At 44.8% G+C, this 141115-nt stretch overlaps 3 protein-coding genes across 4 annotated transcripts; 1 reads left to right on the top strand and 2 right to left on the bottom strand.

Moving 5' to 3' along the window:
• The first annotated feature begins 8029 nt into the window (after positions 1–8029).
• Positions 8030–17766, top strand: fgf18a (fibroblast growth factor 18a). Its single transcript, XM_052081379.1, has 6 exons — positions 8030–9180; positions 9272–9585; positions 13360–13399; positions 13483–13660; positions 15947–16053; positions 16177–17766. Exons 2-6 carry the CDS (start codon positions 9554–9556, stop codon positions 16447–16449), a joined length of 630 nt encoding a protein of 209 aa, XP_051937339.1. The 5' UTR covers positions 8030–9180; positions 9272–9553; the 3' UTR covers positions 16450–17766.
• Positions 17767–20890: 3124 nt separating this feature from the next.
• On the bottom strand, positions 20891–43502 carry fbxw11a (F-box and WD repeat domain containing 11a). Of its 2 annotated transcripts, XM_052080730.1 has the most exons (14): positions 43333–43483; positions 40856–40960; positions 36157–36225; positions 34693–34912; positions 33800–33986; positions 33520–33610; positions 33083–33220; positions 31095–31213; positions 29464–29713; positions 29080–29198; positions 26042–26152; positions 25864–25942; positions 24146–24310; positions 20891–22043 (listed from the first exon to the last, which is right to left on the bottom strand). In XM_052080730.1, exons 1-13 carry the CDS (start codon positions 43369–43371, stop codon positions 24149–24151), a joined length of 1689 nt encoding a protein of 562 aa, XP_051936690.1. In that variant the 5' UTR covers positions 43372–43483; the 3' UTR covers positions 20891–22043; positions 24146–24148. The 2 variants fall into 2 exon arrangements, with proteins under 2 accessions (XP_051936690.1, XP_051936700.1); XM_052080740.1 differs by lacking the exon at positions 40856–40960 and having other exon boundaries at positions 43333–43502.
• Positions 43503–44116: 614 nt separating this feature from the next.
• LOC127610653 (eukaryotic peptide chain release factor subunit 1) lies at positions 44117–51341 on the bottom strand. Its single transcript, XM_052081059.1, has 11 exons — positions 51169–51341; positions 50729–50838; positions 48654–48829; positions 47507–47646; positions 47258–47396; positions 46947–47137; positions 45968–46097; positions 45681–45854; positions 45543–45607; positions 45323–45470; positions 44117–45091 (listed from the first exon to the last, which is right to left on the bottom strand). Exons 2-11 carry the CDS (start codon positions 50812–50814, stop codon positions 45009–45011), a joined length of 1332 nt encoding a protein of 443 aa, XP_051937019.1. The 5' UTR covers positions 50815–50838; positions 51169–51341; the 3' UTR covers positions 44117–45008.
• Between the last annotated feature and the right edge of the window lie 89774 nt (positions 51342–141115).

The following is a 141115-nucleotide window of genomic DNA, read 5'->3' on the forward strand; positions in this document are numbered from 1 at the left end:
CATCAACCCAGTATGTCACCTGGTTCCTGCCTGTCCGTCACAACAGAGCAGGTAAGGAACCAACTGAGGAAGATGAATGTGAGGAAGGCAGCAGGTCCGGACAAGATCAGTTCCCGGCTCCTCAGGACCTGCTCTGACCAGCTGTGTAACATTGTCCAGCACATCTTCAACCTGAGCCTGAAGCTGGGCAGAGCTCCACAGTTGTGGAAAACTTCGTGCCTGGTCCCAGTGCCCAAGACCCCCCACCCTAAGGAGCTGAACAGCTACAGACCGGTGGCGCTGACGTCTCACCTGATGAAGACGCTGGAGAGACTCATCCTCGCCCACCTTCGACCGCTGGTGAGCCCGTCACTGGACCCGCTGCAGTTTGCCTATCAGCCTGGCATCGGCGTGGAAGACGCCATTATCTACCTCCTCCACTCAGTGCTGTCACACTTGGACAAGGCTGGGAGCACTGTGAGAATCATGTTCTTTGATTTCTCCAGTGCCTTCAACACCATCCAGCCCAATTTGCTGGGAGGCAAACTGCAGAACGCCGGAGTGGACCACCATCTCACAGCATGGATCATAGATTACCTCACAAATCGGCCGCAGTACGTGAGATTGCAGAGCTGTGAGTCGGACCGGCTTCTCTGCAGCACTGGAGCGCCGCAGGGGACTGTTCTGGCTCCATTCCTGTTCATCCTCTACACCTCGGACTTCAGACACGACACTCCAAACTGCCACCTTCAGAAGGTCTCCGATGACTCTGCGATTGTTGGCCTCATTACAGAAGGGGATGATCGGGAGTCCAGGGGACTGACAAAGGACTTTGTGGACTGGTGCCAGCAGAATCTCCTCCAGATCAACCCGAGGAAAACTAAGGAGTTGGTTGTGGATTTCTGCAGGAAAAAGTCCTCACCAGCACCGATGAACATCCAGGGTATGGACATAGAGAGGGTGACCTCCTACAAGTACCTTGGTGTTCTTCTCAACGACAAACTGGACTGGTCCACAAACACGGACACCCTGATTAGGAAAGGAAAGAGCCGACTCTTCCTACTCAGGAAACTGAGATCTTTTGGGGTTCAGGGGTCACTCCTTAAGACGTTCTATAACTCGGTGGTGGCCTCGGCCATCCATTATGGCATTGTCTGCTGGTCAGGCAGCATCTCAGCCCGGGACAGAAAGAGACTGGAGCGACTGGTCAGGAAGGCCAGTTCTGTCCTGGGTTGCTCCCTTGACACTCTGGAGGAGGTGGGCAACAGAAGGATGCTAACTAAGCTAAAAGCTATGATGGCCAGTCCCTCCCACCCCCTCCAGCCCGCCCTGACAGCACTTGGTAGCTCCTTCAGCCAGAGACTGTTACACCCGCGCTGCAAGAAGGAGAGATACCGACGCTCGTTCCTACCGACTGCTGTCAGGCTGATGAATAAAAAATAACAATCATAATAATAATAATAATTAAATGATGTGAAGGTAAATTGTAAATAGTACTGCGATTTATCCATTTGTGTTCATATTGTATTTAATTGAAAGATGTTTGTTGTTTTTTTTCTCTTCTTCTTTCTACATACATTCTTGCTGCTGGAGGCTGTAAATTTCCCCATTGTGGGACAAATAAAGGATATCTTATCTTATCTTATCTTATATACCAAGGTGATGCACTCTCCCCACTGCTGTTCTGCATAGGACTGAACCCGCTAAGCCAAGTAATCATCAAGACAGGCTATGGATACCGCCTCAGAAATGGAGCTACAATCAGTCACCTCCTCTACATGGATGACATAAAGCTGTATGCTAAGAGCGAAAGGGACATAGATTCCCTGATCCACACAACCAGGATCTACAGCAGCGACATCGGAATGTCATTCGGGCTTGAGAAATGTAGTCGGATGGTGACTAAGAGAGGAAAGGTAGTCCGCACTGAAGGGGTCTCACTCCCTGAAGGAACAATAGCAGACATTGAGGACAGCTACAAGTACCTTGGTATACCACAAGCCAATGGCAACCTCGAACTGGCAACAAGGAAAGCGGCTACAGTCAAATACCTCCAGCGAGTGAGGCAAGTCCTAAGAAGCCAGCTCAGTGGCCAGCTATGCCCTGCCAGTGATCAGATACCCTGCAGGAATAATAAGGTGGCCAAAGGAAGAGATTCAGACCACGGGCGTTAAGACCCGAAAGCTCCTAACCATGCATGGAGGGTTCCATCCCAAATCCAGCACCCTGAGACTGTACGCAAGCCGAAAGGAAGGAGGCCGGGGACGAGTGAGTGTGAGAGCCACTGTCCAGGATGAAACATCCAAGCTCCATGAATACATCAAGGAGAAGGCTCCAACGGATGACGTACTCAGAGAATGTCTCAGACAATGGGGAACAGAAGATGAGGCGCTGGAAGAGGGACCATCATGGGAGGACAAGGCCCTACACGGGATGTACCACCGGACCATAACTGAAGTGGCTGATCTCAAGAAGTCCTATCAGTGGCTAGAGAGGGCTGGCCTGAAGGACAGCACAGAGGCACTCATCCTGGCTGCTCAGGAGCAGGCCTTGAGCACCAGAGCCATCGAGGCCCAGATATACCACACCAGACAAGACCCAAGGTGTAGGTTGTGCAAAGAGGCACCTGAGACAATCCAACACATAACTGCAGGGTGTAAGATGCTGGCAGGGAAAGCCAACATGGAACGCCATAACCAGGTGGCTGGCATAGTCTACCGAAACATCTGTGCGGAGTATGGACTGGAAACCCCAAGGTTATGGTAACTGGTAACTGCCATGTTATCGCATCTCGCCCATCTCCGCTTTGTTCCAGTAGCCCATTTTTCATCAAGGTGCTCTGGTTCCCCGGCACCTGACGCAGACCTTGTTTGGCCGTGTACAAAATGAACCAATCACATACTCCACCGATTCTACTCATGTAAAACAGGAGTCAACCTGACACCATTTAACTTCTCCTGACATTTGTTTTGCTTTCCAGCAGAATTCTTAAGTATGAATGATTTATCTTATCGTTTCATGTCTTCAGATCGCTAAAACTTGACATTTGAACAGGCATATGTAGACTTTATATCCGCTGTTATTTGATGAATTAAACAAAGCTCTCTACTCAATACCAGTGCCCCAACAAAAACAAGAAAGATGTGACAGTTTTCATATTTTGGGATCCATTACAAAGCAAATGCTGGAAATTGAACAAAGCAAACGTTTCCACTTGGAAGACATCTATTTTCAAACGTTTGCATTTTCAGGCTCCAAAAATAACGTCCCAAACAGCAAGGTTTTTCACTATTTTCACCTCAAGTCAGGATTTGTAAATAAATGCCCATAATCCACCTACAGTAGCTCCAAATTGGTTAAAATAGGCATTAGCCTCTCTGTGGCATGAAACAGGACAAACAACATCCTTTCCGTTTTTTTCAATGGGATGTACTGTATCCCCTTCCAACTCCTCCCCCATTTAAACCCAGATGTGATGCTCATGAATTCTTAAAAGACATAGATGAGACGTCCTAAGTCTGTCAACGATCCAAGGTGAATTCTTACTTTGATAAATACCGCTCCATAATGCTGACTTCTCCAGTGTTAATTTCAGATCTGGTCTGCGTCGTAAAGTTGGCTTCTCTAATGTTTCAGCAGATGTTTGGTTTTAACATCTAATATATATTGGCAAACATCAGCCACATTACAATGATAAATCTGATCGTCATATAAGTGTTACTCTGGCTCTTGTGAACAAAGAGAACCTGACTGAAAAACATGAATTCTGGGACAGAGCGGAAAGCGAACGGTATTAATCAGATTCATCTTGCTACGGCAGAGAGAAGAGCTGGCTGTGCACCTTCACAATAGCAGCTAATAAAAACAGTATTTTGCCTTTCTCTTTATATCAAACGTAGCTCTCGATGACACAAGCGTCTCCCTGCTAATTACTGCAACTCTTGCTCTCCGTTCGCTGCAGCTGTGTCATCTTGCAGGTGCAAACAAGTGGCAAACAGGTTCTTCTTTTAAAGCGTGCCACATTGTAGTCATTCCTCCATTTTACACTGGGGCCCAGATTTTCAAAGGGCCTTTATAAGTTCCTCGTACATTTACACATTGGGGAACGGTTTCAACTTGGTCTGTACTTAACAAAGCAGCAATATCAATCCCAGAAACCATTATTGGGCTTACATTTCAACATCAAATGTTTAAGGATCTGCAGGTATTAAACAAAGACACAAGCCAGACTTTGCTCCTCATCAAAACACAGAGAGGTCCTTTGGAGTCATGAAACATGATGCATCATCGCATTTTCTTATATAAACTACATCTTATCCAAACTTGACTCACTTTTTTCACATCTTCGAAAGTCAAAAGCCAGTTTGCACCCTAAAGTTCAGCACACCTCACTCCTCTGCAGTCACGACCTTGGGGTCAGGCCAGAATGCCCAAATTTAATGAGAGTGCCGTTTGGGGAAATGTATGGCTGTGATAAAGAAAGGCTCTGTACACACAATGAGGCCTGGCCCTTTGTCTGGGTGCTAACGGTATTGACGAGCGCTGATCGATGTTAATTGCGAGTCAGAATGACCATATTGACCAGGCTCCCTGGATGAAGAAGCCTGCAGGCCCGCTGAAAAGAGCACCACATACAGAGAGAGTAATTTTGCAGTTACAGAGTTCCCAAGACTCTCTCTCTCTCCCTCTCTCTCTCTCTCTCTCTCTCTCTCTCTCTCTCTCTCTTGCTCTCTCTCTCTCTCTCTCTCTGTCTCTCTCTCTCTCTCTCTCTCTCTCTCTCTCTCTCATTCTCTTTAATGAGACCAGAGTGCCCCACAAAGAAGGGATAATGTCCATCAATGCCAAGTCTGTTGAACACAAAAGAGGGCCAAGACGTGTGTTCTTATCACTGTGTGGTTTTTTTTTTGCACTTATGAGTGTGTGGGTAAGTGTATGTGTTTGAGGAGGGTGTGTGTGACGGTTGTGGGATACCAAAAAGGATGTCAAATGACAACTAGATCTCGAAAGATGTTATGGTGTGCGTGAATACATGTTGGTGTGTGTGTGTGTGCGTGTGTGTGTGCGTGTGCGAGTGCGTGTGCGTGTGCGTGTGTGTGTGTGTGTGTGTGTGTGTGTGTGTGTGTGTGTGTGTGCGTGCGTGTGGGAGTGTGTGTCTTAACCAAAAATCAATAGGCAGTAGCCGCAGAGACAAGACGAACAATCAATAATCAGGCTGCAAGCAGAGGCAGACACAGAGAGAGCAGATAAAATGGCGGGGCAGATTGAAGATATGTGAGGGCGGGGGGCTGGGGGGGTAGAGAATAACAGACAGTGAGTGATGTGACAGAGGAGGAAACAGAAAAAGGAAACACAGAATTGGTTTCCGATCTGTCTTTTCTCTCAACTTTCGACAACTTTTGGGGGATCAGGTGTGTAGTTAATGTTATTAATGTGTGTTATTAATGTTATTACGGTCAAAGCCAATATCTAACAAGCAGCATTATACTAATGCGGATTGTGATAATCTGGAAATAAATAGCAAATCATAACTCATAAAAAGTAACACAAAAAATATATTTAAATGTATATATATATATATAAAACTTACAGGTGTGTGCAGGCCGACCCTTGTCTTCAGAAGTTTCTTTGATGAACTGCTTCACCACTCTCTTTGTTTCCTTAAACTCATCCAAAAAAGACATGACATGCTGATCAATGTGGAGAATGGGTGCTGATCACTCACTGAGCAGCGAATGCTGATGATTGCTACACACAAATGTGTCGACACATAATGGAACCATGGTCACGTTTAGCATTAGAAAAAAAAAAACTTTGCCGACACCTCTTATGACCACGTACAAATGCTCACGTTTTTGTGTTTTTTAAACACGTGCTACTGTTAGCGAAACAATGGATTGTTCAAAATTTCTTTGGGACAAGAAAAATGGTTGGTGACAAGTACAAATATTTACGAATATCTCGGCTACCTTTTATGAACCCTGATGAAACCCTAAATTCACTTCGCATTCACTCCTCAGTAAGATACGGGCTTTGGGTAATCATCTCCAAAGCTTTTGTAGCAAATGTTTTTTTTTTAATATCATGTAAAACTGGGTAAAGTGTTCTGAGGGAGAAGCTGTCTCTCTTTGAGAGTTTGAACAGAGTATCTTCAGGATACAAAAGCAGAGAAATATAAGTCCTGAATCTTATCTCCAGGAGAGACCAAAGCTATAGAAAGAAGAAACAGATCTGATGTCTTGGAACTCAGATGAGCTCCATTGGAACAAAGTAAGAACGTAATTTCTTTGTGCTTATTAAAAGACAGTTGTCTGCTTCACCTCATGATGGATGGAGCATCCTAATCTTGCAACTGTTGTGCTCATTTGCACTTAGTTTCACAGTGTTTGATGCCTGCAAATGGTGGCTGACGGTCCACATCTGCAAATCAAGTGAATCACCTATCTGAAAATGTCTTGCCTGCTTATTGAGTTGAGGGGCGGCTAAACAGAGAATTGTCACATTCAAGCAACAATGCTGAACTGTCCTGTATAATTTGTCCGGTTCCGTTATTTAGTTGCATCTCTTGGTTGATGATAGAGCTGCAGTTACTGTAATCTGTCCTAAATACTCCAAAGTGGAAATGCAACGTCCATCGGAGTTAACTATGAGAGAGTTATAATATGGCAATTTGAAGAGAAGAGCAGCACTCCTAATTTAATCAATCAATTCTATTTCTGCAACCCCCCAATTGTTATTATTCAGACCTTTTTCTTGAACCTTTCCATCTGGTCTTTACCGTACCAGACGGATTCATACCTTGTCACCACAATGTGGTTCAAATCCCTCTCCACAACATTTACGCTCATGTCCCTTGCAGCAGTGGTGAGCAGGCGAGAAAGCACCCAAACACAGGTGCAAAGACACAGAACGAGCCAGTGGTAAGAAAGGAGGCCAGAGGTTTTTTTTGTGGAGCATGACTGGAAAGGCATTCAACCACAGCACCCCAGTACCCGTCCCAGCTGAAGCCTGTCCTCTTGCACAAACGACTGTACATGTGTGTATGATTTAAAAGTACAATGATGAAAAGAATAAGCCTTCACTTTGAGCCAAGATAACGGTCCCTAGTGTGTGAGCTGAACTGACCCCCCCCCCCCCCACCACCACCATGCACTCTCTGTCACTCTAGTCTGTGTGTATGTGTGTGCGTGTGTGTGCGCGTGTGTCATTGAAAGGTATGGCTGTAGTGTTGTGTTGGCTTGGCTGACTGTCTGCGGTTGTGCAGCGGTGAGAGAGAGTTTTTTTTTTTTTCAGGGGAGCGCAGAGCGGGCGTTTCTGCAGAAATCCCTGAGAAATGTTCCTTTTGGATCCATGTGCTTGCTTACATACCGCCCTCCCGACTGTCTTTCATTGTCCGTTTCATTTCCCCTCTTAAGGTTTCACTTAAAAGTTAAGAAAAGCGGAGTCATAATGCATCACTTGAACGTTCACTGACGAGATTGGGGCGGCGGCAGGGAGTGTGGGGGTCGGGGGTGTCAACCGGGGACCATGGCATATACGGGCAATGGAGGCTACGCAGCTTATTTTAAAACAGATGTTTACTGACTGTTCAAGACAGTGTCCTTCAGTCCAATTTCCACTTTATTTAGGTCAGAAGGAATTGCTATAGTCTTTCTTTCACTCATCCAACCATCATAACTTGCATTCATTTCTATGGGCATCAATTCAACCGCCCAAATTATGTTAACAAAGGCCAAACACTCCTAATTGGAGCCATAATCTTCCTTGATTCACACCAAATTCTTCTTCCTCGAGCTACATTCCAGCATTCTGCAGCCTGATTGATTCTTTTCCGTGATCTGTTCAAACGACCATCATTAACAGACAGCCATAAATTTCCCCTTGTGTCACTTGTTGAAAGTGACATTTCTTGTCGCACATGGCATTGCAACAATAATTAATGTGCGGGAGCGCGCGCGCGACAGAGAGAGAGAGAGAGAGAGAGAGAGAGAGAGAGAGAGAGAGAGAGAGAGAGAGAGAGAGAGAGAGACGGGGAGGGAGGAAGGGAGGATTGATCCGCGTCTGTTAAAATCTTGTTCTGGTTTTCTTGAGTGAGGTCTGTGCCTGCCGAGTCTGCCGACGTGCCTCTCCCGTGCAGCCCCCTCAACGAAAGCAGTTCATGCTAAGAGTCTGGCGTTTTTTTTTAAGAGAGAGAAACATCTGCATAATAGCAGGAAAGTGGATAAAACCACACAGCTGGCCTCGTTTTTTTTTCTTTTCGTTTTGTCTTTTCTCAAATGTGACTGAAAGAGCGGGGCAGCAAAAGAAGGAGACGAAGGAGAAGAGAGTTGCTGTAGGTTTTGGACCGCGAGTGGAACTGTCAGTGTGATTTGGGGTAACCGTTTGCAGTGTTCAACTTTTTATTCCTCCGCTAACCTGGCGAGCTCGACCCCTCTCTTCTTGCAACGCGGAGCTGTTTTTTTTCTCTCCTTCCAAGCGAGGAGACTTTCGTGCTCTTCCCCCCCCCCCCCCCCCCCCCCCGCGCTTCATAGGAACAGCTTTAACTTTCTAGGTTTAAAAAAATAAATACAACGATCGGATTGCATTTTCCCCTTTCAAACATTTTGGAGGTGATGTCATCGAGCTGTGTTTTGGCTGGTATTGTATCGAGGAGGCGCAGGGAGAAGTGTTGCAGCCAGGCGGCAATCAACGGCTGAGGGCGGCGGGCGCGTCCGGAAAATCAGGTGCAAAGTGCGGCTGTCATTTCCTCCCCGAGTCCGCCACCCAGTCGCGGCTGCTCCCGTACCGCCTCAGCTACCCCCGCTCCCTCGTCACGTCCCTTCAGCAGACTGCTCTGAGCTGGACCGCCGCAGGACCTCAAAGACATTTGCGAACGGACACGGCGGTGTCACTGGAGCGTCAGACAAGCGGAGGCGTCGCGGGTGAGCCGACATGACCGAAGGTACTTTGCATCACCCTGCGACCGCAGAGCCTCCCTCTCCCACCTGCTGTGTGCGCGAGCATCATTCTCACGTTGACAAGAGGCTCCAACAGTTACTGGACCTACTAAGCCGGGACTGAAGCTCATTTGCCGCCGTCATCTCGTGCGTAGCGCACATTCCCACTTCCGCACCAGACGGTTGGATTACGCATGCCATTACGCGCGCGTCGCATCGTTCCACGGGGTTGCTGAGGGTGAGCAGGATTTGGGGAGTTTGACAATTTGTAAATAGAGCCCGTGTTTTCACCTGCTTCGTCCTTTTTCGGGGGGGCGCGCATCATCTGAGGCTCACCATTTTGCGCCCCCGCCCACTAGCCCCCGGCGTGGACAGCTGTTCGAGGTTGCCCTGCGGTCACAGTGGCCCCGCTACTGCGGCCTCAAACACCAGTTTACCCACGGCCGCTTATTTATTCTCCACGCTGTGGGAACTGGGCCACGCCGTCGCCGATGCCAACTGGAGTGGCCGCTCACTCTTTGACTCTGCCTAACATCCACCGGATTTCAACCGCAGAGGCAAACTCTCCGGACTGTCGGACTGGCTCAGGCCGAGCGAGGAGACTGACTCTGGGCCAAGTTCCATAGTGGAGGGGGGAAGCGATGTGGTCCCTTCTTTCCACGCTGACCGTCTTGTAAGTCTGCCTTTTTCATCTCTATCGTGCAGAAATCAGATCTTGTGTTTAAACGACTTTCAAATAAGCCGAGCAAAGCGCGAAGATGATGGTGGGGTTGCAGTGTCAAACGATTACATCACTCCTCATCAGTCCCGGTGGAAAACATACCAGGAAAGTCCTGTTTTGATTGGCTGACAGTTTGGGGTCACTAGGTCACATTCGGGTCTTGTGTTACTCATAAAAGCTGCCATAAACATCTCCATCACCGTCTACATTTACTTCAGGGATGGCCAAAACTTGCTGTTTTCCCATCTGAAGGTTTTTTTTTTGTTTTTTCCTGACGAAAATATTTTTGACTCAAGTAACAAACTTTTTCTAGTGGGATCGGAACGGGATAAGGTGCCAAAAGCAAATGTGAGGGAGGATGCATACTCAGGGGGCTGTTGCTTGCCCATTCGAGGTGTGTCTTCTTAAAAGGCGAGAGGGATATATTTTTCTTTTCTTGCATCGGCTCTACTTCTCCCACATGGCAGCCCTCGCCAGATACTTCTCATTCCACTCGCAACCTGGCCAGGGTGTGTTTCGTTGCCGCTGCCCGACTTTCACCTCCCTGCCTGCATCCCGCTGTCTCCATTTTACCCACCTAACTGCCTACTACATCTGTCTCCCTGACTTGCACGAAACCATTTTTTTCCCACAGATGCTCGCTGAGATCAAACTTTGAATTAATAACTGATGAATGACGGCGCCTCTGGCAGTATCTGAGGACGAGCAGACCGACTGTTTAGTCTGCTGGTTTTAGTTAAGGTCGACCAAAGCCAATCATCGAGCCATTCATTTCCTTCTTGCCTATCGCTTTACCGCAGACATTTATGGATGTATTTCCTCTACCCAGAAAACACAGTTTCACCATTTTATCAAAGTCTGGTATGCAAAGGGAAAAGGTCCTAACCGCAGCAACCTGTCGCTACTCTCTTAAAAGCCGCAGCTCCACTTTGAGGCTTTCTCTAACTATTGTTCCACAGTCAGGCCTGTTCCTGTTGATACCACTCACACACCCACTTGCCTTACCGCCGCCACAGAGGCCCACAGACTAACATCCAACGTGCTGAGGCCCGAGATGCAGTGTCGGCCTACCGCTCTAACCACTACTACACACAGCTGAAACCACCGTCCTGTATGCCGAGTCCCAGCAGGCCGATCGTGCTCTCTTCACACTGGTGCTCGCTCGTTCGCGCTGAGGCTGGCTCATCTGACCGCGGTCTTATCCCGGTGCATCTGCGGGGACGCAGGTTCATGATGTCAGAACTTTTGCTTGTTTTGGCAGACAGCCATCGCGCACCGGGCTTTCCCTCTCCCCCAATACCTCTGCTATGTCATTGCTGTGGCCAGCCTTTTTTTTTTTTTTGCTCCGACTCTGTCCTTTTCTCATCCCTACCCCGACCGTTCCCCGCTTTCCTCTCGCCTCCGCTCTGTGGCTGGCATAACATGGAGTGTCTGTGGTTTTTGTGGGAGCGGGGAATCCAGTGTCGAGGCACTTTTCCTGCAGTGTCTTCGACGGCAGTGCGGCAATGGTGTTTTAACAGCTGACAGTCCTCACAATGCACAGGGGCTCAGGTTTTTTTGGCAGTGTACGTAAAATGTGAGGGCCAACACGGCATTGCCCTGGACGTCTGTGTCTATTAGATGACTGAAGAGTCAACACAGCAAAGTAGGCGCTGTCAGAAAAGGGGATACAATATGTCTGTGTAATTTCTCAGCCATCCAGGTCATGGTAATTCTCTAAGCGTGAGCCGAAGGCAACTGGATTGCGAAACTCAGAGCCTTTTGGATCAAAGGCGAATCATCTTGAACAACCAAGAGGAATTGAATTTGTCTTGGATTGATTGATGACTTGTACGGAAGGAGGCATTGCTGTCCCTATATGTTTTATCTGTTCTAATGTACTACAAAGTGCCAATAAATTGACTCTAGGCAAAATCTTTTTCCTAAGCCAGAGCAGTACATGTATTTGCCCAAGTCATGCAAAAATGTACCAAATGTGTTTCTACTAGATTAGAGATGCGAGAATATCTCTCTGAATATTATCCTGTTTTGGTGCCAATGTAAAAATGCACCGAGTAATGTTGCCCTGCGGATCTGGCATGGAGTGGATGTTTGCCTGAGCGAAAGTCATGTTAGACCGCAAATCGAGTCGGATTCGCTGGTTGTGGCCAAATAGCCCATTTCGGATTCTTAACAACCAGTTAATTCATGGACAGTCTGCAGCAATGGTTGTTTTAAAGTGCTATATAAATAAAATTGAGTTAATCTGTTAATTATTATAGCCGTCACTAGTGCCAACCAGTTACCATGGCCCTCAAGGAGTAAACTTTTTTTCTTAAGAGTGTCAAAAACAGGAGGGGTATGAAGCAAGAGTATGCAATGAGATACATTTGTCAGAGTCCGGCGCTGGTGGTGACTTATGTTGTGATGTGCATGACTTGTACCCTCTTCCCCTTTCTTTCCCGCGATTGATCTTTTTGTCTCCTTCTCATGCCTGACCAGGCCACACACTGAGCTTATACAGTCTCTACAGTTCTTTATTCCTACGGAGAGATGCAGCCTTCTTGTTCTAGTACACCTTTTGGTATTCTTTGCCAGCAGCATTCCCTGGCAATTTCTTCTTGCATCACCTTCTCTCAAGCCCTTTGTGTCCCATTCAGACGGTCCCTCCACCGCTATCTCCCAATCTCAGAAATGGGCCACATGTCTTTGCTTCAGCCCAGCTGTCAGCTGCCTGCTCCTCCTGTATACACACATCCGTGTGCATGCCCATGACAGTGCGGAGGAGTCACCTCACTAAGTCCAAACAGAAACCGGGAGGTAGGAAAATGATAGGAGAGCGACAAAGAGGTGGAGGAGAGATAAGGAGGACAACAAGTCAGCGAGAGAGAGTGGAGTAGAGATGGAGGAGGCATGCAGAGATGAGGTGGGGAAAGACAAGATTGGTAGAATCGCTTTTCACTTTCCACGCGTGGTTCTGAAACTCATCAAGTCACTAATGCAGAGCAGCTCAAAGACTACCAGATTTTGCAGAGTACCATTTGAGAGCTTTAAATAACAAACGATAGCTCCAAGGTTTCTGCTTTAATCTTAGATAAATAGAGATATATCTTCATTGAAAAAAGAACCATCTGTTCCTGTCATGAGTCTCAAATAGTACAAAGTTGAGGTGGAACACAAGTAAGCAGTGTGACGGAGGACACACGTGACTTGTGCATCACCGTATTATTCCTCCAGAAATGATTTTTTTTTTCCGCACATTTGGGAGCTCGTGTTCTCACTTATTCATAGCATTTTGAATTGGTACCACAATCCACTGCTGGCCAAAACCACATCATAGCCCGGCGTGCACCTGTAGTCCAGCCCAGCTGTCTACATATCCACAGCGGCCAAATAAACCGACTCATTGCCTCAGATGTCCCAACCAAAACATTCTATTTGTCTCGGCATGTTTGCCATTCTATGGTGAAGTCGGGTCATTTGGAGGCCAGATTTTGGCATAGCCCGATCAGACCTTTGGGCTCGGAAAGAAGTCAGGTAGCGTAACTATAAACAGGTCTATGGGTGTTGCCAGTCTGCTGATGCCTGGACATTTGCCTGTCTGTATGTCAAGCCGCTGTGCCAGCCAGCAATATGAGGTTACCGCTGGCAGGGAGGGAGGCGGGGGGATGAATGATGGTGTTCTGCTTGACACTCGCAGATGTCAATGTTTTTTGAAAATTATTGCTCTGTTTCGACTATTTCCAGATGTATCCAGATGTTGCTGGTGATGTGCAATCCATTACAGGTGAGAAGCATGACAAGGAGGAATTTTACAGTCGTAAAGGGGAGTTGCAGTTTACTGTTGGTACACTTACGTGTTTCCAACAGGTACTCGGTGTGGATGGGGTCAACTTCAGTGTGCATGTGGAGAACCAGACACAGGTGCGAGACACCATGAGTCGACGACACCACCGGGTTTACCAACTCTACAGTCGCACCAGCGGCAAACATGTCCAAGTGCTGGGACGCCGAATCAGTGCCCGGGGAGAAGATGGAGACAAATATGGTAAGATGCACTCACACAAGTACAAAGCGACGGTGGTCAAACGAGTGAATGCACAAACAGATGTAGGCGGCAGCTGTGCATGCCTCCCCAGGCTTTGGCACGGGGCATTGGAGATTGTACAAGGACCTTATCGACTGGTTACTGACTCGGTGATTCACAAGCGAGCAAAGGATAGAAAGAGGGCGAGAGAATAAAGGCGTCTGTGCGAAATAAAGAAAAAGGTGTGAGTTAGTTCGAGGAGAAGGCTGGTAGGCGGTGTCAGACCTGATGTTAGAAGCCCATCTTCTTCATTGATTTTTCCATTGATTTCTCATCCTCACTGCTGTCTCCTCTGGATTTAAAACAGCAGGCTTGGCTTCCCCTCCCAGGCTCCCTCCTTCCCTTTCCACTTCCTTGCTTTAACACTCCCCGTGTCCATCCCCCATTTCATCCTCCTCTCCACCTTGAAGGTAATTATGCCTGAACCCATTCTTAAACTTTGCGGAATCGATGGGCCTGGAGTTCATATTTCTTGAGATGCTCTTTTTGATGGTGGTGGTTGGATTGTATCTCTCCACCACTCACAAAAGTGTTACAAACATTCCACCTCGAGCAATACATTGTCTACTATAAATGTTTCAGAACGCATTCCAAAGACTAAAAGACATCAGGTATTGTGTCTGAGGCATGCACAACGATGTAAGCGAGCTGAAGGGATATGAGAGGAGAGTTGGCGGTGTGGGGAGAGAAAGGAAGAGGGCAAGAGGGAAGGAGGTATTGATTTCTCTTGACCCCTTTGTTGACTAAGGTCATCTAGGAACCATTTTAGGGATTTATTTTTAACCAGGTCCTAGCGGTCTTTGAGAATGGGAAGTGATATTGCCCACAAGGATGAACGTATGCTACACTGTATGTGCACAAATTGAGACCCAGTCAAAAAGGCTTCTCTTGCTCTGCTGCGCATGCTCGAAATCGCCATTGCCATCTGTTTTGTTTTTATGAGGCCAATTTGTCGGCATCAGCCTCACATCTCAATTGAACTGCCTTATCTTGAAACCATTTATTTGTCTAGAGACGTAGAAGAGACGGAAGGTTGGATTGACGGCATAAAAAAAAAAATGTTTGGGCCGTTTACTTATACCTCAGTACCCAAAACAAAAGGAACCAAGAAATGATACAGTATTGCTTCTGTGCTCTGACAATGTCAGTGGACAAAATTGTACCGCAGTCAAGGGATTTCTCGAGACAAGGTTGACCGGTACTCTCTTTCTCCAACGCAACTTTGAATCCATTTGCCACTTGCCATTTTCAGTCATGTTTTCAAGCCATGTTTTCTGTTGTTTTCTTTCCATTACCGCCACTTACAAATGTCTTTGCTGGCCAGTCAAGTGGATGCAATAATTGCAGCTCCATCAATTGCGTCTCAGAAGAGATCACTTATATTCAGTAGGTCTTTTGATAATGAAAGCAACAAAAACAATGGATACCATCCTGAACTGTACGCTCTTCTTGTATAACTGCTTTTTGGAAAAGACGAAAATTGTACTTGGTCTTGATTGATGTAGTGGTTCATTAGCGTGTCTCCAGTACAGGCAATGTGGATTTACAGGATGATTTTCAATTATTGAAGGTGTGGATGTTTGTCAGGCTCTCCAAAAGGACTGGTGTTACAAAATATATATTTCAAAGTTTTCCCCTTCCGAGTAATTCCCATCGAGTCTAACACAATTTCACCATCTTTTCTGCCACTATTTTATGTACTCTTGGGAAGATTCTTCGGGATCCTTTGTTGCTCTGTAGTCATGGCCATTTTGATGCCTGAGAGACTCTGTTGGCCTTCTTTAGCTGGAGGGGAAATCACACGGAGCTAGGTCAGGTGAGCAGGGACATTGCTCCAATTTTCTTCTCGACCAAGAAGTGTCAAATTCCCAGGGCTTCGTTAGGGCCCATCTCCAGCCTCTTCTCGCATCCTGAATGAGGCAAACACCCTTAAGATCGCTTGAGTAGACGTGCTGGTTGAATGTCTATCCCACAGTGAAGGGAAAATCTCAGAGTTTGGACTTGAAATATATATTTTGTAACGCTCGCCCTGGAACATTTTTTTTGTGACACGCCCGGTCAATGACTCCAGCGACCAGTCCAAGATGTAGTCAACCATATCGAAGTAGCTGTGTGGATGCAAGTGGGTCTGTTTGATATCACACATGGAATAAAATGTCAGGCAGAGATTTCTGTTGACACCCACACATTCCCCTTGTTTTCCTTGGCTCTAATGTCTGTCTGTCCCTCTGTCTGTCCCTTCACAAGCCCAGCTCGTAGTGGAGGCAGACACCTTTGGTAGCCAGGTGAGAATCCGGGGCAAAGAAACGAACTTCTACTTGTGCATGAACCGCCGGGGCAAGCTGGTAGGAAAGGTAAGAATGACTTTCGTTGACATCACCGTGTCCAATGCAAAATGATTGTGATACACTGTCCTGATCAGCCTCTCTCTGTTCTCCTTTCTGCACACGTGGGTGCCCGTGCTTCCTCTTTCTCAGAAGGCCAGTAACAGAAGCGCCGACTGTGTTTTTGTGGAAAAGGTTCTGGAAAACCACTATACAGCTCTGATGTCCGCACGCTACACGGGCTGGTATGTGGGCTTCACAAAAAGAGGGCGTCCTCGCCGCGGGCCCCACACGCTCCCCAACCAGCAGGATGTACACTTCATGAAGCGTTTCCCGCCTGGGGAGCAACCTGACCTCACCACACCATTTCGCTTCACCACCATCAGCAAGAGAGGCAAGAGGGTGCGTGCTACTGGACCTCGCTAACGGCGGCAAACGCCCGAACTCAAGTTGCCTGAAAGCCTTGACCTGAGCCTGCCAATGGCTGAACCAGTCAACCAAAAACCATTCGCATTCCACTGAACAACTCGCTTTGTTGGGCCAAACATTGACTAGAAAACTTGATGAATCATTCATGGGGTTTCTCTTTAAACCAACCTTTTTGCCACTGCAGCCCCGTAGTTGTAGAGCATTTCTCTTTTTTTCCCTTCCTGGGACCAACTGGACCCTTGGTGGTCCATCACTGGAAGCGATATGGACCTGGTCTGCTTCCCTTCACAGACCAGAACTATTGACAGAATACCTGAAGGGCAGCCAAAAGAGTCCAAGGCTCACGGCTCCACAAAGGCCTTCATTCCACAACCACAAAAAACACATGGCCTTTTTACATCTCCTGCTGTGGACCAGCTGGACAATATCAAGAATGGAATTGCAACTGGCCCATACAGAGAGAGGACAAGGGTGTAAAGGGGTGAGTGGGTGCTCAGTCTAGAGGGAAAAGACTGCAACGTGGACAAAGGGATAGAATGATCTGCACAGATCAAGGACCAATCATGGACTCCTGACATGTGACACACTTGTTCCTCTCAGCGCTAGATCGGTGGGAACCTGTGAGAGTTATTGATGGATGAATGGATCAGTGAGGGAACGGGCCGACGGACTAACTGAACACATGCATGTCTCTAAGAACAAAAACACAAAAACGAAGAAATGAACGCATGTTGTGCGTGTGTTTGTGCAAGCGCATCAACAACAAGCATGAGAGACTTTGGAGACTCCGACGTCAGGGAGCAACTGGAATGTATAGAACAAATGTACCAAAAAAAAAAAAAAAACCATCCGCCATTAACAGAACACCAAACGAGTGAGCAACCAAAGACAACGGAGGGCCTTCTTCAGGACTCCTCCCTTTTACCATGACCCACAGAGGACACAGCACCCTCTGCTTGGAAGTGCACGGGGCCGATGATGAGCACAGAGGGGGAGCACATGAGGGAAGGTGCCTTCTCTATAAGCATTACTATAGAAACGACCCCCAGGGGATGATGCTCCTGTGCGATACCGTGGACACAGAATGCTGCTACCAGGACATTCAATGCAACAAACCAAAGTCTCATGCGTACGCCCATGAGAACAAATTATTAAAGGGAACAATTTATTGAAAGCTATATATAAAACAGAAACACGAAATAAGCAATCCTACTATGATGGCTAGTATAATTATTATGATAAAATTATTTCATTTATTTATTTCAGCTATGTGTGCAGCAGTCTTTCTTGACTCAGTAAACCTTACAGAACTTTTCCATGTGTCTCTGAAGTGATTTGTCCTCACACGACACATACACACAACAAAAGGCCCTGTCATTCAGGATATATTGAGGCGCCTTAAACATGAAGAATCCCACATGAGAACATCAAGACAAAACAAAAAAAAAAACCCAAAACACACAAAAAAACCATCACCACAATAAGGAAAAGAGTGACGGTTGAATGCGCAGGGCGTGCAGAGGGTGTGGCCTGAATAACTCTCTGCTACTTGTGTGCTGCGAGACTAAAAGATGCAGATTCAAATACATTTACATGAAATCTGGGTGGAAAGGGCCAAACTGAAAAGACAGAAGCATGAGAGGATCCTACGAGAATAAAGTAAAAAAACTACGAGAATAATAACAGTTCTGTATACTGGTCGGACAACCTTCCCATCTGTGTACTAGTCTAGTACTACAATTGCAGCACCTGCTGTGAAGGAGAATTTTAGAATGCCACGAGTAGTACGAGCCGTCAACCAGTGCACAGTTTTTTTCCTCAACTTGTTGCTGTCCTAAGATGACAGAGCTGTCCTACTCGCGAGGACAAAGAGCGTACTCTTCATCCATCCATTTCTAATCCACTTTTCCTCACGAGGGTCGCCGGCGAGCAGGATCCGATCCCAGCTGTCTTTAGGTAGTAGGCGGGGGACACCCCGAACTGCTCGCCAGCCAGTCGCAGGGCACACATGTGCACTGACAATCACACCGAGGGACAATTTAGTGAAACCAATTAACCTACGGGGGATGTTTTTTGGAATGTGGGAGGAAACTGGAGTACCCGGAGAAAACCCACGGAGACACGGGAAGAACATGCAAACTCCTCACAGGAAGGCCGGAGCCAGAATGGAACTCTGCACCTCCACACTGTGAGGCCGACGCGCTAACCAGTCGACCACAGTACCGCTAAAGGGCGTACAAGTATGTGGATTTTAAATTGTTCAAATTTACTAACTGTTGGTTCACTTTTGGAACTAAATTTCAGGGGACCAGCGTGGAAATAAGTCATTGGGCATTATTGTGGTTTTATCATCAGTGATGTCGGATTGAGTGACTGGAAATTTTATTGTGCAGTTATCTGTGCTAGTGAAATATTCAAAATCAATCAATCCATTTATCAGTTAATCAATCAATTAATCGGATCGCAAGGACATATATTAAATGATCAAACGGCTTGCCATTGAACATAACAGGCTGACTACTACTATGACTACTCCTCTTACTACTGCTACCATTTATGATTTTAAACAGATCTACATATGGTGATGTCAAATGTCACTCATTCTCCAATATTCATCCGACATTAACTTTTACATTCGGAAACCATTGCGCAGTCACTAAAAGCTGCGTGTTGATTTCTTCCCTACAGCGTGAAGCACCCAGTAAGGAAAACATGCCCTATTGTTTTGGAGTTGATTCTCTTCTCATCTATCCTCCGTCAGCCTCCCCTTCCTTCCATATCGTAGCAGGAGGTCATTGAAGAGATGTTGCTGCCAAATGACCCAATCATGCTGGCAGACACAAACAGCTGACTCAGGGGGGAAAGGGGTCGTGCCAGAGGATTCCTATTACAAGACAACAGGAATCGGTGTGGAGGCAGGAGGGCAACGAGGCTGTGGGATAAAGAAGAGCAAGTCTGGGGTGCCGGGGCCCATTTGTTCATTTCTGAAACAATGTTCCAGTTGCATTCGGGGAATGATGGAAATATTTTGCGTTGCCAAACCCAAGAGTGGAAGGTGTATGGTAATCACGTGGAGGAAGGAATGTCAAATATTTGTGTGAGAACGGAGCAGTGACCTGGGAGCTGCAGGAATTATGGGCCAAAATACCACAGACCCAGCGGAAGCACATACACCCATACACGGGCGTGATATACCAAGCACATTAAACGCGTCACGCATGACTCTTAAAAGTGTCAACTGAGAAACACAACGACACGCAACCTCCACAACAAACCCCACACTCTTCAATGTACAATAACATAGCCACGATCTCATACAGCAACATTGCTTCATGCGCACTGTTGTATTTATTAAAACATGCATTCTTCTCTAAGTTATACAAGATGGTGTGTGTGGCCTACTGTAACAGGTTGTTTCTGATTTCACTGTGGGAATCGAGCGAGTTAATATTGCCATCTAGTGGTTACTTATCCACATTCCAATTCACTCCATGTGCACATTTGGGCAAATACTGTAGATGCAACGGAAAAGTATTCACATTAAATCTGGAGTTTAAGTTGTTTTGAGTGAACGCCATGTTGCATCAATCTAAAGCAAACTTTTCATTGTGATTTCACATTATCTATCGAAAGCATTCTACGAAATTTACTGAACGGATAAGCTCGTACTCGCACATGACAAAATGCCAAAATATGCATCTTTCAAAGGTCTTCAAACACCGTGTTATTTCCAACACAATAACCATAATAATAATCTTTCTTTAACTCAGTAATTTTGGGTTTAATGGAATATCAAAACATGTAACAGATTTTTTACTTAAAATGGAGTGATTTTGAATTATTTTACATTTCTACCATTCTAACAGTGACTAGTAGAAATGCACAATCAGACTGAACAAGTATTGCCAGCAGAAGAGCCCCCCCCCCCCAAAAAAAGATTTGTGCTAATGTTTGAGCACGTTCTGATAATATCTCCATTTATCTGGTGAGAAACACGACTGAATGCTTTTCAGGTTTTCAAAAACGGCAAAAACTCGTGACTTTTGGTTCACGATTTCTTTCATGTGGAACGTGTTTGTCACACAACTTAACCAACATTTTTATAAACTCTTTTCCAAGGTCTGTTCTCCACCGAGTTAAAGGTGTTGGCCCAAAATTCTTCAGATTGTCAAATGGTTACTCAGGCCACCTGAGCTGCTGCCTTCCTGCTTTGTTTCATCTTCAGTTCATCACTTAAAAGTAATCTTTTCACCTCAGTTTCAGCATAAATGTTTGAGAATCTGCAAGATGAAAAAAGTATCCATCTTCCATCCATCTTCTCTCAGCTAGAAAAGACATTTTATTTCGTCTCGTATTTGCAAATGGGGAGGAGGCAGAGGGCAAATCTGCCCACAGTTTCCACCCAAACACACAACAGAACAATAGACACTCATCCGCGTTACAGTTGGCTCAACACTCACTGTCAAGTACTTTATTCACAATAAGGTCATTTTCTTCTTTAAAAAATCATTTTAATATACAACACAATTTTTAACAAGACAAATCTGTTTACAACTAAATTTGAATGAATTCCAGCTTCTCTCATAACCAAAGCAAGCTCAAATGTGGAGTGGGAGGAACAGACAAACGAACGAAGTGAAGTTAGAAGAAAGAAGGACGAAAGACAGCAAAAAGGGGAGAGGACTAGTATGAATTTTGTACTAAGAACCAAAACATACCGAAATAAAATTAGAAAAAAAACAATTATAAAAAAAAGTAAGAAAATAAGGGTTAAAGAGAGAAAAATATAGCATAAGGTGTGCCAGGGCACACCTCACATGCATGTCGGACACCTTTGCTCTGTTCTGCCAAGTCCACATAAGCAAGCGTGCACACACTCATTTCTGTGTGCCGACATATTCCAAGCTAGTGTGCATTTTTTTGGGGCGGGGGGCTAGAAGGGTGGGAACATGAAACGGGAAGGGATGTATAATGTTGAGAGAGAAACGGTGAGGAGGAAGCGAGAGGGGAGTGTGCACGTGCTCACCCTCATGCAGTCCCTCCCATCCTTCTCTCCTTTTTCTGGAGCTGAGTAAAGAGTCTGTTTCTCCTGCGTTACAGCTCCAGCCGTCCTCTGTCCAGCTGTGCCACTCTGTGTGCATTTGCATGTATGTATATGTAATATATAAATAGAACTATAAGTAATTCCTTATCTGTAGAGCCTCTTTTGGCGGGGCCTGGAAACTGAGGAGCAGAAGCTTCATAAATTTCGGGGGAAGGGAAAGAAGGGAACCTGTGACTTATATATTGTCTGTTAATACTGTCATTAGTTTACAAAAGATAAATTAGTAGAAGGTGATCTTCCTGGAGAAAGTGGCGTTGGTTCTACTGCCGGGGCATGCTCAGCGCTGGTAGAAAACGGGCACATGTTTAGAGGGGTCCATTCGAAGTTGGGCGGAACGGACGGAAAGGAGGTGCGAACAGGCTAGGAGGTGGACAGAGAGATGACGAAGAGGAAGGAGAAGAGATGGGCTCCGTTCCATGATTGATGCACCCATCAGCTGAATCAGCCCTGGGCTCCAAACAAGACAGGGTGCAGTAGATGGAGCCACCTGCAGGAAAGGGGGGGGGGGGGGGGGGGGTTAACAACAACAACAAAAACCTGTTATGGTCTGCTTAGTGAATCCTCACATACCCACGCTTTGGGATTCACAACTTTGCTGAATTTATTATTTTTTTGGGGAACCTAGCTTCAATTTTTACCTGGACAAATTTAATTTTCACACTTTTCCTCCTCAGGAAAGATGGCTTTGGTGCCAAGTCACCATTTGAAGCGCATTTAGGAGCTTCATTTAGACAAAAGTAGTCCCTTGACACCGTCTTGTGGCATCTCTAGGATATTACAGTTAAATGTTCTCAGAGGTGGTGGGGTTCAGTTCCTCACTGATTTTCGCTATTCGCAGCAGGTCTCGATCCCAATGCCCCTGCAAATAGCGAGGGTTCACTTTAATTCTTAGTTGTGCATGTTTTAAACTGCTGTAGCCCGCTGAGCAGTATAAAGGCCTTTTTCACACTGAACTGTGCCATTGACCAACCCATTCAATACGGTGCATCCAGCAGAAGAGGTGGTGGCTGAGTGACTGCAGAATGACAACAGCAAAAGATTTTGGCGGGTTGTACAGTGAATGGCATGGAGAAAGCAGAGGGGAACAAATAATGCGGTATACCAGTGTCCTTTGACATACCGTGACGTGAGAAGAAGAAGGCTCTCCATGATGCAGAATATACCAAGCTGTTTGAAAATGATAGAACCGTGTCATTTTAGCATTCTTAACACGAAAAATGTTAGCCAGGGCTTTCCACTGTAACTTCTAGGAGTGTGTATCTCTCCACAAGAGACGGTTCAATAAGGTTTTCGCGGGGTGCGAAATGATTCAAGGACGGTTCGATTTGAAAGGGGAACGATTCTATTTGGTTTGACTCAGTGCGATTACGAGTCGATTCAATATGTATATGATTCAATTCTAGAGGGTATGATGCAGGGACTGTTTTGCTGTCATTTTACAGACATTTGAATAAACATGTCAGAATTGTAAACGTGTCTTTCAAAGTTATATCTCTCAAATCAAAGACGATTCAATAATATATTTCAAAGTGGACCGATTTGGTTTGGTTAAATTTGAAACACTCACATCTTTCAAATCAAAAAATGAATTTACGGTTCTGCATTGTGAGGCGGACGTGCTAACCAGTCGACCACCGTGAGCCACCTATCAGTAATGATGCGTTTGTCATGGTAGCATTTCATTTTTTTGCCTTCTCCTGCAGTTATATAAAATAGCTGACCTGTTTTATCAGCCGCTGCTTATTGCAAACAAAATTCTTGTGACACTAAAATATTTTGCAAATATATTTTCAGTCACTGTGTAGATTGACATCATTTGAAACTGCAGTGTGCCAAGTGAGAAGATAATACAGTACATCAGCAAATATGGTCATGCTATACCCCCCCCCCCCCCGCCCCCCACCAAAAAAAGGCGCGACCATATCTGTTCTGGTGCGACCAACTGAAAATGTTTGTAGTGTCAGTTCTGCCGGTGCAACGGCTAGCATAGAGTCCAGGAATGGGTTATTTTCCCACAGATAATAAATATCATGTTCTTAAGACCACAAACTTGAGACTGAATTAATAGCGCATTTGCTTGTGGCCATCAAATAGTAGTATGCAAACCGTAAAATGGACGCATGTGATGACAGAAAGTCACCTGCCATCCCAACAGATGTGGCAAATGTAATAATTAAGATTGATTTCTAACCGTGGATACAGACGGAAAAAAAAAACTGTTCCCACTCGGGAGGGCCAGATGCGCAGAGACTTAAGCTAAGTGCACGCAGTGGAATCATTCATTGACGAGCACAATTGTATGGAAACATGGAACATTTTAGACACTTGAAATAAATCAGCCTTTAAGTTGCAAGTAATTCTACACTGCAAAAAAAATAAAATAAAAATAAAAAAACATATTAGTAGAAGTCATGCGAAGAGCTCTTCTGAAGCCAGAAACTTCAAGCTGAGCACACAGTGCGGTAGGCACGTTTATGCATCTTTTCACCAAATCAGCATAAAAACACATTTTTAAGACACAGGCTGGAATGCAGGATTTCTTTTGATACTAGTCTCAAGTCATTCAGGACCACGTGTGTGCTTGCATACCTGCTATCTAGAAATGTATGTGTACGTGCGGGAAGGAGACCGTCCCTCTGACTGGCCATTGGTTGAGACGTTCAAAAAGTCCCAGATCAGAATTGTGTCGTCGTGAGAGCTGCTGATGATCTGGAACTCATCAAACTGCAGACGGAACACCCGTCCAGAATGCTCCTACAAATACAAAGTAGGAGTAACCTTGAAAAAACTTGTCACAATATATACAGTCCCCTCTAAATGTATTGGAACAGCAGGGTCAATTGATTTTATACACACGCATGCACGCACGCACAAAAGGTCAGGGATATTTGGCTTTCAATGGGACATTTCAGGACGAGTCTAAAATGCATTCAAACCTTTCCAGGTGAACTTAATGTGACCTACGTTCTCGAAGCTTTTGAATGCACATGTCCAACTGTTAGACGTTTCAGTACTTGTTGCACAAGTACTGTTCTCTAACGAGCTGCTTAACGGCAAAATTCACAACAGGTGTTTGATCCTTGAAGCAACCAATAAATGTTCTGGTTCAATGAGAGCTGGTATGTAAACTGTCAACCTCATCACGCTGTTCACATTTTGACATCATGAAACCAAGACGACACCTAACAATGAGTCAAGAGTACCTTTCCATTATGATGTTTCAAACAGCATGTTCTGAGACCTGAGTGGCCACTGAGCTTAGAGTGTCATCAGCAGGTTGCAAAAGAGATACTGAGAGACTGGAAGAGTCATAGAAAGATGACATCAAGAGAAGTGTACATCCTTTGGCCACATCCCATGCTGATGACCGCTACCTGAATGGCATTATTCATTCATCCAGTTATTGTGCCCCTACATGAACACCACGGGCCAAATTTCATCTTCATGGATGACAACTCTCCAGCTCATCGAGGTCGCATCATCTGGGAATGGCTGTTGTGGACTGGTGTACCTCAAATGGAATGACCTACACTCTCTCCAGACCTGAATCCTATTGAAAGCCTGTGGGATCAGCCGAGTCACCGTGGAGAAGCTAAACACTCTGCACTCCAGAACCCCAAAGACCTGAGGTCAGCCCTTCAGAAGAGTGCAATACCATGCCTAAGCAGTAATCAGTTGACTTGTGAACAGCATGAGATGTCATTGTCAAGCTGTAATTGGTGCTCAATGGCGCATGACAAGTAGTTGAGATGTTGACATTTTGTATTATGGTGAATCCACCATTGTTGACTTTTCTTTCAATGAATTGTTTTGAGATGAGTAAATCACCAGTGCATCCTTCTACTAAGCGCGCCAGCTACACTCAGGAAGATGAGTCAAATCAGCCATTGGGCCTCTTGGCAAGCTGCTGGGAACAAATTCAAAATAAAAAAGCACCAAAGAATTGATGTCCATATATTATCTGGTAATGTGACGTTTATGTCGAAGTTGGCCTTTTCACTACATTGGCATTGTGTTACGGTCATGCATATCATGAGACTTGTTGCTGAGGTTGTCATGACTACTACTTTGTGATAGACACTGTATTACCACCGTGGTTTCTGTTTACACCACGGATAACTCCGATTACCACTACTGAGGATGTACTTCACATTTAGTCATACAGCAAGTGGCCCTAGTTGTTATCATCCAGTCAGAATATTTACTGTCAAGTCAGTAGATGCTTCGGTCTTGCAACACAATATGACTGTCGAACAGAAACCAAACAGCATGGATAATATCTACATGCATCAGGTGTGAACACTCACCACTAAAGTACGCAGGCATAGTGTGCTTGCAGGGGCTCGTGGGTCCAAGGCTGCTTGCAAGTCCCACACTTTGATTTTACTGCAAAGCGAAACACGCCACAACAAAACACACAAGTCGTGGTATCCACATAAGAAAGAAGAAAGGAGAGGCAGAGTGCTCGTTGAGGTGGAGTCTTACCCATCGTAAGCGCCACTGACAATCCTCTTGTTATCAAAGCGGATGCAACGCACCAGTTCTTCATGACCCTCCAGCACTCGCAAACATGCCCCGCACTCAATGTCCCATAGCCTGCAAAAGTGATTTAACACTTTTAAATGACAAAATCGGATCTCAGCACCTCCATTCATGAAAAATTCCCCGGGAAATCTTATTTTTTGTTGCAAATCTGTAACCGGCATTTGTGAAAGATTTGTTGTGAGCTGGGATGGACTTGGAAAACAATTTCAAGTGTCCGCTTCAAGCAAAGTGTAAGTAATACAATGTTTCAAATGAATTTTGCGAAAACCAAGCATGGTAACCAGTTGATATGTTCACAAAATGCAAGATAGCACTGTGTGAACAGAAAACACAAAGGCAGATCAATACAGATACTGTATACCCTTGTTTCCTGTGGTCTGGCAATCGTTTGAAAGGTAATGGCTCAAATGCTAATATGCTAACAGTGGTCATGCTCAGGATGCACGTTAAATTCTTTTGATCTTGTTCTCGAAAAAGAAGTATTCAGTTCATTAAGTGATTGCTTTCGGTTAAGTGCACTCAAAAGATTAGATTCTGATTAAGATATCAACCACAGAGGTTACATCTTGCCCTGTGGTCAGGTCCTAATTTGAAAGGGAAACATTCAAATACAGTGACACCCATAATTAAGGCACCCCTGAATAATATTAAACGTTTTTGTCGTGGCGGCAACCCCCGTACTCGCTGGTGGACACCAGCAGTAAGGGATGCCGTCAAGCTGAAGAAGGAGTCCTATCGAGCCTTTATGGCCTGTGGGACCCCAGAGGCAGCTGACGGGTATAGACTGGCCAAGCGGAACGCAGCTTCGGTGTTCGCCGAAGCAAAAACCCGAGCGTGGGAAGAGTTTGGTGAGGCCATGGAAGCCGACTTCCGGACGGCTTCGAGGAAATTCTGGTCCACCATACGACGTCTCAGGAGAGGGAAGCAGTGCACTACTAACACTGTGTACAGTGGGGATGGGGCGCTGCTGACTTCGACTCGGGACGTTGTGAACCGGTGGGCAGAGTACTTCGAAGACCTCCTCAACTCCACCAACATGCCTTCCTTGGAGGAAGCAGAGCCTGGGGACTCTGAGGTGGGCTCTCCTATCTCTGTGGTTGAAGTCACCGATGTGGTTAAAAAGCTCCTTGGTGGCAAGGCCCCAGGGGTGGATGAGATCCGCCCAGAGTTCCTCAAGGTTCTGGATGTTGTGGGGCTGTCCTAGTTGACACGCCTCTGCAACATCGCGTGGTCAACAGGGAGAGTGTCTCTGGATTGGCAGACCAGGGTGGTAGTCCCTCTTTTTAAAAAGGCGGACCGGAGGGTGTGTTCCAACTATAGAGGGATCACACTCCTCAGCCTCCCTGGTAAGGTCTATTCAGGGGTGCTGGAGAGGAGGGTCCGTCAGGAAGTCGAGCCTCAGATTGAGGAGGAGCAGTGTGGTTTTCGTCCCGGCCGTGGAACAGTGGACCAGCTCTACACCCTTAGCAGGGTCCTCGAGGGTATGTGGGAATTCGCCCAACCAGTCTACATGTGTTTTGTGGACTTGGAGAAGGCGTTTGACCGTGTCCCTCGGGGAGCTCTGTGGGGGGTGCTTCGAGGGTATGGGGTACCGAACCCCCTGATACGGGCTGTTCGGTCACTATACCACAGATGTCAGAGTTTGGTTCGCATTGCTGGCAGTAAGTCGGAATCGTTTCCAGTGGGGGTAGGACTCCGCCAACGCTGCCCTTTGTCGCCGATTCTGTTCATAACTTTTATGGACAGAATTTCTAGGCGCAGCCGTAGCGTTGAAGGGGTCCGTTTTGGGGGCCTCAGTATTGCATCCCTGCTTTTTGCAGATGATGTGGTGCTGTTGGCTCCTTCAAACGGGGCTCTCCAACTCTCACTGGAGCGTTTCGCAGCCGAGTGTGAAGCGGTTGGGATGAAGATCAGCAACTCCAAATCTGAAACCATGGTCCTCAGTCGAAAAAGGGTGGAGTGCCCCCTCCGGGTCGGGGAGGAGATCTTGCCCCAAGTGGAGGAGTTCAAGTGTCTTGGGGTCTTGTTCACGAGTGGGGGCAGAAGGGAGCGGGAGATCGACAGGCGGATTGGTGCAGCGTCTGCTGTGATGCGGACGTTGTATCGGTCTGTCGTGGTGAAGAAGGAGCTGAGCCAAAGGGCAAAGCTCTCAATTTACCGGTCGATCTACGTTCCAACCCTCATCTATGGTCACGAGCTATGGGTCGTGACCGAAAGAACGAGATCCTGTTTACAAGCGGCCGAAATGAGTTTTCTCCACAGGGTGTCCGGGCTCTCCCTTAGAGATAAGGTGAGAAGCTCGGTCAGCCGGGAGGGGCTCAGAGTCGAGCCGCTTCTCCTCCATATCGATAGGAGCCAGAGGAGGTGGGTTGGGCATCTGATTCGGATGCCTCCTGAGCGCCTCCCCGGTGAGGTGTTCCGGTCATGCCCCACCGGGAGGAGACCCCGAGGAAGACCCAGGACACGCTGGAGAGACTATGTCACCCAGCTTGCCTGGGAACGACTCGGGATCCCTCGGGGAGAGCTGGACGAAGTAGCTAGGGAGAGGGAAGTCTGGGCTTCCCTGCTAAAGCTGTTGCCCCCGCGACCCGGCCCCGGATAAGCGGTAGATGATGGATGGATGGATGGATGGATGGTTTTTGAGAATTGAGCAAGCTATGGCTCATGCGCATGCATTGGCTTGGCATCAACTTTATCGTAATCAAATGGAATCATGAGATATTGATGCATTCCCCATCCATGCCTGTATATCACAAAAGATTCTCTCACTTTTATGGTAATGAGCCAGCTGTATTATATTTTTGTCTGTGTTCTTTCCATCAACTCTGTTCAAGTGCAAGTCACATTGTTAACAGGATGTGGAGGGAAAGTCATCATATCACTTCATCACCATTGGGAATTTTGTTTCTTATTTTATAACAGCACTTATGCCTTTATGGAGGAAATAAACCGGTTTTGTCTAGCGGTATCAATTGTACCTAATTGTGTTATCAGATGAGCCGCTGACAACGAGTCGATCCCGGTACTGTAGACAAGCAATGCCCCGCTTGTGGCCGTTCAGAGTGCGGACAAATTCACAGGTGCTGGTGCTCCATACCTGCATATATCAAGAGATCAACATAAAAAAAAAAAACGATTCACATGGATGACACTTTCAGTCAAGCAATTACAAAGACGTTGCAAGTGTTTGTCTGGCTTGACTTTTAATCAAAGAGTCACATCAAGTGAGCTTTGACAGAAGAATTTAAAGATAAAAAGATTGTCTGCACCGATGTTATTAGGTAAATAATATTTAATGAACTCGGACGACCCTGAGGCAAAAATACTGTAAATGGAAAATCCATATTCTCATTCATTATTACCTTGATGGTGCGGTCCCCTGAGGCTGACACAATATATTTGTCATCAAAGTCGACCACGTTGACAGCCGCCCGGTGTCCCACGAGAACGCGCCGTAAGCTAATGTCGGTTGGCGAGGCCATGTCCCACACAGCGATTGAGCGGTCCTTGGAACACGTGACCATGAGACCATTGGCGAAGCGTAAATGAAGCACGGCCTCGTTGTGGTGGATCAGCGTGTTCAGTACCTCACCCGTCGTTACCTCCCACACCCTGCGGAGGAACGGGGGGCCATAGTGAAACGGAAGCCAACAGATGGAGATGGAGATGACAGGAGGGAGAAAGCTTTAACAGCGGGAAAAAATACAAACATGAGGTAATGTCTCACACCATGTACTGATACACGCAAAACATTGCTACATGAAGGGACAAAAAGTCCCTTTTTTCCTTGCCACAACACAGAACAGGTTGGAAGCCAGAAGAGAAAAGGCAAGTCAAGCCAGTTTTTTCATATAGCACATTTCATACAAGGTAACTAAATGTGCGTCACACGAGCAAAGAAACAACAACAGTTTGATATTCAGCCGCAACAAAAAGAAAAAAGGACTCGTTACATGCAAAAATCAACTTTTTGGATGTTTCGGCTATTTTAAGAAGCTCATCCCTCACCCTCCACTCACCCATCTCGGAGCATACCTTCTTCTCTTTCTCCCACTCTAAATACCAGCCCCTCCCAATCCAAGAAAATGACCGGGTCCTCACTTTTTTTATGTCGATGCCTCCCCTGTACCGCCACTGCAGACTAAACACACGCCCACTTACCCCGAGGCACAGTAGCAAGTGCATTCAAGTCTGCCGAGTGACAATTGTTCATTTTTACTTGCAGGGTTGAACAAAAACAATTCCAAGGTAGTTGGGATGTTGTGTCAAATGTACCGTACATAAAAACAGGATATAATGATGTGAAAACCCTTTACAAGCTATGTTCAACCAAACACACTACAGAGACAAGATATTTCATGTTCAACCCGATGAACGTTATTATTCGTTTGCAAATATTCTTTGACTTTGAATTTGATGTCTGTAGCCCCGAACAATATTAACCGACATGCACTTTCTGAAGAAAATGTGGAATGAGCTGCAGTGTGAAGAGACAAAGTAACTGCTTTCCTCCTTCATGGCAATTAGTACTAATAAGGTCTGTTCATGTACTGTGATATGATTGGAAACCTGATTGGAATTTATCAAAAAGTCAATTTGAGTTAAAAAATTTGATTAAAGTTGAGTTGATTAAAAACTACTTTCTCAACAATCTTGATTCAGAAGGGAAGGTTTGGGATGCGTCTAAGATTTGCTAACACAGAGACATCCAGCTTTCTGTTTTTTTGCAGGGCCTATTTTCATGGGTTTGGGAAGCTCGTCTGACTGAGGTGAGCAGTTAACTATCTGCTGTAATTCGGTTTGAACAGATTTCACAATAGTTTTGGAAAAGTCCGATGGTATTGACAGTCAGACGGCTGGTTTCAACTGCTGAAGCAAATCTGTTTTTTGATCCACTGTATCAAATTGTCATGGTAATTGAATAATTGCCGTGAGGATAATCCGGTTTAAATAGTGGATGAGTGGATGGATTTTAACGCAACAAATTTCATACCTTACAGTTGAGTCAGATGACCCAGTGACGATGACCCTCTCATCATACTGGAGGCATAACACTGAACCTGTGTGACCAGTCAGAATCTTCAGACACTCCAGTGACTGTTTATCCCATATCTGCAGGTAGAAATAATACACAAGGACATGCAAGAAGCAGAATTATTTTGTGATTGAATGAGCGCAGATTTAGGTCATGCAAGAAAAGAGCATTTGTCGTCATTGTGACGCCCATGTTCTGTTCACGCCCCATTTCCCCGCTGCTGAGGCGAGCAGAACGTGTCCGCTTGGAGAATAATTTAGGGCACCCCTGGGTGCGGGCCAGCCTCCCGTAGAACAATAAGATAACAAACCCACTTCTCCCCCACGATTGCTGTCCTGCTCTTCATCACCTTCTATTCCTCTCCTCACAGGCCAGTCAGATAAGTGGGGCACACAACCACATGGAGTTGAGCTCTTTAGCCTATAATACACTTGTTTGCTTTCTCTCTGCCTGCAGGTTTAGGTCAAAAGTAAGAAGATGATGATTATGCAAGATTGAGTAAGATTCAAGGTTACTTCCTTAAAAATGCAGGTATAGCATAAAATAACCACATAAATATACACTGCGTTGCCATAATTTAAAATGGAGGCAAGCTGTTGAACATATTAGAATATTTTATGGCCCAATGTGGGACTGGATTCTGTCAATAAGGCATATCCTTTAAAAAAAAAAGGTTCTCGTTCTGAAACAAGTGCAATAAAATAGACCAAGTGGTTTACCAGGTGTCTTTTAAGTAGTATAACTGGCAGTGCAGTGAAACCACGCAGCTCGGAATTCGCATATTTATTTCAGGGACCCTCCATCATTCTCTGAAAGTCTTGTCTAGCCCCTGCTTTTGTGCTCAGGCCAAAGTTTAAAAAAAAATAATAATAATACTCTGGGGCCATCTGGTGGAATCTTTGTGTTATGAGGTTTACTTCATTTGTATTTGGTCATATGCTATATATCCCTCTTCCTCAACTAGCGGACCGCGATCCACGACCGGACGGCCGACCTCCTCTGCCCGGACGGCCGACCTTCTCTGTCCGGGCCTCCTTTGTCCGGACCCTCGGCAAATTGTATAAAATAATAATTTATAACGTGATTTTTACGTTATACATTTTATATTTGTGGACTATAATCTGCGCATTACCGCGATCGCTTGTTAAAATTATCCATTGTATTCTTTGCGTGCGCTAACAGATGTAACAGAGGAACTTTATTACGATATATATATATATATATATATATATATATATATATATATAAAAACAATATTAGCTCGTGCACATATTTGTTTGCCGCTGTGTGACGTTATTTCGTAGTGCACACATTTGTTTGCCCGTGTGTGATGTCAATCAGTTGTGCAAGTGTATTATTTACGCTGGACCATATTCACATCTGCATACGCTGTGCTACATGACGTTATGTTTTTGATACACGTCACTCGACGTCGTGCTTTATGCGTGTTCGTGTCACATTACGGATGGGTTACGTGCACATTTGAAGTCCCATTTGTTCTTATAATGTAAACAACTACATAAAAATACCAAATTGAACCAAAAATCCGAATTGGGCATCACGCTTGGCAGTGTCAAAGTAGCCTTCGAAACACAAAAAACAGTTCTCTATCATGTAATGTAGGTTTCTAATGACGGGTCTTGGAATACGTTGCTGTACTTTTTTTTCCAAATGAATGATTGAGCCAACAGACACAGAACCAAGGAACACAACTTTGTATATCATAACATTCATTCATTCATTCATCTTCCTAACCGCTTGATCCTCACTAGGGTCGCGGGGGGTGCTGGAGCCTATCCCAGCTGTCTCCGGGCAGTAGGCGGGGGACACCCTGAATCGGTTGCCAGCCTATCGTACATTATGGCCTAAATCTAAACCGGCAGAATTAACAGCAGAGCAGTGGCAAATGAAAATCCGCACGACTTCATATCAGCATATACACAAACCTTGATAGAATTGTCCCTAAGGCCACTGATGATCTTGTCGTCATCGTACTGGAGACAATAAACCCCTTTACTATTTTCTGAGCGGCACTGAATCCTTTGCAAATTATGTCTGCCACACCGCCAGTTAGCCTCAATTGTCTGGAGAGAAAATAAAAAGAATGCAATGAGAAAGACAGTTCACAAGGCTAAAAGTAGAAAAAAAAACCCCAGCAAAAATGACAAAAGAGCTCTTTAGGTTCGAACACGTATAATAGCAAAGTAATGTGCTGTATCGAGAACAAAACAAAGCCCTGCAAAACAGAAAATTTGGTCATTTGGCCACTAAAAATAGGCTAATTGACAAAAGAAAAACTCTGCTATGGGAGAAAATTGTATCCAATATGGTGTACAAACATTGGCCTTTGTACATTTCATCCTTTGCTTTTGAATTCACTTACCTCTATGTCTTGGATGATTTTGGGATAAAGGGAGCGATAATAAGAGTTGGGCGGGACTTCGGATGTGCGATTTTTGAACAGATATTTCTCCCTATGAGGGAAAAGAAGGATTTGTTTTGTAATTGTTGTTTTATGATGTCATCATAATAATACAACAGTAATATAGTCTAAGGGTTGAATTACTGTGAATATCAAATGCTGTAGGACAAACAAGCTCATTTACTTTAAGTACCGGTATATACGGTCAAGTAGGCGATAATACAAAGGGGCCCATTCTCACCACTGATGTCTTTCTGACAGTCCTTTCCATAGTGGGTCAGTGCGGACCATGCGCTCGATGAGCTTCTTCCACAGCATACCCTCAGAGATGACCCTTTGCCACTCCTTACACACCAGCTCTGCTGCACAAAGTGAACGTGCATCCAGGAAAGACAAGATGTTTTCTGCTATGTGATCTAAGCCTTGGGCTGAAGAAGAGAGAGAAAGAGAGTGTGCATTATTTCAACTTGCAACTAGGGTTGAGCGATATGGATGCAAAATGGATCAACTGGATTTCATATCAGTTGATAGTAGGAATTATTTTTATTTGATTTTTTGTGCTTCCTCCGCTACCATTTTATTTTTATTTAACTGTTCAACAAGGACCCAGAAAAAAAGTTGAATTTAGTTCATTTTATAATTTAAGACGAGGTCAACACAACTATGAAATAAACACACCGATTAATATATAGATTAAATGAAGACTTATTTAAACAAAATACAATACAATACATGCTGATTTATAGAGCGCTTTGACAACATCGGCAGCTGTAACAAAGCGCTTAAACAAAACAGTTCACATCGAGTAAAAGCGTCAACACAACACAACACAAATGTGAAAGTATTTTGGCAACAATTGCGATAAATATATCGCAATTGTTGAATTGTGATACTGAATTGAGATTATGAATTGAACAATTGAGATATTGATATCTCTTCTAAACATGTTGTATAGAAAATGGAGGGATTGATGGGAGTACAGATAATGAATGGATAATGATCATTGTATCCTGGGAGGGGAAAAAAGGGGAAAAGACAACTCAAAAGCAGCTTTTTGTTGAATCCAATAACCAGTCAGTACCTCACATGTACACTTTACCCAGTGTAGGTGGCAGTTGTTGTTGGTTCTCCTACCTGGCAACGCTGTAATGAAGTCTCTCTGTAGCATTGGTTTGAGGTAGGAGTTAATGTGGCCATGCTGGTAGTGGCACATTCGAGAGATCAGACGCTCTACAAACTCCACCTGGTCAGCTTCTGACCACTGGTCAAACAGGGCGATGCAGTGTTCCTTCTCTTTCTCGTAGTTCCCCTCTGACGGACGCTTGCGGGACCCCACAACAGGACCATTATTAAGCTGTAAAGAGAAGAAGACACTTGAATGACCAACAATACTGTTTCAGAATAGCCTACAACATACTTACGACATACACTATTAAATATTCAATCTGTACATTGGAAATTCTGAAGTCATTCATGCCCGACCAAACATCTGTAAAGACCAGATCATTAGATGGCTCTAAGTTTGCGTCTTGAGTGTGATTTTTTTTTCCTCTCCCCTATCTACATAGAAAATGGCCACGGCCGACAATCATAACTGTTAAATATTTCCATCTCGTGGACTAGAGCAGTCGTCAAACAAGAAGCCAATTGAAGCTTGCTGTGTAACCGAACCTCATACATCGAGGATCAAGTGGTTTTGGAATGATTGTTTGCATAATGCATCTCCCAAGTCATTTACCGTAATAGATATGACATGCCTTTACACCACAAAATTGCTAAAGCAAGGTAATTACCAAGTAGGCTTACGGCTGGCAGGTGGCATGCCATCTGCTACTATGACTATTCTTTGTATTCTTTCGGTGGCCTGGATGCCCTGTGGTACCATGTTGCCTCTCAGTGTCCAGTCCAGTTGTTCCTCACCGTTTTATGGACCATTTTTTGCTCCTTCACTGGATCGCAGATTTGTTTATTGTTCTTATAAGCAAGGCAAGACAGAGCACAGCGTTAAAGCAACACGGGGCAACTCAACGTGCTTCGCACAACCGCTGTGGTTTGCGCTGCGCTGGCCCTCAACTTTGAAACTAACTTCTACATTTACTCTCTAAAAAGAAAAAAAAAACAGATTCTTTATGGCATACCCTATTGTTGGTGTTTTGGATTGGATTGGATACAACTTTATTGTCAAATGTGCTGTATGTGTAACATACATATTTCTACAAAACATCACATATTTCTATTGGGCTAGCGTTTCTCAGATAGAAAATATGCATATCACCTCACCGAAGTGCTTTTTGCAGCCCAATGGCATGGCCCAGCCTTGTTTTTTTTATAAAATACTAAATATTTTTTATAAATAATATTTAACAGTATAATGGTGCTTTGTTCAAATCACTTATTTTTCTGGACATCATTTTTTTTCATATATTTATTCAAATTATTTTGTACTCAACCACAGGAGTCAAACTGTCATTCTGTTCATATGAAATGGACAGTTACTGCAAGTTTGAAAAAGAGCAAGACACCTTTGTGACTAGAGAGAGGTGCGTATGAGCACACAATACACATGGATCACAGCAACTGACAAGCACAGAAAGATACCTTGAGGACTGTGTTCTTCTTTGGCGACAGGTCATCCACTAGATTCTGTGACTCCATCCCTGACGTATTCTGTTTGAAGGGGGAGACAAGATAGAACAGATGTGCTTGTAAGTGCATTATTTTCTCTCCGTCGTTAGTTTGCTAAAAGCACCATGTTGAGCCAGGACAGTGGTGTCGTTAGAGCTGGACAAAGAAGTGCCACGAAAACAGCCAAGGAGGGGTAGCCATCATGACTACCGAGACTGGCATGCACATCAGCATGTTTATAATCACACACACACACACACAAGCACGGAATGGAGAACGAGGGGCCTCATGTACAAAAGCTGTGTATGCACAAATAACGCGGTGTATGAACTTTTCCACGCTCATGTTCAGATGTATCAAGAGTGACATGACTGTGGTAATGTGCGGTGTTCCACGACAACTACTTGGCTGGTGTACACCTATTTTTCTTGCTTAGGAGCCATTGGAAAAATGTAGAGATGATGCTGTGTTGGGCAGAGGCGGGTGCAGTGGCATGCAAAGTGCACTAGACGCCCAGGGTGAATGACCAATTTTGACACCCTTGAAAACATTTTTTTTCTGAGGGTTGGGGGAGGGACCGATTTTATTATTGCGGTGTGTAGACAACTTGGAGGTCGAATCCACATGGCCACATCATCTCAGATTTGGGAGCAAAGAGCGCAAAACCATAGGGCAAAAAGTCCAGGACACCTTCGTTGCGTGGCACCGTTAGAAGACATTGTTCGCAAGATTAGGTGTTTTCGGGCCTTGACTTTGTTTACTAGCATCTCCAGCTCACTTTTTGTTCAATTCCACCATTTAATTGGTGAATCATGTCTTTATAATTTGATAACGCAGAGTGATTATTCCCACCAGCAGGCACTAATTATAGCATATTTATATAAACTGGGTTGAGAGGGAGGAGTCTGGTAGGCAACTTTTTCGCAGACTGAGATATACAAAAGCAACATGCTTGTTTACATGTGTACACAGAGATTCTTGAAGATGGATTTTTTTTTTGTATGCAACATTTTCTGGATTTGACCGTATGCCGTGTTTGAATATGACAGCTATGCAAGTCTTTGTACATGTGGCCCCTGGACACCACAACAAACATTCTTCCTTGAAAAGGATTCCCACAACAAAGGAATACAACAGTAAATAAATAAAACACTATCTTTCTTGGATGTCAAGTGCTTTTGCACGATATTAGAGGATAAAAAAAATAAGATACTGGCTTATATGCACACATTTTTTGTATAGCCCCTAAAATTAGCACAATTTGGTATTCTAGTGTGCTTGCTACTATTGAGAAGAAAAACTACAAAGCACAGAGTAACAAAAATTGGGACAACAAAAAAAAGAAAATAGAAAGAATGAACAAATAATTTTCTTTATATATATATATACACACACACACACACACATTTTTTTTAATTCACGTACAAAGCGGCGAACTATCGTCATGAAACTTTTTCAGGAGGGCAATTTCAAACACGAATACATATTTCAGTTTAAATTTATTAGAATTTTTTCATGGGTTGTATGGCCTTTCAGCAAAGCTGAATTGATCAAAAAAATCCTGTAATGTTATTTTGAGAACATTTGCTGTGCAGACTTCAAAAGTAAAAATCAAAATTGAGGACTTTATTGCCGGTCGCCAAACATCACACATCATAGGAGGGCGGCCGACAAAAATGTCCGTGCAGTCCGTGGTGCAAAAGATGATAGGGTACTGGACTGTTGCCCCGTATTATATATATATATATATGGTTTAAATCCACTATAGGCTGAGTACTAGTTTACCTTAGATGTGCACTTTATGTTATATTGCTCTGTTTTGATTTCATTAAAAAAGCTGTTAAAGCAGCTGTTGTGTGACAAAATATTTTTTTTCACCGTTTTTGATGGACAGTAATATGAGATATGTGAGAAAATGTTCATGTAAAATTGAAAATTGAAATTGTTATTTCAGTAAATATTTGCATTTGGCACATAGAAAACTGATTCATGATTCCAAGTTGATGAGAGCATTAAAATGGGGAAAAATAGGACAAAAGATGTAAAAGGAAATTCAGAAACGATAAAAAATATGAGTAATCACGATTAATTTTTTAGTTCATTTGAGTTAATTATGACAGTTGCATTTTTAATTAGATTAAATATTTTAATCGTTTGACAGCTCTAATATTCATTCATTCATCTTCCGTACCGCTTCATCCTCACTAGGCTCGCGGGGGGTGCTGGAGCCTATCCCAGTTGTCTCCGGGCAGTAGGCGGGGGACACCCTGAATCGGTTGCCAGCCAATCGCAGGGCACACAGAGACGAACAACCATCCGCGCTCACACTCACACCTAGGGACCATTCAGAGTGTTCAATCAGCCTGCCATGCATATTTTTGGAATGTGGGAGGAAACCGGAGCACCCGGAGAAAACCCATGCAGGCCCGGGGAGAACATGCAAACTCCACACAGGGAGGCCGGAGCTGGAATCGAACCCGGTACCTCTGCACTGTGAAGCCGACGTGTATACATACACAGAAGAGCTTGCCGTTTGCGGGATAAATCGAGGAAAATAGTCGCTGGCGTAATCAACCATTCAATTTTACAAAAAAAGGCAGTAAGTAATCTAAGTGGACGCAACGGTATACTTTGTGTTTTTATTGTTACAGGAGGGCATTTGCTTGCCAGTTAGGGTTCACAAAATCCTGTTCAGATGGGTGATCAGAGCACTTGTGGTTTTGTTATATTTGAGGATATACTTGCATATTTTGTAAGTGAGCATGCCACCAGTTTCAGTTTTTTTTAAATAATTCTATACACTTGTGCAACAACTGCTGGTTTGCCACACCGAACAACCCCCTGTTGATTTCAGAGAGGCAGCCATGTTCGTGCCTAAATACATGATTGGCAATATACCGACTTCAAGCTATAATCATTTTTGTGCAGTGGTAAACACATTCATTCATCGATTTTAACTTGGGGCTGCCCAAACTTTTTCCTGTGGGGTTCACTCACAGGAAATTAGATAGATGCAAGGCCTAGTTGGATTTTTTTTTTGGTTTAACTTTAATTTATTAAACACGGTAAAAACAAATAATCAATCAATACATAGTTTATATAATGTCAAGTCTAGTCAACAGTAGTTATTTTGGAAAACTGCTAGATTAAGGCTTTTTGTTAAAGGTCATAAGGCAAATAATTTAGGCTTTAGTTTTTTTTTAATATTTTGAAGTGTGTCATGTTCCTGTATCCCACGAACACAAATCCACCCCCATGAGGCAGATGCTGAATCTCACTCCACATTCAGAACCAAAACAAGACCAATCTCGAGTAAGATGACCATACTTGAGGACCATTAATATGTTCACCAATTAGCAGCAGAAAGTGGATTAAACCTTTTTCTGAAAGTAAATTATCTTTGTTCTACACAGTGTAATGAAGAGAAATTCAGTTTCTACTTTAGCTTTATATTATGGGGGGGGGGGGGTATTTGCATATCTAGGAAGTGCATTAATAGTACAGCCTGGAGTAGTGGTAGTCCCAATTACTCACACCCCCCCACGTCTAACACTACCCACACCCACTCCTTTTTTTTTGGACATGGACAGCAATGCGGTCCATGTCAAAAGTTATTTTTAGTACATACCATATGCCTCTAAAAAATGGATGGTGGGCCATAGTTTGGACACCACGGATTTAATCCCTCGTGTTTATTGTTGCTTTTAAAAATCATCTTGAATGAAACACAGCACATATCTCTGAATATTCTGATCTCCCGACAATGTTGTGTTGAAAATAATAAAACTACCCATAAAACAATGTCTGATAGCAGAGGTTTGAGTGAATGTACATGGACTTCCTATGGGTAACTTGTTATTCTTTAGACCGCAACCTGATCACAAAGAATCCAAAGCATGTTTTGGGGTATTATCCAATGAGTACACTCCATGTTGCCTGAACTGCTTAAAGATGTGGCTGATCAACATTAAATTCTACCTAATCAATATGAACCTTACCAACTTATAATTATGCTCTTCCCTAGTTAATATAGGGGGTGGGGGACAACTAATTTTTGGTCACCACAGAGGCACCCACATAAAAGAAAAACATTTGGTCCCAAGACCAAAGCAGAAGGGTTAAGAAGCCAAGATGGGCTTGCTGGTGTTGATGACCATGCAGAGCAGAAGAGAGGGAGGGAAAAGACAGGCCAAGTTTGACCAGGCAGGCAGGCAAGCAAGCAGATAGTCTCTCAGGGCTTGAAGTCACCTCCCCACCTCTGCCCTCACCTCCAGGCAGAAGAATGAAGCTGGCCATTTCTTTTCACTTGAATGCGTAATAAGGAAGCGGCCAATTGAGGAAGGCCTGGTGCTAAATGGCTTCATCACAGAGTACAGTGGTCATGACCAGTTCGATTGTCTGTTCGATTATAAATATGGTCAAATATGGTTTAGGATGCTATAACTAAGGTTGTAGGCAGGGAGAGGCTAGAAATACACCAGGGATGAACCTGAGAGCAGTGTGCTTCAAATGTGGAGGAAAACACAACATTAGGTAAGTCAGATGAAGGTTTTCGTGGATGCTTAGAAGTCATGTTGGAAGAAAAGTAAAAATAAATAAATAAAATATGGCAGAGGGAGGGTGGGTTTTAGGTAGAGGAGGAACAGCAGAATTAAGAGGAGAGAGGCAGAACCTGGTTGTGAGCCCGGGTGGAGGGGATGCTCTGCAGGTATCTGAGTGCACACAAACTCTCAGCCACCGAGGAGCAGCCCAGCCAGAGAGAGCGAGGCACAGAGCACTGTGTGAGAGAGAGGGAGGGAGGGAGGCAAGAGGAGACCCAAGTGGACAGGGTATAGGGAAGAAGAGCAAGAGAGAAATAGATGTGAAGTAAAGGAAAAGAGAAGTGAGGAAGTAATGTTGAGAGGAAAATGGAAGGAGGAAACCAAGGAGGTGAATTAATGGATGGATGGATCAATTCAATTGATGTATGATGTATGAATGCAGTTGGTCAGAAGTTCATGTGGTGCAGATGTGTCCAAATGCAATGAAAATGAACGAATAAATAGATGGTGTTTAGTTGGGAATCAGGAGGTTGTGAGTGTGTGTCCATCAAAGGTGAGGAAAAGAGTAGAGAGGGATTTTGGGGAAATAGTGAGAGGGGGGTCGGGGTGGGGGTGGGGGCAGTATTAGAGCTACACACACATTGCAGTGAGCACAGGAAGACACACTCATTCACACACAAAATATAGACATATACTCAATGCCATATTAGATGTGAACTAGGAGTGGGTGTGCAGAGAAGACAGAGGAGCACTGTGATTTGCCAATCAATTATATTTACTTCCATCAATTGTTTTGCCATAAGTGATGACCGAATCACATGGTCACAAAATTTACAAGGAAATACACTGAACGAAAACAAAACACCTTACCATTAACTACACAATGGGAAAGGTCCTGCTCAATTAAATATAAGAACAATAATATAATAAACAGTGTAAGGATGCCCAAAATAATATGTTGTCAGAGCTGAGCTTCGAACTGCAGTTACAAATCAAACTTGTAGATCAATAACATTCTAATTCAGCATCACTTTTATACAAGACTTAGACTAGTCTCGGGCTGTACTTTTCATGACACTTTGGGATAAACAGCATATTAGCTCAGCATCACTTTTGTGCTGCACAGACTAGTTCGACAGGAATTGTGCACATCAGCATTTTCTTTTATCAATAGTCATTTGACAGTTGGTCATTTAGCCACCCACCAATGCATGTTTAGAGAGTAATCTACTCACTGCTCTTTTCACTAAACCGTCATATCCGTAACGCTAATTGTACACCGGCAAAAGGTATTATTGAGATGCTGAAGCGCCGACCTTTAAAGAACACTACCATATGACTTAATAGTGATTGTTACTTTCGGTTATGATGTCTGGCTGGAACCTCCATAAACAGATCAACTATTTATTTTGATGTTTAAACTCAATGTAAACTCCACCGTCATATCAGTAACGCTATTTGTACACCGGCAAAAGGTATTATTGAGATGATGAAGCGCCAACCCTTAAAGAACACTACCATATGACTTAAAAGTGATTGTTACTTTCGGTTATGATGTCTGGCTCGAACCTCCATAAACATATCAACTATTTATTTGATGTTTAAACTCAGTGTAAACTCCACGTAGCTACACAAACAAACCAAAGTGAAACAAAGGGAACCTCGATATATCACCGACGTAGCAATGATCAAAAAGAGGTATCATAACTTTAGACACCCTTCATTTGAATAAATACATATGCAGTAACTGCGTTTGTAAAGGTAACGCTATTCTAGCCGCCTAGCTTTTGAAGATAGCTAATCGTCAGACAAACAGTAATGCAGGAGAACAAATAGTAAATACACCACATTGTAAGAAACTCCATTTAGAATGGCGGCGTATAACCTATGTTTAGTAAGTCCAACTCCTACTCCTGTCTCAACTAAATAACTATTTTGATATGGAAAGGAATGTCAAGTAGACCTAGCCGGCTTGCTACATGGGCAACTTGCTGCCTCGCTAACCGTAATGCTAGATGAATGAAAAGGCAGTACACTTCCTTCTACGCACTTCAAAAATATAAACAGCCATACTTCACTTTAGGATCATTTTAACAATATTTCCACAAGCCTCGGCAACTACCAGACATCTCCACATATATTTAACCGTGAGGGCTTTCAACACAACAAATATGTCAACATAAGCAAGCGTACATTTTAGTTGCTCACCCTAGCCAGTGCTAGCTGGATAGCTAAATGCCCAGATAGGGCCCAGTTGAAGTGGCGCAGCGTCACCGCAGTGAGCACTACCCCGAGAAGCCTCAGCTGTCTTGGGTTGCACGATACCACCGTAGACAACGAGAATTGCTAGCGGTAGCCGAATCGATGTTGTTCAGAACCACCCGACGGCAACAAGTGCAACTTACAGAAATAATATGAGTTATCAGCAATATTACTAGAAATGTATCGCGAATTTCAGGCCCTCACTGAGATTCCCGGTCCCCACTTTTCACCTCCGCCTCTCCAGACAAACCGCTTCGGATTGTTCTTCCTTTCAAATCAGCGAGCAACGCTCCCCCCCATACGACTCGGACAACGCCCCGTGTGTCCTCTTTGGAACACATCTTACCATTAGATCCAACGTTTTGTCCTCCATCTCCGGCTCCATGTTGACGATCCCCCCCCCCGAAACTCGCTCGGAAAATGGAAACCCAGCCCTGCGTCGGCGGCCCGCAAATGCAGAGACGTCATTCGCTTTGCTCAATCTCGCGGCATTGGGTAGGACAGCGTGAAAAGGGAGGGTGGGGGACAGGAACGCCCATGCCTCGAATCAACGAGGTGATTGAACCACTTCTTCCGAACGGGGCGTGGTGGCATGAATTTCCTGGTTAATTATTGGCTTAGCGAGCTACTAAGGCTTTCTCCGGTGACTCCCCCAAACAAAAGGGTATTTGCTCAAAGATGCTGTTGCTATACTGAAGATGAACCAGCTGAAGCCAAATCTATCGTCCGCATTGCTTATTGCGAGGTTGTTTGGTAATTTGATGTCGAGTGCCATTACATGTTGACAGTGCTTGATTTCAGTGCCCTTTACTCACATTTAAGGATTAGTCAGCAAACTCGTCAATGCTTCGCGGGGACAGGCAATCAAATTAAACCCTTGATAATAGTATGGATGAATGCATATACATATGTACATAATAAGTCCATGTTTTTTCTTGAGTATTTAACCGTTTCAATGTTTTGCCGACCTTGACATGTTTTCCACACGGTGGATTAAACTGTTAGAGAGTTGCTTCTAATTATTTAGGATGCATTACAACATTTGAGAAATCGGTACACAATTGCTTAATCCATTTGAAAAAAAAACCTAAACAAACCTCAATAGTGGAATAAATTTTGGGATTGACAAATCAAAAATAGGAGGGATTTAATCTTGGATAGGAAAGCAAATCAAACAAGGAATATTTCCAAAACTTTGATTTCTGCTGCTGGATATTTTGAAACAAAAATGTTCAAAGAAAAGTTTGGTAATGTTGACTAAAACAAGTGGAATTACTGTGCAGTCATGCATACATCACATCTGACAACTGGGAAACAAATCTTCAGGTTTCCAAGAAGATGGGCAGGCTGACAGCAGAAGCGTTATAGCACAGGAGATGAGGAGGTAGCAATGGTTTTCAGCAGTTCAAATTTTAATACGTTGTCCCCTTTTCTCTACATAAACCCAGGTTAAAAAAAAAAAAAGAACTCATAAAATACAACAGCAGCAGTTGCCAGTAAAAAAATGAAAAGATAACTGATTAAGCATTGCGGGGAAGACACGAGGGACAGGGGAAAAGGAAAATACATTTTTTGTACAGTATCGGAGTCAATTGTTCATCTTCAAACTGGGTTGAGGGCTGCAAAGACTCTGGGAACTTGCTGTTGTGTTCATTCAAAATGGAGGGGAACGGGGCGGGCGATAAGAAACAAAAATGAGTCGAGTCCAATCCAATAAGGGGAAGGAACCAAACTCTAAGGCAGGGATTTATTCAGGAAAGGCTTTTTCTCTCTCTCTCTCTCTTTCTGAATGAAAGAAGTTTTCACTCCTCTTCAGCTTGTGTGATGTACTTCAATGTGTGTACAGATGAAATGTATGTGCAAGACTGTGTATTCAACAAGTAAATTGGAAGTTGGCTGTCATTATGTGGTCAACACAGTTGATCCCCTCACTTGCTGCAAGAGAGGTGGCATTTTTCTTTCCTTAATTCTTCATTCCTTTGTTTTTTTTTTCTCTCTTCCAATATATTAGTCCCCGACTACCTAGTAGTCATCCAAATCAAAGAACTCATCGTCCTCTCCTTGGTACTCCATGCCCTGGAAGTCCACCCTGTACCGCAAGATACCTGAGAGGAAGACAAAGATGACATATCATATTAGCCATCAATGCAAGACCTGTCCATTTTATCACGGTGTTCTTCAATTGGCTTTTTTATCATGACATACTTTGTACTTCTGTTAATTAAAATAATTCCCATCCAGCATAACCCAAATCTTGTAACGTATCTTCAGGTTGAAGGACGCTAAATAAGACTGAAACAAGATTGAATGTTCTGTTGTGATTCAAAAGTGCTCACCTCCGATGCCTCCAAAGCCCTTGACAAACTGAGATCCTTCTTGGCTCTTGTCTGTGACTATTTCCAGCGTGGCTCCAAATTTCTTGTAATTGTTGGCAAACCACTCTAACAGCGGCATGCTCTCGATCAGTTCGTGCTCTTGCCCCGTCTATCAACATAAAGTTAGAGTGAGTGAACAATTTACCTCAACAGCGATTACATCAGCGTGTGCAGTCCTCACCTCTTTGTCTGTGAAATGAGATTTGTCTTTCTCCTGCTCTGGCGTTAAGTACAAAGTCTTCTCATCTGGGAACCACGGAAACCAAATTGAGCATGAGGGTTACACGGTTCACAATCAGCTGACTTTTTTGGCATATACCATTCTCAGCTCCGTTGCTCTCGGCTCCATGCACACGTAAAATGTAACGCATGGTGTCTAAGTTCTCATAGACTATGAGGATCTCCACCGCTCCCATCTCCAAGGCTTTCAATGTGTCCTCCACACCAAAGCAGTACTTGCCGGTGTCTTGACTGATCTCATCGAAGTATCGTCCTGGGGAACCACAGACAAGAGGCTAATAAATATATTAGGTAAAATTCCCAGGCACTTATCTCTCCTGTTGAGAGCTCTGAAAGTTGCAACACCGTGTTAACAAAACAACCTACCTATTAGTTTCTTTTCTTGGATGAACTTGACATTGGAGAGAACCTCTGCTGAGAGCTCAATGGCCTGGTTGAAGCCATTTTCTCCACCATAGGAGATATCCACTAACTTCAGAACTTTGGCCTGTAACCTCTATGATTTGAAAACAGAAATGTCCACCGGTTAAAAACTGAGCAGAAATGTCAATCAAACAACAAAATGGTGTGTACAATAGCTAAGAGTGCAACAGTTAATTCCAAATAAGCAATTTGATGTGACAAGAGTTGTGCCACGAGTGATGAAATATAGTACACGAAGTCCTGGGACCTAACCTGACACGACGTTCTAAACCGTTGATTTAGCCTAGACCTATGGTAATTGAACATTATTGTGGGTTATTCAAACTTTGCATTGCAAATATGAACACATTTCCAGACATAAAATTTGATGTAAATTTGATCGAGCCTTTTCTGTTGCGGGTCCCTCTCTCTGGAATGACCTCCCACTGAACATTCGGCAAGCCTCCTCGCTGCCCATCTTTAAAGCCCTCCTCAAAACTCACTTGTATTCTTTGGCGTTCGACTCAGCATGATTTGTCCTTGATTTTACTGCTTGGTGCTTTCCACCGCCTTTATTACCGATTCGTCTTACTGTTTATTGTATATGTTAAATCGCTCCATGTACAGCACTTTGTATGCAGCGATGGCTGTTCGATAGTGCTCTATAAATACTGTTGACTTGACTTGACTTAAAGGACATAATTTTCAAAAGAAAACATGAAACCGTGTCCAATACATTCCAACTGAATGCATTAAAGGGAACATGGAAAATAAATAACAAATATAAATGGGCATATAAAAATAGGCATTGAGTCTACACTCTGAAGACATCTGAGAACCAAGTGACCCAGCATTAACTATAACATACTACATCAGTATCCTCGACTGGGGGAAAAAAGAAAACAAGTAAAACATAATTCACATAATTAGAACACATACTTACTGGGTCAAACATGTCAGACTGGCTGAGCTCAGTTTTGAAGTCGGCAGAACCAGCCAAAACCATTCCTGCCACATTAACTTTGTCGTTGGACACAAACAGCTGGACAGCCGTTTCGGCCACTTTCCTCACATAGTTGTGCCTCTTTTCCATTCTTAGACGGGCAAAACGCAAAGCCGACTGTCCTCCTCTGCCTATAACAAAGATGAAGATAGAGCGTCATGGTTCCATTGAGCAAAAACTAGAAACAAAGTTCTTGATGGCTTGGAGCAAATATAAATGAAATGAGTTGCAAGAGCATTGCGATAAAGTACCATGCTTCTTAGGTAGGTCCACAGTGAACTTGTGCAGCACTTCCCTCGTGTTCCCCTGCAGTGTGCCAAACAACGCCCCGCTACCGTCAATCACTATAAAGCCAAACTTACTGTCATCAGAAAGCAGGGCTGTCAATGCCTGCGTTCAGAAGGAAAAGATGGAGAGCATGGGACAAAATGAAATGCATACAAATTCAAAACACTGCTGTAAAATTTAAGTCCAATCTATGCAAAAGATAAAACACTTACCTCTGTATGGAACTTGTTGTCACAGAGGTACAGGGAGGTGTTGATTGGCTTAAAAGGCTCAAAGTCGATATTTACTTTTTTCTCCTTCCCTTCATCTGTAACAATGGTGCCGCAGTACACAACTAAGCCATTGGGTGGTACTGTGAAGACAAGAGTAAAATAACATGAACAATGTGTTCTTTTCATCTGAATATTCAACAGCATAAATGTTGCCAAAGATCAGCTAAGCAATCATTTCACCCGTACACAATATTATTGTGACATTTATAGTTAAAAAAGGTGTTTCCCATATGGTAAAACTCACTTCAGAGAGTTTTTTTTAAATATTTATAATCTTAAAAGATCAGAGCCGAAGCCCTGTACAGCATGTTAAGAACTGCTCAATTCCTCTTGCCCCACTTACATCACCAGAGGAGGTCACCCTGTGCACACTCCGTGAGAACATAAACATAAGCAAAGGGAACCTGGTTACTTATTTCCTATAATAAAATGTGAAGAGATGAGATTTTTGAGATGGCAAACAGCGTTTTTAAGTTCTCAGATAACACCACTATGACTTACTTAGGCATATTACTTATCATATCCACACAAAAATTTTGGGGCTTTGCGCAATGCTACTGAATCCCACCCGCCCCCTGTCACTGAATGTTTGTGCAACAAAATATATGGCAGTATGCACATTTAATTCCCCCTTGAAAGTTTATCACCAGAAAAATAAATTAGATTGAAATTAAAGATGGTGGGACATTACATTTATATTTGACTAGCTGGTTGGCTCATCAGCTAGTTCCTGCGGAAGGCTGGTAAGGTGGTGGTTCGCCGCACTCCGGGCGGCTCATCAGCTAGAGTTCCTGCGGAAGGCTGGTAAGGTGGGCCTTCGGCCCACAAAAGTGTTGTTGCTTGGTTCAACTTTTTATTCATCTTCAATGCTTATCGCGAAAATAAAGAGATGTTTAGCTCTACTAAATAACTAACAATTTTATTGCAATGCTTGTGGGTAGACAACATTTTTTCGCTAAGATGCCCGCTCGATCGTAGTGAGCCACTGCCTGCGCGGCGCAGTGAAGTAGGTACGTTTTGAAAAGGGACAGACGGAAGGACAGACGGCGTGCGGGACGACGCGCAATAGAAGATGTGTTCGACCTACCTTTGTTATAGAGCTTTAGTCTTTGCTGTACAGAGGTGATGGCCCCGAGTACGGAGAGTCTGTTGACTCGACTCTTGATGTTGGAAGCCGTGCCAAATTCATCTGCCAACATTTTGGCCACTCTGGAAATCTGGTCCTTGGGTGGGATGATCAGAGAGATCATACTGGTGCCATTACTAAAAAGGAGGAGGGCGTTACCGTTATTATACAGTCATAATTTAACATAAGTTTGCCCGACTAACAATCACAAGTTTAATGCTTATGCACAATACAAAACGCCATTGATGGGCTAAGAAAACTACCGTAGATGTCTCTGTGCTCCAACACAAACTGTTAAAGCCATTCTCGAGGCAAGCCTCATGCACCGGGCAGCCCGCTCGTTACAGGCAGACGGCTGGCCTCAGTGGCAGGGGAATTTGGGGCTCATTTCCCGCCGCCTACCCCCGCTCAGTTCATCGGGCCATTGGTGCATGTGAGACCGACCAAGGTGCACCGTGGGTGTACCAAAGGGGGATAACGAGGATCTATTTAGGACACCCTCCTTTTCTTCTCAGTCCATCTTACCTCGAGATCCAAGGCAGTGACCTATAATGTCCCAGTCATTGAGTCAGGTTGGTTAGCTTTGCTGCAGTGCTAGCTTGAAACGGTTTTGCTTGCGTCATCAAAAGATTCTGTCTTGGGCATGTTGTTTCAGTGACAAAAGCCAAAAGACAATTTTTGGTGTTCGATTAATTAGTTCATCCCTACTTGTATGCTTTACAATGTAGTTTTTTATACTGAATGCTTTTATAAAGTGCAGTATTAGAGAGTGCATTTTTTTCTTGTTAATTTTTTTTGCGTTGATCTTATATGAGGGCTGGAAAAAATGAATGGAATTCACGTTGATTTCAATGGAAACACATCATCTGAAATTTGAGCGATGACTTTTGTCAAATCACAGCACTGTTATGGTTTCCAACTCTGAACATGGTACTTCAAACAACAAAGCGTGTGACGGAAAAGTGGTTAGGACTGCACGACTGTCCGTGTTTTATGTTATGTGTTGTGTTTATTATTTTACTTTATGTTAACTGTTTTGTAAAGCGCTTTGTTACAGCTGCCGCTGTTGTGAAAGCGCTATATAAATCAGCATGTATTGTATTGTATTGTATTGTATTGTATTGTATTGTATTGTACTTATATTTGTGTTATTGGACAGACACTATATATCGCTTCAAACGTACAATAGTTCAAGACAATGAAAAGCGAGTACAGAAAAAGATGTACACCTTCTAGATGTTTAGGACAGTGTACACATTCCAATTCTCCCATATTGTCATCTCTCTATTCAGTGGCCACACAAGAGGGCCACAAGTAGGCTGAAAGCACTCAATGGTAGGTGGGAAAAAGTAGGGTGACTACTGGGGTGAACGACCACTGGTTAAGGTGGAGGATGGACCACCTATTACAATACGTGGCAAAAAGTTTAACCATTACAGTATCTTCTGGAGCAGTTCGGTTACATTTTGACCATGTAGAAAAAAATCTGTTGATGCCATTGCTGTAAAACGAGACTGGCCTCATTGGGATTTGAGGACAGATTCCCCGCTTGACAAAGTTTTTCTGGTGAGTAATGGATCGACTTGAAGTTTACCGACGTTTCAATTTCACCAATTAGCCACCTCGCTCAAGACACAGTGCGGCCTTCCTCCAGAGATGACGTTTATAACGGATGTATTCAGCGCTGTTCCTAGTCTGTCTACAAGGTTTAATGAGTTTTATTTACCCTTAGTGGAGGGAAATGGGCGACTCAAAACGTCGATATGGTCACGTAGTTGCAATCTTTTTTTTTTGGTTTGTTTTATTTGACAGGCCGCCGAAATGCGACGACGGCACCCACTCACTAGCATGCTGACAGCCACAGCAGCATAAAGCTGGCGATGCTAAGCTAACCACTCCCAAAGTCGGCCTTTCGCCGCTGATGTCCAGCTGTTGCGACTGGGCACCTTTCCACAATAACCTTAGCCGGGGAACGTCGTGCTAAGTCAGTGCCACCAGCCAACACACGGACACAACACGCGACGTCGCGTCCTTACCCTCGAGCAGCTTCCAAACTTTTGATCAGCTTCTTGATTTTCCAGATCTCCACGTTCCTGTCCGCCGCGCTGGGGTCGTCCGCCATCTTTCTGCTGTAGCTGATCAGCACCTAAAATTGAAAGAAAGAAGCGTAAATACGATATGAGTCTCAACCAAAAAAGGTTGCCACACATTCACAGTCGTGTACCTAGCCAAATGAATGGTGCGGTGTCTTGAAAGGAACCTGGCCAGCGTTGAAGCTACGACTGACCGAAAACGAGAGCTTCTACCCGGGATCGCTCTGCCAGTGAAGTGCGCGGAGAGCTAACAGGCCTATAGTCTGCCAGGCCCTAAAGTCCACCCGTTTCTTACCTAATTCGACCTACTTTCCTCCCCGTTCCTCTCAACAGTAACGGCGATATCGCGATTAAGCCAGCTGAAATCACAATCAATACCATACCTGCCTCGGACAACGCCGCTCCGCTCGCTGTTTTCTACTCTAAGTCGGTCGAGTCGTGGTCCGAGGGATGACGTTGCCTTTCCGCCGGTTTCTCTCCTCCACACGCCGCGCGTGGTGCCGCCGACCGAGCTCACATGTAAGAGGTGGTTCCAAGTGGTGGCGTTTACTTCCTGGAAACCGCATAGAAACCAATGGTAACATGTGACTTTTGCGTCAATCATCATACTCGACGCAACAATTGGATGACTCATGACAATCTCGCGTCATAGAGGAGCAGGCGCATTTCGCAGTTGTTTGTGGGACATGTAGTGAATGTTTCGGCGGCGATTTCACCAAGTGAGTTTTGAATTTTTCTTCCCAGGACCACATACAGAAAACTCGATAGGACACTTTGTTACATGGTTACCTTGAATTTGTTTGAAAAACAATCCATCCGTGGCCGTAAAATACCCTCGAAGCAATTTAACATTACTGTTTATTAGCAGTGGTTCTCGAAATCTGTGCACTAAGTACCACAAAAAACTTTTATTTCCAAGCACCGCTATCATGACCAACATTAAAATACTGTTCTACAGGCCCAAGTGTTCAGCAAAAACGACGCATAGGCTTTCATCCTAAAAGCAGATGTAATATTTTGAGACACTGTAATGCAATGTAGATTGAACATCCACTCTGCAGTTAAATATTTGAAAATAAAAACTACTTAAATATTAGTAATAATTCATTCTTAATAAACCAATTGCACATAATTAAAACTAAACAGGGGTTAATGTTTGAGACATGCTAAATGCATCTGTATAGTACTTAAAATGCAAATGCAACTGAACTGTACATAACAAACAAGATTTAAAAAAAACTTGAAGACTAAAATTATGCACAGCATGATCATCAACACTGTGGTTAGATGTATGAAAAATGTACTTAGTGATAACGATGGAATTATTATGTATACGGTATTTGTTTTGTTTGGTTGTTTTTTTTATGTACTGTGTGGGTTTTCTCCAGATACTCCGGTTTTCTCCCACATTCCAAAAACATGCATGGCATACTTACTGATTGAACACTCGAAATTGTCCCTAGGTGTGAGTGTGAGCGCGGATGGTTGTTTGTCTCTGTGTGCCTTGCGATTATATATTGCAAATATATATATTGCGAATATATATTGGTCTTTCTCGAGTTTCTCGTGTTCCTTCTTTCTGATGTATCCATCACTTGGGGCCACTACATCCACTACAACAGCTTTCCTCTGCCCTTCATCTATGATCACGATATCTGGTTGGTTCGCCATTACCATTTTGTCAGTCTGGATCTGGAAGTTCCACAGGATCTTCGCTCTGTCATTCTCCACCACCTTCGAAGGTGTTTCCCATTTTGACCTTGGTGTTTCCAGTCCATACTCCGCACAGATGTTTCGGTAGACTATGCCAGCCACCTGGTTATGGCGTTCCATGTAGGCTTTCCCTGCCAGCATCTTACACCCTGCAGTTATGTGTTGGATCGTCTAAGGTGCCTCTTTGCACAACCTACACATTGGGTCTTGTCTGGTGTGGTATATCTGGGCCTCAATGACTCTGGTGCTCAGGGCCTGCTCCTGAGCAGCCAGGGTGAGTGCCTCTGTGCTGTCCTTCAGGCCAGCCCTCTCTAGCCACTGATAGGACCTCTCGAGATCAGCCACTTCAGTTATGGTCCGGTGGTACATCCCGTGTAGGGGCTTGTCCTCCCATGATGGTCCCTCTTCCAGCGCCTCATCCTCTGTTCCCCATTGTCTGAGACATTCTCTGAGTACGTCATCCGTTGGAGCCTTCTCCTTGATGTATTCATGGAGATTGGATATTTAATCCTGGACAGTGGCTCTCACACTCACTAGTCTCCGGCCTCCTTCCGTTCGGCTTGCGTACAGTCTCAGGGTGCTGGATTTGGGATGGAACCCTCCATGCATGGTTAGGAGCTTCCGGGTCTTAACGTCCGTGGTCTGAATCTCTTCCTTTGGCCACCTTATTATTCCTGCAGGGTATCTGATCACTGGCAGGGCATCACTGTTTATTATACCGCTTTCCTTGTTGCCAGTTCGAGGTGTGGTATACCGAGGTACTTGTAGCTGTCCTCAATGTCTGCTATTGTTCCTTCAGGGAGTGAGACCCCTTCAGTGCGGACTACCTTTCCTCTTTTAGTCACCATCCGACTACATTTCTCAAGCCCGAATGACACCCCGATGTCGCTGCTGTAGATCCTGGTTGTATGGATCAGGGAGTCTATGTCCCTTTCGCTCTTAGCATCCAGATTTATGTCATCCATGTAGAGGAGGTGACCGATCGTAGCTCCATTTCTGAGGCGGTATCCATAGCCTGTCTTGGTGATTACTTGGCTTAGGGGGTTCAGTCCTATGCAGAACCGCATTGGGGAGACTGCATCACCTTGGTATATGCCACATTTGATGGACACTTGGGTAAGTGGCTTGCCATTGGCTTTTAGTGTGGTTTTCCACATCCTCATCGAGTTCGCAACGAAGGCCCTGTCCACCTTGTACAACTCCAAGCATTCACTCCGACAAGCCTGTTTATTTGTCTGGCCTCATTCTCTTTCGTGTACCGCTTTAGGCGGCTGGACAAGGCTTGGAGCCTTTGTTTGGCAGTTTCGAGTGCTTCAGGTATGGTCATCTGGATGTACTGTATTTTCACGACCATTCAGCGCACCGTATGGTTGGGCACAGTCTCATTAATGGGTGCTATTTCTGTATTTTACACATAGACAAAACACATTGTATCATTGGGCGCAGTTTTAAAGTGGTAAAACATACGCCAGCTTAAACATACGGCATGCATGCGCGCACGCTAAAAACACGATAGCTTGAAGCATACGGTAGCATGCCAAGACATACAGATACAAGCTAAAAACACACTTTTAAAAAGGCAACGGAAGCAAAACTGAGTTCCGTTGTATTTTATTTGGCCATCGTACAATGTACTCACGTTTTTCGATCAATCGTCACCCAGAAATCCATCAAAGTCCTCATCCTCTGTATCAGAATTGAACAATTGTGCAAGTACCGGTAATCCATCAAAAACGCCGCGTTCCCCCTCGTTGTCAGAGTCTCTCTCATTGCCATGTGGCTCCACAGAAATGATGCCGGCTTTGCCCAAAACTCGAACAACACTGCAAGCAGACACGTTCGTCCAAGCAGCCACAATCCATTCGCAAATTGTGGCGTAACTCGCCCAGCGCTGCCTCTCACTCTTTGTAAAGTTGTGTTTGCCATCGATCATCCATTGTTCCCATGCCGTTCGCAACTTTACTTTGAACGCCCGGTCGCAACTTTACTTTGAACGCCCGGTTGATGTCGATGTCCAGCGAGCGGTTAGAGTTCTTTAGTCAAGCCTCCGGGAATAACGGCAAGCTCAGAGTTCATTTGCTTGACTTGGGTTTTCACCGCTGCTGTGAGATGGGCACGCATGCCAAAAGCATAACCAATGGCTTGAAGTTTGAACTGAGCTTCGTAGGCGTGTCTCTTTGTAGAATTTATTTTCGGGGGTTCTTAGAAACCAAAACCGAAGTTGTTTTGCAACAATGCACATAGCCACACTCTATACAGGTGTTGGTACCTGCTTGGGGCATCCCTTTAGCGTCCACTTACACGCCCACCCTTCACTCATTGACGGACTTCTCCCCCGCATGCCTGTCCTCTCTCACGTCTGCCTTCTCTCTCTCTCTCTCTCTCTCCATATATGTATATATACACGCCCACCCTTCACTGATTGGCCGACTTCTTTGCCGCATGCCTGTCCACAGTCACTTCCGCCTTTTCTCTATATAAATAGCGTGTCGGCTGTCAGTCAGGTTTTGGAACTCAGCGCATATAAAGGACGCTCCGCACCATAAGGCGTCCTGTCCATTTTGGAGAAAATTTAAGACTTTTAATGGCGCCTTATAGTCGTGAAAATACGGTACCTCTCGGGTATCGGCCTTTTCATCACACCTCTCTGGGGCTCTGTTAATTGACTCACATCGTTCCGAGCCGCCTTGATCTTAGCCTCCAATCGTCTTTTCCATGGTGGGTAACGTATCTTATGGCTTGCATGGTTGCTCTTATAGCCAAGCATCTCTAGGATCACTGATGCTGAAGCGTATATCAGCTCATTGGTTTCTGTGATCGTTACGGTAGGGATCACCCTCAGTGCTGCATTCACACTGTCCATGAAACTTTCAGGTGGTACTTCCCATAGCCGTTGTAATCGGTTTCTAGGTTGGCCATCTTTCATTCTCGCCATGATCTTAGCTTTCAGGTCAGTTGCTGTCTCGCTCAGCATTTCATTCATTGGGGCTGGCCTCCCAATCTCATCATCTGCATTTATTGGGGCTTGCCTCCCAATCTCTGGTATTACCTCCTCCTCTGATCTGGCAGCCTGGGGCCCTTCACCATGGAACCTGCGTTGTACCTCATCAATCTCAATGTATTTAGCACGTTTTTATTGGCATTAATTTAAATGAATTTTAACGGGATTAAATTTTTTCTCGCAAGATTACTACGGCACACGTCACAGCGGATGTTACATTGCTTTATAAATAAACCAGAAACAAAACAACAAGCGCGCTGCACAGGTCCTCGCACGTTTGTTTTGCCTGCCACGGCAGCGCAAGACGCAGAAAACGGATACTTAAATGGAAAGTTTACTTTTAAAAAGTATCCAGATTGTTCCACTGACAAGACCAAAGTTACCTAGATGTTTTGCAGTCGCAAACTAAGCTATCATTATAGCACTTCGAGTCTGAAATACCACTTAATGGCCAAGCACACAGCTGACGTGAGTACTCCGCCCCCTCGTCTCAGACAGACGCTATGGATCATTTCAAAGCGAAGAAAATGGACATAACACGACGAAAAACAAATTTGCTGAAGCCATAGCTATATGGCTACTGCATGCAAGCCTGTCAACATTGTCCACAGCCAGACTCAAGCTGTAATCATTTGCATTGCATTGAACGACTCCACCTCGGATTGCCAGTGAGAGCCTCCATTACAAGCTGTGTTCAGAGATTGTACGTAGCGGAGAAGGCTAAGGTACACCAAGCGGGAGAAGACACTGTTTCGAGAGAGAAATAAGAGATTAGGTTGATGAGCCTCTGGTGAACAAAGAGCAGGTAGCCTGTCAAATACGATGTATGCCACTGACGCGATTGTTACTTGTTTGGAACAATTTTGTGTGGAAGGTTACAGTGTTCCTTGGCCATATAAATAAAGCGAGTGGAGTTTCTCTGTGTTCGTTTGACTGACGGTGCGCTGAGGCACGTTGAGAGTTCTGAGGTGCAGTGGGAGCACACTGAAAATAAAATGTCTCCAGTGTTCATCTAACTAAGTGTAGTCATCTGAAATGATGTATACACAAAACCGTAGAGCAGGGGTGTCCAAACTTTTTGCTAGGGGGGCCAGATTTTATGTGGTAAAATGTCGGGGGGCCGACCTTGGCTGACATTCTTTACATTGAACAACAATATTGTTCAACAAATTTTAGTAAGCCAGTCTGTTTCACGTTTCCATTTTTATTTTAATTTCAACAATCTTAAGAATTTCTTTTGGTTCATTTGAAACAGGTATATCACATGCAACTGCTTATTCACTTGACTTTTTCTTAAACAGAAGTCTCCTGAGTGCAAATTGATTGATTTGAAACATAAAATGTATCACCATGACTTTTCAATAGTCACAAAACCTTTGACTCGAACAACAGGGAAATGAACAAGCAATACACATATCCACAACTGCAAGGATCATTTGAAATATGACATATCAGTCAATATGTAAGTTGAAGGGTTCGCAGGTTTTAAATGGATTGCTCTACGTTTAGAATGGGCAAAAAGGAGAGGACGACTTCGTTTGAACACAACTCTTTCTCTTTTTTTATTTTTCTCTCCTCAACCGCTCCCCGCTAACGCTCCAACCAACACTCCCCCTTCCGGTAACGACCCGCCTTCCTGTTTTTCTTCTCCAATCACATGTAAGCAACCTAAGAATATTTCAGGACGTATTAAACAGAGTATAATTAAGGTAACTAACATAAAATAATATAATGCATGAATATAAAATGATAATAATTAACAATTTAACAAAAGCTTACAAATATAAACACGGAGTGATGTCTTGTTAACTCGTGAGTGATGCCCTCTAGTGTCTAAATGCTATTACTCATTTAGTGAATGCTATTACTCATTTAGCCACTAGAGGGAAGCAGTACTCTATGAAACATCACTCACCAGTCTACGAGACCTCAGTCAATGCAACACGTGTTCCATTGCGCCCAACCTGCGGGCCAGACGGCACTGATTTTATGACAGGGGCCGAGGGCCGGATGAAATTCGACCGCGGGCCGGATTTGGCCCCCGGGCCGGACTTTGGACATGGCTGCCGTAGAGAGACTTCCGAGCAAGAAGGACCAACAGCATCAACATAGCCTGACTGCTGTGTTCAAAGCAAACTTGAGAAAAACGAAGTATGCAACCATGGCTTAAATCCTAACTATAGGCTGAGTACTAGTTTACCTTAGATGTGCACTTTGTAATGTTATATTGCTCTGTTTTGATTCCATAAAAAAGAGCTGTTAAAGCAGCTGTTGTGTATATATTAATATTTTTTTCACTGTTGTTGATGGACAGTAATATTGTGTGAGACATTATGTGTGAATAACTGCTCCAAGTGAAAAATGTTCATGTAAAATTGAAACTCGAAATTTCAGTAAATATTTGCATTTTGCACGTAGAAAACTGATTCATGATTCCATGTTGATGAGAGCATTCAAATGGGGAAAAATAGGACAAAAAAAATATAAAAGGAAATTCAGAAACGATAAAAATGCATGAGTAATCACAATAAATGTTTACCTAATTTGAGTTAATTATGACAGTTGCATTTTTATTCATTCATTCATCTTCCGAACCACTTGATCCTCACTAGGGTCGCGGGGGGTGCTGGAGCCTATCCCAGCTGTCTCCGGGCAGTGGGCGGGGGACACCCTGAATCGGTTGCCAGTCAATCGCAGGGCACACAGAGACGACCAACCATCCGCGCTCACACTCACACTTAGGGACAATTTTGAGTGTTCAATCAGTATGCCATGCATGGGAGGATGGATATATATACAGTATATGTACACGTGCTTGAGCCTATCCCAGCTGTCTTCGGGCAGTAGGTGGGGTACACCCTGAACTGGTCGCTACAGATAGATAACCAACCATTTGTGCTCACACCCTCGTGAGTATAGGTGGGTCAGATGATGGATGGATGGATGCTCAGCGGTAGAAGTCGAAGTATGAAAAGAGCCTGGTCAACAAAAAAGTACCGTACCAATTCTACTGTTAGGATTCAAGTATGTGTACTTGTTACTTTCCAAACTGTACAATGTAAATTGACATTTTTAATTGTCATTACAAACAAATATTTAGCTTTTCTTGCATTTGTTGAGCAATAAAAGTCTACAAAGCATATTTTGATGGTCTATATTGCGTTTAAAAAGAGCATATGCGTCGTTGTATTTCAGCACCCAAATATGTTCCTGATGTTTTGCAAAACAAAAAGGGGCGAATGTGTTACATATCCAGTGATAATGGTCATGCTGGTGAGCAACAACTGTGGATTATACTTCCAAAAAGCCTTTAAGTTATTACTCAATCAAGAATGTTTGCCTTATTAAATGCCTTATTTTGTGCCAAAGAAAGTTCAGTAGCCAATGAAGAATGTACATTAACGCACAAAATAGACCACAGAAATCCATTATTTCCTGGTTCTGTTGCAAATCTGCACCACTAGATGTCAGCATCATTCAATAGACAAAACGTAGCGGCACTTCATTGTCTGACAGTGTTTTTTCATTCAATTAAAGAGGCCCAGTGAAAGCATTTCTATTTTCTGAGTTGCACTGCTCTACAGGGAATATGAAAATGTCATGGCATAGGATACATTTAACCATATTGTATCACGTTGTTTCACGTAGTCTATTTATTGAGCATTAATATTATGGTCAATTTCCTCTATGCAAAATATAACTTTCTCCAAATTGATTCTGCCATATTCTGAATTCTCATGAAATGAGGGCGTACATAGAATACTGTTAGTATTTGCCATTAACAAGGTTTTCTATTTCACGAGTGAGACGTTCAAAAAGAATTTGTGAAAATGCCTGCCTGCAACATTTTGTAGCACAAGCATTAGAGTCAATTTTTTGCCACCTGTCAACCATTAGGGCTGTGATAATCTGTTGCTTAGAAATAGATGGCACATGCTCAATTGTAGAGGGCTGCTAAGAGGATGCCATTTGCTCATAGCAGGGGTATCGTAACTTTGGGGATTGTGGGTGTTTCAACACCCAAACCTTTCCCAATAAAGGTTTCAACGCCCACATTTTCTGTTTGTTGTATGCACGGGGGATGCGGGTGATTAAACACTGCACTTTCCTGGGTAAAAAACATGTATTACACTGTAATCTAACTTCATTTCATCTGCATGTTATGGTGTCGTATGTGTGTCTTGGAGAACAGCAGGGAGAGCTCTGTGGAGTGTTAATGTGTACGTGTGTATGTGTGTGTGTGTGTGTGTGTGTGTGTGTGTGAATGCAAATGGAAGTGTTATGGAGCATGTGACTGAAGCTAGCTGCCTCCAGATTCATCCAGTTCTATTTTTCTACCCCTGGCCATCTGCTAAGTGCAGAGGGTAGTGTGAAGGTGGAACTCGGAACTCTCAGGGGTATTCAGTGACACACCCATGCTTGTACCAATGAATTGGAGTGTAACCCCCCACCCTCCCCCCATAAAGGATGAATTGAACATTACGCTTTCACTTGAAGACTTGCAAATTGAATTTTCAAACGAGATAAGGTCAGTCAGGAATTTCCGTCTTCGGGGATTTGTATTTAATTTTAATTTTATTTGTTATTTTCATTTCTTTATATTGTGTGTGTGTGAGGGGGGGGGGGGTATCATCCGTTACTTGATGAAAATGGTGTCTATTTTTTTAGTGCTCAAGCATCTATCCATCCATTCTTCCATCCTATTCACGTTATCCTCACAAGGATTGCGGGGGTGCCGGAGCCCATTCCCGCTGTCTTCAAGCAGTCGGCGGAAGATACCCTGAACCTTATTTTTTCATCCATCCATTTTTTAATGCGCTTATCCACACGAGGGAGTGTGGATACTATCACAGCTGTCTTTGGGCAGTAAATGTGGTACATCTTGAACTGGTTGCCAGCCAATTGCAGGGCACACAGAGACGAACAATCCTCCTCGCTCAAACTCACACCTAGGGACAATTTAGAGTGTTCAATTGGCCTGCCATGTATGTTTTTGGAATGTGGGAGGAAATCGGAGTACCTAGAGAAAACCCACACACGGGGAGAACATGCAAGCTCTACAAAGGGAGGCCAGAGCTGGGATCGAACCCACGACCTCTATACTGTGAGGTCGACGCGCTAACTAACCACTGGACCACTGGTTGTGACCAGTGCTCAAGAAAAAAACCCCAATTAATTTAGAATTAGTTTGGCGCCATCTGGTTGAATCTCTGTGTTCTTTTTAGGTTTCATCAGTGCCATTAAGATATCCTGTTTTTTACAGTGACGAACTGGGCAAACACGCTGCAAACTGCCGAACACTGCAAACAGAGGAGTGGTGGGATAAAACTGAAATACAAACACACACATACCAACATAAAAAACACACAAACAAAAATACTGCAAGTATGACATGCTGATAACGGCCAAACAGTGTTCTCTCGCTCTCTCTCTCTCTGTCTGACATTGGGAAAACATACCAGTGTGTGAAAAGGGTGGACTGAAAGAAAGCACAGATGCCCTAATCATGGCAGCACAAGACCAGGTCCTGAACACAAGATCAATATATCTGGATCCAGATTATTCTATTTCATGCAACCATTTGATGAAATAAAAAGGATTAAATTTGACAACATTTTTCAGTGAATATGGTCTTATAAACCCTTTTTGGATCGATTGAGATTTTTGCTTTTCTCTGCAGGGCTCGGTCCCCATCCCTCATTGTACATCTCATGTCACTTATTTGACTATACACCACTTTTGTCATTTTGTTAAGTTAGCTGTGTCCCGATGCAAGCAGCTCTCGATAAAGCTCTTCATGTTGAGCGGTGCAGCGCTCAACAAGGATGAAGAAACCTTTCAGATCCTCCGAGGGAATTAGGAAGCATTTACTCTCTGCTGACTAGCTAATTTGTGACTCGCTGTGTCTGTCTCTCATGGTGAAAAAGAGGATCATAATGATCGCAATGATTTGCTTGTGACTTAAACCAGTTTTATTGGGATGTACTTCAAGATGCAGGAAGATATGACTGAAGGAGTGGAAAAGCCATGCACTTTCCCATTCTGACTAGTTATCCAAAGGGTAAGATTTGGAGTACGAGAGCTCTTTAGGTACAGGCTTTTCAGTTTGCAAATCACAGAGTTTGCATTCAGATCACATACTCACTCTACACTACACTGTCTCATGGCTCAGAGGAGATTTACGGATGTGCATCCTAATATTAAGTGGATTAATCAGGAATGGAGACTCAAGACTGTCATAAATATAAATGAGGTCTTTTTGAGCAATGGGGCAAACTATGCTTTACGTCAACACAATTAAGCATGCTTGAAGTTTATCAAAAAGGTGGATTAAGATGAATAACTTCAGCTCAGAGCCAAGGCATTTCGTCAGTGAAACGATGCACTGGATTTGGGGTAAACCAAAAGCAATGGATCACTTTTCTTGTCAGCATCATTGACTCACCCGACACAGCTTGTCACGTTACGCACGAAGAAGGGAAAGGAACTGCTTCGTACGTAACAGAGCAAACGAGAATAAGTGGATCCCCGAAATAGCAGATACCGACAAGGACTTTGTCAAAACAATATTTATTATAAACAAAAACCCACCTAATAAACAACAGAAAGCGCTGGTAAAAACGAGAACCAGGAAATAAGGAAAACGTGACAACAGAAAACGCTTGCAAAAAATGGCAAGGAAATATGTTTAAACAATTGCCAGTTCACGTATGCGCTTAGAATAATCCCCTTGGGAAGAAGAAAACATAACAGCAAACAAATAGTATTGAATGATATTTACGAACATGGGCAACAGCAGTGGCACGGCATGCAATACTCCAGCAAGGAGTCGACAGCCGGAGTGCCTAGATATAGCAGGTGTAATTACTGACAAATAGGCAGCAGGTGTGCAGACAGCAGAAATGAACGCCTGCCACCTGCTGCCAAGTACGGAACATGACACAGCTGTCCAGATGATGTTGTTGTTTTGCTTTGTTTTTAACTCAGTCATCCATCCAGTGGCGGATGCTGGTCTGTCAAAGATGCGAAGCTCAATTTTGGCCGACATCATAATATGTGTCCATTTATTTATTCATGAATTCTACTCTCCGTTCCTTTTCAAGAAAATGTTCTGTGACCCTGTCATACAAACAACGCGTCTTTTCCAGAGACTTAATTAGTCTCCTACACTAAAAGGTCGGTGATTGGCTCATTTCAATGTCAATCAAACATGGCACACAGGCTCAGACAGATCATCCAATCTGATGCAGAAAAGCCTGGCGTCCGGTACCCTGCCACTGCCATCCAGTCCCAGAGACGCCGACAAAAACCAGCTTGTATCCAATGACTCGTCTCCATTCAATGCATTGGGACAACCTACCCTGAACTCTCGAGACGCTCGGCGTCTGGGCATGTCCAGCTTGGACACGGCTGCAACACACTCAGCTCTGAAGCAGCATTAGAACATTCCTGAGTATTTGAATCAGGTGTGTTGCTCCTGGGAGAGCTGGAAAACAGGCAGGATAGCGGCCTTGATAGTGACTTTGGACACCCCTGGTTTAAAGCACAGAGAAGCTGCGGGAATGAATGAGAAGGCAGTCGTGTCATAACCAGTAAGAAGAAGCTGATTCGGAACAAAAGTTGAGCACGTTGAAGCGCATGTTTCGTCAATGACATGCACACACAATGAAATTTACATTCATATATTTGATCACTTATTCTTTGACATTTTAGGGGAAGCCGAGCTTCCCTTGCAGTCCGAGAGCAATCGCCACTGCATCCATACATTCATTGTTTGAACCGCTTATCCTTGATAGGGTGGTGGGCATGCTAAAGCTTCTCTCAGCTGTGTTCGGGTGGTAAGCAGGGTACACTCTGATTTAGGCGCCGGTTAATCGTATGATTGGCACAGATAGACAAACAACTATTCACACTCACAGTCACATCTAGGACAATTTGCAGTGTTCAATGAAACTGTCACACATGTTTTTAGAATGTGAGAGGAAATGGGAGTACCGAGAGAAAACCCATGCATGCATGAGAAGATAACGCAAATTCCACACAGGAAGGCCGGAGCCCAGATCCGAACCAACACCCTCTGCACTGTGAGACGGATGTGCTAACCAGTCGTCCACTGTGCCTCCCTCATGTAAGAATGTAGTCTCATTATTGCACACAATAGGAGTTACGTCTTGGGAACTGACTAATGCAAAGGGCTAACAATTTGATACACACTTTTAAGATAACAATTTTGTTCGAATTACTTTCCATAAAGTTAAGATTATTATGTTATTAGAAAATCATAATGTCCTATCACTGGTAAGATATTTATAGAACATGCCCGGCGGTGACTTGTGTGGTCCTTGGCTGCTACATAGTACTCGCAAGAATCACGTTGGTGACCCCTGCCTTGACTTAGATCTCCGTGACACTGACAAGAGAGCAGAGGAGAGAGGAGAGCGATGCGGATTGCAAAGCACCCATCAAAGAGAATTCCACAACAAGAAGGAAAATAGTATCTTCTTGGAAAATATGTGTCCAGGCATATGACATAGATGATAGACTGCAAACATGCAGAGGGGTGCCAAAACAGTTAGAAGGCATACAAGACATACACACGAAGCATCACTTCCAAGACATTCCTCTGCAATACAAACAAGAGAAACTGCTTCCTGGAGTACCATTCCTAAGAAGTGAATGAATGAAGAAAGAGGAGGTGGAGAACAATTAAGAGCAGGAGACGAAGCTAACACATTCAAACCTGCACTAACTAGGCCTCCTGAAAGTAGAGAGGACTTGAACACATGTTGAGACTGAAAGTAGTATGCAGTTATTTCGCCACTACAATGATGACAAGTCTTGGAAGACAAATTGCACACGATAAAAAAGATATTTTGTTTAAAAGTTGACCAAAAACACAGGCTAAATGTTCAGTTTGATTTAAAAAAATGGATTGACAATCTTGTTTTAATTCCAGCCTGATCCAATTTCATTGTGTGGTAAAATCGTTCTGTTATCCACTACGATGGACGTGCTGTTAATCCTAAATCTTAAACTGCTCAATTGTTAGTTGTTGTATTAGCTCATAGGACAAAAAAAATTGAAAAATATTTTTTTCTCTGGGTTCTTAGGATATGAAAATTAATGAGGAAACCACAACTGTCATAAAAATATCCCATACACAAACACAATATGTTTCATCAGTAGGTACTCCACACTAGACAAGAAAATGCAATTCATCTAATCCCTGAAATGTATGATTTTTTTGGGGGGGTGTATGAATTATTTCATGAATGAAAATAAGGTACTTTTGATGAGTATCACCTCATTTGAATTGGCGATATTTGTGAGACAGAAGTCTTACAGGACATGCCATTCTTTTGGGAAATGAAGATTTCACACTGATTAGTTTGGCGCATGTGGTAATCCACGCCATCACTTCTGCGGCACAGCTTCAAGAGAGATTAGATCAGAGCCACCACCATGGCAATCTTGAAGATAGATGGAATGGCCAAAGAAGATGGGGAAAAGAGATGAAAGAGGGGAGAAAGATGGTGGAAAATTGATTTTCTTGGAGTTGCATTTATCAAATTTACTACTGAAAGGGTATTATCAGTTCAGTGCAGTTAACACAGCGTGTTAAAGGAAGACAAAGGCGTATCCAGTGAGGCGATCCAGTTTGAGAGATGTTGGGAGTGATCAAAGGTCGACAGTGCTTGGATGGCCTGGCCTTCTTACTAAAATGTCTCAAGAATGAAATGTATTTCCAAAAAACAACAACCAATAAAAACTGAATTTTCAATTCATGGTTCTAAAACATACTCTAGTGCCGCTGTATAGAGAAAACTGTCAGTCACTCTGCATGTCAAGTCAAGTCAAGTCAACAGTATTTATAGAGCACTTTCAAACAGCCATCGCTGCATACAAAGTGCTGTACATGGAGCAATTTAACATGCACAATAAACAGTAAGACAAATCGGAAATGAAGGCGGTAGAAAGCACCAAACAGTAAAATCAAGAACAAATCTAAGTCATGTTGAGTAGAATGCCAAAGAATACAAGTGAGTTTTGAGGAGGGCTTTGAAAATGGGCAGCGAGGAGGCTTGCTGAATGTTCAGTGGGAGGTCATTCCAGAGAGAGGGACCAGCAACAGAAAAGGCTCGATCCCCTCTGAGCCTCAGTTTAGTTCTTGGTACTTCCACAGACCTGAGGCGCCGGGCAGGTGTGTAGGGGCGGATGAGCTCAGAGAGGTAAGAGGTCAGAGAGGCATGTGTGCGGTGACTGCTGGCACATGCTGCGTAATGTCACCAACATGACGAGACTGAAAAGAAAGCACTGCGCAGGTATGGAATGAATTTATTCAGACAAATACTGTACAGCTGTCCAATTTTGAATGGTCTACAAAAGCAAAATGAAGGTTTTGGAGAGACCCAGTCAAATTCCAGAGTTGAAACTGATTGAAATGCTGTGGCATAACCTTTCAAGGTCCTACAGGGCTGCTGAATTAAATAAATTCTGGAAGGAAAAGTGGGTGAAACTATAAGATAAGCTCAGAAAACATTTGTCTCACAAAGGAGACATTCCCAATTCAAAGCAGCAAAATTATGAAAGGGAGAAGTAGAAGAACAAAAAGTATATAAATATACATTATAATATATAAATATAAGTATACTAAAAATGGGTGTGTGGCGGTGATTCCAGGTTCACAGGTCTGTCTATTCAATAGCCTGACAGTCAATAGGAATGAGCGGTGGTACCTCTCCTTCTTGCAGCGTGGCTGTAACAGCCCCTGGCTGAAGGAGCTGCCCAGTGCCGTCAGTGTGGCCCGGAGGTGGTGGGAGTGTCTGTCCATTATAGCTTTTAGCTTGGCAAGTTGCCCACCTCCTCCAAATATATCTTCACAGAGATGTCATTGTCAGTTATAGAAAACTTTATTTCGGATGGTACTGCTGGGGGTAGCCCAGACATTTATTAGGTTTAGGGGGCAACCACTTCACACAGGGTCATGTAGGTTTGTCATTTTTATTCTCAATAAATAAATAATGAATAATAATTATAATAATAGTACAGGGGCAGCCCAGTGGTCAAGTGGTTAGCGAGTCAACCTCACAGTGCAGAGGTAACAGCTTCGATTCCGGCTCCGACCTCCCTGTATGGAGTTTGCATGTTCTCCCCGTGCCTGCAGGGGTTTTCTCCGGGTACTCTGGTTTCCTCCGGTATTCCAAAAACATGCATGGCAGGTTAATGGAACACTCCAATTTACAGAGTGGCTGCCAAACGGTTCAGGGTGTCACGATTCGGTCTAACCGAATCAAGTTTTGGAACCCAAAAGTGTAGACGCCAGACAAGGTCTCCGAAGCAAAAATATTTAATGTACAAAAATCGCACCGACAAAGTAGAAATAAAGCGCTGGTCAAAACAAGGACCAGAGGGCACAAACAACGAACAACAAAAAGCGCTTGCACAAAAGGCAAGGGTGGAAAATAAGGATCGCGAAGACAAACAAAAACAATGTATCCAAAATACGCGCAAGAGAAAGCCAATTCACAAAATAAAATCCAATACTTACAAAACCATTGGTACCGAGAGTTCAAGAGCGAAACACGACGAGATCTATCGCAAAAATAGTCTATGGGCAAGGAAGCATCAAGGCATAACAATATTCCGACAACCAGCAGACAGATTGTTGGTTCTTAAATACACAGTTCCTTGATTGAAAGATTGGCAGCAGGTGTGCAGCCAGAAAGTCTGCTCAGTCTGCCACCTGCTGGCCAGGCCAAGGACAGGAAGATGACAGTACCCCCCCCCCCCCGCCCCCTCAACGGACGCCTCCTGGTGGGCCACCCGGTTTCAAAGGGTGAGCAACGTGGAAAGCACGAAGAAGGGCCGGGTCCAAGATCCAGGGTCGGGGGACCCACTGCCGATCCTCCGGTCCGTAGCCCTCCCAGTCAACCAGGTACTGGAACCCCTTTCCCCTGCGCCGAGAGTCCAGGATTTCCCTCACCGTGTACACCGGGTCACCGTCGACAATCCGCGGAGGAGGAGGCGAGGGGCGGAGCCAAGGGACTGGAGGCCACCGGCTTAAGCAGGGAAACGTGGAAGACTGGGTGGACCTTCATGGTGGGCGGCAGCCGGAGCTTGACGGAGACGGGGCTGACGATCGATTCCACCATGAACGGTCCCGTGAAGCGGGGCCCCAACTTGCTCGAAGCGCCGGCCAGACGCAGATCCCTCGTAGACAGCCACACCTTCTGCCGCACCTGATTGCGGATCGGCGAAGTCGCCCGGCACCAAGCTATCTGCCGGTTTCTGGCGGCCGTACGCGACAGGGCCACCCGGGTCTCCCTCCACACGTGATGGGCCCGCTTGAGATGGTGCTGTACCGACGGGACTTCCACCTGCCCCTCCTGTGATGGGAAAAGCGGAGGCTGATAGCCATAGGCAGACATGAAGGGAGACTGACCTGTGGCTGAGGAGACCAGGGTGTTATGCGCGTACTCCACCCAAGGCAGGTGGATGTCCCAAGATGAGGGACGGTGGAGACACACGCATCGCAGAGCCACCTCCAGGTCCTGGTTCATCCGTTCGGTCTGTCCGTTGGACTGGGGGTGGTATCCCGACGACAGGCTTGCCGTTGCCCCCATGGCGCGACAGAACCGTTTCCACACTCTGGAGACGAATTGGGGACCCCGGTCCGACACAATATCCAGCGGGATCCCATGGAGGCGAAAGACGTGGCTGATGAGGAGGTCGGCGATTTCTAGGGCGGACGGCAGCTTGGACAACGGAATGAAATGGGCAGACTTGGAGAAGCGATCCACAACGGTGAGGATTACGGACTTTCCCCGGAAGACAGGGAGTCCAGTGACAAAGTCCATTGAGATATGGGACCAAGGTCGAGGAGGAACAGGTAAGGGTCGTAGCAAGCCAGCCGGCTGATGGGAGACCTTACTGCATGCACAGACGGAGCAGGCCTTGATGTAGTCCACAATATCCCTTCTAAGCTCAGGCCACCAAAAACGCTGAGTGACTAGATGCAACGTCCGGTTAACCCCAGGATGGCATGCCACCTTAGATGTGTGCCCCCACTGCAACACCTCCGCACGCAGAGGTGGGGGCACAAATAGCCTTCCTCTGGGACATCCAGCCGGAACTTGGGTTCCCTCTTGGGCCTCCTGGACCCTCCGCTCAATCTCCCACCTAAGCGCTCCCATGATGCGGTGGTCCGGTAGGATGCTCTGGGGTACACTGCTCTCGGCCACTGGGTCATAGATCCGCGATAGGGCGTCGGGTTTCACGTTCTTGGATCCTGGGCTGTAGGTGAGGGTGAAATTATAGCGCGTAAACAGGAGCGCCCACCGGGCTTTACGTGAGTTCAGTCTTTTGGCCGAGCGAATGTATGCGAGGTTCTTGTGGTCGGTGAACACGGTGAAAGGCTCCTTAGTTCCTTCGAGCCAGTGTCTCCATTCTTGTAGGACTAGCACGACGGCCAACAGTTCTCGATTTCCCACATCATAATTGGCTTCAGCAGGACTGAGACGACGTGAGAAGGCGGCGCAGGGGTGGAGTTTCTGGTCAACTGGTGAACGCTGAGACAGTACTGCCCCCACTCCTGAATCCGACGCGTCCACTTCTACTACAAAAGCAATATCAGGGTTAGGATGTTGCAACACGGGTGGCTTCGTGAAGGCCTTCTTTAATTCGACAAACGCTCTGTCGGCCTCCGAATCCCACCTAAAATGGACTTTGACGGAGGTCAACCGGGTTAATGGAAGTGCTTTCTGGCTGTAATTACGAATAAAACGACGGTAGAAATTAGCGAACCCCAAGAAACGTTGCAACTGCTTCCTTGTGGTGGGTGTCGGCCATTCCACCACCGCCTTAATCTTGGCAGGATCGGCTCTCAGCTGACCCTTCTCCACGATGAACCCAAGGAACGAAATAGAATTGACGGGAAACTCACTTTTCTCGGCTTTGACAAAGACGATTCTCCATTAGACGTTACAAAATTAGTCTGACGTGGTGTTGATGTTCCTTTAGCGTCCTTGAAAATATCAGTATGTCATCCAGGTAAACAAAACAAAACGCATTCAAAAAATCTCTCAACACATCGTTGATTAAACTCCGAAACACGGCAGGAGTGTTGGTTAACCCAAAAGGCACGACTAAATATTCAAAATGGGACTATGGTGTCTGGAATGCAGTCTTCCATTTGTCCCCCTTCCTAATACGGACCAAATGGTAAGCACTGCATAGATCCAGTTTTGAGAAAATGGTTGCTGATTGGAGGGGGAAAATGCAGAATCTAATAGTGGAAGATGGTATTTGTTTTTAATGGTAATTTCATTTAGTCCCCGATAGTCTACATAAGGTTGTAACGACTTGTCTTTCTTTTCAATAAAGAAAAACCCGGCTCCCAATGGGGATTTAGATGGCCTAATAAGGCCAGCTGACAGTGAGCTGTCAATGTATTCCCTCAAAGCCTCTTGTTCGGGCTGTGAAACCTGATAAAGTCGAGAACTCGGTAGTGGGACGTTAGTCAGCAAGTCAATGGCACAGTCGTAAGGTCTGTGTGGAGGTAGGGATTGAGCACGATCTTTACTAAACACTTGGCGTAAACCATGATGGATGCTTGGGACTTTGTCCAAGCAAATGGCTTCAGGCGGATCGGTGCGAGGTAGCCCTCTACCCCCCGCTGCCGACCGTAGACAATGCGCGTAACAAAAAGGGCTCCAATTCTCAATCGCGGTGCGATCCCACGCGATGACGGGATTATGGGTCCTTAACCAGGGTAACCCAAGGATGACAGGTACGGATCGAGAATTCATAATATAAAAACGCCACTGTTCAACATGATTACCCGAGATTTTTAACATTAAGGGGCCTGTGATCTGTTTTATTTCCGCCAGGAGTCGCCCATCGAGATCGTGAACACGTTTTGCCACTTCTAACTCCTCTACCGGACAACCCAGGTCAATAGCCATCTTAGTGTCCATAAAACAATCGTCCGCCCCCGAGTCCACCAGTGCCCGAACCTGAAAAGCCTGTGAAGGACCATAGATTGTCCCGTCCAGCTCAAGTCTCTTGGGGAGTCCCGACCTGGACTCCTCTCTTCTCGGCTCCCGATATTCTGTGCGTGGTGCCGACTCACAGTTGTAGGTGCGAGCAGAAAGGCGGGTTGGGGTCATCAGACAGTCAGCGACTCGATGTCCTTGTTGTCCGCAGTAGAAACAGGCCTGGTCACGAATCCGTCGCCGTCTCTCCTCTGGCCCCACACGTCCTCCTCCCAGCTGCATAGGCTCTCCCTCAGCGGCGACAGCCCTGGCACCAGGGTGATGCTCTGGTCCGGACGGCCGGAAGAACTCGTGTGAAGCAGGCCGACCTCCAGCACGTGGGGGCTGGAACCGGACATGACCCCGTTCCCGCTCTCGTTCTCGCATGCGGTTGTCCAGTATGAGGGCCAGGTTAATGAGTTCCTACAAGGTAGCGCTGTCATCACGGGTAGCCAGTTAATCTTTCAAAGATTAATTTAAACCGCGACGAAACAAACCACAAAGGGCGCGGTCCCCGTAACCACTTCGGGCAGCCAAAATCCGAAAAGAAATGGAGTAATCGGCTACAGATTGCTTCCCTTGCCGACAATCTAATAACCAACCTTCAGTCTCTCTTCCCATGACCGAGGGGTGGAACACCCGACGGAACGCTGCCACAAAATCAGGGAAGGAAGACCGAAGCCCGGGTTGAGCATTGCTTACTTCCACTGCCCATGACGCGGCCTGACCAGTCAACAGGCTCATTATAAATGCCACCTTGGTCTGATCCTTTACATAGGTGGATGGTTGTTGGTCGAAAACTAGTGAGCATTGGTGTAGAAATTGTCCACACAACCCAGGTTCTCCACCATAACGCGGTGGGTGTGGGATATTGGGTTCCCGCTCCACCGGTGAACCCAAAATCTCGAGTCGATGGGCCAGCAGGGAGACCGTGCCCCGGAGTTCCGCGAGCGCTTGTTCCTGCTGACCCACCAGTTGTCCTTGGCTGGTCAAGGCGGTCATAACCTTGTTGAGGTCTACGGGATCCATGTTGGTCGGAATATTCTGTCATGATTCGGTCTAACCGAATCAAGTTTTGGAACCCAAAAGTGTAGATGCCAGAGAAGGTCTCCGAAGCAAAAATATTTAATGTACAAAAATCGCACCGACAAAGTAGTAACAAAGCGCTGGTCATAACAAGGACCAGAGGGCACAAACAATGGACAACAAAAAGCGCTTGCACAAAAGGCAAGGGAGGAAAATAAGGATCGCGAAGACAAACAAAAACAATGTATCCAAAATACACGCAAGAGAAAGCCAATTCACAAAATAAAATCCAATACTTACAAAACCATTGGTACCGAGAGTTCAAGAGCGAAACACGATGAGATCTGTAGCAAAAATAGTCTATGGGCAAGGAAGCATCAAGGCATAACAATATTCCGACAACCAGCAGACAGATTGTTGGTTCTTAAATACACAGTTCCTTGATTGAAAGATTGGCAGCAGGTGTGCAGCCAGAAAGTCTGCTCAGTCTGCCACCTGCTGGCCAGGCCAAGGACAGGAAGATGACACAGGGTGTCCCTCGCTTACTGCCCGAAGACAGCTGGCATAGGCTCCAGCACCCCACGTGACCCTTGTGAGGACAAAGCAGTTCAGAAAATGGATGGATGATAATAATACAATTTAAAACTTCAATTTTGCATTTACCTGTGTTGTTTTTGATGAATATGTAAATCTGTTTGATGAGAGGAAACATTTAAGTGTGACAAATATGCAAAAAAATAAGAACTCAGGAAGGTTGCAAACACTTTTTTTTCACACCACTGCATATATAATGAACATTTACAGTTTATGTACCGGTAGTTAAAATATAATTTCATAGGTATAATTTCCTTTATAAATCCGATTTATGATCAGTTCAATGTGTGGCTTGAGAGACTGAACATAAGAAATAAAACAGACAATAAATGACACTGTTTTGTTGACTCATCATACATTACTGCACAATTAATCCACTCAGTTAATCAGTCAGTCAATGTGTCAATCACAATATACTTTATATTAATGGTCTTCTTTCTAGGAAACGGGCAAAAGTAAAACATGCTATCATACTAAGCTGTGAATTGAAATTAGCGCCTGACTGAGCTCCAAAAATGGGAAAAGAAGATAGATGTAACGACACTGATAAGAGGAGAGGAGATGGCTGGAATGGTTGGGAGAGCAGACTGAGAGGTGATGTGGAAGGCTAAAAGAGCTGAAAGGAGAGTCTCTCAAGAGTGACAACTAACAGTGAGGAAGATATTGTCAGATGGGAAAGGTTGATACATTTCAAACCAGAGTGGTCTCAAGATGCTTGAATGAAGAGATCACTCAGCTTGTCTTCACAAGCTTTCCTCACACTCTTTTTAGTTTTTCCACTTCTTCTTAGTCAAGAAAGTGGCAAGGTACTTACTAGGAAATGTCACACTCTTGTACAAAATACTAGTAGATTGCTTTGTATAGGTTTTCATTCATTCATTCATTCATTCATTCATTCATTCATTCATTCATTCATTCATTCATTCATTCATTCATTCATTCATTCATGCATTCATTCATGCATTCATTCATTCATTCATTCATCTTCCTAACCGCTTGAACCTCACTAGGGTCGCGGGGTGTGCTGGAGCCTATCCCAGCTGTCTCCGGGCAGTAGGCGGGGGACACCCTGAATCGGTTGCCAGCCAATCGCAGGGCACACAGAGACGAACCATTCGCACTCACACTCACACCTAGCGACAATTTAGAGTGTTCAATCAGCCTGCCATGCATATTTTTGGAATGTGGGAGGAAACCGGAGCTGTATAGGTTTTAATTTTCAAAATTATGGTGATGAATGTTACAAAGATGATTTACACTATTACTGTCAATGAATTGAGACAAACGGCGACAACAACATCAATCCATCCATTTTCAATTCCGCTTATCCTCATTCAGTTCATGAGTGGGCTGGAGTCTATCCCCGCTGATTGGGTGAAATGACCTGGAAGGTTCACCATGCAGTCAAACTTCGCAAACTGAATCTATTATCATATTTCTCAGAAAGAGTTTTCAAAAAATCTAACACATATTACATCAATGTAGTCATTTTTGAAGCACATTTAAGACCTGCCCAAGGCTGAAGGGCCCAAATGAAATTAAATATAAGCTTTTGTGATTTTAGCATTTTAAGACCAACATTTATTTTAAAAACATGCACCTATGATATACAGCCAGGGACAACATCACAAAAATCTCAACTCAACTCAACTCAACTGTATTTATAGAGCACTTTCAAACAAATCCATCCATCCATTTTCAGCATCTCTCCTCTTAAAGGTTGTCTTTGAAGGCCTCTTAGGATCCAGTAAGCGGTTTATATTTATTTATTTATTTATTTATTTATTACAATTTGGAAACCACATGCCTTCGATTTGCGGCGGAAGTGATGTCATGTGGATGAAAAAGCGGCCTTTGAAGGACGCAGCCTGTGAATTGGGACGTAGCCAACACTCACACTCACTACTTTAGACAAAATCTTGAACTAACTTGTTTGGAAGGAGCCCACTCAAGCATGGGGGAAATATAAAAACTCCACTCAGGAAAACAGAAGCCAGGATTTGAACCCTCAGCCTCAGAACTGTCGAGTAGATGTTCAAAAGGCAAGGTCTCTCTTCCACCCACATCAGCAACAAAAGTTGTGTTATCTCCCAGAAATGCAGTGGAAATGTGTGGGCACAAATCTGTCAACATAAAGTCAAAGTAGTGATCAATTACCGGTAAGTATATCAGGAACATATGGTCAGGCAGGCAGGGGAGGCAGAGCCTACACCCCCCTGCTTGTGAAGTGCAAAAAAATCCCCAAACAAACAAACAAAAAAAGCTACAGTAATTAAATTAGGAGAATTGTGCCCAGTTGGGTGGGAGTCACTGAGCATGTGCGGCCTTAGCGGCATCCCTAATGCATTTGTTTACCTCTAAAGCCCTGTCGTGAGTCTCGTGATAACATTTCACGAGAATTTACAAGAATTTACGAGATGGGACATTGCGAGAATCATGCCTCTGGAGCCAAACATCAATTGAAACACCTTCAAGTAGTAATTGTATTTTATCAAAATTGTAGAAATCTCACTTTTATTTAGCAAAGAACAGTAATGGAAACAGTGCAGAGGCGCAGGGTTCGATTCTGGCTCTGGGCTTCCTGTTTGGAGTGTGCACGTTCGCCCCGTGAGCTTTGTACAGGTATTCCTGTTTCCTCTCATGTTCGAAAAACATGCATGGCAGGTTAATGGAATTACCCCTAGGCGTGATTGTGAGTGATAATGGTTGGTTGTTTATGTATGCCTTGCGATTGCCTGCCACCCACTTCAAGATATACCACGCTGACTGCCCAAAGACAGCTGGGATAGGCTCCAGCATGCCCGCGACCCTCGTGTGGATAAGTGCATTAGAAAATGGATGGATGAAAAATGAGGGTACGGAAAGCTTTTTGGATAATCCCATAGTTTGTAGGCTTTGTTAGTTCAGATCACCCCACCCCCAGCTTTTTTGCCCTAGGCTTTTGGGTGTGCTTTTTTTAAATCACTCTACCATAGCTCAGATTCATTACAGTTTCCGGCGAAGCATAATTCTGAAGTGACATCAAGTGGAAGGAAAAGATATCATGTCGTCCAGTCTCAATCATGTCTTTTTCAAAACCTGCTAAAGAGAAAGGTTGGTGTCAAGAACAGCCAATTTCAAGAAAAACAAGAGACGTGTCATGGGTGGTCATGGTGGAGGACCCCAAAAATCAGGCAAGAGGGAGGAGCAGGGTGAACTTGAGAAACTGTATTAACAAAATACAGAGAAAACAAAATCCAGAGCAAACAAGTCCTGGAAACAACAAGAATCCAAAGTAACAAATGAAACCCATGGCAGAAGCAAAACCCCAACAGGAACAAAGTCAACAACAGAAATAATGACAGCAACAATAACAGAAAACCTACTAATGACATGTTGATCAACAGGTGTGCCACTGTAAGAGTAGCCCTACAGAACCACTTGTTGGCTCCAAACAGATCAACCGTGTCAAGACAGCCTGATTTTATTTTTTTGTTGAGCACAGGAGCTCCTGGGCATGTCATGCACAGAGAAAGTTGCAGTGCTCAAGTAATCAGATCAACTAGTCATATTGAAGAGTGTGTACAGTAGATGAGAGAGGGGAAAGGATCACTAATCTTGTGTTGCACCGTTAATGTTCTGAACTCTTATTAATCAAGATTGAAAAGATTAAATTTGTTGTACTTTAAAAAAATATATATACCGTACTTGAACCTCTTTTTTGTGGAACACTTGTGGCCCAGAATATATTTCCAGTGTTCCCTACAGAACTTGGGTTTGAGACCCCTGGTTTAAATTGTTGCAAAAGTTTTCCAGGAATATTTTCATAAATAAAAAAAATGATCATAACTTTCTAAATTGTACCATTTTTTTTCTCTCTCAGTCCGTTACTGATGGTGGTTGAGTGGTATACAGTATTCAAAATGTCAGGAAACCTTAAACCTGGAACATATTTTCTCTTGGCTGTAATCTCGTGCTTGCCTGAGAAAACGTGCTCACAAAGTTGATTGAAAGCTGTAAATTATCAATAATTGTGACTGTGTATGTGAATGTTTATTTGCCGATATGTCTCTTGTGATTGGCTGAATGGTGGCCAGTGGCAAAATAGGAAATTGCATTTTTTGTTTTTTATACAATTAAAAAGTAATTACACAATCCTAATTTGGACTGCAAAACGTCCAATATCCCATATCTTTTGCAGGCAAATTAAAATTAGTAAGAACCAATGCTAATTTCACTTCTATGTTCATTAAAGCACAACAACTCCAGTGAAACCCAGTTTGGCTTCAGGCTGTTTCCCACACACCCCCTAACCCTCAGGGACCAAAAAGGGCTTTCGGGCTGGCCTCCGCGCTCTCCACAGAAGCTGAATGAAAATCTGTTTTACTGCGTCGTCTTTAAGCAACACTAGAACTTTCTCCTGAATTTATGAGTTCAAAGAGGATGCACAAATATGACATCCAACCGAATCTGGCCATTGGCTGACTTGTGTTGACTCACTCTCCCGGGATCACTTGCCTTTTGTACTTGCTATCAATTTATACGTGGCTTGGCCACTTTAACGGCGGTGTGTGTGACTGAGAAATTAGATGTGCATGGACATTAATACCAGCCCTTGTTTTGTGTTAGACTGACTCATACATGACTGGCTTGCTCAGGACCTCCGAAAATATAGTGTAGTCCCACATTTATCATGAAACCCATGGATAGACAAAATTCTGCAGAGTAACAACCATATTTTATTTATACACATTTTAAATCATGATACATAATAACGATAGAAAAGATGTATGTGAGGTCGCTATTCGCATATTCTACATTGAAGTATATGCGACTTTTAATGTGTGAAGCATGAAAAGGCAAAGTGTGGCTCATTGAAAATGTTGGAGGTGAATGAGGATAGGGAAAGCCATGTTGGCTCATGATAGCACTTGCTGTTAGCCTGTCTGTGTGTTCAGTTATTTGGCGTAAATTGTAGCCATCGGTAGCATGTCAGTCAATGTTGCTTATAAGGCAGGTGTCACCAACATTTTTGAGGGTGAGAGCAACTTCATGTGTACTGATTGTGTGAAAGGCTACCAAATCGATACACATCTGAAATAACGTTTGTGCAAAATACCTTCAATAATATGAGCATCTGTTATTTTTAATACTTGATGATTTAAATTGTCAGACTTTGATCGTGTTTAAAAATGTCTCACAATACTGCCAGTGTTTGCATTTTTAAATCATAATGTTACTAGCAAATCACAATGTCCAGGCACTGGCGGGCTACCCCTGTTATAAGTTGTTTGTTTTCTTACTCTTTGTTAAATAAAGAGATTAAAAGTGTACTGATGGCTGTGTCTATCCGTGACCACTTGTGGAGGGATAATTTCATTCTATCGGTTGTAGCCTATATCAAATTTGCTAATGACATTTACTTTACAGTAGATGTGCAGTTCTGTGAGCCAGTTCTGGTTTGCAGGAAACACAATGCACAAGTCTGAAATGGTCCCAAACTTTGGTTATTCTTTGTATTTGATGCACACTTTTGTTCTAGCTTGCGTCTGCAGTAACAGTTTATTTTGCTAAAAAGGATCACCATAAAATCTCTCAAACTAATGACAAATACACAGGATGACTGTGTTTAAAAATCAGTAAGTTGTGAGGACCAAGTAAACAAGTTCCAGCAATTTATTAATGAAACATAGAACAACAAAGCATACATAATTTATTTTCTTCACAGTTTTGCCTTTCCAACATATGACTGTTTGCCAAATAAGCAGACTACAGTTCACAATTTGTCCCAACAGTGCCTTCCAGGTTATAAATTATCATGACTCATTAACAATTAATGCACTATATTGTTAAATAATACACAATGTTATCTACTTTTGACCATATAATTTAACAATGTAGATAACTATGTCAAACTCAAGGCCCGGGGGCCAGATCTGGCCCGCTGCATCATTTTATGTGGCCCGTGAAAGCAAATCGAACATGTCAACTTCCACGATACTTGTTAAAATCAAAACCAGAATTTTAAAAGTCTCATATGTAATGTAATCAATAAGAGCCATATTGTAAGCATTTTATTGTTACCAAAAACCTCTTGACAGTAATTGAAACAATAGTTGAAGAAACCGTTATTATTGACATATGGTTTCAGTGATAACGGCCCGCCAAAGGAAATTGCAACTAAAATCTGGCCCACAACAAAAATGAGTTTGACATCCCTGATGTAGATGGATCACAAGCAACATTGATGACACTACCAACTCAGATTTTTAGTTTTAACTTGTTCTGCTTTAAAGTGCCTTTTCTGTATCGTACTCTCTGGGTGCTACAACAAATACATGTCCTGCAAAGGCTAAACGTAACAAACATAAAACTGGCCAACAAAGTTTTTGGTGCTTCTTTTTAAAATCAGAGACGCAAGGAAACATTTCCAGCTTGCCCTTTGTCACCGATTCTGTTCATAACCTTAATGGACAGAATTTCTTAGTGCAGCTGAGTCATTGAGAGGGATCCGGTTTGGTGGCCTCAGTATTGCCTCTTTACAATTTGCAGGTGATGTGGTGCTGTAGTCTTCTTCAAGCTCGGATCTACAGCTCTCACTGGAGCGGTTCACAGCCGAGTGTAAAGCAGTTGGGATGAAAATCAGCACCTCCAACTCTGAAACAGTGGTCCTTCGCCGGAAATGGGTGGACTACCCTCTCCAGGTTGGGGATGAGCTCTTGCCCCAGGTGGGATTTCAGTATCTTGGGGTCTTGTTCATGAGGGAATTTCAAATGGAGCGGAAGATCGACAAGCAGATTGTTGTCGCATCCGCTTTGATACAGTCTTGGTATCAGTCTGTCGTTATGAAGAAGAAGCTGAGCCAAAAGGCAACTTTCTCAATGTACCGGTCGATCTAAGTTGTGGTACGTTTGGAATTTGGTAGTTGGCAGTATACGCTCTAAATAAATTCACATATCAAATTGTTTGGGAGGAAATGTCACAAACTTGATTTGCAATTAAGCTAAAACATTTGGTGGTTCCTCTGCTGCCAGCTAGACTGACAGGTGATAAAACCTGATGCCTGGATGCCAACTAGTCAACAAAAGAAACTCTTTCACTTGACTGCAATAGAGCCCTTTGCCTGATTGATGGCCCAAGTCAACACAGTGTAGCTCAGCAATTACCAACGACAGACAATTGTACCATTTAGAGAAGTATTTCCTTCTCTTGATAAGGAGTCGAAATGTCTGTGCCGGTTTGACTGCCCTCTGGACAGGCTGAGATAGCAGGAATATTCCTGCCGTTTCCAGATAATGTGTTAAAAGCACAATGCGATAAATCTTCCTGGCAGAAAAACACACAAGAACCCACACATGGACGTTTTCCTCGTTGACAGCTTAGTTGTTGTCTCCCCCTCAAGACGGTGTCAGGCTCCTTTGAGGCTCACCAAAAAAAATAACACAGATTATAGAAGAGAAAAGGAGCAATCACACAACAATTTAGTAATTCATTCTAAATCAAAAGAGGAAATACAATTTCATTACACTTTATCATGGAGATAATGAATAAAAATACATTAAAAAGAGCACTAAACCACTTTATCACTGCACAGTACAGGCTTAGCTCAGCTCTACTCCACTAGGTTGGTGTTCCACTTCAAAATACTGTCGTATCTTGAGCACTTTGGTCAACCAGATTGCATGAAATGCATCAGCTGCCACGACACACAAGCTAACCAACAGCAATGTGCACTGACTTCTCAGCCTCTAGCTGCTTATTTTACCGACGGCAGCAAGAAAAAGGAACACTGAAGTTACGTGGGAACAGTTGAGTGTGATACTGCAACACCAATGCATGCTAACATTAGTAAGCAGCCTTACTTTTGTTGTTTCTCTCGATTTACAGTGTGCCTATTCATGGATTTTCTTGGGGGAATCTATCTGTCCTACACTGTTTGCTGAAAACTTCACCTCCTTTCTTTTATGTGCAAATACAATATTGCTTTGGCGCTTTCTTTGGCCATCTTTGTGCCAAGTATTTAGAAAATGAAATGCCTTTGCACTTATAAAATATATTATGTTAACTATTACTGCATATAATGTAGTCTCTTAGCGGCCCGGTAGACCAGTGGTTAGCACGTGGGCTTCACAGTGCAGAGGTACCGTGTTCGATTCCATCTCCGGCCTCCCTGTGTGGAGTTTGCATGTTCTCCCCGGGCCTGCGTGGGTTTTCTCCGGGTGCTCCGGTTTCCTCCCACATTCCAAAAACACGCGTGGCAGGCTGATTGAACACTCTAAATCGTACCTAGGCGTGACTGTGAGCGTGGATGGTTGTTCGTCTATGTGTGCCCTGCGATTGGCTGGCAACTGATTCAAGGTGTCCCCCGCCTACTGCCCGAAGACGGCTGGGATAGGCTCCAGCACCCCCCGCGACCCTAGTGAGTATCAAGCAGTTCGGAAAATGGATGGATGGATGGATAATGTAGTCTCTCTCTCTGATATTGTGTGTGAGACAAATTAATATTTGGTGATAATAAAAATGATAACTGCCTGTTCATGTGTGCATGTACAGGATGATCTCACCAAAAGAGAAACAGTCAGACACCTTTTAGGACAGCCATCAAGCTGTCTCCCTGCGTCGATGTTTTTTGAAGTTGGCTCTCCTTGTTCTTGTCGTCTGTCAACTAAAAGCTTAATTTTCCTCCATATGGTTAAAAATAACAATAAAGCCATGACAAATCGACAGTAGTTTATATGATATTCAGGCACAGAAATGAGTACCTGTAGTACTCGTGTTTGTCCGTTGAAAAACATCAATTGGGAGCGGAGCTGCAATGAGCCAAGAAGGTAGCATGCCATGAAAAAAGGACGTTTTAACAAACTTGCGTTATTGCGTCCTTGTCCGGGACATTGTTTAAGAGCAAGTCAGTTTTTCACCTTGCTGCTCATAGAAAATGAAGTAAATATTGATGCATGTCTGACATTTTCATGGCGGCTATGCAAGCCGCTCCAGTCACATATTGCTACAGTCTATCATAACTGGTGGGCACAGCGCAAGGACAGTCATGTCTGTGTGACACATGTACTGTTTGTGTGATACCTTGCTGCATGTGGGTCAAAAAGTTTGGACTGTGACTACTTGTGTTTGATCATGAAATGTGTACATGATACATTTGACACTGTGAAAAAGGTAAAAAGACAAAGTGATGCCATATTTGAGCTGACAAAAACAACAAAGATATCCTCTGTCATACATCTTGTTCATGGGCTTCACTTCTCCAGGTAATGATTGGAAAAATTAGCACACTGTAAAAGTGATAATTGAGAGACTTACTCCAAAATACTTTTGCCCCACCAAGATCAAAGCTATGATTATGAGAAAGGGCTGATAGTATAAGATAGTAAGTCCGATTTAAAGGAATGCAGCCAATAATTGATTGATAAATATTGAAATAAAGACTGGATTGACACTGTGAACTCATCACTGGAAGTAATTTAAATTAGGGAAATTAAACGGGCCAGAAACAACCAGATCTCGAAACCCTAACTTAAAACTTTCAACTATGGCTTGAAACTCTTATTTCAAACTGTTTCCATAAATTGAAATGCATGCATCAAAAATTTACCTTGATCACATTCGCTTTACTGTAACGTTATTTTACATGACCAAATTATTAATGTTTAGCCTATTGAAGGAAATATAAAAAACTCAACAAATTGAATTTTTCTTTTTTCTTTTTTTTTCGGTGGCTGGTGCATAGCTCTGGCCCTCTTGTGTGGAGTTTGCATATGCTCCCCGTGCCTGTGTGGTATTCCGGTTTCCTCCCAAATTTCAAAAACATGCATGGCAGGCTGATTGAACACTCGAAATTGGCCCTCGGTGTGAGTGTGAGCTGGTATGGTTGTTCGTCTCTATGTGCCGTGTGACTGGTTGGCAAACAGTTCAGGGTGTCCCCTGCCTACTGCCCGAAGACAGCTGGGATGGGCTCCAGCACGCCCGTGATCCTTGTCAGGATAAAGCGGTTCAGAAAATGGATGGATGACGGATGTATATATTCAGCAGCTCAGCAATAATCGATATACTTCTAGCTCGATCTCTGTTCATCTGTGTTCATTTGATAGCCTCTTAAAATAAGCTTCTTCGTTCTAACAGAAGTGTGTGTGAGATTTTGTTCACATCTCGACAATGTTACGATCTTGCCATTGGCTCTCTTCTTATTCAGCCAGTCTAAGAGGTGACCTTTCTTTCACTGAAGCCCCATCAATATTTTAAGTGTGCTCATCTCAAAAACATTTCCAAGACTTTGGCACAATCATTCAAACCCTTTGCTGTAATTACAAGGAAATAAAACTGTCTTTCTTTCTTTCTCTTTCTTTCTTTCTTTCTTTCTTTCTTTCTTTCTTTCTTTCTTTCTTTCTTTCTTTCTTTCTTTCTTTCTTTCTTTCTTTCTTTCTTTCTTTCTTTCTTTCTTTCTTTCTTTCTTTCTTTCTTTCTTTCATCATGTCCTTGTTTTATTGCTGCTTGCTGCTTTCCATCTCCCAACAAATAAATTATAGTTTTATCTATCATTCATTCATCATGCTACATTGAATGCCAAGCAAGGAAGGGCTGTAACGTAGGATTACGTATTAGGATGTTATCAAAATGAATGAAACATTTGCATCCAGGGATCCAAGCACAGGAAAAAAATTGCTCTGCTGTTGTCAAAAATTCACACATACTAAAAATAGTTTTGTTTGTTAAGCTTTGCAAAAATGTGCATGTAAAAACAAAATTAATTACACTTACAAGTTCTGCCACATCTCTTTTCATCCCTATCCTATAGCGCGATATCTGTACAGAACAAAAGCACAAAAACAACAACGGTAAAAAAAAAAAAAAAAAAAAAGAAGATATTCATGTTCATATAGGTGCGGCCCAGTGGTCGACTGGTTAGCGTGTCAGCCTCACAGTGCACAGATGCAGGGTTCGATCCTGGCTCCGGCTTCCTGTGTGGTGTTAGCATGTTCTCCATGTGAGCGGGGATGATTGTTTGTCTATGTGTGCCCTGCCATTGGCTGGCAACCAGTTCAGGATGTTCCTTGCCTAATGCCCAAAGACAGCTAGGATAGGCTCCAGGACACAACCTCAACCCTTGTGCGGATAAGCATTAGAAAATGGATGGATGTATGGATGTATGTTCATATAGGGTTGGTTAAGTGAAGCTCTGCATTGAAATCGAGCTAGCAGTTTTCACACTGCAAACCCGACTTTTAAGATGAGTGGTTAAGGCCATGTGACCGAAAAGATGAAAGCATGGACATAGTGTACCAAATGCAAAATGCAGACAATTTGGGAGTGTCATCAATGTCACCTGGAACAGACCAAACCAGTTATGTACAGTTGCACAACACATAAGCCATCAAGCTTGTGTTGTAGTTAACAGTAATGACTGCCTAGCGACAACACCTTAAGTTAAAGGGAGAATTCGGTTGTACCAGTGCGCGCCCCTGTGTGCATGCATGTTATCATTTGTAGCACTGGGTAATGACTCCATTAAATATTAAAGCTTTGACACAACAACTGCCAGATTTGTATTGTTTTCACTAATGTTTTGTTTGCCACAAGCACATTTACAAAGACACAAAAAACTGCACGGCTGGTGGATTCACGATCAGGCACATGTCTTTTATATATATATATATATATATATATAGACCCGGGCAATAAACAGCTATGCCCTGCCAGTGATCAGATACCCTGCAGGAATAATAAGGTGGCCAAAGAAAGAGATTCAGACCACGGACGTTAGGACCCGAAAGCTCCTAACCATGCATGGAGGGTTCCATTGCAAATCCAGCACCCTGAGACTGTACGCAAGCCGAAAGGAAGGAGGCCGGGGACGAGTGAGTGTGAGAGCCACTGTCCAGGATGAAACATCCGAGCTCCATGAATACATCAAGGAGAAGGCTCCAATGGATGACGTACTCAGAGAATGTCTCAGACAATGGGGAACAGAAGATGAGGCGCTGGAAGAAGGACCATCATGGGAGCACAAGCCCCTACACGGGATGTACCACCGGACCATGACTGAAGTGGCCGATCTCAAGAAGTCCTATCAGTGGCTAGAGAGGGCTGGCCTGAAGGACAGCACAGAGGCACTCATCCTGCTTGCTCAGGAGCAGGCCCTGAGCACCAGAGCCATTGAGGCCCAGATATACCACACCAGACAAGACCCAAGGTGTAGGTTGTGCAAAGAGGCACCTGAGATGATCCAACACATAACTGCAGGGTGTAAGATGCTGGCAGTGCTGGGAACAGCAAGGATACTGCGCAGAAAGCTCGAGACACCACTCGAGGGAGGGTGAGACGAGAATTTTTTTTTAATTATATATGATAAACACTCAGAAGAGCCCTCGATCAAGGCTTTACTTTTGAGGTTTCCCAGCCAAAATATTTAATGACCAATGCATATGCTCATCCAAAACATGAATACAGTATTATCACCTAGACAGGCTGACAAACAATACATGGATCCAACAAAAAACTGTTGACAAAAACAAGATGAAGATGCATGGGCAAAAGAAGAGCGGAGGGAAATTAAACAGAGTTGGAAATACAAAAGAAGTAACAACTAGACTGACATTTTTCATAAAAAAAAATTCACAACAATAATCAAGTAAGGTGTACCATTGTGATGAAAAAGGGTTGTGACACCTTTTCTCCAATGATAAACCTCGGTGTGAAACGAAAACAAAAGTGAAATATCTGTGACAGCACAACTGGAGAGTTTCTCTCCATCCAAACATCTTCTACAGCCTATCCGGGGCCGGGTCGCGGGGGCCAGCTCTCCCCGAGGGATCCCGAGGCGTTCCCAGGCCAGCTGGGTGACATAGTCTCTCCAGCACGTCCTGGGTCTTCCTCGGGGTCTCCTCCCTGTGGGACATGGCCGGAACACTTCACCAGTGAGGCGTTCAGGAGGCATCCGAATCAGATGCCCAAGCCACCTCATCTGGCTCCTCTCGATGTGGAGGAGAAGCGGCTCGACTCTGAGCCCCTCCCGGATGACCGAGCTTCTCAACTTATCTCTAAGGGAGAGCCCGGACTGTCACGTCGCGTGTCCGCCAGCAGGTGGCGGGTTTTCTCCCCCGCCATCTGCGCACCTGTCCGTAATTTCGGGCTGATTACCCTCTTTTATTAAGAGACTCCGACAGTCATCTCGCTGCCGGAGAATTCCACGCCGTGCCATTGTTCTCTCGTGCTAATTCCTCGATTATAGATTACTCGTTGCCTTCTTGCCTTGCGGCCTTTACTCTTGCCATTCGCGATTAGTCACTAAAATTGTATTCTCTTATATTGCCTATTTCAGTAGTTCCTCGCACTTTGTTTTTTCGGCGAGCGTTTTCGGTTATTTCCTTATTTCTTCCCTGGTCCTTATTTGACCAGCGTTTTGTGTTACCGTTTTTTCCCTGTCGGGCTCTTTCTGTTTTTGTCATTAAAGACACTCTTTGTTTTGACAAGATTCTTTCGTTGTCTGTTTTCCGGGGATCCAACTCTTTATTTTCTTGTTCTGCACGGAGCGATCGTTATCGCTTCGGGCAGAACCTGACAGAATTCTCCGGCCCCCATGGATCCCGCAGACATCGAAAAAAAAATTTCCGCTCTTTCCCGACAAGAGCAACAGATGAGTCAGCAGGGCCAAGCCATTAGGGAACTCCGTGGCACGGTCTCCATGCTGGCTCACCGGTACTATGATTTAGAACCTCGGTTGGTCCGGGTGGAGGAGCGGAGACCATCTCCCCCCGGGGTTCGTTCGATCATTCCCGAAGCGCCCTCCTCATATCCCATTATGACGAGGGAGCCATCGCTTCCACACCCCCCTCGCTACGGGGGCGAGCACGGGCAGTGTGGACACTTCCTCCACCAGTGCTCTCTCATTTTTGACCAACAGCCGTCTGCCTATGCTAATGACGCCGCCAAGGTGGCTTATGTCATGAGTCTGTTAACAGGTCCGGCAGCATCGTGGGCGATTGCGACCAGTGACGCCAAGCCGAATCTCCGTACTTCGTTCCCCGACTTCGTGGCTGCGTTCTGCCGGGTGTTCCATCATCCCGTGCGGGGCAGAGAGGCAGAGGGCCGGTTACTCGCCATCCACCAGGGAGAGCGATCGGTAGCGGACTACTCCATCGAGTTCCGGATCCTGGCCGCCCAGAGTGGATACGGTGATCGGGCGCTGTGTGGCCTGTTTCGCCGTGGACTAAACCCTCAACTCAAGGACGAGCTGGCGACCCGCGACCACAGCACCAACCTGGAGGAATTAATCGACCTCTCCCTCCTCATGGACAATCGCCTGAGGGAGCGAAGCCGGGAGCGTGGAGATGAGCGGCCCCAGTTCCGACGAACACCCACGGAGGAACAGGTGCAGCTGGGAGGCAGGGACGCTGGTGCGGAGGAAAGAAAGCGTCGTTTCAGCGATCGAGCGACGACTGACGGCGTTCCACCATCTCCTCACGCCGCAACCAGCCATCCGGGGCCGTCACCCCCTGCCCACCAGGAGTACTGTGAGTCACGACCGCGCGCGCCTCCCTTCGAGTCTAGGCGAGTCGACTCGCGGCCTGGACACCCCAACAGACTCGAACTCGAGGGGGAGATATTAGGGGGGTCCCGGTCGTGGCGGGTTCGGGCTCTGGTAGACTCGGGGGCAGATGACTGCATAATGGACACCGATCTCGCATCCGAGCTGGGTTGTTCCGTGGAGAAGTTGATAGATAGGAAGCGGGTTTGTGATCTTGATGGGCGCCTCCTGGCGGTAGTTACGCATAGGACGGAGCCGTTGAAACTTCTACTGTCCGGCAACCATGTCGAACATCGTCGTTTTTACTTAATGCGGTCTCGCAACGCCCCGATCGTTCTCGGGTTACCCTGGCTCAAGACACACAATCCCGTGATTTCCTGGGCGCGCCCAGCGATAGACAGCTGGAGCCAGTACTGTTACCAGCACTGTCTGCAATCGGCCGTCGGGAAGCATGAACGTGTCACACCCCCCGAGGAGATCTGCCTTGACGGAGTGCCGGATTGCTATCGGGATCTAAAGGAGGTGTTCAGCGAGGATCGTGCCCACTCTTTGCCTCCACACCGCCCCTACGATTGTGCTATAGACCTGCAGGCGGGCGCTCCGTTGCCGACCTCGCGGCTGTATCAGGTGTCCCAACCCGAGCGCGAGGCATTGACGGAGTACATCAACAGCTCGCTCGCCGCAGGTCTTATTAGACCATCGCGTTCACCGTTAGGGGCGGGTTTTTTCTTCGTAGGGAAGAAAGACAAGACCCTGCGACCCTGCGTAGACTATCGGGGATTAAACGAGATAACAATTAAGAATAGATACCCGCTACCCTTGCTGGACTCCGCCTTCGCCCCATTACAGTCAGCCACCATTTTCTCCAAATTAGACTTGCGCAGCGCTTACCACTTGGTTCGCATCCGGGAGGGTGACGAGTGGAAGACGGCTTTTAAGACCCCTCTGGGTCATTTTGAATACTTGGTTATGCCTTTTGGGCTCACCAACGCCCCTGCCGTTTTCCAAAGTCTAATCAATGATGTGCTAAGGGACATGATTAACATCTTTTGTTTCGTTTACCTTGACGATATTTTAATTTTTTCCCGGTCATTACACGAGCACCAGCAACACGTTAGGCTGGTGCTACAACGTCTACTGGAGAACCGGCTCTTCGTCAAGGCAGAAAAGTGTGAATTCCATGTCCCCGTCATCTCCTTCCTAGGGTTCATTATTGAACAGGGCAGGTTAAGGGCGGACCCCATTAAGACGCGTGCAGTCACTAACTGGCCGGTTCCAACCAATCGCAAGGAACTGCAGCGCTTTCTGGGGTTCGCCAACTTCTACCGACGCTTCATCCGCGGTTATAGTCAGAAGGCGCTCCCCTTAACCCGCCTTACGTCCATTAAAACCCCATTTAAGTGGGATCCGACCGCGGATGCGGCGTTCGCAAACCTGAAGGCGGCGTTCACCAGTCCCCCCGTACTACAGCACCCTGATCCTGATCTCCCATTTATCGTGGAGGTGGACGCCTCGGATTCGGGGGTGGGGGCTGTGCTGTCCCAGCGCTCTCCGGTCGACCAGAAGTTGCACCCCTGCGCCTTCTTCTCCCGTCGACTCAGTGCCGCCGAGTCCAATTACGACGTGGGCAACCGTGAACTGTTGGCAGTTGTGACCGCCTTGCAGGAGTGGCGGCACTGGCTCGAGGGGGCAAAGGAACCCTTTACGGTCTACACAGATCATAAGAACCTCGCCTACCTCCGCTCCGCCAAAAGACTGAACGCCCGTCAGGCCCGGTGGGCCCTCTTCCTCACCAGGTTCGACTTCATCCTCACCTACTCTCCCGGGTCTAAGAACACCAAGCCCGACGCCCTCTCCCGTCTCCACGAGCCTGCGGGGAGGGATCGATCCCCGGAGACCATCCTCCCGACCCGGTGCTTCGTGGGGGCCGTCCAGTGGGAGGTTGAGCAGCGGATCCAGGCAGCCCTGGAGGGGGTTCAGGTGCCGACGGAGTGCCCAGCAGGGAGGCTATTCGTACCTCCTTCCTTACGATCTGAAGTTCTGCAGTGGGGACATGGGTCCAAGGTGGCGTGTCATCCCGGGGTGAACCGGACTGTGCAACTCGTCGCCCAGCGTTTCTGGTGGCCGGAGCTCCGCAACGACGTGACGGAGTTCATCAAGGCCTGCACCTCCTGCGCCTGCGGCAAGTCGTCCCATCAGCCGCCGGCGGGACTGCTCCAGCCGTTGCCCATTCCTCCTCGCCCGTGGTCCCACATCGCCCTGGACTTCGTCACGGGTCTCCCGCCTTCCCGCGGTCGAACTGTCGTACTCACGATCGTGGACCGCTTCTCCAAGGCGGCTCATTTTGTTCCTTTGTCCAGGTTGCCGTCGGCGCTGGAGACCGCCGACCTCCTTGTCGAACACGTCTTCCGTCTCCACGGCATTCCACTGGACATTGTCTCGGACCGGGGGCCCCAGTTCGTATCCCGCGTCTGGAAGCAGTTCTGCCGGTCCCTCGGGGCCACGGCCAGTCTGACCTCGGGGTACCACCCCCAGTCCAATGGACAAGCCGAGCGTGCCAACCAGGATCTGGGGGCGGCCCTCCGCTGTGTGTGCCTTCACCGTCCCTCATCCTGGGTCGACCACTTACCCTGGGTGGAGTACGCGCACAACACCCTCGTCTCTTCTGCCACTGGTAGGTCCCCCTTCATGGCCGCCTACGGGTACCAGCCGCCGCTGTTCCCGTCCCAGGAGGGGCAGGTGGAGGTCCCCTCTGTGCAGCACCACCTCAAGCGGGCCCATCGCGTGTGGAAGGAGGCCCGGGCTGCGTTGTCCCGCACGGCGGCCAGGAACCAGCGGATCGCGGATCGTCGCCGGCGCCCGGCTCCTTCATACGTGGTAGGACAGAAGGTGTGGTTGGCGACTAGGGATCTTCGGCTGGCCGGCACGTCTGCGAAACTGGGACCCCGATTTACTGGACCGTTCGAGGTCGAGGCCGTCATCAGTCCAGCTGCAGTCAGGCTCCGGCTGCCGCCCACCATGAAGGTTCACCCTGTCTTCCACGTCTCCCTACTCAAACCCGTGTCTTCCAGTGACTTGGCTCCTCCTCCCACGCCGCCGCCCCCTCCGCGGGTCGTCGACGGTGACCCGGTGTACACGGTTCGTGCCATCCTGGACTCTCGGCGCAGGGGAAAGGGGTTCCAGTATCTGGTCGACTGGGAGGGCTACGGGCCTGAGGTGCGGCAGTGGGTGCCTCGCTCCTGGATCCTTGATCCGTCCCTTTTGCGCGACTTCCACGCTGCACATCCATCCAAGCCGGGTAGTCCGCCGGGAGGCGTCCATTGAGGGGGGGGTACTGTCACGTCGCGTGTCCGCCAGCAGGTGGCGGGTTTTCTCCCCCGCCATCTGCGCACCTGTCCGTAATTTCGGGCTGATTACCCTCTTTTATTAAGAGACTCCGACAGTCATCTCGCTGCCGGAGAATTCCACGCCGTGCCATTGTTCTCTCGTGCTAATTCCTCGATTATAGATTACTCGTTGCCTTCTTGCCTTGCGGCCTTTACTCTTGCCATTCGCGATTAGTCACTAAAATTGTATTCTCTTATATTGCCTATTTCAGTAGTTCCTCGCACTTTGTTTTTTCGGCGAGCGTTTTCGGTTATTTCCTTATTTCTTCCCTGGTCCTTATTTGACCAGCGTTTTGTGTTACCGTTTTTTCCCTGTCGGGCTCTTTCTGTTTTTGTCATTAAAGACACTCTTTGTTTTGACAAGATTCTTTCGTTGTCTGTTTTCCGGGGATCCAACTCTTTATTTTCTTGTTCTGCACGGAGCGATCGTTATCGCTTCGGGCAGAACCTGACACGGACACCCTGCGGAGAAAACTCATTTCGGCCGCTTGTATCCGGGATCTCGTTCTTTCGGTCACGACCCATAGCTCGTGACCATAGATGAGGGTTGGAACGTAGATCGACAGGTAAAGTGAGAGCTTCGCCCTTTGGCTCAGCTCCTTCTTTACCACGACAGACCGATACAACGTCTGCAGAGTTTCTCTCTCTGACTGAAAATCTAATCTATATTCTTCTTCACTTTTCTGTCCACTCCATAATGTCAAGAGTTGAAGGCTGAAAGTACTGTAGTTTGTTTTGTTTTCTTTTTTCAGTTAAATATCAAGGCAAAGTTTGGAGACAAAGTTGCACTACAGGTCACAGAATTCAAAATCCAGCTGTTGAAGTTTACATCATCCGTCTGCTTGCAGTTCCTGATAAAAGTACTTTGCGCGCTTCAACATCATACATGGATTTCACCAAATCAGTTTCCCCTTCTGCCATGTCAAGGATTCTGCGCCTCTCTTTTAAAAGGAAAGAGAGGAGCTGCTTCTTTTGGCAGCGAATCAAGTCATCTCTGGTCACGCCCATACCAGCGTAAAACACCAGTTTTAAACTTTGGCAACCTGCTTGCACCTGCGAAAATAACAAAATAATTCTTGCCTGTCCATGCCCAGATTTATACAGCACCTTGCACCAAACTTGCGCTGGTCATGAATTTGTAAATGCATCTAAGTGATTCTGACAGTGTTCAGGGCCAACAAAGAAAGCTTTGCTGGCCCACCACTGCTCTCTCCCAAAGAGAGACAGTAATAGCGACAAGAGGATGATGTTGTTAGCAATACAATCTTTCTCTGTGAGCAGGTTTTGTGTGGTTAATTTGCTGCAGCGCTTCCATAATCTTTCAATGATGTGTACCAAAGATACAGCTGTCTCTTTCCCCATCTGCATGTCCACGCTACCCATTGTGTTTGATTTAGCTCATTTAGTTCATTTTAGGAGCATTTCCACTCAGCTCTGCAACAAGCAGATGCTCCCTTAGCATCGCTTGTGTTTAAGATGCGAATCTTAAGATTAGAATTCATCAGACCTAAATTGATCCTTTTATTTTAGTGTGTAACGAGTGTATCAGTTAGAAACTTTTCTACACCACCTACAGTGTGAGACTGAAACAATACTAATTGTGTTTTCATCTGCTTCACTTGAACACAAATTTAATACATCAAACACACCCAAAGGTTTTTTACCTATAAGAAAGGAGCAGCATGAGCGTGGTTTCAATCATTTTTGCCAGTAAGTCAATGCCATGCCCATATGCAAACTATGTCCAGACATAAATAGTGAGTTTGTACTTTTACTGTTATTGTCAGAGCATGTTACCTTTAAACTCTTTCATTGTACAGTTTAGGACAGATTGGGCTTTTTGGAAGAGTGATAATTTTCAGGATCAACTGTGATATTCACGTTTCTTTTTTGTGTGTATTCTCTTGTCAATATTTAGTCGACAGCTGTGTTCGGTTAATAGAGGAGGGAAATATTTTCTGCACAGAGGTTTTTGTTTTTTGTTGTACAAAAATTTACTGATTGTAAAAATTCATTTTAATTTTTTTACATGTTGTACCTGTCAGGTTCTGCCCGAAGCGATAACGATCGCTCCGTGCAGAACAAGAAAATAAAGAGTTGGATCCCCGGAAAACAGACAACGAAAGAATCTTGTCAAAACAAAGAGTGTCTTTAATGACAAAAACAGAAAGAGCCCGACAGGGAAAAAACGGTAACACAAAACGCTGGTCAAATAAGGACCAGGGAAGAAATAAGGAAACAACCGAAAACGCTCGCCGAAAAAACAAAGTGCGAGGAACTACTGATTAAGCAATATAGGAGAATACAATTTAGTGACTAATCGCGAATGGCAAGAGTAAAGGCCGCAAGGCAAGAAGGCAACGAGTAATCTATAATCGAGGAATTAGCACGAGAGAACAATGGCACGGCGTGGAATTCTCCGGCAGCGAGATGACTGTCGGAGTCTCTTAATAAAAGAGGGTAATCAGCCCGAAATTACGGACAGGTGCGCAGATGGCGGGGGAGAAAACCCGCCACCTGCTGGCGGACACGCGACGTGACAGTACCCCCCCCTCAATGGACGCCTCCCGGCGGACTACCCGGCTTGGATGGATGTGCAGCGTGGAAGTCGCGCAAAAGGGACGGATCAAGGATCCAGGAGCGAGGCACCCACTGCCGCACCTCAGGCCCGTAGCCCTCCCAGTCGACCAGATACTGGAACCCCTTTCCCCTGCGCCGAGAGTCCAGGATGGCACGAACCGTGTACACCGGGTCACCGTCGACGACCCGCGGAGGGGGCGGCGGCGTGGGAGGAGGAGCCAAGTCACTGGAAGACACGGGTTTGAGTAGGGAGACGTGGCAGACGGGGTGAACCTTCATGGTGGGCGGCAGCCGGAGCCTGACTGCAGCTGGACTGATGACGGCCTCGACCTCGAACGGTCCAGTAAATCGGGGTCCCAGTTTCGCAGACGTGCCGGCCAGCCGAAGATCCCTCGTCGCCAACCACACCTTCTGTCCTACCACGTATGAAGGAGCCGGGCGCCGGCGACGATCCGCGATCCGCTGGTTCCTGGCCGCCGTGCGGGACAACGCAGCCCGGGCCTCCTTCCACACGCGATGGGCCCGCTTGAGGTGGTGCTGCACAGAGGGGACCTCCACCTGCCCCTCCTGGGACGGGAACAGCGGCGGCTGGTACCCGTAGGCGGCCATGAAGGGGGACCTACCAGTGGCAGAAGAGACGAGGGTGTTGTGCGCGTACTCCACCCAGGGTAAGTAGTCGACCCAGGATGAGGGACGGTGAAGGCACACACAGCGGAGGGCCGCCCCCAGATCCTGGTTGGCACGCTCGGCTTGTCCATTGGACTGGGGGTGGTACCCCGAGGTCAGACTGGCCGTGGCCCCGAGGGACCGGCAGAACTGCTTCCAGACGCGGGATACGAACTGGGGCCCCCGGTCCGAGACAATGTCCAGTGGAATGCCGTGGAGACGGAAGACGTGTTCGACGAGGAGGTCGGCGGTCTCCAGCGCCGACGGCAACCTGGACAAAGGAACAAAATGAGCCGCCTTGGAGAAGCGGTCCACGATCGTGAGTACGACAGTTCGACCCCGGGAAGGCGGGAGACCCGTGACGAAGTCCAGGGCGATGTGGGACCACGGGCGAGGAGGAATGGGCAACGGCTGGAGCAGTCCCGCCGGCGGTTTGGTTTGGTTTGTTTATTGAACATAAAACATATACAGTAATAATTTGACAGAAAATAAGGTAGATAAAAAAGTAAAAGAAAGAAATCAGTCTTCATTCAACACAGTTATTATGTTCAAGGGAGTAGGATGAAGTAAAAAAACTTATCTAGTCCTACCCCGTTATGTGTTTATATCTACTAAATCATTTTTATATCAATCAGAAAAGAAAAAGTAATAAGAAGTCTCCATTAAGGCTCATACTTTACCCTTAACCGTGATATTTTCACAACTTTTGGTTTGTATCGAGATTATATACATCCTCACCCTGGCACTCTTGTGTCAATTTTCTCTTGTATTCATAATGGATATTGCAATACCTTTCTCTATTTATCAACTTAGTTCTGATTTATCATTATATTTAATGTTTAGTATTTATCATTTTAACTCTGATTGGTGTAGGTTGTTTGTACTATTTTTTTGAATTTGTTTTTGAAATCAGCAAGCGATTTACTCATTTTTAGGTTCGTTTCGAGATTGTTCCACAGATTAACACCTTTGCTAGATACACTTCTTTGCTTGATGTTTGTTCTTGTTTTGAGTTTTTTGAATAAGTTGGTACGTCTTAATTCATAGTTGCTTTCTCGAATTTCAAAAAACTTCTGAATGTTTTGGCAGAGCAGGTTATTGTGTGCTTTGTACATTAATTGGGCGATTTTAAAGTCAACCAGGTCATAAAATTTCATCGTATTTAATTTAATAAATAGTGGATTTGTGGGTTCCGTATATTTTGATCTATTAATAATTCGAATTGCTTTTTTTTGTAGTTTGAGAATAGGGAGTGTGTTTGTTTTGCAGGCATTTCCCCATATTTCCACACAGTAGGTCATGTATGGTAATAATAATGAAGTGTATAATGTGTACAAGGATCTCTTATTTAGCACTTCCTTGGTTTTGCAGAGGATCCCTACGGTCTTGGCTATTTTTCTTTTTACGTTATCGATATGTGGTTTCCAACATAGTTTTGAGTCTATTACTAATCCGAGAAACTTGGTTTCATACGCTCTTTCTATTTCAATTGAGTTTACCATAATTTTAGCTTGGCGTTTGATTGGTCTTGTGCCAAAAACAATTGACTTCGATTTTTTCAGGTTAAGTGACAATTTATTTCTGTCGAACCAGTTTTTTAATTTGTTTAATTCGTTTTCTACGGTTGTCAGGAGCTGTTTCAGATTTATTCCAGAACAGTAGAAAGTTGTATCATCAGCAAATAGGACACATTTAAATAGTTTTGAGACCTTGCAGATATCATTTATATATAAGATGAATAGTTTTGGACCAAGCACTGACCCCTGAGGTACTCCGTGAGTGATTTTCAGTTGATTCGTTTTTTTATTGTCGAGTTGCACGTACTGATATCTGTTTTCTAAATAACTTTTTATCCATTTATAAGCTACACCTCTAATGCCATATCGTTCTAGTTTTTTCAATAATATACTGTGATCTATTGTGTCAAAAGCTTTTTTTAGATCTAGGAAAACCCCAACAGTAAATTCTTTGTTGTCTATATTAGTGGCTATTGCTTCCACAAACTCCATAACTGCCATTGAGGTGGTCCGTTTTTCCCTGAAGCCATATTGATTCTCACTTAACAGCGCATGCTTTTGTATAAAACTATCAAGTCTGCGAGAAAATAGTTTTTCTAATATTTTTGAAAATTGTGGTAGTAGTGATATTGGTCTATAATTTGTAAACAGATGTTTTTCTCCACTTTTATAGATTGGAATAACTTTAGCAATTTTCATTTTTGATGGAAAGATACCAGCTTTGAATGACAGGTTGCATATGTGTGTGAAAGGTCGCACTACATATTCTATAATCTGCTTGATTATTGTCATATCAATATTATAGCAATCAGTTGACTTTTTATTTTTAAAAGTTTTTATAATATTTGATACTTCTTCTTGTTTTACTGCAGTAAGGAACATCGTGGAGGAGTTTTTTTCTACGTATCTACCACTTCAAACAGGTCTGTTGGATCAGGAATTTGTTTTGCTAGGTTACTGCCGATGTTGACAAAATACTCATTAAATTCAGTTGCTATTTCTGCAGTTTTTTCCAAAATAGTATTTTTGCCTTTGATAAAATACTCTGGATAATCCATTTTTTTAGGACTATTTCTGATTACTTGGTTAAGTATTTTCCATATTTCTTGTGTGTTACCTTTATTCTGCTCTAATAGTGCATGATAATGATCTCTTTTACTGGTTCTTATAATATTTACTAATTTATTTTTATAGGTCTTATATTTTTTTTCTGCTTCTTCAGTTCTGAATTTTAAAAACAATTTATATAAATTGTTTTTCTTTTTACATGCGTTTTCTATGCCTTTCGTTATCCATGGCTTACTTGGGTCTTTATACTTTTTGGAAACTTTAGTTAATGGAAAATGTTTATCATATAAGAAGATTATGGTAGACTGAAATACTTCAAACGCTGTATTTGGGTCTTCGTTTGAGTAGACCTCGGTCCAGTTTTGTTTTTCTAGGTCTTGCTTAAAGGCATCGATGGAACGTTGGGTTCTTAGTCTTATTTCTGTTATACAAGTTGTTGATTTAGCTTTTCTATCGAAATAATTATGAAAAACTGCAAAAACAGGCAGGTGGTCACTTATGTCATTAATGAGAAGTCCACTTTCCATTTTATGATCAATCTTATTTATAAATATGTTATCTATTAATGTGGCCGTGTCAACTGTTATTCTGCTAGGTTTCAGGATTACTGGGAAAAAGCTGTTGCTGTACATAGTATTTATGAAGTCAGTTGTTTTTTTGTGTCTATTTGGGTTTAATAAGTCAATGTTAAAGTCACCACATATTATTCGTGTTTTCTTATCGTTGTAGTAACTGAGCATATCTGTTAGTTTTTTATTGAATGTGTCAATACATGTTCCTGGTGTCCTATAGATGCAACTTATGATGATATTTGATGCCTTTTTATTGTGTATTTCAATGGTTAGACATTCCATTAGGTTTTCTATTGTGTTTGTCAATCTCTCGATTTTACTGCATTTAAGTGCTTTGTCTACATATATTGCAACCCCCCCTCCTTTTTTGTTTTCTCTATTAGTTGCAAACATTTCATAACCTTCTATTTCCATTTCAGTTGTTTTATCTTCATCAAGCCAAGTTTCTGATATGGCAATTATTTTAAATTTATTGAATTTAGTCAGGTATTCTTTAATTTTTGTGAAGTTTTTATAGAGACTTCTACTGTTTAAGTGTATTACCGAAAGTGCATTTTCCAATTTTATATTAGTGTTGAATTGTTCATCCAGGTAATAGTCAGAGTTTGTTACCCTTTGTTTGTTGTTGAAGAAGTTATTGTCTGGGTCCAAATTGTTCTCGGGATCGAATGGCTTATAGTCAATATCTTCAAAGGGTTGGAAGTTCATGTTTTTGGGATGTGAATTTCCCGCTCCCACACGGTCGTCGATGGCTCCCTCACGGCCGTCGTTGGTTCCCTCGCTGTCGTCGCTCGCTCTCTCACCGTCATCACTGGGTCCCTCGTGGTCACTGGCTCCCTCGCGGTCGTCGCCGACTCCCTCACGCTCGCCGGCTGGCTGCCTCCCGGCTCTCTCACGCGCGCTGGCTGGTTGTCTCCCGGCTGCCTCAGGCTCGCCGTCTCCCGGCTCCCTCGCGGTCACTGGCTCCCCTGCAGTCGTTGCTGGTTTCCTCTCGGTCGTCTCTCGCTCCCTTGCGGTCGTCGTTGGCTCTCTCACGGTGGTCGCAGGCTGGTTGTCTCCAGGCTTCCTCACGGTCGCTGGCTTCCCTGCAATCGTCGCTGGTTGATGGGACGACTTGCCGCAGGCGCAGGAGGTGCAGGCCTTGATGAACTCCGTCACGTCGTTGCGGAGCTCCGGCCACCAGAAACGCTGGGCGACGAGTTGCACAGTCCGGTTCACCCCGGGATGACACGCCACCTTGGACCCATGTCCCCACTGCAGAACTTCAGATCGTAAGGAAGGAGGAACGAATAGCCTCCCTGCTGGGCACTCCGTCGGCACCTGAACCCCCTCCAGGGCTGCCTGGATCCGCTGCTCAACCTCCCACTGGACGGCCCCCACGACGCACCGGGACGGGAGGATGGTCTCCGGGGGTCGATCCCTCCCCGCAGGCTCGTGGAGACGGGAAAGGGCGTCGGGCTTGGTGTTCTTAGACCCGGGAGAGTAGGTGAGGATGAAGTCGAACCTGGTGAGGAAGAGGGCCCACCGGGCCTGACGGGCGTTCAGTCGGAGGTAGGCGAGGTTCTTATGATCTGTGTAGACCGTAAAGGGTTCCTTTGCCCCCTCGAGCCAGTGCCGCCACTCCTGCAAGGCGGTCACAACTGCCAACAGTTCACGGTTGCCCACGTCGTAATTGGACTCGGCGGCACTGAGTCGACGGGAGAAGAAGGCGCAGGGGTGCAACTTCTGGTCGACCGGAGAGCGCTGGGACAGCACAGCCCCCACCCCCGAATCCGAGGCGTCCACCTCCACGATAAAGGGGAGATCAGGATCAGGGTGCTGTAGTACGGGGGGACTGGTGAACGCCGCCTTCAGGTTTGCGAACGCCGCATCCGCGGTCGGATCCCACTTAAATGGGGTTTTAATGGACGTAAGGCGGGTTAAGGGGAGCGCCTTCTGACTATAACCGCGGATGAAGCGTCGGTAGAAGTTGGCGAACCCCAGAAAGCGCTGCAGTTCCTTGCGATTGGTTGGAACCGGCCAGTTAGTGACTGCACGCGTCTTAATGGGGTCCGCCCTTAACCTGCCCTGTTCAATAATGAACCCTAGGAAGGAGACGACGGGGACATGGAATTCACACTTTTCTGCCTTGACGAAGAGCCGGTTCTCCAGTAGACGTTGTAGCACCAGCCTAACGTGTTGCTGGTGCTCGTGTAATGACCGGGAAAAAATTAAAATATCGTCAAGGTAAACGAAACAAAAGATGTTAATCATGTCCCTTAGCACATCATTGATTAGGTTTTGGAAAATGGCAGGGGCGTTGGTGAGCCCAAAAGGCATAACCAAGTATTCAAAGTGACCCAGAGGGGTCTTAAAAGCCGTCTTCCACTCGTCACCCTCCCGGATGCGAACCAAGTGGTAAGCGCTGCGCAAGTCTAATTTGGAGAAAATGGTGGCTGACTGTAATGGGGCGAAGGCGGAGTCCAGCAAGGGTAGCGGGTACCTATTCTTAATAGTTATCTCGTTTAATCCCCGATAGTCTACGCAGGGTCGCAGGGTCTTGTCTTTCTTCCCTACGAAGAAAAAACCCGCCCCTAACGGTGAACGCGATGGTCTAATAAGACCTGCGGCGAGCGAGCTGTTGATGTACTCCGTCAATGCCTCGCGCTCGGGTTGGGACACCTGATACAGCCGCGAGGTCGGCAACGGAGCGCCCGCCTGCAGGTCTATAGCACAATCGTAGGGGCGGTGTGGAGGCAAAGAGTGGGCACGATCCTCGCTGAACACCTCCTTTAGATCCCGATAGCAATCCGGCACTCCGTCAAGGCAGATCTCCTCGGGGGGTGTGACACGTTCATGCTTCCCGACGGCCGATTGCAGACAGTGCTGGTAACAGTACTGGCTCCAGCTGTCTATCGCTGGGCGCGCCCAGGAGATCACGGGATTGTGTGTCTTGAGCCAGGGTAACCCGAGAACGATCGGGGCGTTGCGAGACCGCATTAGGTAAAAACGGCGATGTTCGACATAGTTGCCGGACAGTAGAAGTTTCAACGGCTCCGTCCTATGCGTAACTACCGCCAGGAGGCGCCCATCAAGATCACAAACCCGCTTCCTATCTATCAACTTCTCCACGGAACAACCCAGCTCGGATGCGAGATCGGTGTCCATTATACAGTCATCTGCCCCCGAGTCTACCAGAGCCCGAACCCGCCACGACCGGGACCCCCCTAATATCTCCCCCTCGAGTTCGAGTCTGTTGGGGTGTTCAGGCCGCGAGTCGACTCGCCTAGACTCGAAGGGAGGCGCGCGCGGTCGTGACTCACAGTACTCCTGGTGGGCAGGGGGTGACGGCCCCGGATGGCTGGTTGCGGCGTGAGGAGATGGTGGAACGCCGTCAGTCGTCGCTCGATCGCTGAAACGACGCTTCCTTTCCTCCGCACCAGCGTCCCTGCCTCCCAGCTGCACCTGTTCCTCCGTGGGTGTTCATCGGAACTGGGGCCGCTCACCTCCACGTTCCCGGCTTCGCTCCCTCAGGCGATTGTCCATGAGGAGGGAGAGGTCGATTAATTCCTCCAGGTTGGTGCTGTGGTCGCGGGTCGCCAGCTCGTCCTTGAGTTGAGGGTTTAGTCCACGGCGAAACAGGCCACACAGCGCCCGATCACCGTATCCACTCTGGGCGGCCAGGATCCGGAACTCGATGGAGTAGTCCGCTACCGATCGCTCTCCCTGGTGGAGGGCGAGTAACCGGCCCTCTGCCTCTCTGCCCCGCACGGGATGATGGAACACCCGGCGGAACGCAGCCACGAAGTCGGGGAACGAAGTACGGAGATTCGGCTTGGCGTCACTGGTCGCAATCGCCCACGATGCTGCCGGACCTGTTAACAGACTCATGACATAAGCCACCTTGGCGGCGTCATTAGCATAGGCAGACGGCTGTTGGTCAAAAATGAGAGAGCACTGGTGGAGGAAGTGTCCACACTGCCCGTGCTCGCCCCCGTAGCGAGGGGGGTGTGGAAGCGATGGCTCCCTCGTCATAATGGGATATGAGGAGGGCGCTTCGGGAATGATAGAACGAACCCCGGGGGGAGATGGTCTCCGCTCTTCCACCCGTACCAACCGAGGTTCTAAATCATCGTACCGATGAGCCAGCATGGAGACCGTGCCACGGAGTTCCCTAATGGCTTGGCCCTGCTGACTCACCTGTCGCTCTTGTCGGGAAAGAGCGGACAAAATTTTTTCGATGTCTGCGGGATCCATGGTGGCCGGAGAATTCTGTCAGGTTCTGCCCGAAGCGATAACGATCGCTCCGTGCAGAACAAGAAAATAAAGAGTTGGATCCCCGGAAAACAGACAACGAAAGAATCTTGTCAAAACAAAGAGTGTCTTTAATGACAAAAACAGAAAGAGCCCGACAGGGAAAAAACGGTAACACAAAACGCTGGTCAAATAAGGACCAGGGAAGAAATAAGGAAACAACCGAAAACGCTCGCCGAAAAAACAAAGTGCGAGGAACTACTGATTAAGCAATATAGGAGAATACAATTTAGTGACTAATCGCGAATGGCAAGAGTAAAGGCCGCAAGGCAAGAAGGCAACGAGTAATCTATAATCGAGGAATTAGCACGAGAGAACAATGGCACGGCGTGGAATTCTCCGGCAGCGAGATGACTGTCGGAGTCTCTTAATAAAAGAGGGTAATCAGCCCGAAATTACGGACAGGTGCGCAGATGGCGGGGGAGAAAACCCGCCACCTGCTGGCGGACACGCGACGTGACAGTACCTACCCAAAGTACATTTCAACAGTCTTTACTTCTGCTTGTCCCATTTTTTTCATTTTACACAAGTGTCTGTACCTCTACTCAAGTTCAGAGAGTGAATACCTTTCCCACCTCCGTGAATGTTTTACTTTTGCCAAACCCAAACTGTAAAGACACTTTGTTGGCTTGGATGGAAAAAACCCTCACTTTCACTTTATTCACAAATGCGAGTACGGAATTGAGTTCTCAATGTGAACATGTGTTTGTATGATTTGATTAAGAGAAATTCAAACAATAAAGGAGAAATGCAACAGCTGGAATGTAGAGACAGACAAATCAGAAAATGATCTACAGTATCACATCTATTTTCTATTCCGCATATCAGGGAAGCTTGGGCCTGTCCCATCTGACTTGGGTGTAGATAAATGACAACATATTAAAGTGCTGGTTGACAAGCAGCATCTCTTAACACAGCTGCCGTGTTGGTACCATAAGTGAATAAGATTTTAGTTCATGCTATTTTAAACCATTGTTAAAACAGTAGTGTGTGGTACTGTAAATACCTCAGCAAAAAGAGAATTGACCATCCTCCCTATTACTCAGGGAAATGTATCTCTTGTGTGTGTCCTTGTCAAAAAATAAACCATGCATCAATATGACAGGAAGCAACTTGGAACACTGTTGTCCATCAATCAAGTCGCTGTCCAGCTGTCCAATGGAAACCAGAGTGACAGTGATGATCCCACCCACCTGGTTAACTAGGCGACCTTCAACTTGGCATGAAAAGATGATGGATAGCATGCGATTGACTAATGACTATGAAGAGAAGACCAGACCTTTCTTTTTGCACCAAACTTTGAGTTATTGAATCTGTGAGCTTCATATATGCCACTGCTTGAGTGTAAAAAAAAAAAAGAGCCACACTCGTTGATGCCCTTTCAGCCGTTTGCTGATTTCGGCTCAGTTCAACTCAACCTTACTGGCAGACAGGGCCGCAGATAATGCACCATGCATAGGACCCCATTGTCTGTGGGAGAATACGTTGATCGACATCATTAATCAAGTGAGTTTCGCACATCATGTACGAATGCAATAACAAGTACTTCACGGGGTTTGGGCTTTCTTGTACTTTTCTTACAAGCTCTTTTCCTTCATATTTTTTCCTTGCCTTGTGCAAGCGCTTTTTGTTTTGTTCACATTATTCCTGGCTTGTTGTCCAGGGTCATTATTTGAACTTTGTCGGCCTTGTGCCCATTTTTAGTAAATAAATATTTTTGTGAGATCAACTTTCGCGAGTCTACGTTTGTACGGTCTGATTCTCTCCGGAACCTTCCGGACGCCCGACATACAAAAAGGGTTGACTTCTAATTGGGATTTTGGCACAGCCTACCTGATGTCTAGAGTTGTATTCTCTTTCATGGCAAAGTCGATATTTTGTGCGATCTCCGTCTGTGGGAGAGTGGAACATATCTGACGAATTCAGTGAGCAGCATGAACGTGTCAGAATGCTGAAGTTGTACTCAAGCACTCACAATGTGCGTGACGTCACCTGCCTTGGCTGCAGTTTTCTTCCAGCCCGTCTCTTGTTGAGTAACACACAGAAAGAACAGTCCAACATAGCTGTCCCATTTAGTCCTCTCTCACTTGACTTTGCTTCGCATTCAGCGCCGGATCTCATCACTGTCCATATATCTTCCAAGATGCATTCTTCGCAGAGTGAACAACGTCTGTTTTCATGATACTAAGCTCTTTGAGGTTGTAGCATCGTAGCCAAACAATATTCTCTGTTAAAAAGACTGCGTGGCTAAAACGTTCTAAAAGCACCACAGTTTAGCATGACATAAAAAGAATAAAGCGTGGAAAGGGTAACTAAAGAAGGTAATGGAGCTGTATTAAATGGACTGCCAATTCAGAGGTGCACAATAACAATTAGCACCAATATTCTCTAACCAAAAACTGCCACAGCTAATATATTATGAATAGTGCTGAATGGGTTTGCATGAAACAACCTAGGTGTGAGTGTGAGAGCGAATGGTTGTTCGTTTCTGTGTGCCCTGCGATTGGCTGGCAACCGATTCAGGGTGTCCCCCGCCTACTGCCCGAAGACAGCTGGGATAGGCTCCAGCACCCCCCGCGACCCTAGTGAGGATCAAGCGGCTCGGAAGATGAATGAATGAATGAAAACAAACACTAAACATAAAAGGGTGAGAAAGTACCGATAAACAGGGAAGTAACACACTGCCAACTCACAGGTGAGCGATTTGAACAGAAAAGAACATTGAATGGGACAACCAGCCAAACACACAAATGCAAAATGAAATCACTGGTGAGGATCATCGATCAGACATGAAAAATGACCAACTGGCCAATCAATCTCGAGGGTATTCTCCCGTTAGAAGCACAACAACGCACAAATGTACTACAATGAATTTCACCTCAGTTCAATATTAGGTCGGCTTATTTCATCACATTTTCTTTGATCATATTTTGATACTTTGTGTCACGTTGCGAGGTGGACCCCAAAAAGCAGGCAGGAGCAGGGTCTATTTGAAGAACTGTATTTAAAACAAAGAAAACTAAATCCAAAACACACAAAGTATCAAACAAAAACCATGACTAAATCTAAAACATAACAACGAACTAAACATGACAGAAAACAAGAGCAAACAGCAACACACATGACAGTAGCGAGAAGCAAACAATGACCCAACACAGAGTCTTCGGGCAGGAGTTTCTTTTATACAACTAATTACCAAATGACCAACTGGTGTACAGCTGCCGGGGGAGCCCTACAGTGCCACCTGTTGGTCCCTAAACCGAATCATGACACTTTGCAATGAAGTGCTATCTTTCTGCAATTATAAAGTGTAACAAATACAGATGTGAACAGAAACACACACTGATAAGAAGCACTGATAAAAGCATCTTCTCGTTTTCAGATGTTCCTCACTCCACAGTAGGTAATGACCGCTCCCACTGACACAAGCAATGCCACAACAATGTGACACAGCTGGCATCTATCCATGTTTGGTGAGAAATCATGATTTTCGGACACACGCACACACACACACATGCACACACACTATAGTGCTTATCACAGAGGGTAACACGTCTCCATGTGTAGTTGGTGCCCTGGCCCATGGGATGCTATCCACACATCATATTGATAAAGTTTTAGAAGATTCTGGGCATTGAATTCAGACTGAAGAGTGAGAGAAATATCCAAATTAAATATTCTTTTCCCCCCTTTTGCTCACTGGAGACTGGAGAGTGAAATGATACCACTATAACTCCAGTGGCCATCTGTCTCATCTCATTTTACCAAGAGGGGGAAAAAAGAATTGCATTACTATATTAAATATTAAAGCACTCACAGTGGGTTACGTCAGGTGGGCGAGAATGTGTTTCATCAGGTTATATGCTTTTGTGTGTGAAAATTAAGAGAAGCTTTCAGAGTACCCTTGTTGGCACTACAAAGTGATGCATAATGTATGCAGTTGTATCCATTTTATACGAGCAGTGGAACCGCCAAAGTCAAATGCTTCAATAGCCATAAAATTTCGACCCAATTTTATTGGAAAAAAGTTGGAATGCACCAGTACTGAGGACTGCACTTGGACTCTGGTGATAATTTACTTTATTTTAAACATTCTGACCATAATCACAGAACCTACATGCTGTACGGCATATATTTCACTCAGATAACACTTTTAAGCTCGTCATTACTAATATTTCAACATCCAGTCCTGCCGCAAATTTCACTTCCATGTCACCTGTAACGTTACAGCTCTATGTACACGTTAAAAGATGCTGGGTTGTTTTCCTAGCCCAGTCGCTGGGTAGCTGTGGTTTTTGAGCAGATTGCGTGAATTCCACCCCAGCATAAGAAAAACAAATACTGTATGTCATGTGACTAACTTGCTGTGGTGACCTGTGACAGAGGAATGTTGCTTGCTCTTAGAAAATGCTTTTGTCATATTAATTTGTCATATTATCAACCCCAGCTATACAGATATCGCAGTAACCCATTTCTTGGTGGCTTTAACTCGCCTGTATGGGTAGTTTTTACCCCTTGTTGGATCCAAATTTTGACCCAACGTGCTGGATCAAATCCTCAACCCAATGCACTGGGTATAAATGAATAACCCAATTTTGGCTCAGTCCCTTTTGGACCCAGTGTTGGGTGGAAACTCAGTGCTTGCAGGACAGTTCACTGAGGAAAATTTATAGTCGGCTTAAAGTGTTGTCAACCATGTTTAACCGAAAATTTTCTCCTCATGCCTGCGGTGGCTCCAACCCAAAAGGTTTATGTCATTTTGATGAAGTTGTACCTGTGTGTAGTGTCAGTGCATTTGTACGGGTACAAATACTGCATAGATGCATAGATACTGGTCTTAATAATAATAATAATACATTTTATTTATAAGCGCCTTTCAAGACACCCAAGGACACCTTACATCTTGGTGCATCCCTACCCAAAACGCAAAGCAAATATTACAATCCACCGTCACAGCATATCCGGGTGAGGGCATTGTGTCAGCATGGTGGGAGGGAACACACTGCCATTCAATTAATGTGTGTGGCCACAACAATATGCATTAAACACCATAGCACGGCGGGCATCGGGTAAGCTAATCACAAGGCTTATCTTGAGAATACCGGTAGTTGAGGTGGAGAGTGTGGGCTTTTTTTCTGTATACAACAGTGTCCTTACAATCACTTGTGCATTTTGGGGTTGTGTTTCTCTAACGCTAGCTAAACCAACTGGACTATTTATTTCATGGAGCACTGTGCACCTATGGTGTGAACACACATTTCTCAGAGTGGGGAATGAATTCATGTATTAGTTCTTCTCGTGAGATGCGGGTATATGGCACCCCGGCAAGAACTGATGTGCCATATACGAAAGCTCAACAGTTGTTATTTTTGTTTAGATTATATTATGTATTGATTAATTAATTGTTATTATTATTATTTTAACTTGAGCTCACTGTTCGAGGATAAAATACGAATAAATAGGTTGCCTGTAAATGCCACACCGTGATGCCAGCACTACCCATGTGTGACTAAGGGTTGATTTTAATTGACAAATGAAAAAACAACATAATAGAGAAAAAAAAGCTCAAGAAAGGGAAAAAGGAAGCAAAGCGCATCAAGTTCAACACCCCCTTTTCATTCTACAAAACACTAAGCATGAAAAAAAACCCCATGATTCATAAATCCAGAAATCCTCAATTTGGTACACTAAGCAAGAAATTTCGACAATCTTAATTATTTTTGCTATGAAAACACCAATGCCATTTGTTTATTGCTTTGTCTCAATACAGAGAAATAGTTGCAGTATTTTCGCCATGTATTTTGAACATCTGTTTCGTACACACAAGACTGCAGGCCTGATGAGTGAGTAAGTGAGTGGTGTCATACAGTGCATTTTTGTGTACCAAATCTTGCCAACTCAAGATTGGGGGGAAAGAAAAAGTCTCCATCTTGAATAATTATACATAAGACTGAAACACTGATTGTCAACTGATCACCACCTGGTGGTGAGTAGGCTCCGATGGTGGGGGAAGATGCCGGTCCGTCCTGGCAGACCCAAACGTATAGTGAGGATTTGTTGGGAGCGTCTGGCGGAATCCCCTGTCAGCTTTTCCCATTGTCCGGGGGGTGGCGGGGGACATTGAGCCCGAGTGGACCATGTTCCGTGCCTCTATTGCTGAGGCGGCCAATCTGAGTTGTGGCCATAAGGTGGTTGGTGCCTGTCGTGGCGGCAACCCCCGTACTCGCTGGTGGACACCAGCAGTAAGGGATGCCGTCAAGCTGAAGGAGTCCTATTGACCCTTTATGGCCTGTGGGACCCCAGAGGCAGCTGACGGGTATCGACTGACCAAGCGGACCGCGGCTTCGGTGGTCGCCGAGGCAAAAACCCGAGCGTGGGAAGAGTTCGGTGAGGCCATGGAAGCCGACTTCCGGACGGCTTTGAGGAAATTCTGGTCCACCATCCGACGTCTCAGGAGGGTGAAGCAGTGCACCACTAACACTGTGTACAGTGGGGATGGGGCGCTGCTGACTTCGACTCGGGACGTTGTGAACCGGTGGGCAGAGTACTTCAAAGACCTCCTCAACTCCACCAACACGCCTTCCTTGGAGGAAGCAGAGCCTGGGGACTCTGAGGTGGGCTCTCCTATCTCTGTGGCTGAAGTCACCGATGTGGTTAAAAAGCTCCTCGGTGGCAAGGCCCCAGGGGTGGATGAGATCCGCCCGGAGTTCCTCAAGGCTCTGGATGTTGTGGGGCTGTCCTGGTTGACACGCCTCTGCAACATCGCGTGGTCAACAGGGAGAGTGCCTCTGGATTGGCAGACCGGGGTGGTAGTCCCTCTTTTTAAAAAGGGGGACCGGAGGGTGTGTTCCAACTACAGAGGGATCACACTCCTCAGCCTCCCTGGTAAGGTCTATTCAGGGGTGCTGGAGAGGAGGGTCCGTCAGGAAGTCGAGCCTCAGATTGAGGAGGAGCAGTGTGGTTTTCGTCCCGGCCGTGGAACAGTGGACCAACTCTACACCCTTAGCAGGGTCCTTGAGGGTATGTGGGAATTCGCCCAACCAGTCTACATGTGTTTTGTGGACTTGGAGAAGGCGTTTGACCGTGTCCCTCGGGGAGTTCTGTGGGGGGTGCTTCGTGGGTATGGGGTACCGAACCCCCTGATACGGGCTGTTCGGTCACTATACCACCGATGTCAGAGTTTGGTTCGCATTGCCGGCAGTAAGTCGGAATCGTTTCCAGTGGGGGTAGGACTCCGCCAAGGCTGCCCTTTGTCGCCGATTCTGTTCATAACCTTTATGGACAGAATTTCTAGGCGCAGCCGAAGCGTTGAGGGGGTCCGTTTTGAGGGCCTCAGTATTACATCCCTGCTTTTTGCAGATGATGTGGTGCTGTTGGCTCCTTCAAACGGGGCTCTCCAACTCTCACTGGAGCGTTTCGCAACCGAGTGTGAAGCGGTTGGGATGAAAATCAGCACCTCCAAATCTGAAACCATGGTCCTCAGTCGGAAAAGGGTGGAGTGCCCCCTCCGGGTCGGGGAGGAGATCTTACCCCAAGTGGAGGAGTTCAAGTATCTTGGGGTCTTGTTCACGAGTGGGGGTAGGAGGGAGCGGGAGATCGACAGGCGGATCGGTGCAGCGTCTGCTGTGATGCGGACGTTGTATCGGTCTGTCGTGGTGAAGAAGGAGCTGAGCCAAAGGACGAAGCTCTCAATTTACCGGTCGATCTACGTCCCAACCCTCACCTATGGTCACGAGCTATGGGTCATGACCGAAAGAACGAGATCCCGGATACAAGCGGCCGAAATGAGTTTTCTCCGCAGGGTGTCCGGGGTCTCCCTTAGAGATAAGGTGAGAAGCTCGGTCATCCGGGAGGGGCTCGGAGTCGAGCCGCTTCTCCTCCACATCGAGAGGAGCCAGATGAGGTGGCTTGGGCATCTGATTCGGATGCCTCCTGAGCGCCTCCCCGGTGAGGTGTTCCGGTCATGTCCCACCGGGAGGAGACCCCGAGGAAGACCCAGGACACGCTGGAGAGACTATGTCACCCAGCTTGCCTGGGAACGACTCGGGATCCCCCGGGGAGAGCTGGAAGAAGTAGCTAGGGAGAGGGAAGTCTGGGCTTCCCTGCTAAAGCTGTTGCCCCCGCGACCCGGCCCCGGATAAGCGGTAGATGATGGATGGATGGATGGATGGATGGATGGATGAAACACTGATAACAAGTGAGGTTTATACACCATGCCCTGCAGAGGATTTTTAGAAAAATATATCCGAGTTATGCTGCAGGACTTCACTCTCCAATGTTTACACTTAACTGGAATTGTCTGTCACAGCCTGTGACTGGGGGTCTACTATAAACGCTGCAAATTGCCATGAGGTTCAATATGTCCCCACAATTTATTCGTACTTCTGAAAACCCAGGTGCCTCAGATTACGCTGTTTCCACCAAATAATTGTCTATGCTGTACCTTGAGGCAGGCCTAGAAACACACCAATTACTGAGCGCATTCGAACTTCAAATATTAACTGAACGTGAGATAAACTTGTGTGGGGTTGAGGTGAGGATAAATATAAATTAGTGAGAATCGAAGTAAATAAATTAGTTTGTGGACAATTACTTACTAATTATTTGTACTTGCATTTACACCTGTATTCACTTGCAGTTCCTCTCTTGAATATATTTTTTTTCTGACGAGCCTGCGTGCTGAGCAAATGAATGAATGTGGCTTCTGACTTGGACCAGACTGCATCCAGACTACGTTATGTATGTGATAAACTGTATGTTGACATTCATGTGTTATGCGCAATAATTTATCAATTGGCACATAGATCTTTCATCATCATTTCAGGCCGGAATCAAACTGTCCGTCGTTGTCGGTGACAGCCGATCGGTGTCACAAACGTACTTACTACATTATGCGCACACACAACACAAGCAGACTCAAGTTAAAAAAACAAACAAGTGATTTCTAAATGGTTTGTTTATCTCGTGACTGGCGACCAGTCCAGGATGCACCCAGCTGAAAGACTGACCCTCACCCCTATGAGGAGTCAAAAGTGTGGATTAATATCTACGCAAAAAACAGAATGCGTAACTGCTCTTAAGGGTTTGAGGTTTAGCTCATGTAAGTGCCTTGGGAGTCACAGGGCCTGTACAGAACTCTATATTCTACATAGCCAATGTTAAATAACGTTTATTTGTTACTGTTGTGTGCCCTGTGGTTGGCTGGCAACCAATGCAGGGTGTCCCCCTCCTATTGCCCGAAGACAGCTGGGATAGGCTCCAGCCACCCACCGTGACCCTAGTGAGGATAAAGTGTTTCGGAAAATGGATGGATGGATGTTACTGTTGTAAAGCACAGAGTGGGACAAGAAGATTCAGATAGGGCATAGACATTTTTCAAAATCGCTTGCATATTCACTGTATTTAAAAGGAAGTACAAATAAAAACAAAGACATTTATTCATTAAAAAAACAGGAACATGTTTTAAATTATATCTAAAGGATAGAAAAGTGGAAACATTTATTAAAAAAAAGAAGTTTGTATGCCCAAACACACAAAATGTAAGTGAGAGACTGCAGTGAAGTCTGGAAATAACATCATCTTACTGCACAGACAGGTTGACATTTCTACTGAGACACCGCAATTTTTGTGTGTGCGTAACAGCCCCCACGGCAGGTGTGGACGGATAACATTTGAGAGCCTTCTTCATTTCCGTGGGTCTGACACACATGCACGCACACACAGAAAAGGAGCAGGATCCGACCAGCAGAACATTATCTTCCTTCACCTCCCGAATATGATTCTACCTCAGGCTCAAGTGGCTCCATGGCTAGTTTGGACTTTTACAAATACAAACCTGAGGAATTGTGGGCCCTTCCTCTGTTGAGTTATCCACTGCCCTCTATTTGTCAGAAAATTTCAGCTTCTCTCTGTCTTTGCCATTCATCCATTGCTTCTAAATTGGGTTATTCCCCCACATAATGTTTGTCTCATCACGGTTTCTCCCTTTTGTCTGTCAATCTGATGCTCGTCAATAATAGAGCAGTGCACTCAAACTTGAGCCGTTATTTCTCTCATTTTGTACGTGATTGAATTTCTCCCTGACTGCGTTCACTTGTGATTATCACAGGTGCTGCACAGGTGATTATCACAATTCTTCGTCTCTCGGCTCCCACCATTCGTTGCATTTGACTGCCAAGGGAGAAAATACCTCCAGTAAGACTTCCTGAAAATGTTCTTCTTTTTTTCAAATTCCAGGAAATGTTTCATCAGTTTGTTCTCACTTCACGATTCCCTGCTTGCTCTTAAAAAAATGTTCTCACACCTTATCTGCTCCTACAACCACCTGAGATTTTTGCAAATAATGCTGTCACCATGCAATCACACCTGTTGTGAGACTGTGTGACTGCACACAACACCGACTGCTGTGATCATTTAAAAATGGTTAATTCATAAAATCAGGGCAAAAAAGATCCCTTAAATGATTTGGTGAGAAATGAGAGAGCAGAGGCACACAGGTGAGATTATAATTGTATTCATATAAATTCTTATTTTAAGGTTGTAAGATATGCTGTTGATAAATTTGTAAATGGAAAGGGAAAGGAAATATTTGAGGTTTTGTTTCTACAAAAGCATATATTCAAATACTTGTTGCAAGTTGAACCCAACAAAAGAAGAAAATGGGGTTGATTACTGAAACTTCTGAAGTCAAGTCATTGCAATTTGGTCTAGTTTATAACCACCAATAGATTCCACAAGATGGCGACAAAGCACTTCCTAACAGATAGAAAAAGCTGACTAAATGAAGCTCCTCCCTCCCATTTCAACAAAGTTCATTGAAACCAATGTGCCACAAGGTGATGCCAAAGCATAAACATATTGAAAAAGGACAGTGAACTGACGAGGATAGGTTAAAAATAATTATTTAAAAAAAGCAAATGTATAAAATGCGCTTGTGACAGGACACTATCGATTTTAAAGAACACTTTCTGATCCATTACGAATTGATAATTTGACTTACAGTATATGATAGTTAGATTATTTAAGTTCACATCCAATCAGCACTCTACTGCAGGGCTAGGGAACTCCGGTTCCTCAAGAGCCCCGTCCTGCCTTGTTAGATCCCTCCCTACTCCAACTCACCTGATTCAATTGATGATGATCGTGTCAGGCCCCTACAGAGTTTGCTGATGATCTGATCATTTGAATCAGGTTTGTTGAAGTAGGGATGGATTAAAACAGGCAGCATACAGCTCTTGAGGAACTGGAGTTCCCTACCCCTGTTCTACAGGTTTGAGCTTTTGAGCAACTGCATCCATAAGAGGTACATGTTATTAACTTTCTGTCAGCCACTATTCAGATTTATTCCCATTAACTTTAGTTTAAAAAACAGCTCTACAGCAGCTAGGAGGATGCTTCAGTGTACTGCTCAGCCAGCCTCTCATCCTCTCTGATTCTCACATGGCATGCAATCAGCTGCAGGTCACAAATAACAGAGTGATTTATTTTTTTTGTATGTCCCATCTCCTCTCTTCTTGTTTCTTTCATATCACTTGTCTTGAATCGATAGAGGCTGGTTGTGCACAGAGCTGATAGACATAATCCATGCAAAAAAAATAAAAATCGGGACATTCTGTCTGTGTATCTACACAGACTCTGTGTGTGTATGTACACACACAGAATGTACAAAAATACAAAAACCACATCAGTAACCGTGGCTCAAAGGAACACCATGCTCTCACAAACTGATCTGCATCCAGCATTGTCTTTCCCTTTCATATTTAATGACTTAGTACAGTGCACTCCGCTTAATAGAACACCGGTTAATAGAGTAATCCGCTTAATAGAGCAAAAGGCTCTGGAACAGATTTGCCCAATGCAATTTCCTATAAAGATACTCCGCTTAGTAGAACAGATCTCCGCTTAATAGAACAGGCCGTAAGCAATGAACATTGTAAACTAGTGGTTTTCGAAGTGTAGCTATCGCGATACTGTACCACTATCGCGAGAAAACGCGGTAGTTCTAGCCGTATACAGTAACAGGTAGCACGCGTCACTCCACACATAGACACACGCACGTCACAATGGCTTCAACTTCATTCAAGAGACGAGGGCTATCACCTGCGGATAAGAAGGACATACTCAGACGATACGATGCATTGCCGGATTCTCAGAAGGTACGCCCGCGGTTTCCAGGATTTCCCTCTTATCCAGCGCATTGAGAGGGAAGTCAACCGCAAAATTACGGACTCCTGTTTCCAGACAAAAGTAACAAAATTTTTCTCGTGATTTGAGATGTTTGACTGAAGTTGATTAAAGTTGTTGTTTTGTTGTTTGATTAAAGATATGGACGTCCACAGTCGAAATATCTCTTCTAATTCGTCAGCAGGGGTTTTTCTGCGTGCATAACTTGGTCGTCGACGTGTCTGAAGGTGTACCTAATAAAGTGTCTCCGGTTAATAGAAACTCCGCTTAGTAGAACAGAAGCGCTTCGGCCCAATGGTGTTCTATTAAGCGGAGTGCACTGTACAACTAATCAGCCCTGCCACCTTGCGTCACTTCAGGTTATTTAGAAATACAAAAAAATAAAAATAATCCAGTCGGATATGGAGAATGAATATTTAGGACAAATTCAAATATAATTTCAGCTTCATACATCAACCCAATGAATAGAATAGGAAACAATCATGTTACATGGAGACTTTCAACTTAAATTTTTGAGGTTTCACTAAAATAGTTCAAGCTGGTATGCACTTACACTTTTAGGGCATTGAGGAAAGAGCAATCCTTGATGTTGCACACGTAAACCCAGGAAAACAACAACCGCTGATGACAAATATTTTGAGAGTTGCAGCAACAACCTGGAAGGCATGAATGACAATTATGAATAGAAAAAATGTACAGATGCTCCACAATGAGATATAAATCACTCGAGAGCAGCAGACATCGTAAAATGGAAAAAAGATACATGAACAACCTTAAAAAAATGAACAGAGTTGAACCTTAGAAAGCCCAAGTTTGAAAAAAAAATAACTTTGAAAATGAAGCACATTTTTAATGGACTAATTTGCATTCATATCACTTTACCAGGCCGTTAGACAATATTTCAGTTGCTGCTTGGTATCCATCATTCAGAAATCTGACAACATCAACAATGTTCTTCTTCCACAACTACAAATCAATAAAGTATCGAATGCAGTGATGAAAATTCCCCATCTATCCATCTCTCGATCCATACCTCTATCTATGAGGACACACTACTGCGCTAATGGGGGCTTTATTAGCATCTTAAAGACAGTTCTGAAAAGTGCATGTCCAACAGATTTAATCCAATAATATGGTTAGAGGGAAAGAATGCTGAAACTAATGAGTGAGGATTTTGTGACTAAAGTCTGGATATTTAAGTCAGCATTCAGAAAGACAAAAGAACATAGTTTTGACTTTAACAGTTCAGTTGCACTCACTGAGCTGATCAGAAGATCATCTTTAACTTTGACTGCCAATATTTGATTAGCGGTACTAATTATGAACTTTCCACAAAAGCCCCTGAAAATCCAAGGACTGTGTATGCCTGGAACTCCTAATAATTAGTACGGCACGTGTCATATTTTTGTGTAACCGCTTAAATTAAAGCTGCATGGCTACAATTCAGTTAGGCCAACATCTTAACTGTTTATTTAAAATCCATTGTGGTGGTTCTTAAAGGCAAATATGTGTATAAAACATTTTAAAACGATGGTTTGCAAGATGACTTGAGACCATTGCTACATGAAGGAAGGTGAAGAAAACATTTTGGCGAACTGTCAAGGGAAAAACAAAATACTTTTGTAAACAAAGAGGACAAGCGCTTTGAGGGGAAAAAAAAGAAATATACAATTTAATGAAAACTTGCCTGCAAGTAGTCACTTTAAATACAACCTATAGTGTCTGCCAAGTGCCAAAGTCTTCTTTAGGGGAGGTAAATATACACACATGAACAAGCAGTTATCATCTGCGTCTTGCTCTTTCAGCAAAAATACAATTTTGATTCAAGTGTAATTCAATTTTGACACACATAAAAAATAAATACCTAAATAAAACAAACTATGACAGCTATAATGACCCCAACACAATCATATCAGGCGGGGGAGAAGGACAATTTTCTTTCTCTATAGAAGCACAAAGAATTACAATAGAGATTTGCCTCCGTTCGCCTTTGGGTCAGGGGGCGGGTCCTGACTGTTGTTTGTGTTTATGCACCAAACAACAGCTCAGAGTACCCACCCATTTTGGAGTCCTTGGATGGAGTGCTGGAGAGTGCTCCTTCTGGGGACTCCAACGTTTTGCTTCAAAGCTCACAAGGGCAATGACAGTGAGAACTGGAGGGGCGTTGTTGGGAGGAACACCTCCCACCCCCTGATCAGAACCAGAGCGGTTCTGTTACTGGACTTCTGTGCTCGTCACAGGTTGTCCATAATGAACAGGCGTCTGACAGGCCAGATGTTCCCATTAACCCCTGATGTACATGCCTGATCTTTGACTTCAGCTACTGAAGTCATCTTGTGCCAGATTTAATGTGGTGAAAAGAGAAAATGTTCTGACGTGGGACAATGAATTCGAAAAGTTTAACCAGAGAAGTTTGACCACTAGTTGAAAAGAGCCTCCAGAAAAGCAGTGGTTTGGGTCAAAACAACTACATTCCCATGATGACTTGCCTTATTCAATACCAACTCAGGTCAGGTGTTTTCGATCAATGTTTCCTAAGAACACAAACAAACAGCCTCAATTTACTATACTCATTCAGTGCTGGCACCGGCACTTTACTGGTATCACTAACAATGTATAACAACACTTAAACTAACACTGTTTCCCCTTCTTTTGGTGAATGTGCAACAAAGCAAATTGAACTGCTACAAATTGCAATTTTATAGCTTCACTCTACACCGACATGAGCATGTTGTAAGATTGCTTGTTGTGCGGGGAAAAAAGTAATCCAATTTGTCCTTTTATTCGAGAATGGAAATGCACTGTGTAAACAAACCGAAGACAAGCGATGTTGTAGTGAGGAGATGTAGCACCACTACTCTCGTGCTTCTTTCACCTCCGAGATTTATTTTCTCACATTTGAATTCAAATCACTTCCCTTTCCTGTCACCTTCACAAATCTTGCTTGGTAAAACTGTGCAGAGAACCAGCATTGACGAGCAGTGAATTAATGCATGTCTCTGTGGACTGAAAAAAAGAGGCCACCTAGGACATGGATAACCTATTCCAATTGCTGGTACGTCATGCTTTTAATGATACTTTGGCTCTGGTGTATGCCAAAATGCACCTTGAGGGGTAAGTGATGAATGGGGTTTAGACCAAAAACAGCTACATGATGGGATAAACACAGAGATATCATTTAGACACCGGGCATGTGTCTCTTTGAGTTAATACGGTTTTGACACAATGTTTTAATGCAACATTACCAATACATTGGAAAGAGACCCAGGAAATGACAGGAGCTGAGGGCCTCTAACTAGAGTCACTCCACTTAACTGGAGGATGAACAGATGAGAGTGAGTGAGGAGAGACAAGCGTTTGAGAGCACCAAGGAGGGATGAGCTCCACTTAATGGTACTGCAGTCTCTTCAGTGTAGAGAACATTGTCACAGGATCTCCACTGTGAAGATGCTACATTGCAATGAAAATAAAACAAAGTCTAGAAAGCAGCTGTGCTGGAGTGCACCTATATCAATAAAGAGATTGTTCATGGGACAGGGATGCAAATTGGAAAAGTGTTCTGGGGGTCTGAGGCGGCCTTGCAATTGGCTGGCAGCCTGTTCAGGGTGTACCCTGCCCATTGCCCAAAGTTAACTGGGATAAGCTCCAGCAGACCTGCAACCCTCATGAGAATTAAGCAGTCCAGATAATGGATGGATGAATGGTTTGATGCGTCCTATTACAAATTGTTTTTGGAAATTGTCGACGTTATGTCCATTTGGGCCGAAGAGGAAAAGAACCATCTCAACTGTTCTGGATTGAAAGTTTAAAAGCCAGCATTTGTGATGGTGGGGTGCTCGATCGTGACAATGGCATGGATAACTTACACATCTGTGAAGGCACCATTCATGCTGAAAGGTTCATTCAAGTTTGAGGAAAACATATGTTGCATCCAAGCAACGTGTTTTTCATGGATGCCCCTGCTTATTTCAGCAAGACAATGGCAAACCATCTTCTGCACGTGTTACAACAGCATGCCTTTGTAAAAGGGTGTGGGTCCTCGACTGGCCTGCCTGCAGTCCAGACCTGTCTCTCATTGAAAATGTCCGGCGCAAGATGAAGTGTAAGTACGACAATGGAGAAGCTGTACATCAAGCAAGAATGGGAAAGCTTCAACAATTAATGTCCTCAGTTCCCAAACGTTTATTGAATGTTTTTAAACTAAAAGGTGATGTAACACAGTGGTTAACGACCCTGTCCTAGCTTTTTTAGAACGCGTTGCAGCCATAGTATTCTAAGTGTGTGATTATTTGCAAACAACTACAAAGTGGATCAGTTTAAACATTAAATATCTTATCATTGTAGTGTATTCAATTCCTGAAAGGTTGAAAGTGATTTACAAATAATTTTTTCTGTTTTTATTTAGTTTTCCAAACTTAATTGAATTGTTTTATTTACACAAAATTGTTACAAATGTTAAAAAAACAAATCATATCTAAAATTATCCCTTACAATTGTTGGTAATAGTCTAACAAAACATGGTATTTTTATAGCTGCCATAAGTGTAACAGCTGATCTGTTTGGGACCAACAGGTGGCTCTGTAGGGCTCCTCCTACTGCGGCACACCTGTCGGTCATCATGTCATTAGTAGGTTTTCTGTTTGAAAGGACTCCCGGCCCGGCCACTCGGTGTCGAGTCACTGTTGCTGCTTCTGTTACTGTCACTGTTTCTGTTGATTTGTATTTATCACGTCATATTTTTTGCTTATGCCATGGCTCATGGCCCATGAGCCGTGTCGACACAATGGGGCGTGTCGACACAATGACACACTGTGTTGATACTGTGCTAATACTGTGTCGCTGACCACTTCCACCTGCTGGACCTTCAAAATCCCTGCAGCCAACCCACTAGACAGACTGAACAAACTGATTTGATGATGACGTGTGTACAATGCACGACCTCACTCTACCCACAATAGCCACAAGCACCATTGTTTATGCCGTTTATATTGTTTGTATTGTCAATACTGTTCAGATTACATGTCTTTTTTATACACTGCAGCTGCTATCCTTTCTTAGCTGTGTGTGTTTAAAGCACAGCATGTTTGCATGCATGTATGCACTGAGGATTGAGAGGAAGAAATTTCATCTATGCTGCATGTCATACATAAAGCATATTTGACAATAAAGATGACATTGACCCGTGACAATATCATTCACATCCATGCATTCATACTGTATCATTCAATGTGTTTCAATAATGTAAAAATCATGTGAATGAGAATGTTGTGGGCTTTGTCTTCCCAAATTTTGATTTAGAAAAATAAGACGCTCCAGTGTTTTAAATTTCAGTCTGTTGCGTTTAATGCATGCTATTTCCCCTGTTTTGTAGAACACACACAATGGAATAAGACATGTCAAAAATCCGAGAGGCACTTGGAGAGACAAGGAGATTTTAATAAATACCTTATTCTCCAAAAGGAGATCAAAATGGCTCTACACGGCGGACAATTTGTATTGGTCCGGAAACTGCTCCATAATATGCACGTACTGTAGCAACGTTACTCGAGTGAAGCGCGTCTCAGCAGTCGATAGTCTGCTGCTCTCTGCTGTGAGCGCGAGTACGTACTCACGGAGCCGACGCAACCCACGCCTCATATTAAGTTTTGAACTACGACAACAGCTAAACTAGCCTAGCCGATGTAATGATGGTCAGCAGACAAGGTTTACGTTTTATGTGACTTTTAATAGCAACGTGGCAGAGTTATCAAACATGCTGTGTGCTCACTCGCAGTCACTTTCTAGTGATGGGAATTGCGGCTCCTTTTAGAGAGCCGGCCATTTTGGATCGGCTCCTTAAAAAGAGCCGGCACTTTCGGCTCCCAAATGGCTCCTCAGTTTTTTGTTGATTAAATTAATTTAATACCAAAAATAACGTAATATTATGTGTAAAACGAAGTACTAATGCAAAAAAAAAGACATTATATCAAATATTTATTATTTATATGGCATTATTTACATTCTTCTGAACATACTCAACATGGAGTGCTACAAAAATAAAAACAAAGTACAAAGACCCATCTCAAAACAAGGTCGTCAAAAAGTTCCAATCTCTGAATGTGTATATTTATAAGCTTTTAACTATTTACAGTAAAATATAAGTAAGCTTTGAATACCACACAACAAATTATACATTAAAATTTGTAAAACAAAAAGAAAAAAAGCAGCATCCAGGCAAAGGTTTTAGCTTGTCGTTAGCGAAGATTGGCATGAAGAAAAACCAAGTGCCTCAGCTTTGAGGGGCTGATCCTGTTTCTCCTCTCTGTTAATATTTGCCCTGTTTTGGAGAAGATTCTCTCTGAGGGGACAGATGTTGCGACAACACACAGCCAACACAAAATGGATGAAAATCCCTTGCAATCATTTAACCCAGTTCCTCATCAATTGTGTTCTGTTTTGCTGGTTTTATAGCTTTTTGCATAAAGTGGCTCATAGAGCTCTGGGTTGTACATCTAGGCAGTTGTGACATTGCAGCAGCAGCAGCAACAGTTGCAGACACACTAGCACCTTCATTAATAGCTGGTTCCCTTGCTTGTCTTTTCTCTTCAAATTGTACTGATGGGTGGACATTTCTGATGTGCCTGTGCAGGTTATTTGTGGAGCCTGATCTATGGGATATTTTAACCTTGCGCAGTCTACACGCTGCCTTTGAACTATCAATTAAATTGAAATGAGTCCATATTTCACTGCGTTTCCTATCCATTTTCTCTCCTTTCCACTTTCCACCGTGTTGTTTTTTCACTAACTAGTTCTCTCGTTCCCTCGTCTGTCTTGTTTGCGTGCTGCTCAGTGTGCTGCTGTGTGTGTCTCTTCTCTAACCCCTCCCCTTCTCTAAACTGCAGCTGCAACTGTATGGTCCCAAGAAGCGGGCAATTGCTCCAGTCCGATCAGCTGATGGCTCTGCACTCCTCAAGGACCACCATGACATCCTTGCCCGTTGGGCAACCACTTTGAAAATCTTCTCAACCATACCAACCCTGTCAACCCACACATTCTGGACAATCTTCCAGACCTGCCAACAATCATGAGCCTCGACACCCCACCATCCTATTCTGAAACCCAGCAAGCCATTGCGGGCCTAAAGAACAACAAAAGCGCTGGTCCTGATGGCATCCCTGCACAGGTTTTCAAACATGGAGGTTATCTCCTCACGCGCCGACTGCACCTTCTAATTCAAAACATCTGGGAACATGGGACCGTCCCGCAGGATTGGAAGGATGCTAACATTGTTGTTATTTATAAGCAGAAAGGGGACAGAGCAGCCTGTGGGAGTAGCCGAGGAATCTCTCTCCTCTCCACCGCAGGAAAGATCTTGGCCAAAATCATGCTCAGCAGGCTGGTCAAGCACATCTCAGAAAGTGTGCTTCCAGAAACTCAGTGTGACTACCGGAAGACTCGATCCACCATTGACATGATCTTTGTTTTAAGACAGCTAATGGAGAAAAGCAGAGAACATCACAAGGACCTGTACATAGCCTTCATCGATCTCAGCAAAGCCTTTGACACCATCAACCGGGAGTTGCTCTGGAAACACCTCTCCAAACTTGGGGTGCCACCCAAGTTTCTCAGCATCCTCCAGCAGCTGCATGATGGAATGCAAGCCAGAGTGCTCTTTGGAGGACTCCAGTCAGAGCTCTTCAAGGTGAAAGTTGGGGTGAGGCAGGGTTGTGTCTTGGTTCCAGTGGTTTTTAACATCCTCCTTTCTGCCACTACGTGCCTCTTCCATCATGGCATGGGACATGAAGACGGTGTCCATATGGAGTACCGCCTCGACGGAAGCTTCTTCAACATCAGACGGCTCCAGGCTCACACAAAGACAAAAATCTGTGAGATCTGTGAGCTTCAGTATGCTGATGACTGCACTATACTAGCTCACAGTTCAAACTCTATGCAGCACGCCCTGGACACCATTTCCAATCTGTACCAATCCTTTGGTCTTCAGATTAACACTAAAAAAAATTGAGGTCATGTTCCAACTCACTACCCCAACTTCCACATCCCCCACCTTTCACATTAATGGCACTCCACTAAACGTAGTGGACCATTTCACCTACCGTGGCTCCACTTTATCTTCAAACTGTTCCCTTGACACTGAAGTCCACACCCGTATTAATAAAGCATCATCATGGTTTGGTGGCCTACGCAGCAGGATCTTTGAAAACCAAAACCTGAAGACCCGTACCAAGATTGCTGTGCACAATGCAGTATGTCTCTCCACTCTGCTCTACGGGTCAGAGTCATGGACTCCATATCGCCGGCACATTACTACCTTGGAAGCCTTCCACATCCGCTGCTCGCAAAAGATCCTCGGCCTGTCCTGGGAAGATCGAATTCCCCATACAGACATCCTCAAAAGCACCAATTCCATCTGCATGGAAGCGGCCGTGGCGAAGAAACATCTTCGGTGGATCGGACACACCATTCGCATGCCAGACAACCGCCTGCCCCGCCAGGTCCTCTATGGCCAACTTAGAGGTGCAAAGCGTTCTGCTTGGGGGCAAAAGCGACGCCTCAAGGACTACAGTAGGGACCTCCTAAAGCGAGCCAACGTCAACCCCATGCAGATTGAAACACTTGCACTCAACAGACCAACCTGGCATATCACTTGTGCCACTGCAATCTCTCAAATACACCAAATTAACCAAGCCATACGAACCGAGAAACGCATTCAACGACATCAGCGGGCAGATAATACCCCCCTGGTATCCGGTTTCCCTTGCTCCATCTGTGGTTGAGTCTGCGGCTCAAGGATCGGTCTCTATGCCCACGAGAAGTGGCACCAGCGACAGAGTCGCTGACCCCCCCCCCCCCACCCCCCACCCAACCCATCCTCCCCTCCCTTGGAGCAAGTGTCATCATCAGACATGATGGACAGCTAATAGTTGTATAGTGTGTGTGTGTGTGTGTGTGTGTGTAACCCTCCCCTTCCGGCTCCCATCGTTCACTTCAAAGAGCCGGCTTTTGAAGTGAAAGAGCTCTGGGAGCCGGCTCGTTCGCGAACGACACATCACTATCACTTTCTGGAACTCCCCCTTATGGGCGGGACCTCTCAATCAACTGGAGTATGACGTACAGTACAAACGTTCATAAAGCACTTCTCATATAATATTGTATGACAGCCGACATGACGCTCAAAGTCAGACGGACACATTTTTCTGATAATCATCTGATAATCGGTATGTTTTCCGTATTGCACAAATATATTTTTATTCGAGCGAGGGGGAGGTCTGGCTTGTTTCTGCAATAGGCATCGTGTCGCCAGACGCACTTCCTTAGGATACACTGTGCGGGCTTTTGCTGCGTCAACGACCCCTGCACTGAGTCGCGCCCCCTGGACTAAATGGCGCAGCTTGGACTGTGCCAAGCAGCAGATGTAGTCTAAACTGCACCGGTGCAGTTCACGTGTCAATTAGCAGCCTGGACTGTGTCAACGCAGCCGATGTAGTCTAAACTGCGCCGGTGCAGTTCACGTGTCAGTCACGTGACGTAAAAAGTAGCACATGCATCGACACGTGGTTTGCTCTGTGAGCCCGGCGCATGCGTCAACGCATCGGTGTCGCTGGACCCATCACTACTCATGGGTTTTGTTGTGACATTGAATTATTGATGTTTTCAGGACTTTGCTCTTTTGGGTTTGGTTTTCTCAATGTTTGATGATTACATTTTGTCAAGTTGACCCTGCTCCTCTCTCTTGCCTGCTTTTTGGGGTCCTCCACTACTCCCACACCGTGACATGTTTTGCTGCCCTTGATTAGTGTTGTGTTCATTAAAGATCCCTTAACCTTTATTGAGATGGAACAGCTCTACAGCATCGCCTCAAAATCCACACACTTTTTGTTAGTGGCATTTTTGTTTGTTAAATCTCACAACTAATTAGGAATGGCCTTTATTCAAACAAAGTGCACCATCACTTGTGCATTTAGCTCAAAATGGGAAACGTTTATTGCATTCAGACTAATTCAAACATGCAGAGTGACAAAAAGAAGAAAGCAGGAGTATAAATAGCATTTATAGCTTTTAGATGTGAACAAATACTTCCTTCCTGTTAATTACACTTATTGCATAAGGTTAGAAAATAACACTTCCGCCATCATATGCTAATTATCGCTTCATTTGTCCTTTTTTCCCCCAGTTCTTTTGTTGGTAGGGTTGAGGTCTGCCAGAGAGAGGCTGTACAGTCGATCATAGGGGGAAGTGAAAATAATTACTGAAACTTCACCAGGCAGGTGTTCATTCCAGAAATATAATTATGAACTTTGATTTGCCCCCCCCCCCCCCTTCTGTTCAACACCATGAAAAGGAACTATATATGGTCTTTTGGTGCACTTTCAGGATTTGCCTGCTCATACTGTATGTTTACAGTGGATGAACAGTTCCAGAATCAAAGAATTTGGGAATACAGTAATTATAAATGTCACGTTGTGCACGAAGCGATAGGATAATTGCTTCGCGCACAACAAAAAATAAGGAAGTGGATCCCCGAAATGCAGACACCAAACAAGGTCTCGGTAGCAAAAGGGTTTAATATACAAAAATTCGCACCGACAAAGTAGTAACATAAAGTGTTGGTCAAAACAAGGACCAGAGGGCACAAAAACGAATAACAAAAGGCGCTTGCACCTTGCACAAAAGGCAAGGGGGGAAAATAAGAATCGCGAAGGCAAACAAAAAACAATGTAACCACTACACGCGAGCGAGAGCCAAATCACAAACTAAGAACCATACTTACAAAATACCGAGCACCGAGAGTTCAAAAAGCGAAACACGACGAAGTCTGTAGCAATAGCAGTCAATGAGCAAAGAAGTAGCAAGGCAAAATTCAATACTCCAGCGATATGTGCATGTCAGAGGGCTCCTTAAATACAGACTGAGACTAATCATAGATTGGCAGCAGGTGTGCACAAAAGTCCGCTGATGCCACCTGCTGGCCAGACTGACACAGAACCGTGACAATAAATAAATAAAATAAATGAGGGGGACAAGGTAAACAGTCAAACACCATGCTGCCTCAGCTAGTAATTTCAGTGAAAATACAAGTTAAACAAAAATCTCAAACCGAGAAAAAAAAAGATTGATGATTGTTTTTGAGATCAGGGTTGCTTCAGATGATCTCACTCGCAACTTTGTCATTTGGCTGACATGTTTGGAATCATAAGCCATAAACCAAAACCAAAACTAGTAATGAGGATAATGGCCTTGAAGTCCATCAGTACTTAAAAAAATCATTGCAGTTGTTTATGTTTGCCTGCATAGTAAATCAAAGTTCAAATGCATGAATGGACTCATGAAGCAGGATTGCTTGTCTTCAAAATAAAATACCACTGAACTCAAATGACTATGTGATTACCCCCCCCCCATCCTCCCTCACACACCCCCACCCAAACACACACACACACACACACTTTAATTTGATTGCAATTGTATATTGGAGAATGCTGAGTGCCATTCTCAAGGATGCTTGCTTTCCAAGGGGCACCGCTAACCCTTTGGTTACTCGAAGGTCGAAGGTTTAAATCAGCAATGCTGGCAATGAGGACATTTGTTGTTGGTATTTGCAGCTTTTGAATGGGTGCCAGCTCATTGAAACAATTACACAATGGTATCCCTGCAGACAGCAAATAGTGGGACTGAATTGTTGAAACAAAGGAGCTCAACAAATGCTGGAAACAATTAAGCTAGCTGAATCTGTGCAGCTTTAAATACATGCATTCATAAGTTTGAGAAGATACATGTCGAAAACACCTGTTGTTTTTGTTGTTGTTGTTGTTGTTGTTGTTTTAATTCTGCAGGCTATGACAAATTTTCTTCACTATCGGACTGTGGGAGGAAGAGCACAAAGAACAATCAGAGCTTGCATAGGTACTATGAGAAAAGGCAGAATTAATGGTCAGCAAATATAGATATACTGTATATTTAAAAATTAGAAGCCAGCATTGTCACACCGTGGACCAAAATTCAGCCTACTTAGCGCTCACGTCTGTCAACAGATCCTTAAATCTTCTATTTCTTTGGAGACAACCCACAGGGATATTTTCGCCAGCCTGCGCTGAACTAAATTTCTTATCTGCATTTCTTGCGCACTTTCAATGCGTGGAACCTGGTCCAAGGTTTCTGACACACTTACAATGTGTAACCTCAGAATCCGTGCCACCGAACAGCAGTTTTCATCTCCTAGAAGTTTTCGACTCGCTTGTCTTTGACTTGGCTCAACTAGCTTTTTACCATCGTGAGCTTTCATTTCATGCACCGAGTGTTGACATGAGCCTGTGGTTATAACAGTTTGTGCTCATTTTATCTACATCACTTTCATGCAGAGGGGATTGCTCAAAGACTGCAAGGGAAGCTCAGCTTCCCCTAACATGTCAAAAAATAAGTGATCAATTATATGCGTATACATACAATTGTGCGTACATGTCATCGACTAAATATGCGCTACAACGCGCTCAACTTTTGTTCTGAATCAGCTTCTTATTACTGGTTACAACGCGACTCTCTTCTCCTTCATTCCTGCAGATTCACTGTGCTTTATACTTTGTGGACGCTGAGCGTCGACAGTGCGGATGCTGGCCGTCGAGAGAGTTCAGATGATTGTGCCAATGCAGAGACGAGTCATTGGATAAATGCTGGTTTTGTCCCGCCCATTGGACGCTCTGCGTCTCTGGGAGTCCATGGACAGTGGGCTGGCCCGGAAGCTCAGCTTTTCTGTATGATGATTGGATGATCTGTCTGAGGCTGAATCTCTTTTTGATTGACAGCAAAATGAGCCGATCTTTTGGTGGAGGCATCTGTGGGAGCATTTTTCAATTCTAATTCTGTTCCGAGTTGTACTGGAGACTTCTTCTAATCATCTTAGCGACACTCTCTTTGTTGAAAACGACTAGCTCCGAATTAATCTTTCATTTCTGGTGGGTTTTATTGTAGTTGTTGTAGGACACTAGTTAAGTCCCTGGAAAAGACGCCTTGTTGGTATGACAGGATCACAGATAATTTTCTCTCGTTGTGCCCGAAGCGACAGAGTAATCGCTTTGTGCGCAACAAACTGGAGATAAGTGGATCACCGAAATAGCAGACACAGAAAGGAACTTTGTCACAAAAATGATATTCATTACAACACAAAATCCCCATCTAAACGGACAACAGAAAACGCTGGTCAAAAAGAGAAACAGGAAATAATTGTAACGAGGCAACAGAAAACGCTTGCGGAAAAAAACGGCAAGGAGAAAATTTAGGCAAAATACTATGATCACTCACGAGAGGATATCTAGTAACGCTACAATTGTCAATAGTCTTTAAGGCAATGTTTTAACCGAGAAGGAAGAGGCAATAGCAATGGCATGGCGTGGTATACTCCGGCAATGAGTTGACTGCCGCAGCGCCTAAATATAGCAGGTGCAATCGCCTACAAATGGGTGGCAGGTGTGCAGGCGGCAAGCAAGAACGCCTGCCCCCTGCAGTCAAATACAGAACGTGAATTGTACTTTTATTTTTACGTAGAATTCACGTAAAAATAAACGGACACATTTTATGATGTAGGCCAAAATTGAGCTTCCCCTCATTGACAGACCAGCATCCACCACTGCTTTCATGGCAATTAACTTTAAGCTGACATAACTTGTAGGTCAGGTTACCTGACTCAAGTCAGATCATGTGTCTGGAGTACCTGGGCACTATCCCTAACTCAGATGTGTTTTCAGAGTACACGTATGCTCCAACCACTCATACTCCAACCTTCGATCAGGTGGTGTTGAGCAAAGGAGAACACTAAGAAGGAAGCAGTTTTCATGCCTGACTGCTAGCTTTGGCGTTAACAACCAAAAGTGATTTAACATCCTAATTCATTCAGCTTCTATATTTACGCACCAGCAAAGCTATTTAGTTGAGCACTAGTGGATCTCTTTTACTTACTCTTGAGGATCTGGTTGCAGTATTAAACTGAAATGGAGCGAAAAGTGAGTTGGCAGGAGTGAGAGAACAAAATAATGTTGTAGAGCTCCGGCAATGTCACGCTTTGTTTCCAGACCGCCAGAATGATAAATTGCACTTTCGGAAAGTTGTCCTCTTTCCTTGTTCCTGGTATTCCTTTTATTTCTGTCATCTCGGCACATCTTCTTGTACATTGTCAAATACAGTATACGACTTCTTATCAAGAAGGGATTTTTCTCGCTAAAAGTTAACCTCCTCACTTTTTTCTCCAAAGCCATTAATATTCTCCCTTCTCACACACACACACACACACACACACAAAAACACATACAAAGGCCAAAATACGATCAGTAATACGTGTCTCTCTTACCTTCCAGTGGTGTGTTTTACAGTCATTTAGTCTAAGCGCTCTTGTGATGTTAATTTCCAAATGATCTATTTAATTTTGATTCAGTTCATTTCTAATAATGTACGCTGAACTAAATCAATCAGAATCTACTGCACTTGGTACTTGGCACTTGACCATTTTCTGGTCAACTTATCCTCACGAAGGTCGCGTGCGCACAGGATCCTATCGCGGCTATCATTGGGCAGTAGGCGGGGTATACCCTTAACAGGTTGCCAGAACAATCGCAGGGCACACATAGACGAACAACCATCCACGCTCACGCTCACACCTAGGGACAATTTGAAGTGTTCAATTAGCCTGCCACACATGTTTTTGGAATGCTAGGAAGCTGGAGCTCCCGGAGAAAACCCACACAGGTATGGGGAGAACATGCAAACTCCACGAAGGAAGGCCGGAGCTGGAATTGAACCCTGCACCTTAGCACTGTGAGGCCGACATGCTAACCAGATGACCACCAGGCCACCCATAGCTTACTACAAGTTTATTAAAAAAATGTGCAGTGCAATAACAAGATTTTGGAAACATTAGTTCTTTGACCCATTTGGACATTCCTTCATTCATTTTCTGAAGCACTTTTTCCTCACTCAGGTCGCGGGGGGTACTGAGCCAATCCCAGCGGTCTTCGGGCAGTAGGCGGCGGACACCCTGAATCGGTTGCCAGCCAATCGCAGGGCACACAGAGACGAACAACCATCCGCGCTCACACTCACACCTCAAGACAATTTTGAGTATTCAATCAGCCTGCCATGCAAGTTTTTGGAATGTGGGAGGAAACCGCAGTACCCGGAGAAAACCCATAGACTCCACACAGGGAGGCCGAAGCTGGAATTGAACCTGTGCACTATGAAGTCGATGTGCTAACCGCTGGACAACCAGGCCCCCCCATTTGGACATCCGATGCAAAATTTCAGGTTTGTCATATTTGTCACTGTTTGGGCAGTGGTGTACACCTGTCCAACAGTCCCAAAATGATCAAATATTGTGCAAATACTACACGGGGGTTTTAACAGTTGTGCAGTTGGTGCAGATAATCGTTACAGCATTTTAAAGTGACCAGTCGCAGTATTTGCAGAACTACTTTTAAGTGTGCAATTGTACATACAAGGTGTGATTTAACTAAATGTGAAAGTGTCGAAAAAAGTTTTAAGTCCGTTAAATAGTTGGTAGAAGCTTATTGATGAAGACTTATACACATGGAGGTTTAGTTTACTTTGTAATAAGGCAAATAAATGTATCTCTGACAACGATGGTCAAGCTGAGGGAATGAGAGAAACTTTCTCACACACTGTTGAGTGTAAAGTGTGTGGCCACAATCGGAGACAAGATGACAGGCAGTTCTGAGGTCAACCTGAGTTGTATCTTACAGACAGAGCTCACCCTGCGGGTGGTTAAACCAGACATTTGCCGAACTCCCATCAGATCATCCAAGCATTCATTTCACTGCCACCACTTCTCTCGAATGAGCCCGGATGAGCAGCAAACATTTACATAATCTTTGAAGGGTTATGAATGATAGCTTTTGTGCCAGAGGCTGATAACACATCATCTTTCCGTAGCAGTGTCCACAGGCACATCCTTGTGGAGATTGAAGCTTGGGGAGGTGAGACAGTCACAGTATTTCAAACACATTGGAAGTTATTAAAAACACTTTTTTTAAAAACTGAAATTATGATTAAACTTGAGTTGTTTGAGAAATTGCCTCAAACCTTAACCCTGACTTCCACACAGAAGCACAAAGACACAAGGGCAAAAATGTCATACCTTCAATTTAGTCAGGAAGGCCACTGCTTATATGTATGTTATCAGTATTCGAAAAACTTTATAAATTTCTTCCAGCTTGCTTCAGAACTTTGGCCCTTTTTTCTGCTCTCATGTAAATTATCAAGTGAAGGAAGCCAAAGGAACGATTAAATAGAAGTCAGCATTTCATTATCACAGTTGGTCCAGAAGAGCTCATGCTGGCACAGAGACCCAGTGAGTGTGAATGAAATGAGGAAACGAATCAAGCATTGCCTATTGCAGGGAAAAGTGAATCCAAAGAAATTGCGTCAATCTGTTTTGACTGAAGTTGTAGAGTGATCACTGCGGATGAGACACATTTTGCATGAAATTTAAAATATACAAAATGAGATTGAACAACATCATATAGTTTGGGAGAACTGTGTCGCAAACATAACTCTTGAACATATTTCATGTACTGATAAAAATGATGTAAAAATATGAAGTACTGCATCTCGATCAGTGAAAGCCTGGTTATATTTGGAAACAAATATTGCAACTTTGATCTGGTTTCTTCCCATAGTGGATAACATAAATCTCATGAATAAATAAATAGTTAAAGACAGTACGGTATAGCAAGGCAAATCACATACAGCCCAAGAATACCACATAAGCACATTTTGAGCATGATGTCTCTGATCCACTGGTGAAAGGACACTTTTATTCTCTCCTCTTTCATCTCAAACTGCTTCAAACAACAAAGCTGATGAGGGAAAAGTGGTTAAGATTGCACGACTGTCCATGTTTTATGTTATGTGTTGTGTTTATTGTTTTACTTTATGTTAACTGCTTTATTAAGGCCTTTGTTACAGCTGCAGCTGTTGTGAAAGCACTTTATCAAACAGGATGAATTGAATTATATTGTAATGGACAAAAGCAATTATTTCTATGATTGTATTCATAGTAATACATGGAGGGGAGATATTTGTTGTAATTTTTATTTGGTAGTCTTGAAAAAAGCGATCAATGACTCAAAATAAAACATTCAAATGCAAAAAACAAGACTATCTAACAATGATGCTACTGGGCTTTTAAAAGCAGGTTAAAAATATGCTTCCCACCTTCAGCCTCTTTTAAAGTATTGTATTAAAGCTGATCACTTTAGCTCTGCTGGATACTTTGCACATCGTCTCATAGCTGCCATTGGGTGGGACTACTAGACGACGGTACCCTGACATTACGGATAGTCTTTCGACACTTATTTGTCATGTCCTTATTTATCGTAGTTGTTTGTTATTAATAATACTAGTGTAGCCTGTACTACCGGAGACAAATTCCTTGCATGTTCTACATTCTTGGCCAATATTGATGATTCTGATTCTGAAACTAGTCTCTTGCCCTGCCTCACCCCCTGACTTAGATTTTGGTGTGCTTTACTGCCACTTCTCCTCTCTCTTGACGCCCCAACCCCTCCCCTTCTTTTGGTTGAAGAGTGAGATCGGTGGTAATGAGCAAAGTGAGGCTGTTGATTTTGAAAGTGTCCAACGTCACCCTGTCCAACGGTGACAAGACCTGGGTACAACCACTTCCCAAGGGACATCTACCTTCTGCACTTCATTTCATTAACTAGACTCTACCCCACCACACAAGCCACCCACATCTTTGCTATTGACCACATCAACAATCAAAACGGCTAAACTGCTCCCTTGGATGAAAGTGTTTTTGTCATGTTCTGTCTGTTTCGATTGTGTTTCAGCTCCAGCTGGAGTGAAGGGCATTTCCCGCCAGCAGGCGTACCTGCTCAGCGTCCCTCAACCCGGAACAGGTCCCTTGCCAAAGATTTCAGGACTGCCAAGGTGCCTAGTCTCTTGTCGGTTTATTGACCTTGCTCGCTGTGGTGCTTTTCTAGACCTCTTGATCCTCTCCCCATAGTCACTCTTGTTATTCATAGATTATAGTTTGTAAGTATTTTAAATTTTCCTTTTTGCTTTTGATCTTGGCTTCATGTTATTGGCTTCTTGTCCCTTTGTTTGTTTATGCTCGGTGTACCCTAGTACCTTGCCTTTCGCAAGCGCTTTTGTTTATGGTTTGTTTCCCCTGGCTTCTTGTGACCAGCCATTTCTGTTTGTACTTTGTCAGTGCTCTTTTCTGTAAATAAAATGTTTGTTATAGCGCATTGCTGATGCTGCATTTCTGGAATCGAAAAACGTTTTTCACAACATTACACATTGTCATCATCATCATAATAATAATAATAATAATACATTTTATTGGTAAGAGCCTTTCATCATTGCATCATCATTGTTGTCATTTTGTGCTCATGCATGTGTGTGCGAAATAGATATGTCTATATAGCTGTATTGATCAATCTATTTATCTATAGACATATCCCCACCTCCTTAAAATAAAAGGAAAATGAAATAGTGAAAATCAGTTTAACATTCTTAGTGTTCATTTTGTGTTGTGGGAAACACAAGCTGATGAAGCAGTAACAGTTACTGTAATTGAATGCACACATTTGCACAGATGAGATGGGAGGAGGCACTAATGAGCGGGAGAGAAGACGAAACATCAGAGGAAGAAATGGCAAATGGTGTGGGGGATTTGCAGCAAGTGCAATACTAAGATGACATAACAGTCCATTTCTCACCATTTCACAACCCTAATCGGACTTGGTAATGAGCCAAGTACTTGATTAGCTGTACATTCAAGGAATGCCGGAGAGATGCTCAAAGAAAAGCAAATGCCTTCCTTTCCCTCTAATATGGCATTCTCTGCCAATATGCTGTGATTTCCTCATTTGAATGGATTGTTTTGAGTTGTTACATTTTTCTTCTGTGCTGTATGCACAGTATTACATCTATTGTGTATTGATTATGAAGACAGGATATGTATATTACTATCATAAAATGTCACTAATGGTGTAATGGTACACACACTGAACTTGTGTGCAGGCAGTGTGGATCGGTTCCCATTCGGTGGGGTAGCACTCTGCTTGGTCGTAAGCCGTAATGCTGTAAAGTCGAATATGTTAAGTGTTCGCTGTGTGGCAAGCAACTCGGGTACAACAACAATGCATGATCTTTGCATATATCGGCATTATTGTGCTGCTTATTAAAAATCATGAGTTGGACCCAGCCAAAGTGGGTGAGCGTTTTTATTTTTCATCTTTCAGATTTTTATTTTATTTTTTTAATCAACCATACAAATAATGACATTGACTACAGTACATTCATCACACATGAGCACACAATAAATACTAAACAAAAGCAACCCCTGCATATGCATTGGTCAATTTGCTTGCACGTGCTGTCCTTGTGCTGTCTTTTCCTAGCCTCCGCCGTATTTTTCATCCTAAAAACAAACCATGGAATTGGTTGGCTGGTCTCTTGATGCAATCCACAAAATTTTCTCGACGAGAAGAGCAGGCAGTGCTCGGGACATTTGCTGTCGGGTACACCTTGGATCCATGGAGGAAGCGGAGAATGGTGTGCCTGTCAATACTGTCCGTTGAGGAGGAGGAAAATATGGTATGCTGCAGTTTGGTGTTAGCAGTTTCCTGTTCTATCGCAAAATCCAACCGACGGGAGCAGCTTTATTGGAAGTGAAGAAGCTGCCGATGGTCGAGCGCGAATGTCGAACACTCAGACTCAAGCGGTGACTGAGCTCAACCGCAATCGCTGTTCTGGAGCGTCTCCGTACGATCGACAACAACATGGAGAAGTTGGAATTCTCACTTCGAAAAGGAATTGAGGATTTGGGTGATGAAGGGATACAGCCACGGACTCAAGGCCACCTGAAATTGTTGGGGGCCGTCCTTCCAAAACAAACAACGCTATTTGGACCCTTTTCCCCTGGATGGAAGGTATACACGGAAGCTAGTGCCCCCACCATCACCCCCTCCTTCTCGGCCATGGACTGATAAGCCAAGACTGTCTTCATGACCAGACCTTGACGAAGCAGCTGCGGCCTGTTCACGCATACACAACCAGACAATCACACGCGCATACACATCCTTATCATCACCATCTTCATTGTTCCAATTCTTTTCCCCCGCAACGTGGAATGATCTGCGGAGCGCTCGTGGACCGTGCAGCTGGTCGGATGGGCCGCGTTGCGGTCGCCCTTCCCCCTTGCCCCTCCCCCTTCCCATTAATCCGCCCCCTCATCACATGTTATGTCTTGTGACTTGTTGTAACTGGCATATGCTTATTTATGTGCTAGGGTCTTTTTTTATCCTGGACTTAAATTATCCTCAGAAGAGGATAGTTCGAGCGTGTTTTTTTTGCCGTCTCCCTACCAAGTGGTTTCCTTTCTGAATTCAGACTGTAAATTTCCCCATTGCTGTACAAGTAAAGGCTATCTTAAATTTAATAAATGCTGTAACCAACCATTGCTGTACAAGTAAAGGCTATCTTAAATTTAAAAATGCTGTAACCATAATTTGCAATTATGTCATTGCTATGCACATGAATAGAATTTGTGTATGTACTCCATCCATCCATCCATCCATCCATAATCTACCGCTTATCCGGGGCCGGGTCGCGGGGGCAACAGCTTTAGCAGGGAATCCCAGACTTCCCTCTCCCTAGCTACTTCTTCCAGCTCTCCCCGGGGGATCCCGAGTCGTTCCATGGCAAGCTGGGTGACATAGTCTCTCCAGCGTGTCCTGGGTCTTCCTCGGGGTCTCCTCCCGGTGGGACATGACCGGAACACCTCACCAGTGAGGCGTTCATGAGGCATCCGAATCAGATGCCCAAGCCACCTCATCTGGCTCCTCTCGATGTGAAGGAGAAGTGGCTCGACTCTGAGCCCCTCCCGGATGATTGAGCTTCTCACCTTATCTCTTAGGGAGAGCCCGGACACCCTGCGGAGAAAACTCATTTCAGCCGCTTGTATCCGGGATCTCGTTCTTTCGGTCACGACCCATAGCTCGTGACCATAGGTGAGGGTTGGGACGTAGATCGGCCAATAAATTGATAGCTTCGCCCTTTGGCTCAGCTCCTTCTTCACCACGACAGACCGATACAACGTCCGCATCACAGCAGACACTGCACAGATCCGCCTGTCGATCTCCCGCTCCCTCCAACCCCCACTCGTGAACAAGACCCCAAGATACTTGAACTCCTCCACTTGGGGTGAGATCTCATCCCCGACCCGGAGGGGGCACTCCACCCTTTTCCGACTGAGGACCATGGTTTCAGATTTGGAGGTGCTGATTTTCATCCCAACCGCTTCACACTCGGCTGCGAAACGCTCCAGTGAGAGTTGGAGAGCCCCGTTTGAAGGAGCCAACAGCACCACATCATCTGCAAAAAGCAGGGATGCAATACTGAGGCCCCCAAAACTGACCCCCTCAACACTTCGGCTGCGCCTAGAAATTCTGTCCATAAAGGTTATGAACAGAATCGGTGACAAAGGGCAGCCTTGGCGGAGTCCTACCCCCACTGGAAACGATTCCGACTTACTGCCGGCAATGCGAACCAAACTCTGACATCGGTGGTATAGTAACCGAACAGCCCGTATCAGGGGGTTCGGTACTCCATACCCACGAAGCACCCCCCACAGAACTCCCCGAGGGACACGGTCAAACGCCTTCTCCAAGTCCACAAAACACATGTAGACTGGTTGGGCGAATTCCCACATACTCTCAAGGACCCTGCTAAGGGTGTAGCTGGTCCACTGTTCCACGGCCGGGACGAAAACCACACTGCTCCTCCTCAATCTGAGGCTTGACTTCCCGACGGACCCTCCTCTCCAGCACCCCTGAATAGACCTTACCAGGGAGGCTGAGGAGTGTGATCCCTCTGTAGTTGGAACACACCCTCCGGTCCCCCTTTTTAAAAAGAGGGACTACCACCCCGGTCTGCCAATCCAGAGGCACTCTCCCTGTTGACCACGCGATGTTGCAGAGGCGTGTCAACCAGGACAGCCCCACAACATCCAGAGCCTTGAGGAACTCCGGGCGGATCTCATCCACCCGTGGGGCCTTGCCACCGAGGAGCTTTTTAACCACATCGGTGACTTCAACCACAGAGATAGGAGAGCCCACCTCAGAGTCCCCAGGCTCTGCTTCCTCCAAGGAAGGTGTGTTGGTGGAGTTGAGGAGGTCTTCGAAGTACTCTGCCCACCGGTTCACAACGTCCCGAGTCGAAGTCAGCAGCGCCCCATCCCCACTGTATACAGTGTTAGTGGTGCACTGTTTCCCCCTCCTGAGACGTCGGATGGTGGACCAGAATTTCCTCGAAGCCGTCCGGAAGTCGGCTTCCATGGCCTCACCGAACTCTTCCCACGCTCGGGTTTTTGCCTCGGCGACCACCGAAGCCGGGGTCCGCTTGGCCAGTCGATACCCGTGAGCTGCCTCTGGGGTCCCACAGGCCATAAAGGCTCGATAGGACTCCTTCTTCAGCTTGTCGGCATCCCTTACTGCTGGTGTCCACCAGCGAGTACGGGGGTTGCCGCCACGACAGGCACCAACCACCTTATGGCCACAACTCAGATTGGCCGCCTCAACAATAGAGGCACCGAACATGGTCCACTCGGACTCAATGTCCCCCGCCTCCCTCGGAACATGGGAAAAGCTCTGTCGGAGGTGGGAGTTGAAACTCCTTCTGACAGGGGATTCCGCCAGACGCTCCCAACAAACCCTCACAATACGTTTGGGTCTGCCAGGACGGACCGGCATCTTCCCCCACCATCGGAGCCTACTCACCACCAGGTGGTGATCAGTTGACAGCTCTGCCCCTCTCTTCACCCGAGTGTCCAGAACATGCGGCCGCAAATCCGATGATACAACCACAAGGTCGATCATCGAACTGCGGCCTAGGGTGTCCTGGTGACAAGTGCACATATGGACACCTTTATGTTTGAACAAGGTCTTCGTTATGGACAATCCATGACGAGCACAGAAGTCCAATAACAAAACACCACTCGGGTTCTGATCGGGGGGGCCGTTCCTCCCAATCACCCCCCTCCAGGTATCACTGTCATTGCACACGCGAGCATTGAAGTCCCCCAGCAGAACAAGGGAGTCCCCAGCAGGAGTACTCTCCAGCACACCCTCCAGGGACTGCAAAAAGGGTGGGTATGCTGAGCTGCTGTCTGGTGCATATGCACAAACAACAGTCAGGACCCGTCCACCCACCCGAAGGCGGAGGGAGGCAACCCTCTCGTCTACCGGTGTGAACCCCAATGTACAGGCACTGAGCCGGGGGGCAATGAGTATGCCCACACCTGCTCTGCGCCTCTCACCGTGAGCAACTCCAGAGTGGAAGAGAGTCCAACCCCTCTCGAGAGAACTGGTACCAGAACCCAATCTGTGTGTGGAGGCAAGTCCGACTATATCCAGTCGGAAATTCTCTGCCTCACACACCAGCACGGGCTCCTTCCCTGCCAGAGAGGTGACATTCCATGTCCCAAGAGCTAGCTTCTGCAGCTGAGGATCGGACCGCCAGGATCCCCGCCTTTGGCTGCCGCCCAGCTCACATTGCACCCGACCCCATTGGCCCCTCTCATGGGTGGTGAGCCCATGGGAAGGGGGACCCACGTTGCCTCTTCGGGCTGTGCCCAGCCGGGCCCCATGGGTGTAGGCCTGGCCTCCAGGCGCTTGCCAACGAGCCCCACCTCCAGGCCTGGCTCCAGAGGGGGGCCCCGGTGACCCGTGTCCGGGCAAGGGAAACCTAGATCCATTTATTGTAATCATCATTGGGGTCTTTGAGCCGTGCTTTGTCTGGCCCCTCACCTAGAACCTGTTTGCCATGGGTGACCCTGCCAGGGGCATAAAGCCCCAGACAACTTAGCTTCTGGGATCATTGGGACACACAAACCCCTCCACCACGGTAAGGTGACAACTCACGGAGGGGTGTGTATGTACTTTCAATGACAATTATGTTAAGTCTAATCGGATCTAACCTAATCAAATTTATACAAAGCGGTGACGAGACTGGGCAGGCTGGGTGAGGGTTTGACTCTGAGTTTTAAAGAAACACAGCAATTCATCCTAGCTGGGGATAACGGCTTCAAAAACATCAAAGCAAATTTGGTTCCAACCTATGTTCTTCTCCCAGCTAGAAAGGTAATTATGGTGACATGGATCAAACATGAGAGCCGAATTGAAATAGTTTCAAATACTAGCAAAAGAAAGCAAAGACCAAAATTTAGGTCCAGAAAGTCCCTGCAGTGCATTTGGCAGACATTTCTTCAAATTGGACGTAGCCTGCCATTTTATCAACAACACATTTAGAGACAAAGTCAATCATGTAACTTCCGTATTTGTTGATTCAACAAAACATTTCCTCAAGGCAGCAGAAGCAATGGTACCAATTAGCGAGCCAACTGAAATAGCGCCCTTGCCTTTGGCAAAAGTATCACAAAGTCCAAAACATTTGCATGATCATGTTTGCGCAGCGGTCGACTGGTTAGCATATTACTGGACTCAGATTAAGGAAACCATCAAAGAAGCGAGTCCAGGCAGATAGTCATAATTGTCATTGAAAGTACATACACAAGTTATATTCATGTGATCCAGATATTTTGACATTGATTACACTGAGAGAAAATGACAGACTAAAAAAATATTCGAGCTGGTGTAATCCATTGCCATTACTAATGCTCGCTGAGACGAGGAACTGGTTGAATTTATATGGAGTACCTTGCATGCAAACACAACCACACTTAGCCCTAACACCCATCCATTCATTTTCCGAACCGCTTAATCCTCACTAGGGTCGCGGGGGGTGCTGGAGCCTATTCCAGCCGTCTTCGGGCAGTAGGCGGGGGACACCCTGAACCGGTTGCCAGCCAATCGCAGCTTAGCCCAAACCATAAACTTTAATTTTGATGAAATGACAACATATTTGTCGGTGTTATAACAAACAAAACCATTTACAAGACAGAATGGCAAAAATGTGCGCATACATACAGTACATAAGGAGGCACAGTGATTGAACTGCTTACAAAAAGAGCCCCTGTCATGTAAAGAGAAGAGAACGAATCGGTCAAACAGAAAAAACTTGAAGGAGATTAAAAGTGGAAACCGGATGCACGGCCGCGGAATAAAGAGGTAAAAGAGAGGACATAAGAGCAAAAGCGGGGTAAAACACTGTAACAAGAAAGAAAGAAGAACACATCTCTGCTTGTTTTTTCTTGCCCAATATTTCGTCACCTTTATTCATTCTTTGTTCATGTTCGAAGCTGCTTTTTGACTTTGATCGCTCACCGTGTACAAGGTTCGTTCTCTTCACAGAGGGTACAAATTTGCCCTTCACATTTGTGTGTGGCAGCATCTCAATTCCTTAACCGTCACTGTCTTGGCTATTCACAAGTTTTCAAAAAATAATAATAATCTAAATTTAAAGTTTGCATGTCCAGGGATGGTGGCCCGGGAGTCGAGTGGTTGGCACGTCGACTTCACAGTGCAGAGTTACCTGGTTCAATTGCAGCTGCGGCCTGCCTGTGTGGAGTTGCATGTACCCCGTGCTTGCGTGGTTTTTCTCCGGGTCCTCCGGTTTCCTCCCAAATTCCTAAAACATGCATGGCAGGCTGATTGAACACTCCAAATTGTCCCTCGGTTTAAGGGTGAGCGTGAATGGTTGTTCGTTTCTGTGTGCCTAGCGATTAGCTGGCAACCGGTTCAGGGTTGCCCTAAGACAGCTGGAATAGGCTTCAGCACCCTCCGCCACCCGAGTGTGGATAATGAATGAAAATGAATGAATGAATGTCCAGGGACTGGACAGTGTGAGCTTTCTCCTGGTATTGACAGCTTCGTCTCACATTCCTTGAACAAATATGATGGGTTAAAAGGGGGTTGGCAGTGCTGAAACTGCTAGAAAGAATGAATGTTGCCTCACTTCATTAATCCCTCCCCCCTTGAGTCTCTGACCAAAGCCGCATGCCCTCACTGACATGCGATTGCATTTATCAGCCACAGGTCACCAGATTGACTAGCGATGTTTTTATTCTGTTAGAAGAGAAGGCGAAGCCCATGCCCATCCTCTTCTCTGCTTGAAGCAACCCCAGATTAGTCCCACGGTGAACAAACACACGTGAGACACCTAGTTACAAAAAAAGTGTGGGGTTTTTTGTGTGTGTGTGTGTGTGTGTGTGTGTGTGTGTGTGTGTGTGTGTGTGTGTGTGTGTGTGTGTAACTTAGTGTCTCTGGCATCCTGTCTGAGGCAAAAGGCACAAAGTGGGAAAGATTTGAGCTGATAGAAAAAGGCTAGAATGTTAACACTAACAATTGAGAGAACAGGGGCGCAAGAAAAAACAACAACAAAGAACAAACAAACCAAAATGAGAATCAATGCTGTAATACAGGGGTGCCCAAACTTTTTGGATCGAAGATCTACTTTTTGATCAACTAACCTCACGGGATCGACCCTTACAGGCGCGCGCACGCACACACACACACAAATTTAAGATTTACCTGCTTTATTTTATTTTTTAAATATTTTTTTGTGTGAAAATGAGACTGATTAGTGTGCAGTGTATATTAACACAAAAAATATATTACTAACATGTACAAAGACACACAAATGGTTGTTTTTTTTTTTTTTCTTCTCGACACTCCTCGGATCTACTTGGGCCCTGTCTTAGATCTACCGGAAGATCAGGATCTACCTAATGGGCACCCCTGCTGTAATACATAGAACTTCTGTATTTACTTTTTTATGTGTTTGCTCTGGCTGGCAAAGTGTAAAGCTGCGTAAGGCAGATGGATTTATAAAAATACACAAGTCCGACAATGCGTCTGGTCTGTCATCTTACTCAAACTGAACACATATACTGTTTGTATTTTCTCTCGGTTGGAACAAGACAGAAAAAACTTCAGAGAAGAAACGACGTTTGAAGACAAACAATAAATGTCAAGATTTACATTTGTCTGCGCATGGCAGCATGCAATCTCTTTCATCAATAAAAATCCAAAGATGTCAAGTGGAATATCATTTGTTATGCAGCACTAACAAGGTATTATTGATGCACAAAATCCACAGAAAAAAAAAGATAGCAGTAATCCGGTGTAAGCATAGTCACAGACAGTCTTGTCTAGAGGACTTCATAGCCGAATCACACAGTAAAATCTGTTTTGGGATTTTATTGAAATAGCTTCTAAAATCCCTGATGCATTGTAGTTCTGCACCATTGCAAACTAAAACCGCAATAATAAATCCATCCATCCATTATCTTTACGACTGGACCTCATGAATCTCACATTCAACTTTATACAGCGGAGCCACTATCCCACCGTTTAAAAATCAACAGCAATCCAAACCCTAAACCCAAACCCGACCTTTACCCCAAACCCTAATCGCAAACCCAAACCTAACCCCCTAATCCGATCCGAGTGTCCCCATTCCCTAACCCTAAAATAACCCCCGAACCCTAACCTCTAACCTGAGCCTAATCCCTAACCTGTTAAGGAATCGTCTCAATAAGCAGTATCAGCAATGGAATCCAAATCGCAAGATTCTTTCAATTCCTTAGTTGGATGGATTTTTATCCTGTTGGAAGCATACTGCAGTTGGTACCACTAAATGAGATTGAACATAAACTTCCAGTACCTGGTTTATGCGAATTACTCTAGAACGTAAACTAGATCAAAAGGAAAAATAAACATGCTCTGAGCTTTGACTGTGTGTTGGTAACTAACGATAAGCAATACCCAAGCAGAGTAGACTCAGCCATGTCTTGTTGTTCCCTGATGTGACCGCGAGCATTCATTAAAAAGTTGTCAGGTCAGGTAAACTCTCGTCAATACTTGTAACATTTCGAAACGCTAATTGATGTGGATGTTTGATTTTCTTTTCCTGACTTTGCCCATCTCTTTGCCAGCGGGCCGCCCCAACCAGCTTCTTTAAAATCACGGATTTTCTTTGCTACTTTTGAGTCATGTAAATGCTCGGGAAAAGATGCAAAAATACTGACAGACATTCATAGTCCCCAAAATTGCATTGGGCAGACTTGTCTTATCATCAGACAGTAACTGTAACCTTCGGGAGGTAATAATAGCACATTCTAATCAGATGCATTTTCCCCAGGCTCGTGTGCAATTGGGTTTAGGTAATTTTTTTTTTAGGCTTCGATATACGCAGGGTGT

This window comes from Hippocampus zosterae, chromosome 1 (assembly GCF_025434085.1).
Source record: "Hippocampus zosterae strain Florida chromosome 1, ASM2543408v3, whole genome shotgun sequence".
Lineage (NCBI taxonomy): Eukaryota > Metazoa > Chordata > Actinopteri > Syngnathiformes > Syngnathidae > Hippocampus > Hippocampus zosterae.

Coding starts and splice junctions, on each gene's coding strand:
- fgf18a (XM_052081379.1), top strand. CDS start 9,554: ATGTGGTCCCTTCTTTCCACGCTGACCGTCTT. Junction 13,400..13,482: donor TGATGTGCAATCCATTACAG/GTGAGAAGCATG, acceptor TGTTTCCAACAG/GTACTCGGTGTGGATGGGGT. Junction 16,054..16,176: donor GGGGCAAGCTGGTAGGAAAG/GTAAGAATGACT, acceptor CCTCTTTCTCAG/AAGGCCAGTAACAGAAGCGC.
- LOC127610653 (XM_052081059.1), bottom strand. CDS start 50,814: ATGGCGGACGACCCCAGCGCGGCGGACAGGAACGTGGAGATCTGGAAA. Junction 48,830..50,728: donor AGTTTGGAAGCTGCTCGAGG/GTAAGGACGCGA, acceptor CCTCCTTTTTAG/TAATGGCACCAGTATGATCT. Junction 45,092..45,322: donor GGGCTTTGGAGGCATCGGAG/GTGAGCACTTTT, acceptor TCTTCCTCTCAG/GTATCTTGCGGTACAGGGTG.
- fbxw11a (XM_052080730.1), bottom strand. CDS start 43,371: ATGGAGCCGGAGATGGAGGACAAAACGTTGGATCTAATG. Junction 36,226..40,855: donor CCACCCGGGCTCACAACCAG/GTTCTGCCTCTC, acceptor CCCTTCAAACAG/AATACGTCAGGGATGGAGTC. Junction 33,221..33,519: donor AAATCATCCAAGACATAGAG/GTAAGTGAATTC, acceptor TTTTCTCTCCAG/ACAATTGAGGCTAACTGGCG.